At 44.9% G+C, this 144,179-nt stretch overlaps 2 protein-coding genes across 3 annotated transcripts; both read right to left on the bottom strand.

Moving 5' to 3' along the window:
* Positions 1-40,564: 40,564 nt before the first annotated feature.
* Positions 40,565-110,355, bottom strand: SENP3 (SUMO specific peptidase 3). Of its 2 annotated transcripts, none has more exons than XM_069215576.1 (11): positions 110,157-110,355; positions 91,119-92,359; positions 85,173-85,469; positions 84,504-84,615; positions 83,149-83,296; positions 82,991-83,038; positions 72,438-72,515; positions 72,172-72,309; positions 63,252-63,335; positions 43,808-43,858; positions 40,565-41,139 (listed from the first exon to the last, which is right to left on the bottom strand). In XM_069215576.1, exons 2-11 carry the CDS (start codon positions 92,344-92,346, stop codon positions 41,029-41,031), a joined length of 2,295 nt encoding a protein of 764 aa, XP_069071677.1. In that variant the 5' UTR covers positions 92,347-92,359; positions 110,157-110,355; the 3' UTR covers positions 40,565-41,028. The 2 variants fall into 2 exon arrangements, with proteins under 2 accessions (XP_069071677.1, XP_069071676.1); XM_069215575.1 differs by having other exon boundaries at positions 40,883-41,139; positions 85,173-85,472; positions 110,157-110,315.
* A 9,064-nt stretch (positions 110,356-119,419) lies between these two features.
* LOC138267825 (zona pellucida sperm-binding protein 3-like) lies at positions 119,420-134,740 on the bottom strand. The gene is made up of 9 exons (XM_069217038.1): positions 134,267-134,740; positions 127,123-127,241; positions 126,922-127,025; positions 126,657-126,834; positions 124,063-124,183; positions 123,869-123,960; positions 123,668-123,792; positions 120,370-120,447; positions 119,420-119,571 (listed from the first exon to the last, which is right to left on the bottom strand). The coding sequence occupies exons 1-9, from the start codon at positions 134,657-134,659 to the stop codon at positions 119,459-119,461; spliced, it is 1,323 nt and encodes a 440-aa protein (XP_069073139.1). The 5' UTR covers positions 134,660-134,740; the 3' UTR covers positions 119,420-119,458.
* Positions 134,741-144,179: the final 9,439 nt, after the last annotated feature.

Genomic DNA, 144,179 nt, shown 5'->3' with positions numbered 1-144,179 from the left:
GGGAACTGCACTTGCAGATGTATCTAGATCTCAGGTAACACGGGAGTCTAGTCTGATCTGATCTGACCCCCATCCCAGCTTAACGTTGGAAATGCTGCTGTGCGCATTCCCGAGCCCCCTTCCCCAATTATAGGCGACATCGACTGTACTACACTCCAGAGCGGCTACACAGACTTTTTCTATGTGAGGATGCCCATTGCTTGCGTTGTATGGCACCCAGAGTGGACTTTTTGCATTTGGCATTTAACTGCCCTGCGATAGTCTTATTGGACTGGAGTTTTTGAAGTTATTGAAATTATCGCTGGGCATGCTATCATGCGGTCACCAATGAATGCGTTAATGGGCTATGTTAAAGATGTCCCCGATGATGGACTCCGACCGGTGGGTACGATGTTTCTCCTAGTAAAACAATGAGTTGCAATGTGCTGGGATGATAGCAATAGAAGCTGGTGGATGTGTAGATGTTAAAAACATATGGTTCTGGAAATACCTGGGACCAAAAGATCGGTACTTTAAATTGCTATTTTTTTTCTCAGTTGGATTGGAATTTCTCAAATGCACTGCACCATGTTTCTCGCCGATGGGTGCCCCAAACCCACAGAAATTCTATACTGATCTAATACCCCTACACTCAGAAGATCCTGGGGGAATCAGTTGTAGGTCAAGAGCTGGCAGTCATAAGTTCCTGCTTAAGGTAGATTGAAGGGAATTTGTCCATGTTTTGGGGAAATACAATTGCTGAAAATGAGAAACAATTTCCATGGCATTCTCACTGTTAGCCAGTCCCAGCAAGAGAAGTCTCACCCACATAAATAGATTCCTTATGGGGACAGACCTTTATTACTTTTTATTCTATAGAATAGGTTTTGGAATTACTATTGCTTCTTCATTTTAAATTTACATCAATCAGTAATGCTGTACAGCAGTGGTTCCAAAAACTTTTGACTTCAGAGGACCCCCCACTTTTCCATTTTTGGAACCCAAGGACCCCCACTGAATCATTATTGGAATCCAATGACCCCCCACCCCCCCCCCCACGAGTCATTACTGAAAGATGGTGAGCCAATATGTTAATATTATTTCTTTTTCTAAGCAGCCGTGGACCCCCTGAGGAGGCTTCGCAGACCACCAGGGGGTCCCCGGACCACAGTTTTGGAACCACTGCTGTATAGCCTGGCTAAAAACCATTAACAAAGTAAGTAAATTAGATCTTTTGCATTGTCAGTGCTTGTTTCCTCTTTTGTCACTAAGGGCCCGATTTAGACTTTGGCAGATGGGGTTACTCCATCACAAACAAGACGGATACTATGTCCGCTGTATTACAATCCCATTATATCCTATAGGACTCATAATACAGCAGCGGGATGTCGGTCATGTTTGTGAGGAGTAACCCGACAAGCTCTAAATCAGACCCTTAGTTTTATGACTGTGTTCTCCGGGTGAGAGGAGGGAGATTTGCAGGCCTTGGAAAACACCAAATCTCCCTCATAGGCTGCTCACGGGTGAACCAGCAGGTCCTCTCAAAAACCCTGCTGCCATCTTACAGCACACTCATCCAAGCCTGGCCCTCCCCGCAATTCTTTCATGTTAGCTGGTGATGGCAGCCATCTAGTAACAAGAGTTAAGGGGTGTGTATCTCGCTAGTTTTCCCAGATACTATGAGGATAGATGTATCTCATTCTGTAACAAATTTCTTGAAGCTCGGAGAAAGCATGTCCACTTACACCTCCACCATGAGCATGCCCCGCCCACCTTGTTTTTCTTAATTTACCGTATCTAGATTGCCATTTTTGTTTGCCCATGCTGCACAGCATCAGAAAAATGATTTTTTTTTTTCATCTGTTTGCAGAAGGTCAATAGAATGAGCACAATCAACAGGTCCACATTCACAGACAAAAGACAAGCCTTATTGTTCCAGTGCTTGTTAGAATTGTAGAACTTTCACACAGCTTAAGCTGTTGCCTTCCACAAAGCCACCTCAGTGTACAGAAACCACTCTCGATAGAAGTACTTCTGAAAACACACACCCACGCAGTACCCGGCTTTCAAGACAATTACCACACTGATCAAAACCAAAAAAATAAACCTGGCTAGCACCGAAGGAAAAAGCAGTATAACAAGAACCTTTCTGTTAGGAAAAGACCACGCCAGCTGCATGCTGAGGAAAACTGGAATGCCCAAAGGCAGACTAACCTGTGAGATTCAGCAACTGGGTTACATTTGGCAAGTATTCAGCCACACAGCTGGCAATGAAGAAAGCTGTACTCAAAGGTTTCTTCAGGCTTTGAAACATTCTTGCCAAACCCAGGAAGTCTTGCAACCTAGGTACACATTAACTGCAACAGCCAGCAGTGTTCATTAAGACTAAAAAAAAAAAACATCAAAGATAATGTCACCAAGAAACGTCTCCTCTTGTCTGGATGGCCAGCCTGACTAGGTGGCCACTTGGCCAAGGTTTTCAACCTTCCCAATTCTTTGCCACAAACCTTGCCAGGCTGCCAAGTTTGCCCTAAGCACCGTGATCACTGCTGTTTTTTCTATTTTAACTAAAACTTCTCGACCTGATCACTCATCTAATACATTTCCCAATTCAAACCTTTTCAGAATTAGCAGCGTCATTCAGTGCCCGGCCTGCTGGACCTCGACCGATGACTACAAGTTGAGCGATCAGCACCAGTCAGGGTGCCCACCATGAGCAGAACTTTACTTGCTGTGGGTCCAGGGACCAACTATTGAAGACATGGACCAAAGGTGGGGTGGTGTTCTCGTCAACGTGTCAGCAGCCTTTCACATGGCACCCCAACGCCAGGACAGGCTACAAGAGCATTTCAGCATTTGCAGTTTGGGACTGGCATGACCGAAACCATTTCTAACCAACCACTCGCACCAAATGACAAGTGGTTTCTCTTATTCCAAACCCTTGACTCACTGCCTTTATAAACATTGCCTATTATAACTCCTTGAGTATTCACCTTGGATTCCAGGTTTATGCAACATCCTTCTGCTGGTTTTATTAAAGCACCAGATGTCCAATTTAGGTACACCATCACTCAATGCTACATTTCAGACCTTTCGGACTTTGCAAAGCCTGCGTCAATACTCAACCTCTATTGCTCTTGATCACCAAAACCTAAGAGATATGTTCACTATCGATTTGTTCTTCAAGGCTTAGCTCAAGCAGATAGAAAACAATTCTATCACCATCTCCTGATAAAGAATGACCCAATTCCTACTCTTCCTCCAAAGAGTTCACGTGTGATCAGTGCAGGAAATCTCTATTGACTTGATTAAACCAACTCATTCTGCATAATCCATGTATGTGCAACTGAGTTGCCCTCATCTGCCACACTTCTCTCCTTCCCTAAGCAGGTGTCACCATCAGATAGGTCACTATCCCACCTCTGGGCAGCTGCAACAGCATGTTTCTCACCTTAGGCAGGAGTACCCAGTTTCTGCAGACTGCTGAGGTTGAGGTCTCATGCACTGGCTTATATTTTATCTTCCATTCTCAGTGTGTGCTCCATTAAATCCCTCCATCACGAGTGTCTGCAGACCCCCATGACCACATTCAACAACCGTAATTGTAGAAATGGGGTCTCTAGTTGGCAGAGGTATACACCCTTGTCCAAGTGGGGACCACAATTCTAGTCAGGGTAAGTTACACACAGTCCACATTGTCCTATGCCCACACTCTGGTAGCTTGGCACTGAGCAGTCACGCATAACTTAGAAGGCAATGTGTAAAGTATTTGTGTAATAAATCATGCGATAACAAAAGTGAACACACCACAAGAATATACCACTCAGGATTTGAAAAAAATATAAGATATTTATCTGAGTGAATTAAGGTCAAAACAATCAAGATTTGATAAGTACAAGTTGAAATATCATTTTTGTAATGGTAAGAAGAGTCTTAAGTCTTTAAAAAGCAACAAGTGTCTCTTGCAAGAACAAAGTACTTGGTATGCGTCAAAATTACACGTACGGAGACAACAGAGGAGGAGATGTGTGGAAAACAAAGGGTGTGTCTCGGATATCCAGGTGCACACAGATGATCTGTCATTTCTTTTCCACGTGGCAAGGACTTTGCGTCGAATTACGGCGCAGGCTTGAATCCTCTTTGCGATACAAGGTCTTTTGACACCCAGGGAAGATGAGTGGAAATCCTGGGCGTGCAAAGTCATAGGTGCCGCATCACTCCAGTGGGTGATGTGTCAAAGTTTGTCGCACGGCAGGCGCTGCGTCAATTCCTCCTGCAGGACGTCGGGTGTAGGAGGCTGGACTGGCTTGTAGTGAGTACCAAGGGGTACTTACACCTTGCACCAGGCCCAGGTATCCCTTATTAGTGTATAGGGGTGTCTAGCAGCTTAGGCTGATAGAAAAGGTAGCTTAGCAGAGCAGCTTAGGCTGAACTAGGAGACGAGTGAAGCTCCTACAGTACCACTAGTGTCATATGCACAATATCATAAGAATACACAGATATACTAAAAATAAAGGTACTTTATTTTTATGACAACATGCCAAAAGTATCTCAGTGAGTACCCTCAGTATGAGGATAGCAAATATACACAAGATATATGTACACAATACCAAAAATATGCAGTATAGTATTAGAAAACAGCGCAAACAATGTATAGTTACAATAGGATGCAATGGGGACACATAGGGTTAGGGGCAACACAAACCATATACTCCAAAAGTGGAATGCGAACCATGAATGGACCCCAAATCTATGTGACCTTGTAGAGGGTCGCTGGGACTGTAAGAAAACAGTGAGGGTTAGAAAAATAGCCCACCCCAGGACCCTGAAAAGTGAGTGCAAAGTGCACTAAAGTTCCCCAAAGAGCACAAAAGTCGTGATAGGGGAATTCTGCAGGAAAGACCAAAACCAGCAATGCAACAACGATGGATTTCCAGACAAGGGTACCTGTGGAACAAGGGGACCAAGTCCAAAAGTCACGATCAAGTCGAGAGTGGGCAGATGCCCAGGAAATGCCAGCTGTGGGTGCAAAGAAGCTGCTACTGGACAGTAGAAGCTGAGGATTCTGCAAGAACGACAAGGGCTAGAAACTTCCCCTTTAGAGGATAGATGTCCCACGCCGTGGAGAGTCGTGCAGAAGTGTTTTCCTGGAGAAAGACCGTAAACAAGCCTTGCTAGCTGCAAAGCTCGCGGTTAGGGTTTTTGGGTGCTGCTGTGGCCCAGGAGAGACCAGGATGTCGCCAATTGCGTCAGGGGACAGAGGGGGCGCCCAGCTAGACAAGGAGCCCTCTCAGAAGCAGGCAGCACCTGCAGAAGTGCCGGAACAGGCACTACGAAGTGGAGTGAAACGGTGCTCACCCGAAGTTGCACAAGAGAGTCCCACGCCGCCGGAGGACAACTCAGGAGGTCGTGCAATGCAGGTTAGAGTGCCGTGGACCCAGGCTTGGCTGTGCACAAAGGAAATCTTCGTGGAGTGCACAGGAGCCGGAGTAGCTGCAAAACACACGGTTCCTAGCAATGCAGTCTGGCGTGGAGAGGCAAGGACTTACCTCCACCAAACTTGGACTGAAGAGTCACTGGACTGTGGGAGTTACTTGGACAGAGTTGCTGAGTTCCAGGGACCACGCTCGTCGTGCTGAGAGGAGACCCAGAGGACCGGTGATGCAGTTCTTTGGTGCCTGCGGTTGCAGGGGGACGATTCTGTTGACCCACGGGAGATTTCTTCGGAGCTTCTAGTGCAGAAAGGAGGCAGACTACCCCCACAGCATGCACCACCAGGAAAACAGTCGAGAAGGCGGTAGGATCAGCGTTACAGAGTTGCAGTAGTCGTCTTCGCTACTTTGTTGCAGTTTTGCAGGCTTCCAGCGCGGTCAGCAGTTGATTCCTTGCCAGAAGGTGAAGAGAGAGTTGCAGAGGAACTCGGATGAGCTCTTGCATTCGTTATCTAAGGAAATCCCCAAAGCAGAGACCCTAACTAGCCAGAAAAGAGGGTTTGGCTACTTAGGAGAGAAGATAGGCTAGCAACACCTGAAGGAGCCCATCAGAAGGAGTCTCTGACGTCACCTGCTGGCCCTGGCCACTCAGAGCAGTCCAGTGTGCCAGCAGCACCTCTGTTTCCAAGATGGCAGAGGTCTGGAGCACACTGGAGGAGCTCTGGGCACCTCCCAGGGGAGGTGCAGGTCAGGGGAGTGGTCACTCCCCTTTCCTTTGTCCAGTTTCGCGCCAGAGCAGGGCTGAAGGGTCCCTGAACTGGTGTAGACTGGCTTATGCAGAAATGGGCACCATCTGTGCTCATGAAAGCATTTCCAGAGGCTGGGGGAGGCTACTCCTCCCCTGCCTTGACACCTTTTTCCAAAGGGAGAGGGTGTAACACCCTCTCTCTGAGGAAGTCCTTTGTTCTGCCATCCTGGGCCAAGCCTGGCTGGACCCCAGGAGGGCAGAAACCTGTCTGAGGGGTTGGCAGCAGCAGCAGCTGCAGTGAAACCCCGGGAAAGGCAGTTTGGCAGTACCCGGGTCTGTGCTAGAGACCCGTGGGATCATGGGATTGTGCCAACAATGCCAGGATGGCATAGAGGGGGCAATTCCATGATCATAGACATGTTAAATGGCCATATTCAGAGTTACCATTGTGAAGCTACACATAGGTAGTGACCTATGTGTAGTGCACACGTGTAATGGTGTCCCCGCACTCACAAAGTCTGGGGAATTTGCCCTGAACAATGTGTGGGCACCTTGGCTAGTGCCAGGGTGCCCACACACTAAGTAACTTTGCACCTAACCTTTACCAGGTAAAGGTTAGACATATAGGTGACTTATAGGTTACTTAAGTGCAGTGGTAAATGGCTGTGAAATAACGTGGACGTTATTTCACTCAGGCTGCAGTGGCAGGCCTGTGTAAGAATGGTCAGAGCTCCCTATGGGTGGCAAAAGAAATGCTGCAGCCCATAGGGATCTCCTGGAACCCAAATACCCTGGGTACCTCAGTACCATATACTAGGGAATTATAAGGGTGTTCCAGTATGCCACTGTAAATTGGTGAAATTGGTCACTAGCCTGTTAGTGACAATTTGGAAAGAAATGAGAGAGCATAACCACTGAGGTTCTGATTAGCAGAGCCTCAGTGAGACAGTCATAACACAGGTAACACATACAGGGCACACTTATGAGCACTGGGGCCCTGGCTGGCAGGGTCCCAGTGACACATACAACTAAAACAACATATATACAGTGAAATATGGGGGTAACATGCCAGGCAAGATGGTACTTTCCTACATCGGGTTGCATCATACAGGCAGTGCGCCAATCTCCACTTGGGGAGCTGGGCTGCGTCGCTCTGGTTCGGCGATGTAGTGAATCTTTCACCGCTAGGCAGGCTGTGCGTCAATTGCAGCAGGCTGTGCGCGTTCATTTTCACTGCACAAGGAGTTCCTTTACAGCGGTGAAGTCTTTTTGGCCCTGAGACTTCAGCAAAGCGGTCCAGGTGAGTCCTTTGGGCAGCCAGACAGCTCCTCTTGGCAGGTTAGCAGACCTGGTTCAGAGTGTCTGTCCCAGGAAGTGTCTAAATTGGTAGGGTCAGGGACCCAGTTTATATACCCAAAAGTGCTTTTGAAGTGAGGGAGACTTCAAAGGGTGGTTTTGAAGTGCACACGGTCCGCTTTAAGTACAACTCTGTCTGCTAGGGTCCCAGTAGGGGGTCTGGCAGTCCAATGTGTGAGGGCAGGCCACTGGCCTTTGAAATGTGTGTCAGGCACTCCACCCTTCCAGCCCAGGAAAACCTGTTCAGTATGCAGATGTGTGCAGGTGTGACTGAGCATCCTGTGTTTGTGGTTGTCTGGGTGAAATGCAAAATGGAGCTGTCAACTAGCCCAGCCCAGATGTGTAATGGAGACAGGCTGTAAGGCACAGAAGGATTTAAAGTGCAGAGAAATTCTCACTTTCCTAAAGTGGAATTTGTAAAATAGTAATATAAAATCCAACCTCGCCAGTCAGCAGGATTTGGTATTACCATTCTGGCCATACTAAATATGACCTGTCTACCCTTCTGATCAGAACCTACCACTCAAATAGTATATTAGGGTAACCCTAATGTTAGCCTATGAAAGGAGCAGGCCTCACAGCAGCGGAAAACAAGTTTTCCACTACCAAGACATATAAAACACACAGGCATATGCCCTGCCTTTTACTGACATAACACCCTGCCCTGTGGTTTATCCACGGCTTACCTTTGGGGTGACATATGTAGAAAGGAAAATGTCACTTACCCAGTGTACATCTGTTCGTGGCATTAGTCGCTGCAGATTCACATGCTGTGCACATCCCGCCATCTGGTGTTGGGCTCGAAGTGTTACAAGTTGTTTTTCTTCGAAGAAGTCTTTTCGAGTCACGAGACCGAGGGACTCCTCCCATTTCGACTCTATTGCGCATGGGCGTCGACTCCATCTTAGATTGTTTTCCCCGCAGAGGGTGAGGTAGGAGTTGTGTATGCTAGTAATAGTGCCCATGCAATGGAATGAATGCGTATGTACATAATGAAGTTTCAAGTAATATATTTACAAATGTACAAATGTTTAAGACCTATTTCTAAACGGCTACAGGCTCCCGGGGAGGCGGGTGGGTGCATGTGAATCTGCAGCGACTAATGCCACAAACAGATGTACACTGGGTAAGTGACATTTTCCGTTCGATGGCATGTGTAGCTGCAGATACACATGCTGTGCATAGACTAATAAGCAGTTATCTCCCCAAAAAGCGGTGGTTCAGCCTGTAGGAGTTGAAGTAGTTTGAAATAATGTTCTTAGTACAGCTTGACCTACTGTTGCCTGTTGTGCAGTTAACACATCTACACAGTAGTGCTTGGTAAATGTATGAGGCGTAGACCATGTTGCTGCCTTACATATTTCGTTCATTGGAATATTTCCCAGAAAGGCCATAATAGCACCTTTCTTTCTGGTTGAGTGTGCCTTTGGTGTAATAGGCAGTTCTCTTTTAGCTTTAAGATAGCAGGTTTGAATGCACTTAACTATCCATCTAACAATGCCTTGTTTTGAAATAGGATTTCCTGTATGAGGTTTTTGAAAGGCGATAAATAGTTGTTTTGTCTTTCGAATTAGTTTTGTTCTGTCAATGTAGTACATTAGTGCTCTTTTGATGTCTAATGTATGTAGTGCTCTTTCAGCTACAGAATCTGGCTGTGGGAAGAACACTGGTAATTCTACCGTTTGATTCAAGTGGAACGGTGAGATTACTTTTGGGAAAAATTTAGTATTGGTCCGTAGAACAACTTTATTTTTGTGTATTTGAATAAATGGTTCTTGAATGGTAAATGCTTGAATCTCACTCACTCTTCTTAGAGATGTGATGGCAATTAAAAATGCAACTTTCCACGTTAAGTATTGCATTTCACAAGAGTGCATGGGCTCAAAAGGTGGACCCATGAGTCATGTTAAGACAATGTTGAGGTTCCATGAAGGAACTGGTGGTGTTCTTGGCGGTATAATTCTCTTTAGGCCTTCCATAAACGCTTTTATGACTGGTATCCTAAATAATGAAGTTGAGTGGGTAATTTGCAGGTAAGCTGAAATTGCCGTAAGATGTATTTTAATGGAAGAGAAAGCTAGTTTAGATTTCTGCAAATGTAGTAAGTATCCTACTATCTCTTTTGCAGATGCGTGTAAAGGTTGAATTTGATTATTATGGCAGTAATAAACAAATCTTTTCCACTTATTTGCATAACCGTGTCTAGTGGTAGGTTTTCTAGCCTGTTTTATGACCTCCATACATTCCTGTGGGAGGTCTAAGTGCCCGAATTCTAGGATTTCAGGAGCCAAATTGTTAGATTCAGCGATGCTGGATTTGGATGTCTGATCTGTTGTTTGTGTTGTGTTAACAGATCTGGTCTGTTTGGCAGTTTGATATGAGGTACTACTGAAAGGTCTAGTAGTGTTGTGTACCAAGGTTGCCTTGCCCATGTTGGTGCTATTAGTATGAGTTTGAGTTTGTTTTGACTCAACTTGTTTACTAGATATGGAAGCAATGGGAGAGGGGGAAAAGCGTACGCAAATATCCATGACCAGTTCATCCATAGTGCATTGCCCTGAGACTGATGTTGTGGGTACCTGGATGCGAAGTTTTGGCATTTTGAGTTTTCTTTTGTTGCAAATAGATCTATTTGTGGCGTTCCCCACATTTTGAAGTAAGTGTTCAGTATTTGGGGGTGAATTTCCCATTCGTGGATCTGTTGGTGATCCCGAGAGAGATTGTCTGCTAACTGATTCTGAATCCCTGGAATAAATTGTGCTATTAGGCGAATGTGGTTGTGAATCGCCAAATGCCATATTTTTTGTGTTAGGAGACACAACTGTGTCGAGTGTGTTCCTCCCTGTTTGTTTAGGTAATACATTGTTGTCATGTTGTCTGTTTTGACAAGAGTGTATTTGTGGGTTAATATGGGTTGAAATGCTTTCAGAGCTAGAAACACCGCTAACAGTTCTAAGTGGTTTATATGAAACTGTTTTTGCTGAATGTTCCATTGTCCTTGGATGCTGTGCTGATTGAGGTGTGCTCCCCACCCTGTCATGGATGCATCTGTTATTACGCATTGTGGCACTGGGTCTTGAAAAGGCCGCCCTTGGTTTAAATTTATACTGTTCCACCATTGAAGCGAGATGTATGTTTGGCGGTCTATCAACACCAGATCTAGAAGTTGACCCTGTGCTTGTGACCACTGTGATGCTAGGCACTGTTGTAAGGGCCGCATGTGCAACCTTGCGTTTGGGACAATGGCTATGCACGAGGACATCATGCCTAGGAGTTTCATTACTAATTTGACCTGTATCTTCTGGTTTGGATACATGGCTTGTATTACATTTTGGAATGTTTGGACTCTTTGTGGACTTGGAGTGGCAATCCCTTTTACTGTGTTGATTGTTGCTCTTAGGTATTGCTGTGTTTGACACGGCAGAAGGTGTGATTGAGTAATTGATTGAGAAACCTAGTTTGTGTAGGGTTTCTATGACGTAATTTGTGTGTCGTGAACACTGTTTTTGCGTGTTGGTTTTGATTAACCAATCGTCTAGGTACGGGAACACATGTATTTGCTGCCTTCTGATATGTGCAGCTACTACTGCTAGACATTTTGTAAAAACTCTTGGCGCAGTTGTTATTCCGAATGGGAACACTTTGAATTGGTAATGTATCCCTTGGAATACAAACCTTAGGTACTTTCTGTGTGAAGGATGTATTGGTATATGGAAATATGCATCCTTTAGATCCAGTGTTGTCATGTAGTCTTGTTGTTTGAGCAGTGGGATTACTTCTTGTAATGTAACCATGTGAAAGTGGTCTGATTTGATGTATGTATTTAATATTCTGAGATCTAGTATAGGTCTTAGAGTTTTGTCTTTTTTGGGTATTAGAAAGTACAGTGAGTAAACTCCTGTGTTTAGTTCTTGTTTTGGTACTAATTCTATTGCCTCTTTTTGGAGCAATGCTTGAACTTCTAATCCTAGAAGATTTATATGTTGTTTCGACATACTGTGTGTTTTCGGTGGGACTGTTGGAGGGAATTCTCGAAATTCTATGCAATAACCATACTGGATAATTGCTAGTACCCAAGTATCTGTTGTTATCTCCTCCCAATGTTTGTAAAATTGGCTTAATCTTCCCCCCACAGGTGTTATGTGATGGGGATGGGTGACTTGCGAGTCACTGCTTATTTTGAGGACTTTTGGGGCTTTGGAATTTTCCTCTACCTCTTTGGAATTGTCCCCCTCTATATTGCCCCCGAAAACTTCCCCGCTGATATTGGCTTTGCTAAGTGGGCCTTGTTTGTGATGTTGTGGTTTCTGTAGGTTGTCCTCGAAACCTCCCCTAAAAGGTGTTTTGCGAAAGGTGCCTCTGCTCTGCGGGGAGTAGAGTGTGCCCATGGCTTTTGCCGTATCAGTGTCCTTCTTGAGTTTCTCAATAGCAGTGTCGACTTCCGGCCCAAACAACCGCTGTTCATTAAATGGCATACAGGGAGTGCAGAATTATTAGGCAAGTTGTATTTTTGAGGATTAATTTTATTATTGAACAACAACCATGTTCTCAATGAACCCAAAAAACTCATTAATATCAAAGCTGAATATTTTTGGAAGTAGTTTTTAGTTTGTTTTTAGTTTTAGCTATGTTAGGGGGATATCTGTGTGTGCAGGTGACTATTACTGTGCATAATTATTAGGCAACTTAACAAAAAAAAAATATATACCCATTTCAATTATTTATTATTACCAGTGAAACCAATATAACATCTCAACATTCACAAATATACATTTCTGACATTCAAAAACAAAACAAAAACAAATCAGTGACCAATATAGCCACCTTTCTTTGCAAGGACACTCAAAAGCCTGCCATCCATGGATTCCGTCAGTGTTTTGATCTGTTCACCATCAACATTGCGTGCAGCAGCAACCACAGCCTCCCAGACACTGTTCAGAGAGGTGTACTGTTTTCCCTCCTTGTAAATCTCACATTTGATGATGGACCACAGGTTCTCAATGGGGTTCAGATCAGGTGAACAAGGAGGCCATGTCATTAGATTTCCTTCTTTTATACCCTTTCTTGCCAGCCACGCTGTGGAGTACTTGGACGCGTGTGGTGGAGTACTTGGACGCGTGTGATGGAGCATTGTCCTGCATGAAAATCATGTTTTTCTTGAAGGATGCAGACTTCTTCCTGTACCACTGCTTGAAGAAGGTGTCTTCCAGGAACTGGCAGTAGGACTGGGAGTTGAGCTTGACTCCATCCTCAACCCGAAAAGGCCCCACAAGCTCATCTTTGATGATACCAGCCCAAACCAGTACTCCACCTCCACCTTGCTGGCGTCTGATTCGGACTGGAGCTCTCTGCCCTTTACCAATCCAGCCACGGGCCCATCCATCTGGCCCATCAAGACTCACTCTCATTTCATCAGTCCATAAAACCTTAGAAAAATCAGTCTTGAGATATTTATTGGCCCAGTCTTGACGTTTCAGCTCGTGTGTCTTGTTCAGTGGTGGTCGTCTTTCAGCCTTTCTTACCTTGGCCATGTCTCTGAGTATTGCACACCTTGTGCTTTTGGGCACTCCAGTGATGTTGCAGCTCTGAAATATGGCCAAACTGGTGGCAAGTGGCATCGTGGCAGCTGCACGCTTGACTTTTCTCAGTTCATGGGCAGTTATTTTGCGCCTTGGTTTTTCCACACGCTTCTTGCGACCCTGTTGACTATTTTGGATGAAACGCCTGATTGTTCGATGATCACGCTTCAGAAGCTTTGCAATTTTAAGAGTGCTGCATCCCTCTGCAAGATATCTCACTATTTTTGACTTTTCTGAGCCTGTCAAGTCCTTCTTTTGACCCATTTTGCCAAAGGAAAGGAAGTTGCCTAATAATTATGCACACCTGATATAGGGTGTTGATGTCATTAGACCACACCCCTTCTCATTACAGAGATGCACATCACCTAATATGCTTAATTGGTAGTAGGCTTTCGAGCCTATACAGCTTGGAGTAAGACAACATGCATAAAGAGGATGATGTGGTCAAAATACTCATTTGCCTAATAATTCTGCACTCCCTGTATTTAGCACGGCTTGTTGAATTTCTGGCTTGAAACCTGACGTGCGGAGCCATGCGTGCCTTCTTATTGTTATTGCAGTATTTACTGTCCTTGCAGCCGTATCTGCTGCATCCATTGAATACCGTATCTGATTATTAGAGATACTTTGTCCTTCTTCCACCACTTGTTGTGCTCTTTTTTGGAACTCCTTGGGTAAGTGTTCTATCAAATGTTGCATCTCATCCCAGTGCGCTCTGTCATATCTTGCCAAAAGCGCTTGTGAATTGGCAATGCGCCATTGGTTTGCTGCTTGTGCTGCAACCCTTTTGCCCGCAGCATCAAATTTGCGACTCTTTGTCTGGAGGTGGTGCGTCTCCCGAGGTATGAGAGCTTGCTCTCTTACGAGCTGCCCCGACAACTACTGAGTCTGGAGTTAACTGCGTTGTAATATAAACAGGATCTGTTGGCTGTGGCTTGTATTTTTTCTCCACTCTTGGAGTTATGGCTCGGCCTTTAACAGGATCTTGAAAGATTTGTTTTGAATGTTTTAGCATTCCTGGGAGCATAGGTAGTCTTTGGTACTGGCTATGAGTGGAGGTTAAGTTAGCGTGTTAAACAAGTCGTCATCCTCAATTGGTTCTGAATGCAAGGTGACGTTATGGAAAGCAGCTGCCCTTGCGATCACCTGTGTGTAAGATGTACTGTCCTCAGGAGGGGACGGCCTGGTAGGGTACGAGTCTGGGCTGTTGTCCGATACTGGAGCATCGTAAAGGTCCCATGCATCGGGATCATCTTGACTCATGGCAGTATGAGTCGGGGAGTGCATCAGTGGAGGAGTTGCTACTGGTGATGTGTGCACTGATGGTGGTGGAGAAGGTGGTGGAGTTGTTTTCTTTGCCACCTTTGCCTGTGGCTCCTTGTCCTTTTCGTGAAAGGCAAGTTTTCTTTTTATCTTAATTGGAGGAAGAGTGGTTATCTTCCCTGTGTCTTGTTGAATGTGGAGCCTCCTTTGAGTATAGTCTGGCTCTACAGCTTGAAGGTCCTCTCCAAATCTATGTTTTTTCATTTGGGAGGCCAATCCTTGTTCCTCTGTATAGGAACCTGTTTTCGGCTCCGAGGCTGGATGTTTCAGAACCGAAACTTTTTCGGAGGTCTTTTTAGGCTCCGAAGAAACCTTTGTAATTTTCGGCGTGGTGGTGTCTCGATGCCGAATTTGTTCGGTGCTGCTGTGACGGTGCCGAAATTTCTCAGAGCCGATGTCTCGGGTCCGAGATTGCTGTGTGGCGGTATCTCGGCCGGAGTCAGATGACTTCGACACCAGCGTGCCCTTTTTCGGTGCCTTGGCTCGGTCACCGCTTGTTTGGGTTAAGCCATGGCCTGTTGGCGGTGGCGTCCCCTGGGCTTTTGTTGACTTCTCGTGAGTCTTATGTTTCGACATCTTACTCACGGTTTTCGGCGTTTCTTCGGCCTCAAGCTCTTCCGAGTCCGACTCTTGGATAGAGAAAGCTTCCTCTTCTTCCGAGTCCGACTCTTGGATAGAGAAAGCTTCCTCTTCTTCCTCGAAACACTCTTGTTCTGTCGGAGTCGACGCCATCTGCAGTCTTCTGGCTCTTCGGTCTCTTAACGTCTTTCTGGACCGAAACGCTCGACAGGCCTCACAAGTATCTTCCTTGTGCTCTGGGGACAAGCACAAGTTACAGACCAGATGCTGATCCGTATACGGATACTTGTCATGGCATTTTGGACAGAAGCGGAATGGGGTCCGTTCCATCAGCCTTGAATTCACACGTGGCCGGGCCGACCAGGCCCCGACGGGGGATCGAAAAAACCCCGAAGGGCCACCAGAACTCTTCTAAATTCAGTGTTGATCTGTTGTAACTAACCCGATACCGAACGCAAACAATACAGAAGTTTTTTCCGAGATTCTAACTAACTTTCCCACCCGAAACATGGAGCGAAAAGGAACACGTCCGAACGCAATGGCTGAAAAAAAAACAATCTAAGATGGAGTCGACGCCCATGCGCAATGGAGTTGAAATGGGAGGAGTCCCTCGGTCTCGTGACTCGAAAAGACTTCTTCGAAGAAAAACAACTTGTAACACTCCGAGCCCAACACCAGATGGCGGGATGTGCACAGCATGTGTATCTGCAGCTACACATGCCGTCGAACAAGGGGAGTTTCAGGCCTAGCAAGTACTTTTAAATGCCAAGTTGAAGTGGCAGTGAGACTGCACACATAGGCCTTGCAATGGCAGGCTTGAGAGATGGAAAGGGGCTACTTTTGTGAGTGGCACAATCATTGCTGCAGGACCACTAGTAGCATTCAATTTACAGGCCCTGGGCACATGCAGTGCACTGTACTAGGGACTTACAAGTAAATTAATATGCCAATTGGTTATGAGCCAATGTCACCATGTTTTAAGGGAGAGAGCATATGCACTTTAGCAATGGTTAGCAGTGGTAAAGTGTGCAGAGTCCTATTCCAGCAAAAACATTGTCAAAAAGCGGAGGGAGGCAGGCAAAAAAGTTGGAGGGGGACCACCCTAAGGCTGTCAGGTCTAACAGCAACCATCACTGATACCCAGAGAATGGGGACTTGGCTCGGATGAGCCTGGATGTCAAATTACAAAAAAAAAACGAAGGGGTCTTTCTAAACTGGGGTCCCTTCTTACTTAAGCCTGCTTAGTCTTCCTGGATCCTGCCTGTCCAGATTTAGGGGCATAAGGAGGCCTCATGTTCCTGGTAAGTTTTGTGAAGCAGCAGAGCACCAGGAGGAGGAGGTGACCTTTCTATGGTTACTGGTCACACGGGAACTAGGAGCTGAGCAAGAGAGGTTGAGGGAGACAGGTTGAGTAAGTTTCAGAATGATAGACAGGATAAGGTTCCGATGATGGTTCCAGGAAATGCGTCACTTTGGGCTATGGGCATTTAGCCAGGCCACTGGGACACAGAATGTGATTAACAAGTTACTTACCTTTGGTAAAGAATTATCTGGTAGAGACATATTCTAGTTGCAGGTTCCTTACCTTAGAATTTCCCCCAAGCATCAGTCTAGATCTGCATATTTTTCTTCAAGCAGTACCCTTGCGTGACGTTAGGTGGCATCAGTCGAATCTGCGTCCATCGTTGGTGTCATGGTAGCCAGAAACAACATCATGGGTCATATATAGGCACCACCCCGGAGCGCTGACATCAGTTTCTTTTCACAACTTTCCACGCCAGAAGCACGGAGCCATGTCAAACACCCATTCTGGTGTGCCAAAACTAGGGCCTTGAAACTGAATTCCCTATCCCTAGAAGTCAGTTTGCAGAGCTGGGAGGGTGGGTGGATCAGTAAGGAATCTGCAACTAGAATAAGTCTCTACCAGATAATTTGTTACTAAAGCTAAGTAACTTGCTCATCTGATAGAGAATTCTAGTTACGGATTTCTTACCTTAGAATAGATAACCAAGCAAAACCCATCCCCGGAGGCGGGTCTCTGAACTAAGATCATACTAGGAAGTCCTGCAGGACCTAATGGGCAAAGTACCCATCCCTTCGAATCTGAGTGTCCAGGCAGTAGTGTTTAGTAAATGTGTGTAGGTTTGCGCATATTAATGACTGGCAGATGTCCAGGATGGAACTCCACGTGCTAATGTAGTGGGTGCAGATGTTGATCTGGTAGAATGAGCGCGCAAACCCTCTGGGGGTTGCTTTTTAACCAATGCGTAGCACATTTTAATGCAGAAAGCAACCCATCTAGAGATGTTTTTTTTCTTCTGCACAATAGAAAATATAGTGCACTGTTTTGATGATTTTGACCCCACTCAATCAATTAGGTGCAGTCACTAGATGATCAACACACAGCCGTTTGTTTAAAACAATTGCCCTCACTCGCCCATGGGTGGCATGCTTCACCAATGGACATAGCTCCTTGTTTGGCCGGCTTTACATTGCCTGATGAGGCCTCCGTGAGGGGGCTCTTTGCCAAAGATCTTTTGAACGTTGCTGCCAGGAGGGATGGGGTGAAAAGAGGACTGGATAATTTGAGATTAAAAATTACTATAGGTACCAAAAAGGAAATCTTGAATCTCTGTATAGGTAGGAACCTATGTCAAGATTGAAAACAGATAGAGGGGACCTATCAGGTATAATGGCCTAATTCCCCACAGGATCAGAGTATCCTTTACTCTCCATATGGAGATAGAGGCAAATGCTAATCTCGGTGTGACTACCTACCTACACTCCAAATATAATGGTCAACATGCTTCTCGCCCTAACCGTCCCTACAGCTCGAACGGCAATTCATCAGGAACTTAAAGGGCCTAGTCCTCACTAAGAAGGTATTTATACTCCTCTTGTATATAACCCAATGGTACTTGTCTTTTGTGAATGGGAAAACTATCACAACTTTAAGTGGTGACCTGTAAAACATAATTAACCACGTCATTTACTCCAACGCGCTAAACAACTGACATTAGGTGTTCTTTGCGGAGGCGAACAGCTCTAACCAAGGCTCGCCCCATGCTGAAAGAAACCTTGCTCCACCTCCAGATGGAGACGCCATTCGTGATCGACCAGGCATTGATGCCTGAGTTTGTCTGCTCTTAAATTCAGAGAGTCCGCCAGATGTTGAACCTTCAGGGAAACGCTCTGATGGTCCAGCCACATCCAGAAGTGGAGAGCCTCTTGACAAAGGGTCCACGACCCCACCCCACCCTGCTAGTTGCAGTACCACATGGCGGTGGTGTTGTCCGAGGACACCTGCACCACTTTCCCTTTGAAAGAGGGAAGGAATAACGCGGTCCAAATAGGTTGCATACAGAGACATAGTAGGATAATTGGAGGGGAGCAGGAATGACATTCTGGGCCTAATGGGGGAAGGGGGGGAGGCAAGGAGGCACAGGGATAGAGACAGGGGACGATGTAAGTAAAGCGGCCACGTAATGATGGCTTGTTTCCTGAGGCTACTGTGCACGAGATGTTATTAATGTGAACTTAATATGTGTTCTAACCGTATGCTGACATTCGTTTGAAATAACAAGGAATTATTAAAAAGAAAAAAAAAAGAAGAAAGGAATGCTTTCAATGCTAGTCTGATCGCCCTGAGCTCCAAAAGGTTGATCTAGCAATGGGACTCTGCCTCTCCCATGTGGCTGCCTCATCCCAGGAGTGACACATCTGTCACGAGGGTGAGATCTGGTTGGGGAAGGGAGAGGGATCTGCTTCTGACCCGAAAGCTACACCTGCACATCTCACACCATCCCCTCCAAGATTTGGACCATGTTGGAGAGATTCCCATGATGCTGCACCCACTGGAATTTGAGGTCCCACTGCACAGACTGCTTATGCCATGTGTCACTAGCAGGAGCAAATGAGGCCCAGCAGCCTCAGAGTCAGTTTCACAGAAATACAAGGATAGAGGCTGAAACATCTGCATCATGACCCGAATATCCTGGACTCGCCACTTGGGAGGAGAGGTCTGAATCGGCACTGTGTCCAGAATAGCTCCAATGAAAGGGAGCATCTGAGAGGGATTCAGGTGTAACTTTGGCACGTTTATAGTGAACCCCTGTGAATGCAGGAGGTCCGCCATAGTATGGACGAGGGAGATGACAGCTTGGGGCAAGCCCACCTTCAGCAGCCAGTCATCAAGGTAGGGGAAGACTGAAGACCAAATGTGTCCTTCACGCCGTTCAGTAGACCTTCTGACAGAAGTTCTGTCCCAGTTCCAAAAGTGCTCACCCAAACTGAGGGGCAACCCCATGTTCTTATATTCATTGTACGCAGCCTCAATAAAGGGGGAGGAGGGGTTCCAACCAGCGCCGAGGGGTTCCAACCAGCGCCAACGGGTTCAAGGGATCTCCCCTTTCTCCTCCAGCTCTGGCTCCAGGCATCGGGGGCTGAGGGGGATTCGGGGTGGGGTGGGGTGTTAAGCCCTTTGTGTGAGGCCAGGGCATAGCCTTTACAATTGCAGACGTGCCCTGCCTCTACCTCTACCAGCCCAGGAAGACTATTCAAAATGCAGATGCACTCTTGTGACACCGCCACCCTCCCTGTGTACAGGCTGTCTGAAAACTATGCACAAATCCCAGCTGTCACTCTGCCCCAGACGTGGGTTGGAGTCCAGGTGCAAAACACCAGAGTCGTAAGCACACAAATGCTCACTTTCTAAAATTGCCATTTCTATAATGGTAATAAATAATCCACCTACACCAGTAAGCAGCATTCCAACCATAGCAAACATGCTTATGCCACCCATCGCAGATTAGACAATACCACTTAAACATATGTTAGGGCATTTATCATGCAATCCTTTGAGAGGGTCAGCGCTCACAGTAGGGAGAAACTACCTGGGCTGTTTGTCACTACTAGGACATGTAGTACATAAAGATATATGTCCTAACATTTATATGCACAGCACCTTGCCCATAGGGCTAGCTAGGACCTACCTTAGGGATGACATATGTAGTATAAGGGGAGTTCCAAGCCTGGCAGGTAAATTTAGATGCCATGTTCCTGTGGCAGTAAACTGCACGCAGCCTCTGCGCTAGCAGGCCCCAGACAGATTTGAAAGGCTTCTTCTGTGGCACTGCAAGCCCACTAGTAGCATTTAATTTGCAGGCCCTGGATATAGGGATACAACTGTGCAAGGGGCTTACAGATAAATTAAATGTGCCAATTAGGTGTAAGCTATTTACACCAAGTTCAGAAGGGAGAGCACATGTGAATTAGCACTGATCAGCAGTGGTAAAGTGCCCAGAGTCCTAATGTCAACAAAAATGGTCAGAAAAAAAAGAGGAGGAGGAAGGCAAAAAGTTGGGGGAATTACCCTGTGAAAAGGGCCATGTCCAACACAAAGGTAAGTAAAGCAAGTGTCCCCAGCGACCGGGAGCGGAGTGGTTACCTACCCGGTCGTCCCATAGACTAACAGAAAAAATGCGGTTGGAATTTGAGAGTTTCAGGACCCTTCCCAGTGGAACCTGAGGAAACCCAATGACAGGGGAAAGGTTGGAGTGTGTCCCGCCTAAGGATACCCAGAAGAAAGGAGTACCTACACCAGGGGACCCAGATGCATAGGGATGAAATGACATCAGAAACCCTCACTGAAGTCAATGTAGGCCTCAGTTATCCAGCTGCTGTCGCAACCCATGGACCATGCCAGTGGAACCCAAGGATGGATTTCGGACACAGAAGACCTGAAAAGGAAGGTGACAGAGTCCAGCACCTTCAGAGGTGCCCAGGTGGCAATGTTCACTCTCCTAGAGGTGAAGTTCCTGCAGGTTGGTGAAGGAAAAGTCTATCTGCAGGGTCCAGGAGCTGCAGAAGATCCTAGGAGTCACCCCCGAGCTGTCCCACATCGGTTCTCCGGATTGCAGGAAGGTCAGTGACCAGCAAGGCCACCAACAAACACTGGCAAATGCAGGCAGGATCTGAAGATGTATTTGCAAGTGTTTGGGCACCAGCAAGGTCCAGGAGAGACTAACCTTGAGGGGGGAGTCAGGGTGGGCCCTCAGCACACAGGGAGGCCAGTAGCAGTCACTGGAGCCCCCACAAATGACCCACAGGCGATGGACACAGGGAGTCATAAGGAGGCCTCAGCAGCACAACAAAACAGAAGTCCCATGTTGCAGGACAGGGGCAGATCTTCGAGTTGCAGAGTGCTGGGGGCTGAGGCTTTGTTAGCGCCTGAAAATCTCTGAAGGGAAAATCAACAAACCTTGGCAAGAGCAACAGTTACGGTGCACAAGAGTTTCAGTCCAATGGCAGGAGCAGGGGCCCACCATCTCCCAAGTTGGTCAGAAGATAGGCAGGACCAGAGGAGGCCACAGAACCACCACTTGTGAGCAGAGCCTTTAGGTTGTCCGTGGGACAGCAGGATCCACCAGCCAGTCGTCGTCGTCTTGAGGTGCCTGCGGATGTGAGGGGAGTGACTCATTCACTCCAAGGGAGATTCCTTCATGCTTCCAGGTGCAGACATTGTGACCCTGGAGGATGCACAGCCATGGATGTTCCAGAATTCATGCAGGATATGGAGAAACAATGTTGCAACGGGAGCCTTCCCACAAGAAGCAGACTTATTTTGGTTCCAAAGCAGACCAGCAGCAGTTCCAGAGGCCAGGAGCAGATGATGTCTTGCAGGGAGTTCCTTGAAGAGTCTTTCTTGACGAAATTGAGGACTTACAGGCGAGGGAGCCCTTTAACCGTAAAAGAGGGTTGGTCACTCTCTGCAGTGACCCAAATATCAGAGGGGGTCAAGGATGTCATCTACTTGGCCTAACCAACGAGATTCTCCCAAGGGCCTCTGCACATCTTATTTTCAAGATGGCAGAATCGAGTGCCCACCTGGCCGATCTCTGGGCACCTCCCTAGGGGAGGACTGGTCAGGCAGGCGATCACTCCCCTGTCCTTTGTGTAGTTTCACACCAGAGCAGGAACCAGGGGTGCAACCCAAATTATCAAGGGGGTACCAAATGTGCCCTTCAAAGCAGTCTGGTGGCGCTTACAGGCCACCCCACCCCAGCTCTTTGACACCTAATACACAGGGAGCGGTGGTCCAATCTCCATTGCAAGAAATCCCTTGTTCTGCTCCTCATGCATGAGCCTGGCTCACCAGCAGGAAGGCAGAACAAAGTCTGCAGTCAGCAGCAGCATGGGCTGGCAGCTGGACCCCGTAAGGCTGCACAGGCAGAAATGGGGGGGATCCCCTAGGGAACCCCCCAGAGTACAAGTTATCAGTGTAGTTGCAGGATTCCAACATGTTTGATCCCAAACATTCCTAGCTTCACAGTAGCCAGTATGTAGTTGGACCACTCATGTTGACCAGTGTCCACAATATACCTTAGTTATCAGTGTAGTTGCAGGATTCCAACATGTTTGATCCCAAACATTCCTAGCTTCACAGTAGCCAGTATGTAGTTGGACCACTCATGTTGACCAGTGTCCACAATATACCTTAAGATGGCTTCTCTGCACTTAGAGTCCAGGAATTGGCCTGGGGTCTGCCGGGGTACCCTTAAAGTTAAAGGCATGCACCCTGCCTTTGGGCTGAAGGGCCTACCAGAGGGATGACTTATAATGTCTAAGTGCAGTGGTTATGTTTGAAGGTGAAAGGGTTCCTGCATCCTTTCACGCAGGATGAAATGGCAGGCCTGCAGTCACAGATTGCATGGGCTCCCATTGGTGGCATATGACATGCTGCAGCCCATGTTGGACACCTGTTATACCAATGCCCTGAGTACCTACGTATCTTATACTAGGGACTTATATGGGTGCACCAGTATGCCAATTGTGAGTGTGAAAAGTAACAACAACTAAATTTAGAGGAGAGAGCAGTCACTGGGGTCCTAGTTAGCAGGATCCCAGTGAACCACAGTCCAAACACACTGACATCAGACAAAAAGAGGGGGGGGGGGGGTAATTCTGCCAGAAAGATGGCACTTTCCCACACACATCCTTCAAGTACTTTCACATTTATATTCAATTTCCCAATTGTAGTAGACCAACCATTATTTGTGAAAATTTTATATGTCCCATGAAGTTTGAAACAACATGCAAGAGGGGCTGCTCTCCCTGAGGCTTGATAGCATTCTTCCTCATCTACACACTCTGCCTTACACCACAATCTAAGCAAATAGGCATCTGTCTTCTGAAACTTTGATATATTCAGCTTCGGCTCGGAACCCAAGTCTGGGCCTGAGGCAGCAAGGATGAATCAGGCCCTGGAGAAACTGACCGGGCTTTTGACTGCTCAGGAGAAGCTGCCATCACCGGGCCAGCATGAGGATGCAGAATGGCACTGGCTTGGGCTGGGGCAGAAAGTGCCGTTGAAGGTCCCAGAGAACTACTTAGTGCCCAAATGTGCACCACAGGGAGTCAAAGGCAGCACAGCCTGAGTGAAGGTAACAAAATGAGCAGTGTGAGCGCCAGGTCCTGGAAGCTCTTGAAGAAAAGGCAATGGCCTGTGGCCTGAGCGGATATGAGCCAGTTCTGACAACAGATGTAATGTTTACTAAAGCAGTCTCTGAAGATGATGATGCCAGGCTCTGTTGCTCCCTACTGTAAGCCTTCTCCCTTAGCTCTCTGCCCTCAGAGAAGGATCAATGTACAGAAGCAGAATTCCACTTGCAGTGTTTCTTGTAGGTGGTGCTTGGCATGGAGAACCACCCATATGAAGGACTCATGTAAGCCTATACGTCTTTAAGACTAGCAGCTCATACAAGGTTGCTCATGAAGTGATCCACCATCTGACTGCTGGTAGTGAAAGAGTATGGCGGGGAGGGTGAGCCACTGCCGAGCTGAACACCAGGGTTGTTCCCATCATCTTGATCCTTCTGGAAGGTGGCAAGAAATATTTGGGGGTATTTCACTGGGTATCTAATGTTGTGCAAGCCTGACTAACTTAACCCATGGTGCTGCCAGGATTGTCTATGTATGGATAGTAGTTCAGATGATGCTGTAGGCAGGCTACCACTGGAGCCAGCATCTAGACAGATAAAAACCCCAGAGAGGTGATATTCAGATCAAGGGTGGTGTCTAAACTGATAGTATTGGCTTTTTGTATTCTTGTAAGACTTGAACGTGGTTTGAGGCATCCTAAAGACCTACTGAACACAATGGTCTTTAACAGCAGCCAATAACAGAGCCAAAGAAAACAAAAGTTCTGCTTGGGGGAGGGACCGGTCTACATTTCTGTGAACTATAGACTTTGACAGAGCCCTTCTTTTTTCTTTATATAGAAATGTTGGGCACAATATCAGAGTCCGGTTTCTGGGGTGAAAGAAGTTCTTATTACTCCAAGAAGGAGACATCTCACAAACTACTACTTTAGTTCCTGAGATGCTGTCTTGGGCAGAGGTGAATGGGAGTATAGCAGCTAGGAAAGCTCTGAAACACAAGCATTCACCACCACTGAAGAATATATATATACATCAATGGTTGGCAGCTAGGTAGTGGGATGCATGTGGTAATTGTACAGCACAAACCTAACCAAAAGTCAACTTGCAGGGTCAAAGGCAAAGAGACAGTCATGGTGCGATTGGAGGATGCTGGTTTCTAAGTGTGGGAAATAACTTTTGCTGCATCATCTGTTATTGCTTAAAGCGATGCAGCTTTAACTCCTTTCAAACTTGGAACATAACTGGAAAAGTTCTGATGGACAATGCCGCCCAAAACTTGAACTGAAAATGGGCCACTTTGAAACTACACTGAGGAAGCAGGAAGGTCAAGCCGAAAGTAACTGAGATAAATTTTCGACAAGTCTCAGGAAAATGAGAGGTTGCTACAAGGTTGAAGGAAAAAAACTTCATTAAAAGGAAACCCCTAACAATGTAAGACTTAAGTCTTTGCAAGTTGAAATAAAGGATGTGGTCTTTTTGCTACCTCTGAGCAATTTGGCTGTGACCCTGGCCATCTTGTGCACGTGGAATAAGTGTTCCATCGCAGGAATGCTCAAGGTGGCTATGGCGAAGAGGAAGGGGTCCTCAATGCCACTATTTCTCAGCCCACCAACAGGGCAGAGTTTATTGTCCTTGTAGAAGTAGCAATAAGGTCTTCACTGACAAAGTAAAATGATGGGCGCCACCCTGCAGAATGTGAAGAGGGGGCACAAGCCTCCCACCTCACAGATATTCATTGGCCTTGGTCTGAAAGGCCTCCTCCGGCAGGATTAGGAGACCCTGATGACCTAGGGTCTACCTCCCTCATCCCCATAGGGGCTGAAGGTGCCTTTGTTATGTTCCTTAAGATCTTAGATAATCAGCTGTTTTTTCTGTAGTTTCTTAATATAGGGTTAGCATGAACTACTTAAAAGCAAAGTATGGGGAAAACTGTACCAGTTTTACACCTGCCACAGTGTCTGCCTTTAATGGCCATGACGACATTTACATGGATGAGGGATAGACTGCTACATATTCTGTCCACTTCACAAGGCGCCTGACTACCTTGTTCACCTGGGAAAATGACGCCTTAACTTTCATGCAAGCCACTTGTAGGGAAATGGCTCCTTGTTGCAGTTACACCCCACCCCCACCATTGTTTCCACAATTGGCGCACTCCTGGCAAACTGATAAGTCCCTTGTAAAAGGTACCAGTGGTACCCAGGGCCCTGTGACCAGGGAAGGTCCCTAAGGGCTGCGGCATGTGTTGTACCACCCTAAGGGACCCCTCACCTAACACATACATACTGCCATTGAGGATTGTGTGTGGGGGTGGGGAGAAAAGGGCAAAGTCAACAAGGCATCCCCCTCAGGGTGCCATGCACACAAAACACTGCCTGTGGCATAGGTAAGTCACCCCGCTAGCAGGCCTTAAAGCCCTAAGGCAGTATGCACTATACCACAGGTGAGGCATAGCTGCTTGAGCAATATGCCCCTTCAATGTCTAAGTCCATTCTTAGACGTTGTAAGTACAGTGTGGCCATATTAAGGATATGGTCCGGGAGTTTGTAAAAACAAACTCCACAGTTCCATAATGGCTACACTGAATACTGGGAAGTTTGGTATCAAACTTCTCAGAATAATAAGCCCACGCTCATGCCAGTGTTGGATTTATTTAAAAAATGCACATAGAAGGCATCTTAGATATGCCCTGTTTTTTAACCAATCCTTCAGTGCAGGACAGACTGTTCTGTGCCAGATTGCCACTGAGAGATGAGGTTCTGACCCCGTGGGGTGCGAGCGTTTGTGCTCTCTGGGGCCAGAAACAAAGCCTGCGCTGGGTGGAAGTGCTTCACACGTCCCCCCCTGCAGGAACTGTAACACCTGGCGGTGAGCCTCAAAGACTCAGGACTGGTGCTACCATCAAGACACTCCAGCCAGTGAATATGCCAACCCCCCCCCCCCCCCCCCCCAACCCCCCAGACAAGCCCCCACTTTTGGCAGTAAGTCCGGAGGGATAACGAGAATAACAAGGAGTCACGCCTCCAGCCAGGTCCACCCTAAGGTGACAAAGAGCTGAAGTGACCCCCTCCTTGAGAAATCCTCCATTTTGCTTTGAAGGAGGGGGACCAATAGGGATAGGGATGTGCTCCCCTCCCCAGAGGGAGTGGGCACAAGGAGGGTGTAGCCACCCTCGGACAGTAGCCATTGGCTCCTGACACCTGACCCCAACACCCCTAAATTTAGTATTTAGGGGAGACTCTGAACCCAGATTATCAGATTCCTGACAACCTCACAAGGAGGAGGACTGCTGAGATGAAAACCCCCCGGAGAAGAAAAGGAGACGACAACTGACTTGGCCCCAGCCCTACCGACCTGTCTCCTGCTTCAAAGACCCCGCAACTGAAAAGCAACGCATTCTACAGGACCAGCGACCCCTGAAAAGCCTCCAGGGGACTGTCTGCATCACCAAGGACCAAGAACTCACATGGGCAGCGGCTCTGCCCAACCAGAAGAAAAGACATCCATCTTTAAAGGGACTCCTACCTCACTCCAGAAGGTCCAGCCTCCACTACTCGGCACCCGACACCCCTGGCCCGTGTCCAGAGAAACCAACTATTCAGAGGGGACCCCCAGGCGATTTCGATGACATGTCCAAACTGGCCTGACCTCTCTGCACCCCCACGATGACCCCTGCAGAGGGAATCTCGAGACCCCCTGACCGCCACTGCCCGTGAAGAACCAGATGCCCTGTTTGCACACTGCACGCAGCCACCCCGTGCCGCTGAGGGTGTGGTTTTTGTGCCTACTTGGTGCCCCTCCACTACTCCTCCAAACACCCCTGGTCTGCCCTCTGTCAACGCGGGTACTTACCTGCAAGCAGAGTGGAACCAGAGTAATCCCGTCTCCATAGGCGCCCATGTTATTTCGGCTCCTGTTTGACCTCTGCACCTGACCAGCCCTGTGTTGCTGGGTCTTTGGGGTTGCCTTGACCCCCAATGGTGGACTACCTGTACCCCAGAGATTGAACCCATAAATGTGGTACTTACCTCAGAAACTGAAACCTCCCCCAGGAACTGTTGAAAATTGCATTGTGTCCACTTTTAAAATAGCTTTTTGCCATTTTAATGACAACTGTGTACAATTTTGAATCTATTCAAAGTCTCAACTATTACTAGGCAAAGTACCTTTCATTTAGCGTACTTACTTGCTAAATGAATCTTGTGGTTCTAAAAAACAGTTAACAAAATAATATTTTTCTATATAATAACCTATTGGCCTGGAGTTATGTCATTCAGTGTGTGTTCTCACTTATTGCTTGGGTGTGTACAACAAATGCTTAACACTACCCTCTGATAATCCTAACTGCTCAAACACACTACCGCAAATAGAGCATTAGTATTATCTATTTTTGCCTCTGTCAAGCTTCTTGGAGAACCCCTGGACTCTGTGCACACTATATCTAATTTTTATATAGTATATACAGAGCCAGGGTTCCTACACCACTGTTAACTCAACATAAATAACTGGGCATTCCTAGAGCCAAAGAAAGGGTTTTATTTAGGAGTTGGTAAAGGGACTTTGAAATTACAGGCAGAAAACGCCATGTTCAGAAGACACTGGTTCAACCCCATTTGGTGGTTTAGGACCGCCATATTAACACAAGCAGCCGAGTTTGACTGCATGGTGCAACAGATGGAGTGCTTGGTCCCTAAAGCACACCCTGCCCTGGCGGACTTGATGCCTTTTCTTGGACCAAGACAATTGTCTTTACCAAAAGATACACTTGTGTGACCTACAAGTCATCACTCCTGGGGTTACTTTCCCCGCTTGAAAAGAGCAGGTCATTAGGACCTTAAATTGGAAAACAAGCTTTCCAAGCAGCAGATGTGTATAGAAAGGTACCCCCTGCCATTGCTGGTGGCACAGACTGTACTCTTCTCCATTTTTTCCCCAAAGATGAAATAAACATCTATGCAGTCAGGGCACCCTTGATGGGAACATAAGCCAGGTGGACTCAGTGGATCCTTGACCAGCAGCACGGAACACAGTCGTGCATTATATGACGGCCCCCCAAGCAAGATGCAGAGACCATGCCTCTCAGCTGCTGCAAACTGTTGGTGATTCAAAATGCATAGTTAAAAGGACAACTACAGAAGAGGCAAAAAGGTCAACAGACCAAGCAGCCATTGGAAAAAAAAGTGTCAACATTAGAAATTTAGCCGAGCAGCAGGTAAGCTGGTCCAGATGCAAGCTGTATTGAAATAAAAATTGAGACAGGAGAGGAGGTGTACTCACAACAAAAGGAGTGCGTTGTACATGAACCATGTGTACATGGGACCCGCTTGCAAAAGATCTAAATTAACACTCCTAATAAAAGCAGTTTGTGGTTCGGCCACTAGGTTGCAAGAAACCCAGCAAAGTAAGAATAGGACAGACCAAGACTTAGCACAAAAAACTTGGAGTTATTCCACCCATTTCCGCTGGTTTCACATCTGCCTGTCCCAGATTTTTTTTTTTTTAAGAGACGAAAAGCCCTCTTGCACTTAGCAGTGAGGAATGCACAAAATGCGTAATTCTTGTCCATCCAGCACTATACGGGGACAGGCGATGTAATGACATTAAAGTTAATTGCATTAAGTTAATTACAATGTCTAAAGCATTCTTAAGCATGGAAATCAGTGCATTATGCTGGAAAGGAGGGCTGTATAAAGGTTTCCCTGAGGTAGAAACTGCATTCAAGAGCATTGTCAGGGAGGCTGGAAACTGTATTTAACTCAATGCAATTATCATTAAGGTAGATACATTGCCCAGCCCCTCAAAGCGCCTAAAAAAAACATGTTACTTATCTTCTGAAACGCTCTTTCTGGTAGACACAATCAAGCCGCAGATTCCTCACTTTTTGAATATTCCCCACATGTCCGACTACACAATGTTTTCAGCAGTACCTCTGTGGACCAGAAGGAGGTGCCCTGTGGCTCCGCACAGACCGTTCCAGAAGTGACATGACAAACCTATGTATGTGCTACTCTTGTGTACTGATGTCAGTTGCTTTAAAGACTGTCCGTGCTCCCGGGCGCAGAGCCCCAGAAGGAAACTGGCATTGTGCAGATTCCTAGACTTAGTATCATATTAATGGATAAAGTTCAAAGAACCGGGAGAATGGGATGGTCAGTCTCCACCAGAAAGAGCTTTCGATGGTCTAAGTAACTTGTTCTTCTGATAGATTTTGATCTGCAGACTGCTCACCTTTTGAATAAATACTAAAGGAGCACCTGTCTGAAGTTGGGTCAGTGAGAGGACTCAAACCAGAACACACTACAGTATCCAGCAGGCAAAATACCTCTCTCGGCGAACCAGATTTTCCAGACAATAGTTGTAAAAGAGCATCCTTTTTGGTTATGGTTAGCCCCCACTTTTTTCCTTGTATCTGATGTGATTTCGACTGAAAGTGGACTGGGTCCCTGCTCAACAGGTCTCCAGTGCCAGAGCTCTTAACCAAAACTGCACAATTGTTCTCCACAATTGGCACACTTTTTAGCACCCTGTGCAAGTCCCTAATAAGTGGTGCCCCTGGTACCTAGAGCACTAGGGATGGTCCCCGAGGACTGCACCTACAGTTGTGCCACCCCACGACCCTTCACCAAACCCACACAGTGTTGCCATTACAGACTGCATGTGTTAGTGCAGGTATAATTGAAACCATGACTTGTCACACACCCCTCTGTGCCAGGTCCCCTACCACTGCATGTGCAATGTGTAAGTCACCCATAAGGCAGGGTGCATCAAGACACGTGAGGTCATATATGCATGAGCAGATATGCACCTGCTAAGTCTGTCGATTCTTAGACATACTAAGTGAACAGGGAAGCCATTTTGAATACATGTGCTGGACACTGGTCACTACGAGTTTCCCAGCTACATGATGGCTTCTCTGAACCCAGGGATGTTTGGTATCAAACATCTCAAGATTAATAAACCCTCACTGATTCCAATGACGGATTTATTAATATATGCACCCAGGAGACACCTTAAAGGTGCCCTCTGAAAACCTACCTGCGTGTCAACTGACTATCTGACCAGTTCAGCCACCTTATACATGTTTCTACCCCCCCACCCCCACGGAGGTGAGAGCCAAAGTGGTCAGAGAAAGGGTGTAGTCAGCCCATTGTCTACCACCTGGCACTCTCGTAACACCCCTAAATTGAGTTTTTAGGTGGAACCCTACAACTCAGATCCTGACGACCTATGAAAAAAACAAAGAATAGTCGCACCAGCAGAAAAGTAGCAGCAGCTGACCTGGTACCAAACCCGCCAGCCTGTCCACACTCCTCTGCAGACTTTTCACCAGAAGACGCCTTGCAGCCGAGCCTCCAGAAAGCTGGAGGACTCCCTGCCTTCGAAAAAGACTCAAGTATCCCATTAGTAGCGGACCTGATCTCCAACAAACTCCCAGGAAAGGACTCTGCAGCCTCTGAAACTGCAAAGACCTGACACCTGAAGACACCACTGTACCCACAGTATCAGACTAGAGTGGGAGAAGACCTCCAGTACCAGCAAAGTCTCCCAGCTATCCAGAGTCCGAGTCCATTGTGGTTTCACCCCTCCTGGACTCCCTGATGTCACCTGCGGCAAAAGGACCCCCAACTCCCCAAACCACAAGTGCTCCGGGAAAAGTAAACCAGACCCCAAGAAACAGACCCTGCATTGGTCAGGGAAAAGAGGACCAAAGTTGTACCTACGTCCACGAGCACCCCATGTTTGTGACCTACCTGTTGGTTGCCCCCGACTGGCCCACCTAATTCCCCAGACACCAAATCCCATTGAAATACATAGGGCACAGAAAGCATACAACACTTCTGCACTCAGCCACCCCAGTGCTGCCTGGAGTTACCTGTTGATGTGGTCCTGACCCGTGCCCAGTACTCACCTTAAGTCAACAAGATTGGTCCCCCGAGTCGCCAAGTAAGTGCTTGTTTGCGGATTGCTTTCCTCTCTTAGATTGACATTGAAGAACTCTGAAATTGTGTCGATTTTTTTTAACTAAAAAGCATTTATGCTTGAAAACATACTTACCTTATGTCAAAGTTCTTGGGTTTAAAGTATATGTAAAAGTGTTATTTTTCTAAATTGGTTGCAGAATTATTCTTCAAGCATGTCATTTATTGCCTCTGTGAGTACAACAAATGCATAGCGCTACCCTCTGATCAGCCAAACTGCTGGGCCACACTACCAAAGAAGAGAGCATTAGTCCAATCTACTTCAACCAAGTGGGGATTCACTGAACTCAGTACAGTGTTTTCAGGGCACCATATATAGAGGGCCAGCTTCCTCCAATTGCTAAGTAGACATCACCCGTATGTCTAGGACAGGGCTACCACATGCTAATGTGATGGGAGCAGCTTTGGCCCTAGTCAAATAAGCACATTCCTTCTTGAGGCTTCTTTTTAGCCAATGTGTAGCAGATCTTTAAGCATGATCCGGGAGGAGATAGCCGTCTTCTGCACTGCCTTGCCATTTTTTGCTACTTCAAATTCCACAAACAGCTGATTGTCCACCCAAGAATCAAATATCGTCAGGGAGTATGCCAGTCTGCAGAACTAGTTGGTGTGGGAAGAATGTAGTGTAAGGAAGATGAATAGAAAGCACCTGAAAGATCACTCACTCACCGTGCCAAGGTGATGGCAATGAGGAACAGAGTCTTGATAGGGAGCTGTAAGCGGCATGAATCGAGTGCACATCCTGCATAGCAGAACCAGATTAAGCTCCCACTGGGACATCACAAAGTGAAAAGGGGTACATGTAGAAGCATTTTCAAGAGACATCGCAACTGCTATTTAAACAGTCAGGGCTGATCCAGCAACTGTAAGAGCTAAAAAATAGTTCAACTGCCCAAAGCAAAGCCTTTCCAGGAAAAAAGCAGAGCAAACAGCTGAACGTCTGATAACTTGAGCTGGGTTGGGAGGGCAGTAGGTTTGGGGGAAGTCTGGCTTGTGCCTCACCAATCCACAAGTTTGTCCCAATGGATATATATAATTTTAATCGAGGGACGCCTGGATGCCAAGTAGACAACCACCTCCGGATGAAGGTGGAAGGGTTCAGCCGTCTATGCTCAATCGTCAAGCATTAAGGTGGAGACTGAAAAGTACTGGGTGAAGAACCTTGCACTGTTGCTGCAAAAGCTGGTCCTCTTACAGGGGTAGCCTAATCTGAGGGCCCATGCTCAAGCCTAAAAGTTTTGGGTACCATACTCTCAATGCCTGTTCTGTAGCCACTAGGATGACTTGGGCCTCTTCTGTCCTGATCCTCAGAACTTGCGCTGGGAGTGATATCAGCAGCAAGGCTTACAGGAGTCTCAAGTTCCAATCAAGGCAGAACATATCACATAACACGAGAGACATTGCATGTTCCCCAGCAGTGACAAACAGTTTGGACCAAGGTTTTCTTCATTCATGAAAGAGACCTTGCACCACCTCTGGGTGTAACAGCCACTCATGATATGCTAAGCATTGATGGCTCACCCTCCCTGGTATTCAATGATCCTGTCAGGTGGTTCAAACCAGGAAAAAGTCCTAGGTGGCCCAACCTTTTCCAGAGGTGAAAGACCTCCTGGCACAAGGGCTATGACACCCGACCTGCCCTGTTTTTTAAAAAAATTTTTTACCAGAAACACATGGCACTGTTGTCCATGAGCAGCTGTGTCTGCTTCCATTTGAAGGATGGCAGGAAGGCTTTGAGAACCAAGCAGAAAGCTCTCAGCTCCAGAAGACTGATGTGGAGCCAGGACTCGACCACAGGACTCCAATCGCCACCTCTCAGATGGCCACCCCATACAGGGGTCCCTACTGTCTACTCAGGGGAGGGAAGAAAGAGGGGTCTCTACCACTGACTCAATAGCAGTGCTGCAACCACCAGTTCAGAACCTTTGCAGTCTCCTCCAAAAACTGAATGTGACTGAAGACCTCCCCTTGAAATTGTGCCAATTGGAACTTCAGATCCCACTGCAGAACTTGCATGTGCCATCTGGCGTGCTCGACCAGCAGGATGCCGGAGGCCATCAGTCCCGGCAGCCTCAGAGTCAACCTTACTGAAATTGATGACAGGCTGAAAGATTAGGATGTCCTATACACTCTGTGCCAGGGTAGAGCCGAGAAACCAAATAGTGTTCAGAATGGCTCTGAGGAAGGAGAGTGCTGGAAAAGGAGTTAGGTGTGACTTCGGCATGTTGAGAGTGAACCCCAGAGATAAACAGGAGGTTCACCCTAGTCTGTAGGTGGCCGATGCCTACCTGGTGCGAGCCCGCCTTCAGCAGCCAGACATCAAGGTAAGGGGAAGGCTAGTACCCTGGACCTCCGAAGATGAGCTGCCACCACTGCCATAATGTTTGTGAACACCCAAGAGGCACTTGTGAAACAAGGAGAGCACAGTGAACTGTAAATTCTCCTGTCCCATCCCGAAACGCAGAGTGCCGATGGGCTGGCAGGATGGAAATATAAGCTGTTCTGCAAGTCCAAGGTCGAGGGCGACAGGGCTAGGGGGAGCATTTTGAACTTCTCCTTTTAGAGGAAGGCACTGAGAAGGCACAGGCCAAACGACTTGAGCCTTCTTTGGCACCAAGAAGAAGGTATAGCAACCATGCTCCTCTTCTAAAACCAGCACTTTCTCGATAGCCCCATTGAACACAAGGATTACCCTTCCTGCTGCAAAATGGAGAGATGGTCCTCAGCCAGTCGTTGGGGCGGTAGTGAGCAGTGGACGGTGTGGCAGGGAAAAAAGGAATGGGAGAGCATACCCCCTGCAAACTATCTGCAGGACCCCCGTCTGACGTAATCTCTTGCTAACCTGGAACGAATCAGTCAGACTCACGCCAGGTTGCTGTGCTGAGTCCAGTCAAGAGCATGCTAAAGAGTTTTAACAGGTGGTGACATGGGAGGGACTTTGCGGACTGGGTGGCATGCTGAACTTGTGCGGGGTTGCATTTGCCACAACCAAAGTTGCTGGATCTCTTGGGGGGGGGGGGGGGGGGTAGGGGCGTTGGCGAATTAGACAGGCTGACATTAATGAGTGTCTCCCAAAACTGTGAAAGGAGTGCTGAAACTTCTGCAATTGGTAAGGAGTCATATAGGTCCAAGGAGCACACTGCAGCCCTACTGTTTAAACCGCTTGAGAGTGTAGTCAGCCTTGTCCTGAAACGGGATCATCTCAAAGGGAGAGTCCATTCATGAGTACTGAACATCGTGAGAGAATCTAGCAGACCACAACCACTGGTGTCAATAGCTCACCAGATGGTGGTGGAATACAAGGCACAACTTATTAACTTGGCCGCATCATGGTGATCTTGAGTTGCCTGGGGCAAGACAGGACGAAGATCATCAAGAACACCTGGGAGGACTGGAGTCAACGAATTGCTAAAAGCATGGGGGTAACAGCCCAAGCAGATGGCATTGACAGAGCAGGAGGCTATGCTGAGGGGACAAAAAGACTCGATTGCCAAATATTTCCACATTTTTAGGCTCCAGATCAGGAGTAGAAGGAAACATGTTTGAATTGGCTGCTGGTTAAGGATGTTACAAGATAAAAGCAGGGGCATCCGGGGCAGGGACAGCACCTGTTAATTGGTCAGCTGACATGGGGCCAAGAGCAAAGTTTGGCCCAAGCCCCTAATAAATTGACTGTTAAAGCCTTGTTAAAAGGGAGGAGAGGCTCAGTAGAAATCTCTCCAAGTTGTAGGACCTCAGACAGAATATTTGTTTTGAGCTCCATGGCGGCAAGGTAGAGATCAAGAACTTCACCCACCCTACACATGACCATAGCTTAGGAGGCAGATTCCTCTGTGGTAGGTTCAGTAACAAAAAATTATTATTTACTTACCTTTAGTCGTTTCTTACCTGGTAGAGACTATCTAGATGCATATTCCTTACCTTTGAATTCTCCCCAGGCATCAGACTGGATCTTGAAGATTTTCTGCGAGCACTGTGCACCCACAGGTGGCATTTATCGGCTCAGCATCAGTCACAAGCCTTATGCACACCGGAAATTAAGTTGCGGTTCCTACAGAAGTGCCACCCAGGCGCAGTTTCTTTTCATGACTTTCACAACAGAAATGCAGAGCCATGAAGAACACTGACCACTGGCGTGTCAAACCTAGGTTCCAAAAAGGGATCATTCCTGTCCCTAGAAAATCTGTTTGTATAGAGCAGGGAGGATGGGTGGGTCAGTAAGTAATCTACAGTTAGCTATAGTCTCTAACACAAATGGCACTACCAAAGTTAAGTAACTTGCTCATCTGATGGAGTCTCCTAGCTGCAGATTCCTTGCAATTTGAAGTTATACCATCTCTGGACGGTCTACAAGCCAATTTCAAATGAGAAAGTCCTTCAGGACCGAATTGGCAAACTGCACCATCCATATGGACCGGACTGCGCAGTGTATGATGTTTGGTAAATGTGTGCAGAGATGCCCACATTGCTGCCTGGCAGAGGTCCAGGACCAGAACTCTGCGTGCTAGCAGCTTTAGCTCTGGTGGAATGAGCATGCAAACCTTCAGGTTACTTCTTAGGCAATGCGTAGCAGACACTGATGAGGAGCACGACCCAAAGAGATGGTTGGCTCCTGCACCGCCTGACCTTTCTTTGCAGGCACATACCCCACGAGGAGTTGGTCATCCACACGAAACTCACAGGTATGATTAATGTAGAACACCAACACCCTTTTTGGGACCAGGCGGTGGAGTCTCTACTCTTCCTTAGAAAGATGTGGGGGTGCGTAAAAAGAAGGCAGGGTCAGAGTGGGCTACATGAAAAGGATTAACCACTTTTGTCAGAAAGGAGGCTCTTGTGTGAAGCACCGATTTGTCAGGATATATAGAGAGGTAGAGCGGCTGTGGGCAGTGATTATTGCCCCAAGGAAGGCTGTTTTTAATATGAGAAGTCTGAAAGGACAATTGTGGAGGGTATCGAAAGCAGTGCACATCAGGAAAGTCATAACTAAATTAAAATCACACTGGGCCATAATGAATGCAGAAGGAAGGAACATGAGTAAGACCCTTGAGTAGCCTATGTACAATTCGAGACTTAAATAAGGATGGTTCATCAGGCAATCTCAAGAAAGCAGAATAGCTGATAAATAGCAGTAAGAGTGCCCAAGGTAGAGCCCTGCTGGGCACGGGAAAGAATGAAAAGTTAAACCTTAGAGAGAGAGGCAGAAAGGGGAGCAACAGAATTTTCTACACACCATTCAACAACTTTCTTCCAACGGCAGGCACTTACCGTCTTGGTGGAGGGATGCCTGGCATTACAGACATTGGTAGGAAGGTCAAAAGCTGTCAACTGCTACTGTTCAATATCCAAGCAAGAAGGCGGGGAGAGGACAGGTTCAGGTGAAGAATGCTCACCTGCTGCTGAGACAGCAGTTCCTCCTGAAGAGGCAGTCTGATCAGAGGATCGACGGACATGATGGGTAGATCTGGATACCAGACTCTCCTTGCAGTCTGGGGCCACAAGAATGACATGGGTACGGTAGTTCCTGATCTTCTTGAGAACTCTGAGCCCAAGTGGTAGGGGTAGAAAGGCGTACAGAAAGCCTGCGGTCCACTCGAGACGAAAAGAATCTATGAGCGAGAGCCCCCTTGTAAACTCCAACCTGCAAAACTGTTGGCGTGCACGTACTCAGCAAAGGCAAACCCCTCTGAATGGAGATGCCATTCATGATTTGCTAGGCATGTGTGGCTGACTTTGTCTGCTCTGGCATTCAGAGAGCCCCGTAGGTGTTGAGCCACCAAGGAAATGCCCCGCTGTTCCCGTCATGTCTAGATGTGCCAAGCCTCTTGACAAAGGTCCACAACCCCACCATGGTAGTGGTGTTGTCCGTCAACACCCGCAATATCCTTCCCTTGATTGAAGGTAGGAAGGCTTTTAGGATTCTGCAGGAGTCCAGAGTTCTCTTATCTCCCCATCCCCCGGATAGCCACCCCATCCCAGGATGACACATTTGTCACTACTGTGAGATCTGGTTGGGCAAGGGAGAGGGATGTGCCTTTGACCCGATCACATTTTGTTAGCCACTACTGCAGATCTTTTGCAGTTCCCTCCAAGATATGGACAATGTCTGAGAGATTCCCCTGATGCTGCGCCCACTGGAACTTCTGGTCCCACTGTACAGCCTGCATATGGCATGTGCCACTGACAGGATACAAGAGGGCATGAGTCCCCAACAGCCTCAGAGTCAGTCCCATTGAAATCCAGGCTGGAGGCTGAAACAACAGTATCATAGTCTGAATATCCTCGCCGCTTTAGAGGATAAGCCCTAAACTGCATGTGTCCAGAACAGCCCTGAGGAAAAGGAGAGCATGTGTGTGTGACTTCAGCATGTTTATAGTGAAACCCAGTGAATGCAGGAGGCTTTCTGTAGTCTGGAAATGGGAGGAGAGAGCTTGGGGCAAGATCACCTTCAACAGCCAGTCATCGAGCTAGAGGAAGACCGACACCCCTCATCTCTACAGATGAGCTGCCACCACCACCATCATCATCTTGGTGAACACCCGAGGAGTGTTGATAAAGCCAAAAGGGAACATGGTGAACTGAAAGTCTCTGTTGACTACTGTGAACCTCTAAACAGACCACTGGCCACCTGATCCACAAGGTCTGTGGATACCATGCCTTCGTCCACACAGAGGCTAGCTAACATATGCGGCACAGAGGCTAGGCAGGAATTGGTGTGGCTGGAAGCCTCTTCTGTAGCCAGGTAAGGCAACTTGAGGAGTACTGGGGGCCTCTGCGAGGCCCAAGGACCTGGCCGTAGCACAAGAGTCCTTAAAGCACCCAAGCGCCAAATCTGCCCCTTCTCTGAAGAAACGAGAGCCATCACAGGCTATGTCCATAAGGGAAGCTCGGACATACCCCCCCGAGATGTTCTCAGCCAGGCGTAGCGCTTGATGGCCACTGTTGTGGAAACCACTCTACCTAGCAAGTCGGTTGTGTCAAATCCGCAACAAATTGGGATTTTTGCTGTCTCTCTCCAACCAGCAACAGCCTACGAGAATAGAGCCTGGGCCTACTCTCGGACCTGGGGCAGGCACTTCCATAACTATGTCCCACACAGTGCGGGAATAAAGGCCCAGAAAGTATGCAGTGTTCACGGACAGCAATGTCAGGCTAGCAGACAAAAACATCTTCTCAAATGAGTCCAGCCTCTTAGATTCCCTTTCTGGGAGAGAGGTAGGGAAAGTGCCTTGGGAACTGGAGGCTTGGGCCCAAAGCTCTCAGGGTTAGGGTGTTGCAGAAGAAACTTGGGTCACATGTCGCATTGCAATGGTGGCGGGCAATAGTCCAATTCACAGGAGTCCATGTACTGGGTTTGGACCAGATACCCAAAAGGACGCCCGAAAGTGCCTCATTAAACAGAAGTGGGAGTTCAGGTGTGGAGACTCCAAGCTGTAGCACTTCTGTACAGATGTTAGTCTTGACTGCTGCCAAGGGTAGTTGAGGGTCTAGGACCTCAGCCACCCTCCGCACCAACACAGCAAAGGAAGCTCCCTAATCCGTAGCCACAGCAGGGGGAGAAAGAATTCCAGTACGTGGAGAAGCGTCTAGTCCACTTGCCTCACCCAGATCCTCACGCCAGTTCATTACTTCTTAAGGCTGGTTTTCTAAAGGGTCCAGCAATCCCTCCCAGCCCTTCCCGAGGCTCAGGATCAGACCTAGAAGGCAAAGCTCCTGTGGGTGCCTGAATCTGTGCCCAGCAATGCCCATCCAGCTTGTCTGAGTCAAGGATGATGCCGCTGGGAGTGTCAACATGACCGGCGCCAGGGGAAGGTTGGGGTGGTATGACTGGCGCCGGCCCAGATCCAAGACTGGATCCTTGGGGCCCATCAGTGCAGAACCACATGGGGCCCCCTCCGACCCTGTGGGGCCTGAAGGCACGCTACTAAGGTCAGCCTGCCCAAAAATAAAGTGCATAGCTTTCTAAAATTCTTTTAATTGGGAAGGGGTCACTCTGGCTCCTGGAAACTAGGCGAGGTGTCAGCCAAGGTTCTGGAGAATAAGGACTAGAATGACAACGCTCAGTCGTTGCAGCGGCTGACGGACGAGAAGGCGAAGACCACTTAGACGTGACCTTTTTTCTTGTGCCTCAACTTACCCAATAACCCTGATGACTTAGTGAGATGACGACTACTTCAGGCTCCACGACCGGTCCCGGGACCTTCCACTCCACCAGGACCTTGACTTAAGTGAGTCACGTATAGATGAGAGAGAGAGAACATTACCACCACCTACCGGCAAGCAGGGGTACTGCTTATGAAAAACCTTCCGGATCCAGTGTAACGCGTGGGGAGAATTCACAGGTAAGGAATCTACAGCTAGAAGACTATCAGATAAGGGATGTTGAGGCCACCAGCCTAATGTAAATAGTCAACCCAATTCTCATTGGTATAGGACTGAGAACTCATCACCCTGGTCATAGTCATCAGAATCAGTGCCAAAAAGGGAGCGCAAGGTGGCCTCCCTTCATTGATGAATAGGAAAATCCAATAGTGGAAGTATAGCACCGCAGTCAGATTCAGGTGTAACATCAGTCGAATTCAAACTGGCACATACTTGACGTGAGAGAAAAGGATTGTTTCGGCGTCCCTGGCGTCAACCGTGTCAGCATGGGCATAGTGACCTGGAGCCGGCACAGGTCTTGGGGTCGGAAGCAGAGGCAACACATGCTCAGAGGGTTCATTTCGGGCTGAGTAAGAATCTGCTGGCAGTATTTCAGAAAAACTATCGGTGCCAACTGTTTCAGAAAAAAGATAACATTGTACCCCTATATTACTACAAGGTACTTTACAGTCATAAGCTCTATCCAGTTACACAAATGGTTTGGAAATCTTGGCCGGAATTAAATGTGGACTGCCAATATAAGTAATGTGTACATTCTCCAGGAGAGAGAGAGAGAAACAAAACAAAAAGGTAGTGAAGAGACACAAAGCAACAAATAAGCTAGCAGCCAGCTTGCGCTATTTGATAGGAAAGACCTACAAAGCTCAGCAGAAACTAATTAAAGAGGGAGATTCTCTTAAAGGAAAGTTGTCATTTATGCTCCCCACACATCCTTAAAATCCCTCTGTAACATCCCCCCCAAACCCAGCTACAAAAACAGGAGCAGAAGTGGTAACAAAGTTCAACTTTTATTCAGTTTCACCACCTATTAGTCAACATTTTTTCGTTTTTCTGGTCATCTTTCGTTTCGACAAAAAACCTACAGAACTGCGTCCTTAAGTCAGTAACATTTAAATATGCAAAAATATGGTGACCAAGAAAATAAAAGTAAAAAACAAAAAAAAGCGAGGTCCCAATATTAAGTTAGAACGTACTAACACAGACGGATTTTTTTTGTGTTGTCGAAGACTGCTTTCATTTTTTGTATTTAGTCACCCTCCCACCCCCCCCCCCACACCCCCCTTGACAGTTCCGTCAAAATAATCAGGGCTTACTCAAATGGCCCCAGGCCCTTCACATATAGTCTCTGAAAGCAGGTGCTTTGGCCCCTGGTTCAAACACGTCTTCCAGCGGGGCGCCATGTGCCTCAGCGAATGTGGTACTGAGAGGGACCCTCCTCTCATTCTCTCCTCATCACACAGTCAGCTTACAATGGCACAGCTCTTTGTAGATCTGACGTCTCAGTTTTGGCATGTCTTGCTGTGTGAACGTAAAAGGCTGACCAAGGGCCAAATGCTTACAGTACTGTGGAGATGAAAAAAAAAACAAAAAAAAAAAACACATCAGAAACTGTCGCTTAGGAGTTTATTGATAAAAACTGTTTCTTAAATATCGACTTAGTGCAAGTGACATTTATTAATGTTATTTTCCTCTGTACGGGAGAGCATGGTTAGGTAAGTGGAGCCTTTTCACAATGCAATTCTAAGGAATCACAATCCAGGATGTGTGCATGAAACAGCCAGGTGCTAAGGTCGTCCACAACATACCCAGCAGAACTCCTGGCCTTTAACGTGGTAGAGCGCCACTCATGATTGATGCCAGCTGGCGGGTAAGAAAAACAATTTGTGTTTTGAACTCCACCTGCGCTGGCTGTAAAAGTGCAACATTTTAATATTAGTGCATTTTCATCCAAGAAAGGACTAGAGTAGAATGTGGCTCGGACTAGGGCTCGCTGGTAATTCTGTGAACTCTGGTCAGAAAGAGACCAAAAAGCCTTGAAGGGAGGAAAAAAAACCTTGTTGATTCAAAAGCAGGCGACCGCTCTCATGTAGGTTACAATGCAGCAAAGTGGAGAAAAACTTCTGGGCACAACTGCTGAAGGTCTGTAGCACGAACCACCTCATCCAAAGATATCTGGGAAGCCAGAAGCGAGACTAACAAGTTAATCTCATGGAGGATGATGGAGATGCAGCCATTCAGTGCCAAAAGGCTTACCAAGATGGCAAACTATAGTCTGAAAAACCTTCAGGCTATGGATTGTAGCAATACGTGACAAAGGGAGGTCTTGTTGCTGGATGACTGCCAGTGAATCCAACATGCCACATGGAAACACTTCCTAACATGTTCTCCTAAGCACACAACACCTGAAAGAGTTCAAGTACCCTCACAGTGTGGTAACAGATGGTGGCATAGGAAGAAGCAGATGAAGGCAGGTAAATACACCACCTGCACTTTAACTGCTGAGGCCTCAGTGTAGGAAGCTGGCCTGGTGTGCGGTGGACACCTATGGTGTTTGCACCTTATACCAGGCAACCTCTTATTAGTTAAGGACACAGTGTTGAGGAAGCCAGGGCTCTCTAGAGGTAGCTGTGGTGAGCAGCCCAGACTTATCTAGGAGGAGTTTGAAGCACTTGCAATACCACAACAGTCACATAGTAACTTATCACACATGAAAGGAACAACACAGTTTTACAAAAATAAAGGTACTTTATTACAGCAACAGATTACTTCTAGGCAGTCTCCCCCAACTGGAGGTAAGTACACACTATATATACCACACGTTAAGTATTTGGAATTAGCATAGAAAAACAAGCATTGGCAAGAAATAGCAGAAAATAGCTAGGGCCCTATAAGGGTGCCAAACCATATACTAAAGTAGTGGAATGCGCGGTTCGGTCCCCCTCCCAAGGATGTGAAATAGTTAGAAGGGAGCTGGGAGAACTAGAGACCCCGAGAGAAAAGTAGATAGATGACCCCAAGCAAATAGGAGTGTGGAGGTAAGTTACCTGGTGTCCCCAAAGACTAACAAGGGGACTTGAAAATGGAGCAACACTCCTCTACTAAAATTGGTAAATCTCTCTATCCCTCTCTATCCCTCTCTATACACATACATACACACAGGGCCTTAGGGGAGGGCCAAACCATATACCAAGAACGTGGAATTTGTTAAGTGTGGTGGTTAGTTAGGGGCTGGGGCAGTTAGGCACACCGAGTTAGGTACAGTACGTGACCCCCAGTAACCAGGGGTAAGTCAGTTACCCACCCAGTTGTCCCTTAGGCTAACGGAGTAGCGTTTAAAGTCTGTAATTTAGGCCCCCTCCCAGTGGACCCCGAGGAAAACCATCAGGGAAGACGATGGATGGAGTGCCCCTACCCCAGAATACCCAGAAGACAGGAGCCCTATTCCCAGTGAACTCAAATGTATCATCTGGTGGTCTACTGGACAGGTCTATGCCTCCTGCAGGTCTAAGACCACCATCCAGTCTCCAGGGCAAACAGAACCTGCGTAAAATTTCCAAATCTTCTGGCCTGGATCCTCAGACCTCAATCCACACACTCCAGTTCAGATGAGTAGCAAAATTACTAGTTCCAAGAAGGAAATCAGTACTGCTCTATCGCAAGAACTTCATTTTCCTACAGGTCCTTCTGCTACTGACATCTGGAGGGAAGTTACTCAACAACAGGCTGGAGAAATGGACATTTACTACTCGTTTGTTTCTGCAGAATCACACCAGGCACTGCTGACAGAAGACTGGTGTGAATAACTACTTTGCCTTAAGCAAGCCTCCCAAAACCCTTTAAGATATCACATGATATCACATGTCGGAAGTAAAGGGGACAGACCACAAAAAGATCCTGGTATAAAAAACATTAAACAAATGTAGCAAGAAAAGGTGAATATCAAATAAAAAAATTCTATTACTGCATTAAGGTTAATCTCTAACCCCAAAATGTACCAACTGCTTGTTGCTTTTGTTTTTAAATATATTCTTACTGAACAAGGCGGATAACAAAAGTAACTTCCGTTTTTACACTCTTCACATATTTGCTGCATCAATGCTAGTCTCTACATTGATGCACACTCAACCCAAAGAGTGATCTGGTCTTTTCAGCCTGCGCAATGGTTAGTTATCCTGTGACCCACACCCCACGTCGCCCATAAAACCTAAGCCAAGCTTGCTTAGACACTCACCTGCAGTACAAAGGCCCCACAATCACTGTCATTATTCTGTCTTGCTACGTTCTGTGGACAAACACCAGGAAAAAAGAAAAGGTTAGTCTTGAGTAGGGCCCAAAGGTAAAAAAAACAAACAAACAAAAAAAAAAAACAATAACGTATGAAACAAACCTGTTGGCAAATCATCATGTAAACAGGGCAACAACCATCCAGTATGTGTGAATGAAGCTTGTGCTGCTGCCTGCATGGTGAATGAAAGGCTTGCTCTTCTATAGTAAGTCCTACATTCTTGTGAGTTATGCTTCTGGTCTGACTTCACATTATTTTAGAGACAAAGATGCTGAGTAAAAATACTCCTGCACCCTTCAGGGCAAGGAGACATTCATGAGAAACAGGGACCAAAATGCCCTTTAAAATGTAATTTGTGTCTTGATTAGGGCTGAAATGTTGTACAGAAACTGAAACATCCATTGAACTTCTTTTTCCATCAGATCCTACCATAAATCACAATACAATTAAAGAATCACAAAGACAATGGGAGACACATTCCAATTCACCTCAACAGTTGACCTAATGAGACCGCACCAGTAGGCAGGGATAGGGTCCATCCAACAACTATTCTTAGGAACATGCATTCAGCCTCCTACACTTCAAACTGCACTCTGCATCAAAGATCACGATTAAGAAAAAAGCTAAGACCGAGATATACAAAAAAGGAAGGTAACCGATTATCAAGCTTGCATTACTTACCCGCAACGCTAGTGCATACTCAAGTGGCTGAATCATGAATAGCTCAAACTTTGGGGTGAAAAAACAAAAACCTATGAATGTGACAGTGTAAGGAAATGCCTCCTTGGCATGGTTACCCCCTGACTTTTTGCCTTTGCTGATGCTATGCTTTGAATTGAAAGTGTGCTGAGGCCTGCTAACCAGGCCCCAGCACCAGTGTTCTTTCCCTAACCTGTACTTTTGATTCCACAATTGGCACACCCTGGCAACCAGATAAGTCCCTTGTAACTGGTACCCCTGGTACCAAGGGCCCTGATGTAAGGGAAGGTCTCTAAGGGCTGCAGCATATCTTATGCCACCCTAGGGACCCCTCACTCAGCACAGACACACTGCTTGCCAGCTTGTGTGTGCTGGTGAGAACAAAACGAGTAAGTCGACATGGCACTCCCTTCAGGGTGCCATGCCAACCTCACACTGCCTATGCAGTATAGATAAGTCACCCCTCTAGTAGGCCTTACAGCCCTAAGGCAGGGTGCACTATACCATAGGTGAGGGCACCAGTGCATGAGCACTGTGCCCCTACAGTGTCTAAGCCAAACCTTAGACATTGTAAGTGCAGGGTAGCCATAAGAGTATATAGTCTGGGAGTCTGTCAAACACGGACTCCACAGCACCATAATGGCTACACTGAAAACTGGGAAGTTTGGTATCAAACTTCTCAGCACAATAAATGCACACTGATGCCAGTGTACATTTTATTGTAAAATACACCCCGGAGGGCACCTTAGAGGTGCCCCCTGAAACCTAATCCAACTACCCGTGTAGGCTGACTGGTTCTAGCAGCCTGCCACACTCGAGACATGTCGCTGGCCACATGGGGAGAGTGCCTTTGTCACTCTGTGGCCTGTAACAAAGCCTGCACTGGGTGGAGATGCTATCACCTCCCCCAGGCAGGAGCTGCAACACCTGGCGGTGAGCCTCAAAGGCTTAACCCCTTTGTTCCAGCACCGCAGGGCACTCCAGCTAGTGGAGTTGCCCGCCCCCTCCGGCCACGGCCCCACTTTTGGCGGCAAGGCCGGAGGAGATAATGAGAATAACAAGGAGGAGTCACTGGCCAGTCAGGACAGCCCCTAAGGTGTCCTGAGCTGAAGTGACTAACTTTTAGAAATCCTCCATCTTGTAGAAGGAGGATTCCCCCAATAGGGATAGGAATGTGACCCCCTCCCCTTGGGAGGAGGCACAAAGAGGGTGTACCCACCCTCAGGGCTAGTAGCCATTGGCTACTAACCCCCCAGACCTAAACACGCCCTTAAATTTAGTATTTAAGGGCTCCCCTGAACCTAAGAATTTAGATTCCTGCAACTTACTGAAGAAGAAGACTGCTGAGCTGAAAACCCCTGCAGAAGAAGAAAGAAGACACCAACTGCTTTGGCCCCAGTCCTACCGGCCTGTCTCCTGCCTTCTAAAGAAACCTGCTCCAGCGACGCTTTCTCAAGGACCAGCGACCTCTGAATCCTCAGAGGACTGCCCTGCTTCAAGAGGAACAAGAAACTCCCGAGGACAGCGGACCTGCTCCAAAAAGACTGCAACTTTGTTACAGAGGAGCAGATTTAAAGACCCCTGCAATCCCCGCAAGAAGCGTGAGACTTGCAACACTGCACCCGGCGACCCCGACTCGACTGGTGGAGAACCAACACCTCAGGGAGGACCTTCCGGCGACTCCGAGACTGTGAGTAACCAAAGTTGTCCCCCCTGAGCCCCCACAGCGACGCCTGCAGAGGGATTCCCGAGGCTCCCCCTGACCCCGACTGCCTGACTCTAAAATCCCGACGGCTGGAAAAGACCCTGCACCCGCAGCCCCCAGCACCTGAAGGATCAGAACTTCAGTGCAGGAGTGACCCCCATGAGGCCCTCTCCCTTGCCCAGGTGGTGGCTACCCAGAGGAGCCCCCCCCCATGCCTGCCTGCACCGCTGAAGAGACCCCTTGGTCTCCCATTGATTTACATTGCGAACCCGACGCTTTTTTGCACACTGCACCCGGCCGCCCCAGTGCTGCTGAGGGTGTACTTTTTGTGTGAGCTTGTGTCCCCCCGGTGCCCTACAAAACCCCCCTGGTCTGCCCTCCGAAGACGCCGGTACTTACCTGCTGGCAGACTGGAACCGGGGGCACCCCCTTCTCTCCATTGAAGCCTATGCGTTTTGGGCACCACTTTGAACTCTGCACCTGACCGGCCCTGAGCTGCTGGTGTGGTAACTTTGGGGTTGCTCTGAACCCCAAACGGTGGGCTACCTTGGACCCTAATCTTAACCCCGTAGGTGGTTTACTTACCTGCAAAACCTAACAATACTTTACCTCCCCCAGGAACTGTGAAAATTGCACTGTGTCCACTTTTAAAACAGCTATTTGTGTTTTATGTGAAAAGTATATATGCTACTGTGATTATTCAAAGTTCCTAAAGTACTTACCTGCAATACCTTTCAAATGAGATATTACATGTAGAATTTGAACATGTGGTTCTTAAAATAAACTAAGAAAATATATTTTTCTATAACAAAACCTATTGGCCTGGAATTGTCTCTGAGTGTGTGTTCCTCATTTATTGCCTGTGTGTATGTACAACAAATGCTTAACACTACTCCTTTGATAAGCCTACTGCTCGACCACACTACCACAAAATAGAGCATTAGTATTATTTCTTTTTGCCACTATCTTACCTCTAAGGGGAACCCTTGGACTCTGTGCATGCTATTTCTTACTTTGAAATAGCACATACAGAGCCAACTTCCTACAGACAGGAATCCCTACTGGCCTCATACTTCAATTATTTTGTCATGCAGCTGCTTCGAGCACACTTTCCTCCTATAACTGCTTCTCAGGAAGCATAGTTTCATCATGTAGTGTCTACCACAGACAGCACAAGTTATGCATTATGTTAAAAGTAGGCCTTCTGACATTACGTGGCACAGCAGGAACAAACTGTCAAGCTAGTCTACTGAATTATGTGACACAATCTACCTGTAATAGTATGCTAAAGACGTTTACAGGTCTCAAACTTCACTAAATTGCTGCATTATAGCAGACACCGAGGATCACCTCTATTATGAAAAAACGACAACTTATTCAGAACACAGCTGCCAGGCTACTATTACAAGTAAAGCCGCAAGCCCACATCTCCCCTGCCTTGAGAGCACTACACTGGTTACCGGTTGCCAGAAGATCCACCTTCAGGCTGCTTTGTATCACACACACACACAGCTATACATGGAACAGGACCACTTTTCATCAGAAGCAAAATAGCTAAATAAATTCAAAGAATCCTCCGCTCAAGATTCGCACCCCACCTTAACATAAAAGAAAATGTCAATAGGTAGTACATCCTTCTCTCATCAAGCAGCCAAACTATGGAATTCATTGCCCCCAAATATAAGAGCCATTGATAATTATCTTGTCTTCAGAAGACTACTCAAGAATTGGCTCTTGCCTTCATAACAACCATATCCAAACAGCAATGGACTGCGTATGCTTGTGTTGATGAACCTGTAGTTACCATTTCATAATAAATTATACATACACATATATATATATATATATATATATATATATATATACACACATACATACATACATACATATATATACACACACACACACACACACACACATATATATAGAAATGTCACATACCCAGTGTTCATCTGTCCGTGGCATGTTCTGCTGCAGATTCACGCGCTGTGCATTATCCTGCCATCTAGTGTTGGGCTCTGAGTGTTACAAGTTGTTTTTCTTCGAAAAAGTCTTTGAGTCACAGGATCGAGTGACTTCTCCTCTTTGGTTCCATTGCGCATGAGCATCGACTCCATTGTTATATTGTTTTCCCGCAGAGGGTAAGGAAGGAGTGATAGAGTATATAGGTGAAAAATAAGAGACGTCCATGCTAATGTAAATATATATACATATGTACAAATGTTTGTAACTGAAACTACTACAGGCTTCTGGGGAGGTGGGAGGGTGCATGTGAATCTACAGCGGAACATGCCACAAACAAATGTACACTGGGTAAGAGATTTTCTGTTCGATAGCATGTGTAGCTGCAGATACACATGCTGTGCATAGACTACAAAGCAGTTTGTCCTCCCATAAAAGAGCAGTGGTTAGCCTGTAGGAGTTGATGTTTTTGAAATAATGTTTTGAGGGCAGCTTGGCCTACTGTGGCTTGTGAAAATACGGCTACGCAGTAGTGTTTAGTTAATGTATGTGGTGTTGACCAAGTAGCTGCTTTACATATTTCAGCCATTGGTATATTCCCTCAAAAAAAGCCATTGTTGCACCTTTTTTCCTTATAGAATGTGCTTTAGGAGTAACTAAGTTGTCTTTTGGCTTTAATGTAGCATGTTTGAATGCATCGTACAATTCATCTTGCTAAACCGTGTTTTGATATGGGATTGTCTGTATGAGGTTTTTGGAAGGCAACAAATAGTTGTTTAGTCTTTCTAAACGATTTAGTTCTATCTATAAAGTACATTAAAGCTCTTTTTATGTCTAATGTCTGTAGAGCTCTCTCTGCCACAGAATCTGGCTGTGGGAAGAAGACTGGCAGTTCCACTGTTTGATTTATAAAAAAAAATGGGGATACAACTTTTGGAATAAATTTTGGGTTTGTTCTTAGTACAACTTTATGCTTGTGTACTTGTAAGAACGGTTCTTCAAAAGTAAAGACTTGGATCTCACTAACTCTTCTTAAAGAAGAAATTGCCACTAGGAAGGCAGCCTTCCATGTTAGAAACTGCATTTGGCACAAGTGCATAGGCTCAAATGGTGGTCCCGTAAGTCGTGTAAGCACTATATTTAAATTCCAAAAAGGGACTGGTGATGGACTGGGTGGAATGATGCGTTTTAAACCTTCCATGAAAGCTTCAATGATAGGAACTCTAAATAAAGAGCTGTGCTGTATGTTTTGTAAATATGCTGAAATTGCAGTAAGATGAATTTTTATTGAAGAGAATGCTAAATTTGATTTTTGTAAATAAAGTAAATAACATACAGTCTCTTGTATTGATGCTGTAAGAGGGTCAATATGTTTAGATTGACAGTAATATACAAATCTTTTCAACTTGTTCGCATAGCACTGTCTAGTAGTGGGTTTTCTTGCTTGTTTAGTAACTTCCATACATTCTGATGGGAGTTGTAAATATCTAAACTTTTTGACCTCAGGAGCCAAATAGCTAGAATGAGTGCCTTGGGATTTGGATGGCAGATTTGGCCTATGTTTTGTGTCAACAGATCTGGTCGGGTTGGGAGTTTGGAGTGTGGTACTACTGACAGATCTAATAATGTTGTGTACCACGGTTGACGTGCCCATGTTGGTGCTATGAGTATCATGTTGAGTGAAGTTTGACGCAACTTGTTGACTTGAAACTGAAGGAGGGGGGGGGGGGGGGGGGGGGAGGGTAGGGGAAAGCATTGGCAAATATCCCTGACCAATTGATCCATGGAGCATTGCCCTTGGATAGGGGATGTGGGTGTCTGGATACAAAGTTTTGGCATTTTGTGTTTTCGCTTGCGGCGAACAGATCTAGGTCTGGTGTTCCCCACTTTTGAAAGTATTTTTGAAGTACTGGAGGATGATTCTCCCATTCGTGTGTTTGTTTGTGATTTCTGTTGAGGATATCTGCCAATTGATTGTCTATCCCTGGAATGTATTGTGCTAACAAATGAATATGGTTGTGGATTGCCCATTTCCACATTTTCAGAGCTAGAAGGGAGAGAGTTGGGATGAATTGGTCCCTCCCTGTTTGTTTAGATAATACATGGTTGTCATGTCTGTTTTGATAAGAACATGCGTCTGTGTGAGAAGAGGTTGAAAAGCTTTGAGTGCTACAAAGACCGCTAATAACTCCAAGTGGTTTATGTGTAGCTGTTTGTGTTGACATCCCATTGCCCTTGAATGTTGTGATTGTTTAGGTGAGCTCCCCAACCAATCATTGATGCATCTGTTGTAATTATGGTCTGAGGCACAGGGTCTTGAAATGGCCGCCCTTTGTTTACGTTTGTGGAATTCCACCACTGAAGGGACATGCATGTTTGGCGGTCTATCAACACTAGATCTTGAAGTTGACCATGTGCCTGTGACCATTGTTGTGCAAGGCACTGTTGTAAGGGCTGCATGTTTAGTCTTGCGTGTCGAACAATTGCAATACATGATGCCATTATTCCTCAACTTTTCATGACAAATCTGACAGTGTATCGTTGATTTGTATTTGTGTGATTATATTTTGGAAAGCTTGTATTCCGTTGTGTATTTGGACATGCTAGAGCTTGCTGAGTATTTAATATTGCACCCAAATACTGTTGTATTTGTGCTGGTTGAAGGTGTGATTTTTGGTAGTTTGAGAACCCTAGTGTGTGCAAGGTTTGTATTTCATAATGCATATGATTTTGGCATTGCGTATGACTGTTTGATTTTATTAGCCAATCGTCTAGATATGGAAAGATATGGAAATGTTGTCTTCTTAGGTAGGCTGCGACTACTGCTAAGCACTTTGTGAATACCCTTGGAGGTGTTCTTATTCCAAAGGGCAACACTTTGAACTGGTAGTGCTTTCCTGAATGACAAACCCGAGATATTTCCTGTGCAGGATGGATGGGTATATGGAAATACGCATCTTTGAGGTCTAATGCTGTCATGCAGTCTTGTTTTTGTAGTAGTGGGATGACATCCTGTAAAGTTACCATGTGAAAATGTTCTGACAGGATGTAAAGATTGAGGGTCCTAAGGTCTAATATTGGCCTGAGGGTGCCATCTTTTGGGGGAATTAGAAAATATAGTGAGTAAACTCCTGTCTCTATTTGAGAATGTGGTACCAATTCTATTGCTTGTTTGATTAGTAGAGATTGGACCTCTTCTTGCAACAGACTGATGTGCTCTGTGGATAGTTTGTGTGACCTTGGTGGGATATTTGGAGGAGTTTGTATCAATTATAGGCAATAACCACTGCGGATAATTGATAGCACCCAACTGTGGTAATATTTTGCCAATTTGTGTGGAACTGTTGAAGCCTTCCTCCCACAGGAGGTGTGGAGCAGAGGGGAGTGAGATAAGTCACTGTTTTGGGTGCTGTGGAGGTTGCTTAGAGGGCTGAAATTGTCCCCTATTTCTGGGGTACTGCCCTCTATATGTGCCCCTAAAATCACCCCGTTGGTATTGCGGATGGTAGGTTGGCTTTGCCTGTGACGTGGATGCCTCAGCTGTCTGTGGTCTGAACCCCCCTCGAAAACTGAGGTTTTCGAAAGGACCCCCCCCTGTACGGTGCAGAGTAGAGTGCACCAAATTCCTTTCAGCATTTTTCTATGGCTGTGCCAACTTCTGGCCCTAAAAGATGTTTTTTTTTTTTTTTTTTTTTTTTTTTTTTTTAAATCGAATGGCATATTTAACACAGCCTGCTGTATTTCTGGCTCAAATCCATAAGATATGGGCCATGCATGCCTGCATATTGGGACTGCAGTATTGACACTTCTAGCAGCGGTATCTGCATCTAGGGCAGATCGTATTTGATTGTTAGTAATGGGTTGCCCTTCTTCCACTACTTGTTGTGCCCTTTTTTGGTGTTCTTTGGGGAGATGCTGGATTATGTCTTGCAGCTCATCCCAATGGGCTGTGTCATTGCAAGCTAATATCTGATCTTCGTGTTTTACCATGCCTGGGAGCATGGGAAGGCATTGATATTTAGAGTGTGTTGAGGATAGGGTGTTAAATAAGAAATCCTGTTCTAGGGGTTCTGTATGCATGGTGACACCATGATATGCTGCAGCCCTAGATATAACTTGGTTATAGACAGTGCTATCCTCAGGTGGTGATGGTTTAGAGGGATAGCTGTCTGGATCATTCCTAGGAATGGGATCTGGATCATAAAGGTCCCATGGGTCCACATTGTCTTTTTGTGAGTCATAAGAGTGAGTGGGTGACTGCACTGGTGTAGGACTTGTAGGAGGAGAGGTAGGTAGGTAGGTGTGGAGAGTGAGGAGGAGAGTGAAGAGAAGATTGAGGAGGTGGTGGTTTCTCCTTCTGCTTTGGCACTTTTGCTGGAGGCTGCATAGTGTCCAATTCCTCCTGAAAGACTAGCTCCCTTTTTGTTTTTAAAGGAGATGCGGTTTGAATTCTCCCAGTTTCCTTATGGGTGTGGATCCTGGACTGCCTTTCATCCATAACTTCAAGTATAGGCTGTAATTCAAACTCCTCTTCAAAGGTTTTGTGGCTTTAAAGCTTTTTGAAAGTCCATGTTCCTCTGTATAAGATGCCCTGTTTGGCTCAAAAGCATACTTTTTCAAACTGGTAAGTTGGTCACCGCCAGTCTTTTTTCGGGCCGAGCCATGACCTTCCGGCAGTGGCGTACACAAGGCCTTGTGCTTTTTCTTTTGTGAGGGCACAGGGGCAGGTGTACTCACATGTTGTCCTGCCGTGACCGGTCTGTCTTCTGATTCCTGTTCTGATTCGGAATCTTGAACCGAGACCGCTGTTTGCATAAGTTCTTCTTCCTCTACGTAGAGATGTTCACTGCTTCAACGCCATTTCGAGTCTTCGTGCCTTCCTGTCTCGAAGAGTCATTTTCAATCTGAAGGATCGACAGGCCTCACAATTTTCGAACCGATGATCTGGGGGAAGGCAAAGGTTGCAAACCAGATGCTGGTCTGTGTACGGGTATTTTGCGCAACACCGGAGGACAGAATCGGAATGGAGTCTGATACATGAGGCTTTCCACGCGGTCGGCCCGAATAGGCCCGAGTTGGGCGCACGCGCCCCGAAGGGCAAACAAAGTGGTTTTCCTGACGGTACTGCTGTGTCGATGGAAGATATAAACCGGATTGAGACAATACAGACGAAAAGAGTTTTACAGAGTTTTTGTAATCGAAATCTCGGAGCGAGAGCAAACACTTCTGAACCTGACAGCGGAAAGAAAATCTGTCGATGCCCATGCGCAATGGAACCGAAGAGGAGTCACTCGATCTCGTGACTCGAAAAGACTTTCTTCGAAGAAAAACAACTTGTAACACTCTGAGCCCAACACTAGAGGGCAGGATAATGCACAGCATGTGTATCTGCTGCTACAAGTGCCATCGAAGATGTGTGTATATACATATATGTTTTGTATTCTATGCTTAACCTGTTAACAGGTCATTGCATGGATCCTAGATACACAACGAACAAATGTTATCTTAGCTATTTAACAGGAAGCATTTGCTATTGAAAAATTTAAGAAAGATACAGGAATGTTATAGAAGTACACTTATTATCAAATATTACCAATCTTGAAAGTGGTTCTACAATACAACTTTACTTCTATTATACCCATTACATTCCTTGCACATATATTCCCTTACTATGTATTTACATATCTATTTACTTATTACCCTAGTCCTACTGTTCTAGAGAAAATACAATTGAATCTATAAATAAAATAACATTTATTTTAAAAAATATATTAAAAATATGAATTTTTACTCTCTCATAAGCTTTACTCTGTCTCCCCAACACCCTTTGTCTATCAATCTTCCTTCCCCACTCACTCATCCCAAACCCATTCTACTACTTTAATCTCCAAATTAACTCTGCCTAAGCTCTTCACTCCTCTACTGCATCTAGCTCACTCCAAACCTCAGCTTTCTGCTATGATGTTCCAAACAACCCTACTGAATTTTCCCTCATTTATCTCACCTCTGACTCATCCAAAACCCCTCCTCCTACTATGATCTCCCTAATCCTTTCCACAGACTCTTCCCTCCTCCATTTCTACTTTACTCATCCTATTACTATAAACTCCTAATTAACACTTCTGGATTCTAGTCAATCCAACTAACAAACTCACATATCCTCTGCTCAAATTAACTAATTCTGTACTCAGTTTCCTATACTAATCCACAACTAATTCCTCTTGGGTTCTGGAGTAGCGCGATAATCCCCAAAAAGCGCATCAACGTCTCGTCAGGAGTAGTAAGCACTACATAATTACAATTACATGTGGAAACAAATAAATTCCAGTGCTTAAGAAAATGGGGGATTCTTCAGAAATAAAGTTGTACACATTAAGTAAGTATTATTAAAGATGTAGTTCATTTTCACGTTTGCCATGCAGAGAAGAACAAAAAAGTAATTTCTAAATCTCTCTACCTACATCACCGTGTAAAATATATATGATGCTGCGCTAAAATAAACCTACAAGTACCCAATTCTGGTAAGGAAATGTGTACCTTAATCTTGGTATAAAAATTAAAAAAAAATGAAACCTAGAGGACAGAATAGTTTATTGTACACTTTATTAGTAGGTCTTTCTCTTCAAATAGAAAACAGTCCAGCACAAAGGCATTATGGCATTAGACATTCACTGCATGTAGTGCTTGATTTGTGGAACTAGATTATAAAGGGATGATACGTATTTGGGATCCTTCTAAATTCTTGTGCACTCCGAAGTATTGGTCACTTTGAAATCTAAATCTTTCCAAGTCAAAGAAGGGCTAATCCTTCCTCTTATGTCTGAAACATGGCATATACAATCACCATTTTAGATAAGAGCATACTCACAACTGCACCATCATAAGCTACACTACATTCCAAATGAAGCCTTCAGCGTAACATTTTAAACATTTGAGTGAGAAACTGGGGTTTGCAGGTTATATTATGCTATGCTTTAGACGGTGCATTGTATGGCAAATGCAGAAAAACTCCATGAGTATGGTAACCAGCGCAGGATCACAATCCCAACGGTTCAAGTTACAGGTAACTTGCTTGACAGCATTCACATGAACACAAATTCACATGCTGTGCACACAGAAGCATAACCTTGATTAGCTGGCATAAATATAGATATCTTGTACACTATTATGTCTATTTTACAGAAGGCTATCAAACAGCGCAGATCATGCTCCCCCCGCTACATGCTTCTCTACTGTGAATTACAGGCCAGGATTTACTAGAACCATTTCTTGGGTACTCAGTGGTTATATAAATGAAGTATAGTAGAAACAGCATGCATGAAAAGCAGGAACAGGGCTCTAGCCACGTGGGAGGGGGCATGTGCATTTGCACAGGTATTGATAACTCCTTATTTGCAACATCCTTCCCTGGATCTAGCTCCAGAACACAGGAAAATCAATCAAAAGTAAGAAAAGTCAAGCTTACAGTGGTCCTAAAATGAGCAAACTGATCAACAGGACATAACTTTCAAGTCTATTAATACAAAAAAGTTTAAATGGCTGATACCATAACAAGGATTGGTAAACTAATAGGTCTTGTTCTGCTAATGCTTTCTGACTGCTGCTATTGGTGTTTGTCAATGATTAAAGTTTTATCATGTGTCTACACTGTAAAAGCCAGTAGCAATAACTGTCCATCCTAAAACTATAACACTTATGAAGCACTGATTTTGAGACTTTGAAGAAAGTTGACAGTCCCGCTACGTGCGGGAACATTACAAGATGACAGCTGGGTAAAGTATTAAAAAAACATTGTTCTCTCAAGATGACGAACATTGCGCAACATGAACACAAATGTCAGGGAGTCAATAAATACAATGTAAAGGGGGAAGCAACAGAAGATATCGATGAATAATGTGGGGTGGAGCGTAGTCAATATTAAATCAAAAGCAGGGAACAGTGAGGAGCAACAGAGTAGCAGCTAAAAATGAACGCTGATTGGCAGCAGAAAGCAAGAAGGGTTGGGGAAAAAAGGGAGGGAGGGAGTTGGAAAACTACACACAAGCTAGGGGGGAGCAACCGGCGGGGTGCGTAATGGGAAGCAGCATACAGGAGAGAGATCACAACATGCACCACAACGTGGTATTTATAAGAATCTATTCCTAGTGTGTAGTGCTGCAGATTTGCATGCTATGAACATTCCTACCACCTAGTGTTGGGCTCGAACTTTACATGTTGTTTTACTCAAGGTAGTCTCAGTTGACATCAAGCCTGCACCTCCTAGAGGCAATGTGCATGTCCAACAGCTACTGTCCATTTTTTCCCTGCCATAATAGGTGGGTGAATGAATATATATATACAAAAAAAAGGGAGAGCGAACACTGGGTAGCATATATATACACACACACACACACATATATATATATATATATATATATATATATATATAAATAACACATACATACATATTTTTTAAAAAATAAATACAAAATAAATAAAAAGAAACTTGTGGCAGTCACCCCTAGGTAGTAGTTAGGACCATATTTCCATAGAAAAAGCATTTGACTATCTATATCTTTGGTACCATTTGACAAATCTTCAGGCAATTTTCCCAAAAAAGTGTTGCAGTGATTCTTGTTGCGCATGGTAAGTTTTGGGGTGATCTGTCAAGCAGGTGCAGAGAAAATGGGGGCTCACACCCACTTTCAGAACCCACTCCAACACTCACACATCCACTCACAGATCCACTGGCAGACAGGCCATGTGGCCAACCTGCACTGCCCACAGCCAAAGGACGTGTGTTGCGTGGGTTTGGGTGGTTATAAGGGCTTGTTTGCAAGGCCTGCCTGTAGGCCAGGCCTTGTGACCAAACCCCACCACTCAAGGCCAAAGGTGGGGGTTTGAATAACATAGTAATTAAAATTACTTTACGTTAAAGAAAAAAAACAAAAAAAAAACTCAAAGGTTACAGGGACGTTATAGATAGGTTCTGAATTTGATTGTACAAAACCATAGAATTTCAGCAGTTAGTCTATTTTAGGTAACCATTACTCACGCCCTAAGGTAACTCACACCTTCACCATGCGCAGCTAATTACTCCACATTCATCATTTATGAGGTCTTGTATTGCATCTTTGATATCGCTGCAACATTTGCAATAAAATTATTAATAAGAAAACTGTGCATGGCAAGGGCGTAAGTTAGTTATCCTAGGGAGCGAGTTATAGTGACTTAAAATAACTAAGTACTATGGTTTTGTACGAGTAAATTCAGAACCTAACTATAATGTCCCTCTAAATTTTTTTTTTTTCTTTCAGTTAAATGTAGGAAGTTATTACTTACCCAGTAGACATCTGATCATTGCATGTAGTGCTGTAGATTTACATGCTTTGCATAAGTCCACCTTCTAGTGTTGGGCTCGGAGTGTTACAAGTTGCTTTTCTTCAAAGAATCTTTGAGTCTCACGACATCAAGTGACTCCTCCACTCAGCGATAGTGACCTGGACATAGAGTCCTTTGTTAGATTGTTTTCCCGCAGAAGGGTGTAGAATATATATATATATATATATATATATATATATATATATATATATATATATATATATATATATATATATAAATAAAAAAGCTGTCCATGCAATGTATATACATATTTATGATATGTTGTACTGCAATGACCACAGGCTTCCGGGGAGGGCGCATGTGAATCTACAGCACTACATGCCACAAACAGAAGTCTACTGGTTTAAGTATCATTTCAGCCTTAAGATAGCAAGTTTGAATAAACAACTATCCATCTGGCTAAACCTTATATTCCCCCCCCAGATAATGTTGTCTTTGTGAGGTTAGGAAAATGCCACAAAGATGTTTTGATTTCCTAAAATCTTTTGTTCTCTCTATATAGTACATGAGAGCACTTTAACATTGAGGTTCTGTAGAGCTCTTTCAGCGACAGTCTGGCTGTGGAAAGAAGACTGGCAATGCCACTGACTGGTTGATATGAAAGGGTAAAACTATCTTTGGTAGGAATTTTGGATTTGTTCTGAGAACTAATCTGTCTTTATGAATTTGAAAGAAAGGTTCTTCTAAGGTGAACCCTTGAATTTCGCTAACTCTGCTTAAAGGAGTGACTGCTTGTAAGAAAACCAACTTACATGTAAGAACTGTAGAGTACCAGAACGCCTGGGTTCAAATGGTGGACCCATAAGTCTTGTGAGAACGATGTTAAGATTCCATGCAGGAGCTGGAGGAATTCTGGGTGGAATAATTCTTAAGACCCTCCAGAAAGACCTTTATAACAGGAATCCTAAATATGAAAATATGTTGTCTGTTTTACAGGTAAGCAGCTATAGCTGTTAAATGAAGCCTAATTGAAGTACTTAAGTGGAACAATATTTTTGGGTAAACAGTAGACAGAATATTTCCATTTAGCAGAATAATACTGACTAGTTGTGGGATTATGTGCTTCCTTTAGCATATCCATACATTCAGATGGAAGTTGTAAGTATCCAAACTCTGACGTCAGGGGCCAAATCAGCAGGTTGAGTGTGCTGGGATTTGGGTGTCTGATTTGGCTTCTGTTTTGAGTTAGAAAATCAAGTCTCTTTAAGAGCTTATGATGTGGTACTACAGACAGGTCCAATAGTGTTGTGTACACATGCCGACGTGGGAGCTATGAGGATCATAGCGAGTGAGGTTTGTTTCATTTTTATTATTAGGGATGGAATGGGTGGGAGAGGTGGAAAAGCGTAAGCAAATATTCCTGCCAGTTCATCCATAGAACATTGTCCTTGGATTTTTGGGGGGTGTGGGGAGAGGTACATGGATGCAAAGCTTTGGTATTTTGAGTTCTCTCTTGTGGCGAAAAGGTCTATGTCTGAGGTTCCCCAGATTTGAAAGTATTCTTGAGTTACTTGTGGGTGAATTTCCCATTCGTGGACTTGTAACTGCCTCCTGCTTAAGAAGTCCGCTAGTTGATTGTCTATCCCTGGGAGATACTCTGCCACTAATTGAATGTGATTGTGAATTGCCCATTTCCTAATGGTCTGTGCTAAAAGGGACAACTGAGACAAGTGCCCCCCCTCCTGTTTTTGTAGATAATACATAGTGTTCATATTGTCCGCGGGCATTAACTCTACCTTGTGTGTGTGATTGGTGTTAGAAACGCTTTGAGTGCTAGGAATACAGCTAGGAATTCCAGGTAGCTTATATGTTAAGTCTTTTGTTTGGAGTCCCATTCCCACTTGTATAGTGAGGTTGTTGAGATGAGCTCTGCAACCGATTAGTGATGCATCTGTTGTGATAGTGGTCTGAGGCAACCTTTGATAGGTTGGTGTAATTCCAACATTACAGTGAGTCTGGCGGTCCAACAACACTAGACCCTGAAGCAGACGCTCTGACAGAGACCGCTGTTGGGAAAGGCACTGCTTTAGAGGCTGCATGTGCAGTCTTGCATAGGGAACTATGGCTACACAAGAAGCCATCATTCTTTACAGTTTCATCACTAGTTTCACTGTTTAAATATGATTCTCCTGTAATTGAGAGATGAGATTTTGAAAAGCCTAAGTCCTTATTGGGTTTGGATATGCGAATGCTGACTGGGTGTTTAGAATCGCTTCCAACTAAGGCTGTATTTGTGATGGTTGGAGAGGAGCTTTGAGGCAAGTTATTGTGAATCCCAAACTGTGCAGAAGATTGAAAGTGTTGTTACCCGAATGGCAATACCTTGAATTGATAGTGTTTTCCTGCAACAACAAATCTTTATTTGCAATATATGCAATGTGCTGGATGTATGGGAATGTGGAAATAATTTTCTTTGAAATGTAATACTGTCAAGTAATCCCCTTGTTTTAATAGGGGAATAACAGCTGGGAAAGTGACCATGTGGAAACGCTATGGGATTAAGTATAGATTGAGATCTAGAATTGGTCCTAATGAAGCGTCCTTTTTGGGTATGAGGAAGTAAAGTGAATATACTCCTGATTCTTGTCGGGATAGGCACTGGTTCTATAGCCCCTTTCAGAAGAAAGGACTGTACTTCCTCCTTTAGCATAATTATATGGTTGTGAGAGTTTGAGAACAAGCAGGAATGTTTGGTGGAGTGGAGATGAGTTCTAGACAATGGCCATATTAGAAAAATGATAGAACTCACTGATCTGTGGGCATGTTGTACCATTTTGGGTAAAATGCTACCAGTGTTCCTCCCACAAGAGATGTATGTGCTGTGGGGAATTGTATGACATCACTGTTTTGTTGAGATAGAGAAACCTCTGGGAACAGATGATTTACCTATTCCCCTAGATCCTCTGTAAGAGCTCTGAATGAACCTGTTATATAAGTATGGTCCTTGTTTTTGTTGTGAGGTGGATGGCTCTGTGGTTGAATACCACCCCTAAATTGAAGCCTACGAAAACTGTCTCTAGTGGGTGTGGTGTACAGTGCACTCATAACCTTAGCTGTCCGAGTCTTTTTAAGCATTTTTATGGGGGTATCCACCTCTGGTCCGAATAAAAGCTCCTAATCGAAGGGCATGTTTATACCAGCTTGCTGTATCTCAGGTTTAAATCCTGTAGACCTTAGCCATGAATGTTTCCTGAGGATTATGCTGGTGTTATCTCCCCTCGCTGCTGTATCAGCTGCATTAGTAGTGCATCCAATTGCATTAGAAATAGCCTGTCCCTCTGCTACTAATTGATGCCCCCCTTTCTGATGTTCCGGTGGAAGTTACTGCAGCGTGTCTTCCATCTAATCCCAATGGCTCCTATGATACCTTGGTAGAAGAGCCTGGGAATTTGCAATCCTCCAGTGGTTCACAGCGTGAGTAGTCACTCTTACCTGCTGCATCATATCTTTTACTTGGCCCATTTTCTTGCTGCACTTACTAGTATGGCATCAGGTGACCAGGTGGTAATTGAGCCCCAATGAAAACTGGAACAGCGAGTGCAAGTTAATTTTTTTTTAATTCTTTTTTTTAATAAAATCAACCCTGGGTGTAGTGATCCTTGCTTTTATGGGTTTTTTTAAAAATGTCTGTCTTCAGCATGTCCAAGCATGCCTGGAAGCATAGGGAGACCTTGGTAGATGTTCAAGTATGAAACAGAAAATTAACCTCAATAAGATATGTATGTAATTGTTCTTTATGATACGCAGCTGCCATGGCTATTACTTGATTGTAAGCAGTGTTATCTTCAGGGTAAGATGCCCACGCAGGGTATAAATCTGGGTCATCAGGGAGAATGGGATATGGGTACTAAAGATTCCCATGGGTCTATCTCTTAATGAGCATCACTTAAATCATCCGTATGTGGTGATGCAGATGTCTTTCGAGAGAATTGTTTTGAATGTGTAGGTGAAGGTGGTGATGGTGGGGTAAAAGGAAGGCAAGGAGAATGTGGGGTGAAGGGTGAGATTGTTGTGTAGTCTTTTGTTTCTCCTTCTGTTTCAAGACTTTGATAGGTGGAGGCCAAGAGTCCAAAGTCTCTTGAAATGTAAGTTTTCTTTTAATTGTTGGAGGAGAGGCTATGATCCTTCCAGTTTATTTCTGTATGTGAAGTTTGTGCTGTTTAGAGTCCATAACCTCTAATATAGATTTATTAGAGACGAGTCCTCAGTAGGTTCAGAATGTTTACTACGGTCAGTTTTTGATTCCGAAGGTTTGGATATGGAATGCTCGACTCGAACCGAAAAAATTTCAGCTTTGACAGTGCAGTTAATTTTTTCATCACTGAGGTGGGAAAGTCTGATTTTCAGCTTGGTACCGAAACAGATGTAGCAGTGTGTTTGGTAGATGCCGAATGCACCATGGTCTTGTTTCAGTGCCGAACCCGAATGTTGGTCATCCAAATCTTTTTCATGCCAGACCATAGCCCAAAGGCAGTAAAGAACTGAAGACCAATGCCTTTTTATTTGTCTTTGTTTGGTGTGATGGGGCTGCTGAAGTCACGTACTGCGGCGGTGAGATGGATTAACTGTTGACATCAGAACCTTGATCTGAGTCCGAATCTGGAATGGAGCCTGCTACACGCTGTCCTACTACTTCTTGCGCGTGTTCTTCTCCAAAGATGTCAGGTGTGTGTTCTCACAACTTGGACGCGATCTCTAGTCATCACATTCTTTGCTCTCGGAGAGTCTTTTTGGGTCAAAACCATCTACAAGCGTCCCAGGCACAGATTACACACTAAAGGCTGATCGGTGTAGGCAAATGTGGCATGATACAGAGGACTGAACCGAAAAGGAGTCCATTATATCAGCCTAACATAGTTTGACTACAATGTCTCTAAGTAGGCCCAACATGGGTAAGGTCAGCCCTAAGGGGATGAAATCGACCCAGACAATCTAAATCGGATTGAATATAATGAGTGGAAACGCAATCAAAACTATACTGGAGTTTATAGAAAGTTAGACTAAAGTACAGAAGATACCAAACAGATCTACCAGAGCAAGAGGAAGCATGTCTGCACCAGATGGCGGAAAAAAAACAATCTAACAAAGGACTCTATATGCCCATGTGCACTATCACGAAGAGGAGGAGCCACTCTACTCGAAAAGATTCTTCTTAGAAAAACAACTTGTAACACTCTGAGCCCAAAACTAGACTGTGGAATTATACAAAGCATGAGGATATAGAGCTAGACAAGCCATCGAACACACACATATACATATATATATATTTTTTTAAATGATTTTTAGGACCATGTTTCCATAGAAAAAGCGTGTTTTTTTAGTTTTTTTTAACACTTGCCTATATCTTTGGCACCGTTTGACTTATCTTCTCTACACACACGCATGTATACAAACAAACACAAGGCCTCATAAAAATAGGACAGGCAAGATATACTGCGATCGGCAGACTTTAATCCAACTGCTATTTCTGTCCGGTCATGGTTTTTGCTTCTCAAATTCTTGTCAACTCAACCTGAAACCTCGACTAAAAGCTGCATGATTAAGTAAAACAGTGAATCAGGGATTCCAAGTAAAAGTGCTAAGTTCAAGGTCATACCACCTTACAAGATCCAGTCAACGTAAATGGAGTTGTAGGCCACTTACCATTTTGAAATAACCTTTCCAACCACTGATGAAGTCCGGTCTGTCCTTCTTTACTGCTTCTGCTTGGAGGTACTTGGCAATGTGCTGAAAGACAGAGAATTTGTTTTTTTTTGCTGGTTTTACTTGGTCTTTTGGAAGGACTTTTTCTCCACCCACCAACCCCAAAACTAAAAAAGCAAGGAAAAACGTACGTGCCTGTAACTAGGTTCTCTGCCATTGACATCTATCAGATTCAAATTCTTTAGCTATTCCCTGTTGCCAGATTGGAACCCGTGGGAACAAGGTTAGTATACCAATGTAAGGCTTACAGTCCATGACATTGAAATTCATAGATTTTTGTAAGCTATCCACATCATTCTATGTCAGGTCCTGGGGGTGGAATTTCCAAGACTGTGTCCACTTCAGACTGGTCACAGTAGGGGTTTGTCCAGCCTGAAAAAAAGGCAACACGCCTCCTGCATAGCTAATTTTCCCACCTCTGCAGGTGCCAGTTGGGCTCCGGGGCAGAAGGTTAGTCTCCAGCCTTTGATTGCATATTTATAGGTCATCCTGTTGGGAGGGGTCTGTAACACCCCAGCCAGAGCAGACTTTGGCCACCCAAGAGCAGAGGCTCTAACCCTCAGGGGGTGGGAATATGGGAGGCGGGGGTGGGAGGGTCGTACTCGTCCTTGGTGGCAGGCTGGTTAAGACCAGTCAGCCAGCACACTAGTAGTAGTTTTTTTCAGGGAGCACCTCTGAGGTGCCCACTGCGTCCATGTATTATAAATCCATCACTGGAATCATTGAGTCTTTATTAATACAATACGTTCGATACAAAACTTCCCTATCCTCAGTACAGCCATCATGTAGCAGGGGGAATTTGTATTGACCAGTGTGTCTGGTACATGTACCTTAAAATGGCTTCCCTGATCACTTACTATGTCCAAGAACAGCGAAGGACATAGCAGGGGTATAACTGCTCTTGCAGATATGTACACACGTGATATAATTAACCCCGCCTTAGGGCTGAAAGGCCTGCTGTAGGGGTGACTTACATACCTTGCATGCTGTTTTAGGGGGCATGGCACACAGGCTGTGTGCCACTATTTTCTTACCCACAATGCCCTGCAAACCTCCAACTTTGCTGGAAATCACACATTTTTCCACATTTTTGGGATGGAACCTTCCGGAATCTGCAGGAATCCACACAATTCCTACCACCTAACATTGTCTCATTTATACCGATATAAATTCTGCTGCACTTGTCAGCCTAAAAATGTTTATTTATTTTTTTATTTTTTTCCAAACTACCCTTTGTGACCTGCTTTGGTTCCCCCTCAATTTCGACATGTTTTTGGCTCTTCCCTGTCACAGGCACTTGGCCCACCTACACAAGGTTAACATTGGGAGATTGGAAATTTGTCCCGGTGCGGTGATCCCACACAGAAATGTGAGAAAAATGTTTTGTTTTTTTTGTCTTTTTTAGCTAAATGATTCTGGGTAAGAAAACTTTGGGGGAGTCACCCAAGTCACACCTCCCTGGATTCCCTCAAGTGTCTAGTTTTCAGAAATGTTTGGGTTTGGTAGGTTTCCCCAATATAGCTGCGGAGCCCAGGACCAAAAGCGCAGGTGTGCCCCCCCCCCACCCCTTCCTGCAAAACCAGGCAGTTTAGTAGTTGGTAATTTTGATGTCTCCACATAGAGTTTTGGGGTATTTCCTGTCACGGGCACTAGGCCTACCCACACAAGTGAGGTACCATTTTTAATCGGGAGACTTTAGTGGAAACGCTGGGTGGAACAACATTTGTGGCTCCTCTCAGATTCCAGAACTTTCTGTCACCGAAATGTGAGGAAAAAGTGTGTTTTTTGGTCAAAATTTGAGGTTTGCAAAGGATTCTGGGTAACAGAACCTGGTGAGAGCCCCACAATTCACCCCATTTTGGATTTCCCTAGGTGTCTAGTTTTCAAAAAAAGCGCAGGGTTGGTAGGTTTCCCTAGGTGCCGGCTGAGCTAGAGGCCAAAATCTACTGCAAGGCACTTTGCAAAAAACACGTCAGATTTCAATGTAAAAATGTAATGTGTCCATTTTGAGTGTCCTGTTGTGAGCATTAGGCCTACCCACACAAGTGAGGTACCACTTTTAATCAGGAGACTTGGGGGAAAACACAGAATAGCAAAACAAATATTATTGCACTTTTTCTTTTCCTACACTTTTTTTCTTTCAAATATAAGACAGTGTGTAAAAAAGATGTCTATTTGAGAAATGCCCAGTGATTCACATGCAAGTATGTGCACCCCCGAAATTCAGAGATGTGAAAATATCCACTGCTTCTCAACACCTTATCTTGTGTCCATTTTGGAATTACAAAGGTTTCTTGATACCTATTTTTCACTCTTTATATTTCAGCAAATTAATTGCTGTATACCCGGTATAGAATGAAACCCCATTGCAAGGTGCAGCTCATTTATTGGCTCTGGGTACCTAGGGTTCTTGATAAACCTACAAGCCCTATATATCCCCGCAACCAGAAGAGTCCAGCAGACGTAACAGTATATTGCTTTCAAAAATCTGACATGGCAGGAAAAGGTTAGAGTAAAACGTGGAGAAAAATTGCTGGTTTTTTCACCTCAATTTCAATATTTATTTTAGCTGTTATTTTCCGCAGGAAAACCTTCTAGGATCCACACAAATTACCCCTTGTTGAATTCAGAATTTTGTCTACTTTTCATAAATGGTGAGCTTTCTGAGAGCCAGCACTGGTTTCACACCTATATCTAGCACTAACTGGAAGAAGGCTGAAAGCACAAACATTAGTAAAAATGGGGTATGTCCCAGTAAAATGCCAAAAATGTGTTGAAAAATTGTTTTTTCTGATTCAAGTCTGCCTGTTCATGAAAGCTGGGAAGATGGTGATTTTAGCACCACAAACCCTCTGTCGCTGCCATTTTCAGGTAGAAAAAAAACCCGCAAGCCTTCTTCTGCAGGCCTTTTTCCCATTTAAAAAAAAAAATCGAATTACACTGTATTTTGGCTAATTTCTTGGTTTCCTTCAGGGAAACCCACGAACTCTGGGTACCTCTAGAATCCTTAGGATGTTTGGAAAAAAAACGATGCAAATTTGGCATGGGTACCTTATGTGGACAAAAAGTTAGGAGGGCCTAAGCACGAACTGCCCCAAATAGCCAAAAAAGGCCTGGCACCTGAGGGGGGAAAAGACCTGGCAGAGAAGGGGTTAACGCTGCCCTACTCTTCCTCTACTTCAAACCAGCCATCAATGACTAACCAGTCAAGACTGATGCTACCTTCACCGTCATGAACCTTGACTGAAGCAGTTTGTGTTTTCTTCTGGTATCTTTTCCTGGATAACGGTGGAGTTTAGGTACTGCCACTTCCCTCATCTTCCAGTTGCAGTCTCCTCATAACTATGTTGTGGTTTCGGAATACCATGTAGCCTAATCTCCTCTAGATCCTTCAAGATCCTCCTGAACATTTAACAGCATTTGCACGAGTCCAGGCAATGAGAATCAAGAAAGCCAAAAATGCATAAATTAGGGTTTGTTCAGATGCAAGACCTTTTTGGTTTGCCAATGTACTTTAGCCATGCTTTACACCAGCATCGCTGCTGTTAAGCATGGCTAAAAGTTAGCGGGCCTCGAAAAATCATAAAAGTGTTGCTAGGCCTGCAGGTTGAGTAACTTGAATAATCTACACAACCTAATTGAAATGCCCTTGAACCACTAACTGGTCTCCAATTGTGTAATCCTAGGCTATTTTATTTTACAGAGCCGCCGCCTTCTTCATTCTCATATACAAGTGCATTTCTTATGTACCAAAAACTAATTTGATTAAATACACTAAATGTTTCCTTCATGTCTAATAAGAATTTAGCCCACATACAGGATACGCATGATGTGACTTCTCTTAGTTTACTAAACGCATTGCCATCAGGGAAGGAGTATTTCTCAGTTCGTGTATAAACACTCTTTTAATAAATACATTACTAAAGCATGATGTGGTAGCATACTGTCATTTACAGACCACAAATATCCCACTGAAATGGACAAAAACTTTACCATGAACTTGTGTATTAAAAATACTCTGAAAACGTTCCGAAAACAAGCATCATTTATACATCATCAAGTGAAGTGTTCTAATTGGTTTTCATCCCATTTTTTTTATATCCCACAGAAGTACAAAAAATAGGCATTCACAACTACTAAAATATTCTTTGAATGGTTTGTACAGTTGGCTTAGTAATTTAAATGTGTTAGGAAAAGTCTGACACCCTACAGCCTCTCATTTCACACTTCGTACAGCAGGCCAGATAATTCACTTTACAAAATCCTTGCACTCTGCAGTTAAATAAGCTGACCGACTTCAGACCTCTTTCTCTGAACACACAGCAAATGTGACAAGAAAAAAAAAGACATTTAAGGCATTTTATTGCTTTTTTCATTTTAGAGTGAGCAGCACACCTATTCTTTGCCAACTCAACAGAACAGGCAAGTAGGTTTTAAATTAAGATCGAACTGATAAAATCTGACTCGCCAGTGCAAGCGGGCAAGCAGATTTTTCTAAGCCTGGTTAGTGGCGGGGTGCAGAGTGGAAGGTCCTAGAGAGGCATAGAGTGGATTACGTAGTGTGGCATGGAGTGGCATAAAGTAGAATATGCATGGGATGGTACTGCACGGTCATCACAGACAAACATATTTTCAACTGAAATTACTTACCTTTAGCTTTAAGGGCCATGCTGCATGATGAAAAAATCTTCTTTCAAGACTGCTCCATCCTCTTGGATTCCCTATCAGTCGGAACTCCAGGGAATGTTCCAGGGGCAGTCTTTGCAGAACATGACGCCTGAACTACCAAGCTCTCCGGAGTCAGGTGACGAGACAGAAAAAACGGATCTCTTGGGGCACTTCTATGTCTCCTTGCCACTGCTCTGTTCACAGCAGATGTCGTCACTGGCTTTTTCCACAGGTCCAAAATAGGCTCAGTCAAAGCCTCATTGAAAGGCAGCCAAGGGTCAGCACTGGACGAAGAGGGATGAAGTACCTCTGTGAGCAGGTTAGTTTTTACTTCTGCCACGGAAAAAGGCAAATCCAGATACTCAGCTGCCTTTCTCACCACTGCATGAAAGAAAGCAGCCTCTTCAGTAAACTCCCCCGGAGACGCAATGTCCCACTCCGGGGAAGTATCCAAACCACTTGCAGTGGCAAGACCCTGGAAGTCATCAGAAGGCTCAATCTCGCCTTCCTCAAGCTGTCTGTATTCCTCCTCCTCCAGAAGTCTCAATGCCTTCCTCCGAGATCTAAGATGTGTTTTCAGGGCCGGCGTCGACAAAGAATCCATTGACGCCGACGATCTCGAACCCCGAACAGGGCCAGGAAGGCTCCTAGGCTCATCCGGCGCTGGTGCCGGCGCTGACACGAAGTCGGCAGATGACCTTCTCGAAGTCGATTGGCCGGAAGGTGATGGAGCCGTCTGGATGGAGACAACAACGACGCCGGATGGCGCGGAGAAGGAGTCGGTTGACGTGCAGGCGGGTCCACAGTCACAGGTGGAGGACGCCTGCCAGGGTAGAGCCTAGGCGCCGAACCGCCAGTCTCTGTAGGGCAGAAGGGCATGAATGGAGCAGGCCTGTACGACGCCGGTGAGCCCAAATTGAATGCCAATGGCCCCGTGGGACCCGCCGGTGCACCAGCAGGGGCCATGGATTGAAAGACAGCATACATCGCATTCAAAAATGCGTCCGGATCCGTCCCTGGACTTGGGAAAGCCGGGTACTGCTGTGCAGATGTCTGCTGAACATCAGGATCCCTCGGCGCCGGCGAAAAGTGAGGGCTACAATGAGTGACCTCAAAAACTGAAGGCGCCGGTGACTACTCTGGACTCTCCTGCTGAGGCGTGACAGTAGGACTCATCTCCCATGTCTTCTGGCGTCGTGAAGAACGAGACCTCGACCGACTCCTCGATCGGCGCAGAGAGTCATGACGGCGCCGCTTCTTATGCTTTTTGGGAGAAGCATGGGAGGAATCCTTTTTATGGCCCTTCTTCTCTGCTTTGGCTAAGAAGAGCTTCGCCTCGCGCTCCTTCAGAGCTTTTGGATTCATGCTCTGACACGAAGAGCAACCTTCCACATCATGTTCGGAACTAAAGCACCAAATACAGTCCGAGTGTGGGTCGGTCACTGACATCCGACCCCCGCATTCTCTACACGGCTTGAAACCAGACTTCTTCGGAGGCGACATTGTAACCGCCAAAAATCGTTACAGTTACCAACGGGCCAGGAAGAAAAACCGTTGGCGTCGAAGGCACGGAAAAAAGGAAAACTGACGTCAGTACGCCGACGAGGACCTCTTATTGGCACGTTGACGTCAGACGGAGTCACGTGGAGCCGTGCCATTATGACGTCCTCGTCGACGGAGACATCTAGGAAGAAGACTTTCCGTCGATGCTGGCGCAAGGATCAAATTCATAAGGTGAGTAATCCACAGGTAGTCGTATCCATCAGAAAACTGTTTACACCACATTTCACAAATACAAAAAATGATTTGTGCTTTTCCAAATTCAGATATGTTCTGAAATATGCACATAGTTTATTTACAGAGATTTACAGTTTGTTGCATGCTAGAAAAAAAAAAGCATTTCCTGTCACATCCCCAGATTAACAAATAAATCCTCTCACTTTGTGGTTACAGAAATAAAAGTACACACAAACCTCCTTCCGAAGACAACCCGACATTTGACCAGTCTTTGAATGCACAAAAAATGTGACATGAGAAAAAGATTTATAGGCCTGTTTATAGAGAGCAAGCACTCACAGAATACAGTAAACAGGCTATGCTCCAAGGAGGGACAAAGACACACTGGACAGCCTAAAAAAGTAAGGCCAGCAAATATAAAGAAAGCGTGAATTACAAACCACAAAGCTAACGGTAAGCAATGCGCGAAACGCAATCGTAAGTCCTCAATCAGAATGTCCCCAAGAAGTCTTAGTAAGCAGACAGCTGTCTGGTGGGCTTCAAACAAACATGAGCAGTCTGTCTCAAGACATTGAGGAAAGGTTTCCAGTGCTATAGGGTCATGTCAGCAGGAGTAGGAAAACCATAAATAGCTAAACAGGGCATGATGGGATAGTGGAGGTATGCTGTTCCTTCAAGAAAGGAGCACAATTTAGACTGCCTTTTGGGCTTTTGCCTATTTAGCTACATTGCCCCTTTTTTTTCTCTCATCAAAAATGGTTTGTGAAAATGTTTTCAGTTTAGTACAGTGGTTCCCAACCTTTTGGGTCCTGACACTGAATCAATACTTGAAGCCGGGGAACCCCCAAACAACCGGCACAATTTATATTTTAAACATTAAAAACAGTAATTCGCAAAAAATACACAAAGTGCACTCCAAACAAATACTTGAATTACAAAAGATAATGATTTTTTATTGAAAAAATACACAAAAATCGAAAATATGTAACAAGAGTTAGCGCTGCATCTCAACGATTAACTTTTCAATGTTTGGTTTTATCTAGGAAAGCTGAATCCTCAGCTCAGATTCTACATTTCCCAAGCAATTTCTGTTTTTATTTGTTAGGTACATAAGATCCGAGAAAGCTTTTTGACAAATATGGTGGGGAAAGGAAGTAAAACCATAAGGGCCCTCATCTCTCCATAGCCTCTTTGTCACATGTAATTAGTTGTATAGAACCTCTCATAAATAACATGTACCAGGCAGTTTGCATGTACCTCTTTGATGGCAGTTCATAGCTCACTGAGCTAGATTATAATTGCATTGGGTGAACTGCACATTAACAAAAGAATCTCTGTGAGAAAAGTAACCCACTGCGCCTTGCATATGAAATACTGCTCTGTGATCTGCATTGTGCAAGTTCTTTGCAGCAAGCATATTAACTCTCTCCGCTACCTTAGAAAGATCACAACTACCACTTGACAAAACCCCGATCTCTCTCTCTCTAGCAGGTACATTAATCACCGGAGTTAGCTTGGCCCTTTTATTTTTGCCCGAAACATGGTGGATGCACTAGGAACTTTGCAGTACTATTAAAACTCACAGGAAGTAATAAACAAAGACATGCATGTGTTTCTGTCAGAGGCCCCAGCTGGATAAGTGCCTTCCTGCCAGCAGAGGGCTGCAGACCACAGGTTGGTGATCATTGGCTTAGTAGGTTAATTGTAATGCCTTTGCTTTGTTTCCATTTATAATTATTTTCCTCTTTAGAATAAATACTAAAGAACTGGTCTATGTAGCATTTATAAACAGTCAATGAAAAATTGGCGTTTTCAAAGTAATTGTACATGTATTACATTTCTATGTGTACTTAGTAGGAAGAGCTTAGGATGGACAGTGTGGACGGGCCAATCGATGCTTTTGACTAATAACCAAGAGCCACTCGAGTACAACCTAGTGTACACCACTTCCTTCTTAGCTGCCCTACCTGTTCAGTGTGCGTCATCGTCACACACCTCCAGCATATCCTTTGGGGTACATCAATGTGTTAATTCAATGAACCATCTATTTGAGGGCAGTATTAATACTCAGGTTGTTTGGGGTACGCTGTATAAACTTGGGGCTCACTCGGTAAACATGACGACCCCATCCTCCTGTAGGTTATGTCTGCTACCCATCTATTGAGGGTATGCATACCCTCACTGCTGCTGCATTTGCATAATCCATTTGTAACACTAGGTACCTTCAGATGAGTATATACTGGTGTGTTGGCCATTCTCTGCTCCTCCTCTAAACCAGTTTAATGTACTCTGAAAGTATGACCCCCTCATATGCTCCTGATTTGGCGCACACAAGACACCCCCGGGCAGTATGACCTTAGTTCATCTTTTGGAATTATAGAAGTATTGCACATTGTTGCACTGATTGCTTAGAGAATTACCCTGACCCTTCCTTCTGTGAGTAATCTGGTCTTACCTTGGGGCACCGCCTGTTAAGGGTACGCTGAGAATCAAAGTATGTGATGCTTCTCCGAGTGACATCCACAGAAACCAGCGACCAGTGAACCTCTAGATGGATGGGTATAAGGAGCAGATCTTTCTTAAATATATCCACCTGGAAACAACACACACCATACAACCAATGACCAAAGGGGACAATTCAAAGTCAGCATTTCAGTGACACAAAGCAGATCAGTCTGGCATGTACTAACTTCACATCCAAATACTTAAAACAAGACTTACATTTTTAGTCCAGCGCTTGACTCCATCGTACCCCTTTGTGCGCAGCTTGTCATAAAAAAAGCTGTTAAAGAAGTGAACCTGTTGGAAAAACAAAGGCATTTACGGGCCACTGAAATCTATCATCAGGATAAGTTTAAGAAAACACTATTGACCAAGTGCACAGAGTAATTTTCTCTTTGTTGCTTTTAAATCTTTACTTTTGGTGGATGACACCAGTATCTGGAGATGAGGAGACTTTCTCCTAAATAACTTAATTGTTCAGCTGCAAAGAAGCATTAACCTGGGAGGATGAACAAATGCCTCATTAATAAAACAACTTGGAAAATATGGTTAAGCCTGTTTTTTATAGGTTCCAATGCTAATCACATATTCCCCTATGTCAAGTTGGAAATGTTCAAGTAGCATACGAAGCTATGAAGATTCAAAGCTGGACAAGGCGGTTTACTTTTAATAATGTGACTTATCTGACAATGATTCAACAGTCATTCACAAGCATTTGAAAAGCTTACCATTTTAGACAATGCATTAAAGACATGAAACAGTGGACTAACCTAAAACCATTATTGTTTAACAAAATGCATTTATTTTACTGCTTTTTTATTTGAAGTTAGATAACTACATTTTGGATTCTAGAATCTTCCAATTTGTTTTTTCTTTTGGAGTGAGTGGAGAAAACAGCATGGAATGTGTTCCCAAGACTTACCCTCTCATCTTTAATGTAATCAAGGCTGAAAGGCTCTGGAGGATGCAAATACTTAATTACATTTTCAGATCTCTCTTCAATGGAGAAATGGAAATCCCTTGGCCTAAAGTTTTTCACAACTCTGGTGATCAGCGTTTAGAAGAGAATGGAATGACATTCTAAAATGTCTTTAGATTTATACATACATCCAGCAATGACGTGATGGGAAAGTTAATGCTTCCCGAGATTTTCCATGATAGGGCAGTTAAATGATGGGTCTTCTACGTTGTCCAATATAGACCAATGTAACAAAGTAACCAACTGCCTCCAAGTTAGATATGTCATCAACAGCTGTTAACGGTCTCCTAATTTCCTACTGCACTGCATTGCATTTTTGAAGGGTAGGTACAACAACTTCCGAGACAGTCAATTGCTTTGGAGACAGTCAGAGTGAAAGCAGCAGAAGCCACAACCATCAAGAGGAGGAAAGAGGAGCAGACTTCAGCAAGATCAACATCACAGGTTGTAAAGCCAACTTCCCACGTTCAGTACTTGTGTGAAGGCTCAAATGGAGCCCCGTTTTAAAATACCTAGCAGAAGAGAGGATGTGTCACTGGAGCCAGCATTATCATCAAGTGCTCCTTACAGTTTAGAAAATCCGGACTTAACGGTATTTCAATAAAAGGTCACCTATCTGGTGGTCTGCATAACGAATCATTGCAGAAAATACATTCCAAAGGGGGAATTTGGGAAATAGAACCTAGAGGGTGCAACTGTCCGGTAAGAGTCAGTGGCCCTTAGAGATGCACCATGTACAACATTAGATGTTTCTTAAGCCTAGGAATCCAATCAACAATCAAATACCAGCTTCTGAGGCACCAGAATGCCTAAATCAATAATATCAAGCTGTAGCAATTTCCATTCGATAAAAGAAGAAGAAAACAAAACTTATTTCTGCATTTGGAGTGAGATGGTGGGAGGGATGGATAAGTAAGTAAGGTCAGAAGAGAAATGCTAGAGCTATATTGTGACATGATCGATCTGGGCTGCTACTAGTGTGGTAGAAGACCATTCCTGTGACCTGGAGTCAGCCTTAGACATTTTTTTCTCCTGTTTTGAAGACTTTCAATCACTGTGAGCTCCAGGGTCTCAATATTTTTCCCCTCAAGTGGTAGATTCCATTCTTGTGAATTTAGAACTTTGGAGGAGTCAATGTTTTATTTGGAAGATATCCTTTACCCAAGTCAGTCTTTGAGCCTGCTGCAGGACACTGATTCTATGACTTAATAGAAACCACTCAAGATTTTTAATACCTGCACTTCCGAGGAATATATTGTCACCTATTTAAAGTAATATATTGGCAAGTACTGATCAAGGGTTCAAATAACATTTTAGTGCCCATATATGTTGAAGTGATGGCGGTGCACCAAAGAGCACAGAGAGAGCACATGGCTCACCCAGTGCAAGCAATCTTTAGCAGTAACCTTCCTTTAAAGAACAATTTCACAGACCCTTTGATGTTACTCACTTGGGAGAAGCAGCTAATACATTCCCAGAACAGCACTTTGTATTTAAGGCAGGCCAGTTTTATAGACGAGTTTGATAATACTAAAGAGGTTTCACTCAGAAGTAGGTACTGAACATACACGGGTGGACCCTTAAACTTCTTAAGGGCAGAAGAGCTCAGTGCTGGAAGGAGCCACTTGCTGGACCTGTGGTCCACCTCGGGCAGAAAGCAGCAAGCTGTATGGTTTGCTAAAAAGAATACACCAAACTACAGTCCCAGGGCAAGGAAATTAGTACATTAGTCATGTTGGTCTAAAACTGAAACTTCAAGAGCACCCTCAAGAGGAAAATTTAAGAGAATGACACAGATATTACAAATGGGGAAAATATACTGAAAAATATAGAAGCTGCACATTGTTCCTAAATGAAGATGCAAGTCTTGGCATTCATCAGTCTAATGGTACTGTGTACTATGGAAAGCCACACTAAAGTACTCGTTTCTAACCAACAGCGCTGCATCAGCAACAGAAAGATCTCAGAGGTATAGATGAGTGTGAGAAAGCGCCTCTTTTGACATGGTTAGCCTGCCCACTTTTTGACTGGAAAACAATGTGGTTTTGATTGTAGTGCAGAGGGTCCTTGCCAACAAGGTCCCCTGTGCCAGTGCTTCTTCCCTCAAACTAGACCACAATTGACAACGTCAGTCCCTGCTATTAGCCCCTGGTAAAGGGTACCTTTGGTACTTGGGGCATGGCAACCGAAGGACCCCTAGGGAAACTCTCACCAAGGCTGTACCACTGCAGCTGGCATCCTTTGGTGTAGGGACAAACGACAAAGCCTACATGGCACACTGTGTGCCATGTCCAGCAGAACTGTCCATGGTATAGGTAAGTCACCGCTCCACAGGCCTTACAAGCCCTAAGGCAGAGTGCACTGTATGTCAGGTGTGAGCATATCTGCTTGAGCAGATATGCCCGTACAATATCCAAGTCTATTCTTGATATTATAAGTGACAGTGAAGCCATAGAGAGTACATGAGCTGGAAACTCTAGTTCTCCAGCACTATGATGGCTTCATGGAACCCAGGAGTGTTGGTATCAAACAACTCCCCTCAATAAACCCACACTGATGACAGTGTTGGATTTATTCCAATATGCACTCAGAGGGCACCTTCGAGGTGGTCCCATGAAAATGTACCAACCCTGGTGTGGACCCAGACTAGTTGTAGCCAATCTACCATAGCCAGATTCGTTTCTGGGGCCATGAGGTGACAGCCCTTGCTCTCTGCTACCTGAAACTAAGACCAACCTGGTTGTGGTGTCATACCTCCACCTCACAGGAAGGCACAGTGCTTGAGGGTGGGGGGCTTCAAAGGTGTGCTGCCTTTGTAATGGGACCCGAGCAGATGGCTGCCTCTGGTTCAAACCTCCAACTTTTGGCAGGCGCACTGGTGGGTAAACAAAGTGAGAATAGCAGGTGTACCCACCATCGCCAACTCCACTCGGGTACCAGAGGCAAAATGAAGCACAGTTTTCAGTGCACACCGTATTGAAGATGGTAGGATTTAACTTATCAGGGATGGTAGGCCTATGCCCCCTTACACTTGGAGGGTGGCCTTATAGTGGGTGTAGACACCCCAGTCATGGTACCCGTTGGTCCCTACTTGTTAACTCCCCTGTTATACCCCTAAATCTAGTATTTAAGGGCTCCTCCAGATCCTGAAACTACATTCCTGATTACCAAAGAAGAGCCAGACCCTACAGTCGCACCAGCAGAGAAGACTGCACACACAAATTGATGTGGCCCCAGATTTACGAGCCTATCTGCAGCCCTCAAGGATTCTGCATCTAAGGAATACCCCGTCCTGCCGCCCACAGACCTCCATGACTTTGGAAGGACTGCCTGCCTTTGACTAAGTCAAAGATCTCCAACGAACAGCAGATCTGTCCCGAAGAAACCAATTTTAAAGAACAAAGAACTTTGCTCTGAGGAACCACGAAGCCACCGCCAGACCCACCTCTGCACCCTACACCCCCAGCCTGAGTCCAAGTGTCCCACCGGTCCTGTGAAGGTTCCCTAGCACTTCTGAGCGATAGTCCATCCTGTGCTGACCCGTGCCAGACTCCACAGCGATGTCTGCTGCCTCAACTCAAGGCACCCAAAGCCCCTGAGCCTTGGAGAGCACGACCGACAATGCCCCTACGCCTCCCAGCATCTCTACTTCCATGTGCAGCTGTGGGTTATCTTCACCCGGCCTCGGGGCCATAGCCTGTAGTCTGTTTTAGAAACAGATCTCCCCCCATTGGATTGCATTGGGCGTCCAACGCTCTATTGGCACTCTGAATCCAGCCATCCCTGTGCCACTGAGGGTGTAAGATTGATGCTGACTTGTGCCCCCAAGCGTACCTTACCCCAAGGCTACTGGGATACTAAACTGCTTTACCCACCTGTAGCAGCAAGTCTTCGATTATCCCCCTTCTCCACTGGTTATCATTAACACCAGATTCAGAGTCTGAACTCTGTACCCGGCCGCCACTGTGCCGATGGAAGGGTAGATTTGCTACTAACCTGAACCTTGTCGGATGCTGATTTTTTCATCCATTTCTTTAAGTTGTACATTTACCTACAAAACCACATTTTTGTTTCCTCCCATAGGTTCCCATTTCTGAACTAAAAATTGCACAGTGTTTTTTCTTGAAAAACGTACTTCTTGGTCTTGAAATAAATCTTGAAAGAAGATTATTTTTCCATGATTGGTGTGGATCTCCTTTTTGAGCCGTGTCATTTATTAATCACTGTGTGATTAACAATGGTCTTACACTCCTCAGTGTTAGGCCTAAGGCTGCTCGACCACACTACCACAAATAGAGCACTGTGAGTTTACACTGAGCACTGTACACTTCTGGGGGAATCTCTGGACTCCTAGTACAATATTACCACTTAGTGATATATATCATGTAAAGAGCCAGTTTACTACAATTACTTAATGAGTTTCAGCTGACTACTTGCAAGTCGGTTGCCATGCAGGTGGAACTTATGACCAGACCAAATCACAATAGCAGTTATCAGCAGGCATACTTCAGTATGACTTTTAGAAAAACTGTATATGTACCTCACTGTAGTTGAGACTGCCAGCCGGTTCAAGATGACAATTGGGATACTGCCCAAATAAAAATAAAAGGCAGCCAAAGTTAAGGTCGCAGTTGGCTGCAACTTCAGGTCCTTCAGTATAAAGCTTCTACTAGCCAATGGCTGCAGTGGTATTACTAATGTGTGCAATGTGTACTACTTCCCAAAGAATAGGGAATCCAAACACTAAAAAGGCTTCTCTGCCAGAGACAAGATGGTCTAACTTGTAGGGGGTGAAACTACTGTTTAAAGTGTTGGAGAAGAAGCAATTCTGGGGCCACTGAAGTCTCTCACACTGTCCTGACAGACAAATGACTGACATGGGGACCAGCAGCAGATCATTAAAAATAAAAAATCCCAACACCACTATCATGAGATGTTCTTGCTTCTTGGTTTCACAAAAGCAACTGTGCAGTAGTGAAATTGTGATGCATGCAAAAAGAATACAGGTTGGCTCAATGTTTGGTACTGTTGTCTGGAGCACAGCCAAATGAAGGTCAGCCACATCAAGGGATCAGGTGACAGAAAACAAGCTGAAAGGTGTTTAAAATGGCATCCAACACCATGTGAAGTGTCCAAGTAATAGATCTATCAGTTCAATAGTCTATGCAGGGCTACGGTTAGAAGAACAGTCCATGTGGAACTCTGAAATAGAAGACTCTTAACTTTCCATGGTGAGCATGGTAACAATGAGGCTTGCCTATTCATCAGGTGCAGGTATCCTGGAGAAAGGTCATGGGTGCACAGGACCAGGAGGAGATGGACAACCAGTCTGGGGTCATAAAAGTGCATTGCTCATAACCCTGAAGACCAAGTTCACTTGTAACTTTCAAGGCAACGTGGCAGCCATTTTAGGAAATCATGAGGCCTTGCTTTGGCTCACCTAATTATGCAGAGATAATACTGTGCTTTGTAGACCTTGCTTTATCTGAAAGATTTGGGATTATATAATTTCTCAGAGGTTTACAATGCATTCTGGACCATCATTTACTGACTGCTGACAACATAAGCAAATATGAATTGAAGGAATTGAGAAGAAGGGTGAAATGTGTGACGTAGGATGAAGGCGCTGCAATGCATGTTTTTTGGTCAGTAGGGCATATGAGATACTAAGCAGGGACATTCTGCAAGGGTGTTGAGTTACTGGGGGAACATAGGAGGTATATGGCCAAGGTGTCATGGTGTATGTTTTTATTGGTTAGTGGGAAGCCCGCGAGATGGTTGTTGGGATACTGGAGACCCAAAAAGGTATGACCCAGACACCAGTGTGTATGGTTACTGGATTAACAGGGAATATGAGATGTGAGCCTATCACCAGCATGCCTTGACACGCCTATAATTCTTTTTATAAGTGTGGTAGACAATAGCTGGACTTTTGCCAGCATGTTACTTATCATTTAGTGGCCTAAAGGTGCAGACAAAGAAACAAAGGTGAACTGTGTAGACAACGAAGCTGAAAGGAGCAGCAAGGCTGATGGCTGCATGTTGGTGGGGGGGGGTAAGCAGGGGGATTTCTTGGTCATCCTCTGAGCAAGAGGTGACAAACAAGGGGGTGATGTGGGTAGAGGGAAACAGGGAAAGGATGGTTACAGTGAGATGTGTGCCGGATAGACAGGTCTTGTTCACAATTAAGTCAAATAGACAAAAAGTGCTACTGTCAATAGATAATATGAAGCAGTAGCACAAAGCTAAGATGGGAAACCGAGCTAGACACTAATGGAGAGGTGAGGCATGTTGACATGTATTGAAAGGAGCAGAACAATTAGGTATATTAGAATTTCTTTTAATGCCCGCCAGCAGTCCTGGTAAACCAACTACCATTCTGCAGGCGTGATCTCGGGTTGTGCAGAGTGCTGTCACAGAGGAGAAACTTCCACAAGATTCACAAATTTGGCAGGTATGTGAATGCCTATGGTGAAACTTCATGCTTTTCCATTAAAGTTTACTACCTTGTCAAAGCAGGTGGCTAACTGTGTGAAAAAGGGCCATTGAACAAGGGAATCACATGCAAGAATGAGTCTAGCGATTCAAGGATCTGCATGTTGGTTATCATAGCAGGCCTGGAAACTCATTATGGTTGTTGACTGAGGTAGCGTTTGATAACTCGATGCCCAGGTTCCATCCTTCTAGTAACCAGTTGTAGGAAGTTGGCTCTGTATGTGCTATTTCAAAGTAAGGAATAGCATGCACAGAGTCCAAGGGTTCCCCTTAGAGGTAAGATAGTGGCAAAAAGAGATAATACTAATGCTCTATTTTGTGGTAGTGTGGTCGAGCAGTAGGCTTATCAAAGGAGTAGTGTTAAGCATTTGTTGTACATACACCCAGGCAATAAATGAGGAACACACACTCAGAGACAAATCCAGCCAATAGGTTTTGTTATAGAAAAATATATTTTCTTAGTTTATTTTAAGAACCACAGGTTTCATTCTACATGTAATATCTCATTTGAAAGGTATTGCAGGTAAGTACTTTTGGAACTTTGAATAATTACAGTAGCATATATACTTTTCACATAAAACACAAATAGCTGTTTTAAAAGTGGACACAGTGCAATTTTCACAGTTCCTGGGGGAGGTAAGTTATTGTTAGTTTTAGCAGGTAAGTAAATAACTTACAAGTCTCAGGTTTGGGTCCAAGGTAGCCCACCGTTGGGGGTTCAGAGCAACCCCAAAGTTACCACACCAGCAGCTCAGGGCCGGTCAGGTGCAGAGGTCAAAGAGGTGCCCAAAACGCATAGGCTTCAATGGAGAGAAGGGGATGCCCCGGTTCCGGTCTGCCAGCAGGTAAGTACCCGCGTCTTCGGAGGGCAGAACAGGGGGGTTTTGTAGGGCACCGGGGGGGACACAAGTCAGCACAAAAAGTACACCCTCAGCAGCGCGGGGCGGCCGGGTGCAGTGTGTAAACAAGCATTGGGTTCTCTGTAGGTTTCAATGGGAGACCAAGGGGTCTCTTCAGCGGTGCAGGCAGGCAAGGGGGGGGCTCCTCGGGGTAGCCACCACCTGGGCAAGCGAGAGGGCCTCCTGGGGGTCACTCCTGCACAGAAGTTCCGTTCCTTCCGGTGCTGGGGGCTGCGGGTGCAGGGTCTTTTCCAGCCGTCGGGACTTTAGGTTCAGGCAGTCGCGGTCAGGGGGAGCCTCGGGATTCCCTCTGCAGGCGTTGCTGTGGGGGCTCAGGGGGGACAACTTTGGTTACTCACGGTCTCTGAGTCGCCGGAGGGTCCTCCCTGAGATGTTGGTTCTCCACCAGTCGAGTCGGGGTCACTGGGTGCAGTGTTGCAAGTCTCACGCTTCTTGCGGGGAGTTGCAGGGGTCTTTAAATCTGCTCCTTTGAAACAAAGTTGCAGTCTTTTGGAGCAGGGCCGCTGTCCTCAGGAGTTTCTTGTCTTTCTAGAAGCAGGGCAGTCCTCTGAGGATTCAGAGGTCGCTGGTCCTTTGGACAGCGTCGCTGGAGCAGGTTTCTTTGGAAGGCAGGAGACAGGCCGGTAGGACTGGGGCCAAAGCAGTTGGTGTCTTCTGTTCTTCCTCTGCAGGGGTTTTTCAGCTCAGCAGTCTTCTTCTTGTAGTTTCAGGAATCTAAATTCTTAGGTTCAGGGGAGCCCTTAAATACTAAATTTAAGGGCGTGTTTAGGTCTGGGGGCTTAGTAGCCAATGGCTACTAGCCCTGAGGATGGGTACACCCTCTTTGTGCCTCCTCCTATTGGGGAATCCTCCATCTGCAAGATGGAGGATTTCTAAAAGTTAGAGTCACTTCAGCTCAGGACACCTTAGGGGCTGTCCTGACTGGCCAGTGACGACTCCTTGTTATTCTCATTATTTCCTCCGGCCTTGCTGCCAAAAGTGGGGGCCGTGGCCGGAGGGGGTGGGCAACTCCACTAGCTAGAGTGTCCTGCGGTGCTGGAACAAAGGGGTGAGCCTTTGAGGCTCACCGCCAGGTGTTACAGCTCCTGCCTGGGGGAGGTGTTAGCATCTCCACCCAGTGCAGGCTTTGTTACTGGCCTCAGAGTGACAAAGGCACTCTCCCCATGGGGCCAGTAACATGTCTCGGTTGTGGCAGGCTGCTGGAACCAGTCAGCCTACACAGATAGTCGGTTAAGGTTTCAGGGGGCACCTCTAAGGTGCCCTCTGGGGTGTATTTCACAATTAAATGTACAATGGCATCAGTGTGCATTTATTGTGCTGAGAAGTTTGATACCAAACTTCCCAGTTTTCAGTGTAGCCATTATGGTGCTGTGGAGTCTGTGTTTGACAGACTCTCAGACCATATACTCTTATGGCTACCCTGCACTTACAATGTCTAAGGTTTGGCTTAGACACTGTAGGGGCACAGTACTCATGCACTGGTGCCCTCACCTATGGTATAGTGCACCCTGCCTTAGGGCTGTAAGGCCTGCTAGAGGGGTGACTTATCTATACTGCATAGGCAGTGTGAGGTTGGCATGGCACCCTGAGGGGAGTGCCATGTCGACTTACTCGTTTTGTTCTCCCCAGCACACACAAGCTGGTAAGCAGTGTGTCTGTGCTGAGTGAGGGGTCCCCTGGGTGGCATACGATATGCTGCAGCCCTTAGAGACCTTCCCTGGCATCAGGGCTCTTTGTACCAGTTACAAGGGACTTACCTGGATGCCAGGGTGTGCCAATTGGGGAATCAAAAGTACAGGTTAGGGAAAGAACACTGGTGCTGGGGCCTGGTTAGCAGGCCTCAGCACACTTTCAATTCAAAACATAGCATCAGCAAAGGCAAAAAGTCAAAAAGTCAGGGGGTAACCATGCCAAGGAGGCATTTCCTTACACCAGTCATCTTAGAAAAAGAACTTCCGTAATCCATATTTGAAAAGGTAGCCTGCTACAGAGTATGCAATGCAACATCTCAAACAGAAGGCAGCATGACAATAATTTAAAAATCAATATTAAATAGACAGATAAAATGTCAAGTAGTTTGAACAAAAAAACATTGCAATATACATATGAAGTTACCATGTGCAATGACGTACTTAGAAAAACAAATCACCATTCTTACAACCCAGCATCTGTAAAAAGATTCACCACATTTAACTGTAAAAGAGGATTATGAAACCAAAGTTAAGCCAATGCCAGGAAACGCTAACCCTCTCTGAAAGGTTGACCAGCAGTCTACTCTTGATCCTATACCACAACTTCTGGATGGAATACTAGGATCAATATTTTGCCCTTTTGACAATTAGAAAGCTTGTCAAGCTGAGTCTAAAGACAAATCTCACCTTGTCAGGCACGCTGTCCATCACTAAGTCCCCATACATGTTCATAACCTAGGAAAGGGACACATTTCTGTTAGGACCACCCATACAGCCAGCAAGAAAAAAACATATTTTTAGGCAATGAAGTAGGGTACTTGCAAAAAATGTAGGTGATTCAATACCTGGTCGTTGAGCCAGTTCTGTCCATAAAGGGTGCCTAGATCATCCATGGTCAGCACATGCCGGTTGTAGTTGACTCTGAAGCCTCGAACCATTGCATTGCCAGGCACGCGCTGGTAGGACTGAATAAGATGGTACACTAAGCCCTTCCTGAAAAACAGAACAGGAGATAGAATGTTGCTTGATGGCTTTTGCATCCCGAGTACACTGCGCATCAGAAGAGGACCACAAGTACTGGTCATGACCATAAACTTACCAGTTGATCAGCTAAACTAACAAGGATTTGCCTTTCAGCCCAGTAACTACAGCTATTACAGAACCACAAATGCATCATTTAGGGATGGGGAAGCCCAACAATATAACCTGCCTCTTTCGACCCTCCCCTTAGAGCCTGCAAAAACCTCCAGCAACTGAGAAAGTAACAGCTTAGAGGTAATCAACATTAACTTCTTACAGAGTCTGCATACCAGTACTCCTCCCAAAATGTTCTCTCCCTCCCTTCCCCTTAACATGACCTGCCGTTAAACATCCAGGCAACTAAGCTACCTTACGGACTCATAAGCTGGAAACCAGAGCTTATACCTTCAACAGAAACCAATATTGGACAACGGCACAGTTTCTAACACATCCAGACCACACCTAAGCAGTAAGATGCAAAACGTGTTGACTCGCAGATGCATCCACCAATTTTTCTTACATTGGTATAGGTGCCAGCACGTTTTAAGTATAACACCACCAGTTGCAGGGAGAGCAGTACAATCATCCTTATCCACTTCTACCCACAGTTTATCCCACAAGCACCCTCTGGAGCCTTTGAATTCCAGATGTGTAGTCTAATCAATCAGAAGCATTGCTAGGCCTGGGATACAGGTTTCACGATCACAGACAGGCTAGTAAGATGCCATGATGTGAACTGGAGCACCTCTGGACGATTCGAGTCAAAGAGTCCAGTAGCCACAGATTTCCAAAATCTTTATCTTGGCACCTTCTCAAAAGGGTTAAGGGCTAAGGACAGACCTCTGCTGTCAACATATCCAGAGATACATGAGAGTTACTTTTAACAGTAACAGAGTCTTTGCCTCAATAGATTACTGTTGAAGCAGGACTTTTTACTCCTCCCCATACTGGTGCAGCGAATGCAGCCTTAAACTACTTTGTCTCATCTGTATGTAACAACCAACCCCCTCAGGATGCATTTTAATTATTTAGGCTTCATTTGAATTGCCTTTACCTTTCTAACAAATTTAAGAAATTGTATTTTGTTTTAGAAATGTTTGTACAAGTTAATCCTTAGAAAGAAACTCAAGTCTTTCCAAACAACTGTTTGCAAGAAAACTTCTCAAATAGAGGGGTTTACCTCTGTGCTGTGGAGAAGTCCTGTTGGAACACATCTTCCAGTTTTTCGACCACTTCATCAGTGCCGAGCGGAATAAGGCTCCCATAGGTCTGCAAAAACTGATCCAAAATACCTAGCCAGGTAAGAGCAGTATTTTAGTAAAAGCAGAACTACTAGTGACATCCTTCAGAAGGGCAAGCAGCATTAACTTCTCAGATTCATCTAGCTTTTTTTTTTTACGATGACACACCATAAAATGTTAACCACTCTGTTAAGAGGTTGAATAATGCCAATAGCAGCTTACATACAGGGCAGATACCCTTGGAATGGCAAAACTACACTAGTCTGCATTACTGCAGGAACTCTCGGATGCAGTGGAATGAGTCACAAGGATGGCAATGGATTAGGTAATGATAATAGAGGACTCCTCACATAGGCAACCCTGGTCTAACAATCACACCCACAGGCCAGAGTGTTGTGCAAGTACATCCATTCTGCAACTTGCAAAAAGTGGTATGAGAAGTTCCTGCCTCTCATTGAAGGAAGGAGGTAAGGTCAGTAATACCAGCCTTCTTTAGTTGCAGGTCACATTAACAGCTAGTCGATTCAGAATAGTTTCAGTAGGAGAAGTGTCAAGCACATTTAACAACACCAGCGAACAAACAAAAAATGTCAGAAAGCTATGCTTACTCTGTACACAGGCTATGTGTTCTTCAGTCAAGGACTCAGACAGGCCTGGCTTCTCCGCCTGCTCATTTTCTTCTCCCACTTGAGTCTCCAGCTTGTCAGTAACAGGCTCAGTCTCTTCTGCCCGAGGGCCATTGCTGATCACTGCCTCTGTCGCTCTGGCACTCTTATGCAATTGATCTGTCAGCACTGAATCAATACTACAAACGTTGGTAATCATGATGCTGGAGTCTGTAGTGCCACCAGGAAGGCAAAGGTCACTGTGTGAGGTCATGGACATGTAGCCATTTGGGAGCATAGCTGCTGTGCATGCAAAGAAAGCAAGCTGTGAATGATCTGCAGAACACTACAGCAATAAGAGGAGCAAAGACAGTATATTTGGAAAAAAAACAATTATAGCAAATTCATCAAGATCAAACCCATAGCTAACTTGCTGGATAAGTTCATGATCTGCAAAGCATGGTGCCAGTCACCACTAAGCTGTACTGGTACACCAATTTGTGACGGGTGCCAAAGCTGTAATCGCAGAGTAATATATGTGGATCCCACAGCAAGGTGTGATACTGCAAGAAAGCAGCATATTGGTGTAATTCAGCATATAGGTTCAGTTGTAGAACATATGAAATGAGTCGATACTAAGGTGCACTGGCAGTAAGTTGCAATACGGGAACAGCACAGCTGGTATACGTCCTTACTGTGCCATATTGCCAGAGCTGTAAGAAGACCTCAATTTCATTTTTGGAGCACATTAGCAAGAGACTATGAATTCAGTCCTGGACAGCTGGTGTGCTGTACTTTGTTTAATTTTTAATTCTTCCCCAAAAGTGTGGTGATCAGTACTATTTCTAACGCATTTCTACTCCAATAGCTGCAGGGCCCTCGTGATAAGGTGGACTAAGAGCAGGTTTAAGTTTCCTCTGGGGGGAGACTGGCTACTTTTATATTGCCATGAACGCTTCGCCTGCTGGAAGGCGAGTTGTAGCCGGTCCAGTTTGTCGAGGCCAGCTAAATATCAACCTCCAGAGCTGTGACAGCAGCATGTGAATGGTTCTGACAACATTGCCTCCAGCCCACTAATAATCTCCTCTACCAACTAACGTATCCTGCAACTTCAGGTCCCTGAGACAGCAGATTAAAGCAAAGTAAAGTGGTTCCCGTGGGAGAGATTTGCACACATTATTAAAGGGGGCATAGTGTGGGCGAACAGCATACAAATGCAGAAGTAGTACCTTTATTGCCTAGCGCTGCACTCCTAGGTCTTGTGCAGCAAATTGCAGTCACCAGGGAATCCAGGCTATTCACCAACCCCCACCAGTCCCTTCAATACCAGGATGTCATCTATTCCTCTCTAGTGTAGGTTTGTATACATTTATTCCTGCAAATCAAATAGGAGAGCTTCCAAATACATCATAGGGATAGCACATGTGTCTTATAAACTGTTGTGCAGTTGCATTCACTGCCAGCTGCCACTAACAATCTGCCATTACTAAGGCCTAAAGGCCAATTCCAATGTTAGTCTGTCCTATCCACCTTCACGTCATGCTCACTTTGTTGTCTTTAAAGGAGAGTTACTAGGTTAAGCAGTGGAACCTGATCAGGACAGAGTAGGAAAGATGCTGAACTTTAAGTTGCACTTCTGTGCTTTGCCACATGCACTGCCTCACAGTGCTTACATTTCCATGGGTACTTAAATTCCATCTTAACATTAACTTTGCAATTGCCTCTGTCAGTCATGGTTTTTATTTTATTCTACAACTAGTTTCAACTGCAAGGCAGTTCTACCTGTGTTTCAAAGAAGTGCACCTTCCCTTGGGTAACAGTCATTCCCTGTAAGCTACACCTTGTAGCTTAATGTTATAAACTGCTTAAGAGTGTTTATCAGAGATTGCGTCACAGGGTATTATTGGTAGGTAAAGCACTTGAATGCTGCAGGGGGTTAAGTTGCCTGTAATTCACAGGGATGTGAGATAGTTCAGTTATTGACGGCAGCAATATCTTAGGTTTGATCGCCCAGTGCCTGTGGAAGAAGCCCTGAGTAAGTGAGCTGTTACCTAGAGGCTATCCTCCCAGGTCACGTCTCTGGCTTCTTGTCCCCCCAAAAAACGTCTATCAGACTGCCCCATGAATGCATGCTGGCAGTGGTTAAGGCACAATATTCAGTAAAAAGTTATGAACTCTCCAACTTCAAGAATAACTAACCATTGATGCTTCTCAGTAAGATAACAGTAAATAGAAATCCATGCATTTTCCGAATCGGGTCATTCAGTTTCATACAAAGCAGAACATTTGACCAATGTAGTATGACATAACTGAATTTTCTGTAAAGCAGCTCTGTGATTTTTACTCGGAACATTAAGAAAATATACTAAAACAGCACATTAGGATTAGATATACATCATTCCCCAAAGAACCCATGTAAACTCCATTATTACATCAAACACACTGCAGCTGATTGAGGAAATAAAAGTTCTGTTCTGCTATGAGACTTACTGACAAAATACTTCTCAACTGGGTATGGTTTTACCCAATTTGCCAACTTTGGCATCTCTAACTCACATCTTTATTTAGCTTGCAATCTATGGAAAGGCAACTCACCCTTTAATTACCTGTTTTTGTGTGTGTATTGCTTTATATTGACATGTTGTGCATACTCCTGCTAACTAATGTTAGGTGTGGATATTTTCAATTTTTTTTCTCTTCAAAAGTCTTTGGTCTTGAGAGGTCTAAACTCTCCCTCAATCTTACAATGCACAATGATTCTAACTCACACTGAGTTTCCCCAAATGGGTGAGTAGCGGAGAGTGAGTCTTAACTAAGCAAGATAACATGCTTATTTATTAAAAGGTTGTAATTGTGTTAGACCGTTACTCGCTTCTAAAGAGGAAGGAGGGCGTATGTGAATACGCAGAACTACAAGCTATAGACAGTAAAATATTCTGTTTGAAGCATGTGCTGCTGCATTTCATATGCTGTGCGTAGACTGAAAAGCAATACTCCACGCTTCAAGCAGCATCTAGCTAGAAAGTAGACAATTCATGTTTGGAATGACGTTTTTAATCTTGTCCAACCAACCATTCTTGCTGGGCTTGAAATCAACTAAAGTGCTTAGTGAACAAATAGAGTTGCCAATATATGAACTTTACAGAAGCATGCTATTTGTATTTTCCCTACAAAGGGCATCATTGTACCCTTCTTTATAGTGGTACGTCTCTTAGAAACAGAATGCACTGCACATTTTGCTTTAGTATATAATGTAGATATGCATTTCACCATCTCATGAGAAAACACTTCGAAATGTGATTTCCCAAATGAGAATTCAGAAAAGCACAAACAGTTGCTTGGTCTTGCAAATCCAATTTATCCTTTCATAGTAGTACATTTGTGCCGTCTTGACATCTAATGCGTGTCATGCCGCCTTTGCAACGGTCTCGAAAGAAGGGAAAAAGATAGGCAAAACCACTGCCTGACTCACCTGAAAATGGGAAATTACTTGGGCAAAAACTTTGGTTTTGTCATCTTTGTGAACTTGTATAAAACATTCCTCTTTTGAGTGCTTACAACACACCAACTCATTTTAAGGTCACTGTGTCTGGGAAGTCTGCCTTTTAAGAAAATATGTCACTAGGGAAGGTCCCATAAATCCTGTTAGTGTCATATTCAGGTCTAATCTAAGTGTCTGTGGAGTCCTATGAGGAATACATTTTAAGCCTCTCCAATAAGTTTTAACTGCAGGAATTTCGAACAAATTGTGTCCTCTCTATTTTGCATGTAGGTGGCTACTACAGCTAAGTGTAAACAAACGGAAGGCTTGCTTTTTGAAGGTAAAAAAATAAAAATAAAATAAAAAAACAGTAGGTTAAAAACAATATCCTGCACGGTGGCTTTATTTGTTTACAGGGAATAATTGACAAATCCTTTCCCATTTTGCGGCACAGCACACGTGGCAGACTTGTGTGCATCCCACAGGTTTGTATACATTCCTGAGAAAGTCACAACTAACTATCCAAATTGCTGCATTTGGTTCCTTTAAGTTTGGGTGTCAGTACCATCCCTGATGCAGAGAGGTCACATTTGATTGGTAACTTCACATGCAAATGGACAGACATTTCCATTAACATCAAAAACAATGGCTGTCTCACCTTGGCAAGCACATTCACAATGAATCATGGATGCGCAATTTATTTTCCTCACTAAGTATAGCATTAGAGGCAGGGAGGAAAGGGATAAGCAAAAATTCTCAACCGATTTATCTAATGTGTAAAAGAGAAAGAAAGAGAGAGTGGGAGGGTATAGAAACAGAAGTACATGGGTATTTATCTCCCATTAATGGGCTTGTTAAAGTCCCTGCTTAGCATGTCCTAATACAGTTCCCAGAATAAAAAGTGGATCAGGATGCAAGTTTAATACACTGATTGTGTACCCCAGTCTATGTAACAGACACTGGTACCCTGTGTATGTGTGGGGAATTCTTGTCAATTGCTGCCCTTTATCAGCTAATCATTCGGATATGGATGGCGCTTCCTTGCAGATGGACAGGTACCACTGACAGACATTTGGTGAATGCCCTTAAGACTGTGCTAATCACAAATGGTAGAACTTTACATTGCGACCTGTAGATAACACTACCAATTTGGAGATATGGATCATGCGCCAAATGAGGGAACGTGTAAGTATGCAACTCTTCAGGGTGTCATTCCGCTCTTGTTCACAGGAGTCTTCAAGGCAACCTTCTGCCTCAAGACTCCTGTGAACAAGAGCGGAATGACACCCTGAAGAGTTGTCATTTCTAAGTGTTCAGACAGGATGTAGTGATTAAAAGGCCCAGGGTCGAGCTAAAGCCTCAGGTGTCTCTTCCATGACCACACTGGTGTTGGGATACTGGCTCAATGGCACCTTTGACCAGAGGTGCCTGTACTTTCTTTCGCAACAGTCATAGCAGTTCTGGACCATATGTGGTGTCAGAGTAGAAGATGGGTAGGGGAAGGTTGTTGTACATGACTGGTGTACTCTATACAGGCTAAAAGGGCAAGTCTTTAGACATTTGTTCCTGAAAAGGGAGTTTCTGCTTATTCCAAGCAGTTGGCTTGGGGTCTGAGAGGCTCCTCTTGCGGTGGAGGTGAGAATTGTGCTTGCTAATGCAGAGGTTTGGAGTTCTTGTTCCAAAGCTGAATGAGCCTCTCAAAGCAGAGAAGGCTTGTGCCTATAGCCAAACCCGAAGGTTTTGGCGGGGGATTCTCAAAGGGTTGATCCTCGAGGGCAGATTGAGAAATAATGGTTCTGAGCATGGCCTTGGTCTTTGCTGAGGGTTACCAACTGCACTGCAGACTGCTGGTCTATGTCCGAGCCTCTGAGAGAAACTCAGGGCTCTTCTTTTTTGTGCTGGTGGTATACTAGACAGTCCTTTACTCTCAGTAATTCTCCATGGATCACAGTGCAGCAAGTAGATCAGTAGGGGTCTAAACTGTACATCAAGTAAATTACCCAGCAATGTTTTATGCAATTTTTAATCTTTTTATTCTTGAAAGCCTGGCATGCTGACCAGTTAGATTCCTCATGGTCTGGTGATAAGAAGAGGTTGCAGACTCAATGGAAGTCCGACCACAGGTATTTGCTGTAACAACAAGTCACAATTGAAAGGGTGCATTCTTGAAGAATTTAAAAAAAAAAAAAAAAAAAAAAAAAAAAAAAAAAAACTCATCCATGGTGGAGTCTTTGCCCTGGGGTATTGTGGGATTAGGGAAGAGTCATGAGATATAGCCTTTAAGAAAAAGCAACTTGGAAACTCTGTGCCAACAGTAGATAGCAGGGGAATGCAAAACTCATGAGCTGCTGTAACTCATGATACAGATACTCGCTCAGAACAAACCTCAAACACCTGACATTAAGTACAGTTTAATAGTCCCCAGGCTCCCTTTCCATGCCAAAGATGCCCATCATTACAGCCCTTACCAGAGTCATCATCCAGCGAAGCATCTCCCTTCAGCTCCCCAGAAGACTGGGAATCCAGTCCATGATACAAGGCCTCCTGGTCTTCTTCACTGTCCCCATCAAAGGTTACCTTCTCCAACTCTGTGTATTGTGGACACAAGGATGAAACCTCCCCAGTGTCCTCGTCCTCAGTCATCAGCGAGCTCAGGAGACCGGTGTGGGGGGACCTGCTGGTGCTTTCACCAGTGTGGTTGAGGAGACCCTGCAAATGATTAGATTCTGCCGACATATAGCCTGCACAGCTATACTCAGTCATTGGTGTGGAATTATTTCTGCGATACCCAAAACTGTGTGGAAGTCTGTCTGTACTGGGGCCTGGCGAGGGACTGCAGTTGACCAGTGAAAATTGATGAGGCGGGCTCACGTGGATGTGTGGCTGTACCCGTGACCCATGGCCAACTTGCATTCGCACCGGAGTGTGATCATCCGGTGCAGTTCTCCCACACAGTGGTGGCTCGCAGCACTCCCGGGGACCTATGCAGTTTTTCTTTGATGGGCAATAAGCAGAACCCAGGTCTTCTTCAGCCTCTGAAGCCGGGGACAAGGAAACAGAGGACCGAATGCGCTTTGAGCCGATGCTCCTTCGGCGGCCTCCACCCTTCCGCCAGATCTTCCAGTGGAATGTCAACGCCGATTTTTTCAAATGATACAGCATCATGTAGGCCAACAATGCCCGTCGGTTTTTCCTAACAGCTCTCTTGCGCAAAGTTTTGCCAGGCACTATATCCTCCCTTTCAAACACATTGCTATCTTTTCGATTCATCGATGACCCATGACCCACATTATTTGCACAGGGCCAACGGCCCTTTGAATTCCTGTGCACATCCATGGTGTGTTTGGATTTCACAGCACTATCTCCCCCAAGATCAGGGTTGTTCCAGCCAGACATCATAGGCAAGTCCCAACTGTCTTCATCGTTCATCACACTTCCAGAGGTGTTTATGCTCCTAGCAAGCTGCTTCTGTAGCCGAACCTTTTGGCCCAACTCTTGCCTGACACAGCCACCATATTTCAACAGCTTCTGGAAACCAGCAGTGGTCTTGGCAGAGGGGACCTCCGACTCTAGCCCTCTGGCAAGCCTAAGCTTGTCCCTCCGAGCAAGGGTGTCTGCCTTGCGGACAGAGTAGAGTCTAGTGCCACGAAAGCCTGCAGGTTTACAGAACCTTCTCGCTTGCATGTTCTCTCTCATCGTGACGATCTACCTGTGGAGGGAAAAATGACTAGGATTAGTGACATCAACAGTCCTACAATAGAAGGAAGCCAGGGTCCATTAATCATTCCCAAGGCTCCTCCTAAATCCTACTAAAAAGACTATGCTCATCGTCGTACCACAGCATCACTCAGGCCATCCCATTAAGTCCATAAACTAACTAGAACATATTGGATAATGCACTGCTGAAGTACTTCTAAGATCAATACAAACCAATAGGGATTAATTTTAAATTTAAGATAACCTATGCACTCAATCATTAGTTGTGAGATATTGTACAACACACGTTACCATCCTAATCAGCTGCCAAGGAGCTAGATGAGCTAACAGTTTTTTTTTGTTTTTTATTTGGACCCCCACGGACCAGTGGGACAATTCATAAACGGTCGAGATAGAGCCAAGAACACTGACAGATCAATCAAGAGTACAAAAGCACTACAGTGACAGACAAATACTAATAGTATGGTTATAATGTGGATTATTATAGATCAAGCTAGTTACCACTTAAGCCATGGAGAAGCTCATGTGAGATTTTGTTTTTAATCTGGCTTCTAAGTGTTTTGAGGAAAATAATTTGGCCTGCAACCAAAGTGGTTTGCCCAGAATCACCTAAGCGGTTAAGTGAGACAGCTAGGATTATAACGGTGAAAGGTAAGGTTAGTGACTACATAATATCTAGTACCAAGTAAAGTCTTGCTGGCCTCTAGGGTGAACTCCGGATTTCCTAACATGCTGGTACAGCTGAAAGGCCCGTATTGATGGCACTAACACAATGCAAGGTCCATGCAAGTATCTGGTATGTAACAGCATTTCCTTGTGGGCCAGTCTGACTAAAAGGTGACTCCCAGTGTGTTACCTGCATGCTCTACCAGATACAGCACAACAATATTTAATACATAATAAACAATCTGCCATGTGGTTGCAACAAATATACACCTCGATGGATCAAAGGAAGTATCTGGTCTATAGTTGGGTAAAGTCATTTACCCAAGATTACACAAAGCGTAAAGCATGGATTTCAGGATTATAAGGCAGAGCAAGCCCCAGTTACGAAATCAGTCACCAGACCACAAGTCCCATGATGAGGTTTAATGGGGCAGGAAGGTATCAGGCTATCCTAGCTCCAGATGTGACCTAAAAAACTAAACACTTCAGAGAAGAACTTTACAAGTATTGCGTGCACAGTACAGTGGTTACACAATCAACTTCTCCTGGTTTTAGCACAACTCCTCAGCACCCACAACAGTTTATTTTCACAGTGTGTCTCATATTTACTTGTTTCGAGGTGGTCTGACTTGGGAAGTACAAGATCCTCAAGCGCGAAAGAGGATTACATTATTGCTGCTTTCAACATAGGAACGTACACTTTAATTATGAATTTGTATTAAATGGAACAAATGTTAACCAACGGAACATCAGAGCGCAATACACAAGATGGGTGTGAAATACCAGCTAGGATCCAATGTGTTTACTGAATTCAAATCTAATACTACCAAGAGCACACCATCTATTAGGGTTTCCTGAGACTGAGTACAATTGCATATACAAGGTAAAAATGGTGCACAGAACTGTTTAAAATGCAGTTTTTAAGAATTCCAGAGGACATCAGTGAAAAAGGATAAATATTGGGCTTTTGGGCATTAATTGCTAGACATGACAGCAGACTATAGATAGCAGTTAGAAATATGTCCAAGGGTAGCAAGGGGACAGCAATACAACAGCAATCCAGATTATGTGGGAACGATGGACTAATTTATGCCACAAAAAAAGGCAAATTTGCAGCATAATCTGTGGCAGTCGTATTGCACTGTAATGTCACTTTAGCACTAATTTCTGTTAAAGCAAAAATTTCAATTCAGAAACTGCAACACCTGAATACAGCAATCAGCCCACCAAAAACGTATCTGATGAACCCATAAAACGTGTCTCCTACTGTTGGGCACCACTTGGGGCTCTTCTTTGTGCCTTTCAGTCTGTACAGAATAAAGACTTTTTTCAGTTAAAATGTACAAAGTATGCATGCTGTAGCAAATGTGTGGCAATTAGGAGGGCAGTGAACTCTGTTCACAGAGTTTCTCCCACTCCATGCTCCGCTTACAGCATGGAGTTCTGAAAAACTCTGCAAAGCAGAGCAGAGTTTCCTTTCCTCATTCACCAACATTAAGTTGGCGAGCCCGAGCAAGAAAAATCTTACTCCAGACCACCTCCCAGCAACATCTCTCAACGAGGGTGGTCACAGATGGTCGCAACCGCTTGCACTGAGAAACTTTGTTTGCATTGAGGAAGGTACCGCTCGTGGAGAAAATCTACTCAAGTAGCAGAAAAGAAGCAGCGCCCTCTCGCACTGTGCGTGGTGCAGTTCACACTGATTTTTCAGCGCAGGACAAACACCTTGCGCTAAAAACCAGCCTGAACTGCTTGACCTAACCCACTCCACCGCTTGCATAGCGGAGTTTTTTGGTCACTGCGCAGAACTCCGCCCAGACCTAGTGGCACCTGATGCAAGTCATTATGCAGAGAACACTGTGACCGCAGAATTCATTAATTTCAGTGGCACAAGTAGTAGATGTCCACAAGTAGGGTGAGTTTGTATTGTGGGTGGGTGCGCGAGCATGAGGCAAGTTTGTAGAGTGAGGAGAGTTTGGTATGCGTGTTTTGAGTGTGCAAGTGTGGAGAGTTTTCTGTCGGTGTATGTGAGTTTGTGTGTAGAACTTAAGCTGTCTGTGCTGTATGAGGAAGCTCACAGAGTTTCTGTACCTGTGCCAAACAGTAGGGAAAACTGTCAAATCACTTCAGTAAAGAACAATTTAATTAACGCTTTCAGTGCTCTTAACATCATTGTTAGACATTTGAAATGATTACCATCCACGTCCAATCTACCCCGTCTTTGCAAGCTTGTTCCTCCTTTTACACTGTTTCGATACCCTGCGCAGGAGCCCAGATTACATAGCCCTGGTGTCTAGAAAATATTCAGGTTGCATGGAGACCTCCAAAATGTCCTCTTAAACCCAGAATATTAAACTTCACCCTCTTTCACAAGTAATAATCCAACAGTGAGAATGAAATCAACATTTGGGACTTTTTAAATGGCACAAACGAAGACTGGCAGAGAGACATTCTCATTGCTTACAAAAATAGGCAACTGGCTTTGCCAATATTTTCGTCATGTTATACAGCAGCACGGCTGAAAGTAAAAGAAAAAGAGCTCTGAAGTCACTGCTGGCCAGGTCATAGCGTTGTTTTTTTACATTTATTTACTTTCATCCATGCTGCTGTACGATATGCTTAACACTTACTCACAAAGCCAATAGCTTTTGCAAAGGCCAATGCTTTGGTTTTTATTCCTGGCAAGAGGTCACAATGCCATTAACATGGAGGGAGGCAACTCAGAGGGCGGATGGGGGAGGTGAAAAATAAGTACAACTCAGCCAGTGCTTGTGTCATAGTGCTTTTCTTAAGTTTGGTCCTCGGGGCAACCTGGGCGGGTAAGGGTGAAAGGAGGTTAGGGGTATACCAACACGAGGAGGGTACAGTGGAACAGCAATGTGGGCAAGCAGCAAGGCAGGGTGGGAGGAGGCAAGAAGCAGAGTGGGACCCAAGAATAAATGGAAGACTAAACACATGGAACTAAAAGAAGCATTAGCATAGCCAATAGGTTCACCTTTGGGACCATATAAGTGTTTAGCCATGCAGTACATTATCCAGGGTGCTGTGCCTCCAGGGATTGAACAGCTATACAATTCCTACACACTGGGTCATGCAGTTTAGATTCAGGAATACATGCTTGCCTCAGGAAATATTTGTGGACACATTCCAAGGGCCAAATTAAAAAAAAAGAAAGGGTTGGAATGCGCTTTGTAGGCTATGTAAACCTACTAGCTTGCCTTTTCTTAGTAGTTATCACCATATCTTTTCTAATCTTTTCCCATACTAATAAAGATTGTAAATTTACTCCTCACAGAGATAAAAAGACTTAAATTTTTTTTTTTATTTTTTTTTTTTAAGGGGGGTGGGTGTGAAGTGATTGGAGGGAAAGTGAACTCAACAGATTTTATCATGAACAAAATCTACACACCCATGCTACTGCTCATGCTAAAATGAAATTCCCCAGTATTTTCAGGAGTACGATTTCCTGGCCTACTTCTGTAAATTACTGTGAATTCATTAAAAACATACATCTGCACTAATTCAAGGGTGCACTTCGTGACTAAGAAGTGGGCCTCTAATTAGTGAGGGGGGGGGGGGGGGGGGGAGAGACTGGATTCACAGTGGGTGACAAAGGGAACATATTAGCACACAGTTTTTTTTGTCTTTTTCAGTGCCAGAGACTACTGTGGCAAGGAGTGCTTTTTGAGACCAAAAGTATTATTGCTTTCTGCCAATGTTTGTTATAATGGCGAGGGCCTGGCAGCTCCCACAACAATGAAGTTTTATAAAAACAATGTCAAACAAGACATAAATTGACAATACCAAAAGGCTGACCACGAATGTCAGACCTATAGGACTTACCAATGATAGTTTATTGTTGGAACAAGTGGCACTCATTTTCCATTAAGAATATTTTTGGGAATACTAGCATGCATCAACATTTTAGTAGACAATGCTTCAAGTAAATGTCACCTAGATTTTCACATTAGTTTAGTAAAATGTTTTTTTTCCAAGTTGCATTTTTTGTGAACATTTAATTTGAAAGCAAAGACCCATCAATTTTTCTTTCGATCTTCTGCAAATATTTGCATCTAATCAGAGAGCATTCTGGGAACACTACACTTAGCCTGGTATTGTTAAACTGCATATGTGAGTAAACATTTTTATACTGGGGCCACTGTCAGCAGTGCAGTTGAAGCTTGCAACATTTACTTAGAGTGCTCACCCTAATAATAAAGGCTTTGCATTAATGAACAATACATACAAGTTCGAACAGCATTAACATAGCGACACACATTACCTTAACTGCAATCAATACTTCTCTAATACATAATGTAGTACTGTAAACTTTCAGCCAAAGGGTTTGTGCTGCCATCAAATGGCACTTGCATCATGCCAATGCATGCACAGGATTAAGTCATCATGTATGTGCACAGTATGAGAACAACACATGCTTGTGCCATTTTTCCGATGCGTCAGAGTATTAACATTAAAAAAAAAAAATGGACTGGAATATTACAAATTTAAGAGCTACTGGTTGTGCCATTATTGATTGGAAAAGCAACAAGACAGGAGAAAATGATATTTCTTTGCATGAGGCAGAATCAAGCTGTGCAGGAGGATCAAAAGAGACTCATTTATGCTGAGGGGCACCGTTTGTCAAGCCTGGAACAGAACTACGGACAACACTGAGCAAAAGCATAAGCCCCCCCTTAAGTAGTACAGACTGAACAGTTAGCACTTAGGATATTTTGCAATTAAAAATTAACTTAAAACGACAAATTGCTTATTTTGAACATTACTGGTGAAAAACATCTACTAAAGATTATACACGTCTTTGAGAAGTGCAAGCTCACAACAGGAGTTTTATTGAATATCTAAAACCCTGAAGTCTGGCAAAACCAATGCTGCTCTGGGGACAGAATGGTCTCTATCAAAAGCATAATGATCTCTAACAAAAAATGGGATTACACAACATGCTGACATTTTGATAATAAAAAAAAATATATAAGACACAGAAAAAGAATATTTAAAACAGCAAAAATCTTTACTCTTAGATAATCATACTTCAGTTGGAAAAAACATAAAACAATATAACATGCAATTAGATAAATCAAAATACAGGACCGAAAGCAATCTACATCTTTAATAATAAAAGCCGAGTTACAAGGTGATTTAGGCACACAATTCTATCAAAAATATATATAACTCCTTGGGCGTTCACCAAGTAAGGATGCTCTTAGTCACACAATTTTGAAAGCAGACAATGGTATACTTTGTGGCAAAAGAGCCTTACCAAATTAATACCTATATTAATTTGATCACTGGGGCTCTCTTTTATTAAGAGGCCAACACACACTAATTATTCACTTCATACGAGATTTGTTAGAAGTGAACCACTGTTTTGTAGTGAATGACATCCTCAAGTATGGCCATAATTATGGTCTTTCTGATCAACGTATTACTGCACCAAACGAAGGAAATGCACAATGTTTTCTTTCATTCACATGCAAGTCCGATGGACAGTAGACATGGTTAGACTATCAAGCCCCACTTTCTGATTAGATAGAAAGGATCTATTTAATAGCAAATTTTCCGTTACAATTCCACCCCGGTGCACTCCTGTAACAGTGACTTTCATCACCTTTTACATGCCCATATTGAGCTGCCAGCTTTTCTATATCACAACCTGTTCAAACTAATTTAACAATTCTGTAACCATTTTAGTAATTAGGACAGCATTCGCTGCAAATAATATGAAAATGGTTTTATGTTGTCAGAGATGTTGTTTAAAGACAATATTGCATTAAACTATTTAGTCCCCAAATTGCTCAAAGTAAGCCAAATGTTGCTTTAAATAAACAGCAGTGAAGCCAGGTTTAACATTTATAAATGCGGAGTAAGTCTTTTCACTAGTTGTCATGCTAGTTCAAGATTTAGGGGCATTGTCTCAATAGCAAATATGTGTGTAAAATTAATCACAAGTATATTTACTACTATACCCAGCAAAATCTACACTTTTTGCTATGATCCATTCCAAATTGTAGATTTACAATCAAGTGTAGGCTTACACATTTCTACCAGCTAGTGCGGCATGCGACAACGGGAGATCTCTGCTACTGCAGCAGAAATCTCTTTATGCCATTTTTTGACATTAGTAAAGTTATTACTATGTATTTTCCTTCTACACTTAAGTGTAGGAGGAAAATACATAGTAATAACTTTTCTAATGTCAAAAAATTTCATTTTTCATATACATGTAAAGTCATTAAAACTTTTATAAACCCATAAAATAAAATGTATTTCTATTTTAAAATTTGTTTTAAATATTACTTAATTTTTTTTTTTTTAAAACATCAAATTATATAATCAAGTCTACCCACGTATTCTTGGTCGGGAAAAACGGAACCACAACAACCAGGGATTCACTCTACTCTTAATTATTAATCATAGACACCAATAGTGCAGGATTAAAATAGACGAGCGACATTTCTGCGCTATGCCTTCGACTGGACCATAGAGTTCTGCCATCTAGATAGACTTTGTAGGTGCTTACACCAGGGTAGTCCATTATTGGTAAACTCTAAAGAACAACCTCAAACGCTTATAGCTACATGTAAGCTTCGCAACTCTGTCCACCACCACTGACATGGACAACCCCATCGCACCCTGCTGCGCCAACGTACTGAGCGCCTGGACCCCCACCAACGATGAAGAAACCACCAAAACCATGAGCACCATCCACTCCGGCCCTCCCACAGACCCCTGCCCTCACCGCGTCTTCAATAAGGCCAGCCAAATCATTGCTCCCCAGCTCCAAACCATCATCAACAGCTCCTTTGAGACCTCCATTTTCCTGGAAAGTTGGAAACGCGCCAAAGTCAACACCTTGCTCAAAAAGCCCAAAGTCGATCCCCGAAGCCCTTAAAAACTACCGACCTATCTCCTTACTCCCCATCCCCGCAAAGGTCATGAAGAAAGTCAACCACCAACTTTCCCTCTTCCTGGAGGACAACAGCCTACTCGACGTCTCCCAGTCTGGATTCTGCAAAAACCACAGCACCGAGACCGCCCCCATCGCCTGCACCGGTGACATCAGGACCAGGCTTGACAAATGTGAAACCGTTGCACTCATCCTTCTCGACCTTTCCGCAGCCTTCAACACCGTATGCTACCAAACCCTTCACACACGGCTCTTCAACGCCGGAATTCGCCACAAAGCCCTGGACTGGCTCACCTTCTTCTTCTCCGAAAGAACACAAAGAGATCACTGCCCCCGTTTCGGTCTAAGGCCACCAAGGACTTATGCAGAGCCCCGAAGGGATCCTCACTCAGCCCCACCCTCTTCAATATCTACATGGCTCCGCTCACCAGCATCGTCCGACCCCACGGCCTCAACATAATTTCCTACGTTGACACACAGTTCATCCTTTCCCTCACGAGGAACCCCGCAACTGCCAAGAACAACCTCCAACTGGACTTCTCGCCATCGCTAAATGGATGACCGCAAGCTGAACTCAGAAAAAAACGAGATCATCTTCGGACCCAACAAGTCAGCATGGGACGTCTCCTGGTGGCCGGCCACCCTGGGGCCGCCCCCGACACCCACCACCCAGACACGCAATCTCAGCTTCATACTAGACTCTTCCCTCTCCATGAGCCAGCAAGCAACACCATCTCGTCCTAATGCTTCAACACCCTTCGAATGCTCCACCAGACCTTCAGGTGGATTCCTGTAGAAACCAGGAGAACAGTCACCCACGCCCTCAGCAGACTGGACTACGGCAACACCCTCTCCACAGGAACAACAGATAAGCTCCAGAGAAAACTCAAGCGCATCCAGAAAGCCTCAGCACGTCTCATCCTCAACCCCACTCGCCGCAAGCACATCTTCGCTTACCTCAGAGCCCTACACTGGCTACCCGTCAACAAAAGGACTGTCTTGAAAATCCTAATCCACGCTCACAAAGCCCTCGACCACACCGGACTGGCCTACGTCAACGATCGACTTAACTTCCACATCCTGAAAAGCCAGCTCTGCCGACCTCGCAACAGTCCCTCGCATTCACTGCACCACATCAGGCGGCAGGTCCTTATCCCACCTTGCAGCCAAAACCTGGAACTCCCTTCCCACCAACCTATGCAAAACCCAGGACCTCCTGACCTTCAGTAAGCACCTCAAGACCTGGCTCTTCGAACAGTAGCACCCCCTCCACCCCACCCCAGCGCCTTGAGACCCTACCGGGTGAGTAGGGCACTCAACACATTTATTGATTTATTGCTTTGGCAAGATGTGCCTAGTTTGTGCATCATCATAAATCGATAGTTACAATGAACTACTTTAATCTTATCAATATTTTCTAGGTTTCAAACTTGTCAAAGATACATGAATACGCATAACAATAGCAATCACATAAGGACAGGTTTGGTGCACATATTGTATGAAATATATTTCTCAGAGATAAAGAATTACACATCATAGTTATGTTTGTCACAATTGTGGTTATTATTTGGGAAGAGGGGGGTAAACCCCACTGTGCCTATTTACATACTCAACTGAAGGCAGGTGATTATTATAAGGAACCCGAGCACATGGGCAAAAGAGATAAAGGGTGATTGAGATGGTTGTGCCATAAGGTGTTATTACAGGACATGGCAAGGTGGGTGGATATATGAGAATATAAGCACTTGCACCTAAAAGATTTGAGGCGACAGTTTAGGTTTAGCCAGAAAATGCTTGTGCTTTAAAGTTTCTAATCCATCAGGGTACAGAGTTGCCACTTAGTGATCATGTAATTCTTATAAGAGCAGAGCTTCACCAAAAGATATGAAGTTGTCATCCACCCACTACAAGGTCAATTGATCAGGGGGATTAGGTCAGTAAAATGTGAATATGTAAGAGTTCCTTGCTTTCAGATGTAGGTCAAGGTGCATTTATGTACAGCACTTTTTAGTATTAAACCCAAATTGCTCCGCAAGTGGACAGTTTACCAAGAAATATTTAATGTGTACAAACTTACATGAAAATTTGCAAATTATGAAAGTGACAATGCTTGAGGCCTCACAACTAGCAGCAATTACATTTTTAAATGTAATGTTATTAAAAACAACTACATAGATACCAACTATATCAACAAAGTCCAAGTGCATAAAAGTATGTGGAGTTGTGAAACATGCATCAGGAATAAAAAGATGTAAAGTACAATATTGCATGTCCCAATATCTGACCAATTGTTATGTGGGTTAGCATACAAAACTGCAAGTGCTTATAAAAATTGCAATACAGGAACTTCATAAAAAGTGAGACCTGCTTTTAAAACCGGGTAAAATGCAGTTCTACCTCTACCAACACATTAAACAAATTAAATACACATTGTATACTTTAAAATTTTAATTAGTATCCTCAGATTGGTTTGTAGGAGCTATGCAGCTGCATCAAACAGAATACAGTATGGATGATGTGTGACTAACTGCATTTAGAAAAGTGTCAACTTTCCTATTAAATGATTTTCTTTTGTTCCTATTTGCAAATTTAATTATCATTTGTGTATGTTTGATGAACGCTGGTTTCTGTATTTTTGTATTGTTTTGAGTTTCAATTCATCGACAATGTTTAGGCTGATGTCACCGGCTTCCAGTAATGACTCATCAGTAGGAGGTCACCAGAATCCAATAATGATTCAGTGCGGGTCCCTTGGTTCCAGTAATGATAAAGTGGGCGTCCACAGAAGTGAAAAAGTTGGGAAGCACTGACATAGGACCTTAGAATGCTATCATATCAACAAGCAATCTGGCAAACTCCGCACATTACCGACACATGAGTATAAGAGCAACTTCTAGACAGACGGCCTTTAACCACTTTCAATTAGCGCGAAGCAAAAATACTCTGTGGTTTGCAGTTCAAGGATTATTTTGAAGATTACCACATCTAGGCGTTATGTGCAAGTGAACGTTTTTTGCTGTAACTCTATTCCAGACCAAGAGCAATGCATATATTATGAAGACGATACAAGCCACATTGAAATGGGAAAATAACCCTTAGTTTCCCTTCTAAATATCTCTTAAGCCTCGATAAAGACATTGGGCCTATGGTTGAAATTCCCGGTATTGGTGATAGGCATGTACCCAATGAGTGAGCTAATTACATTTGATTTGGGCAGCTCATGAAGGCTTAGCATCGAATTATGCTCTCATCAGTGCTACTGTGTGAATGCTACAGCAATAATACAGGTGGCCATATTTACCAAAAAAACGCAAAGAAATATGTACAGCAATCTAACATTTGACAGCAACACAGCCATCCAACTGTTAGAAGACCAGCACCGCTAACTCTTTATGACTTTGTGTGGTTTTCCTTGACCATACTGACCTACTGCCAGCTGTCAATCAATTTAATATATATTTTGCAGTGGTCGATTGCTGCTCTAGATTCCCTTGGGGTGGCCACAAATGACTGCCACTACTTAAATGGTCATGCAAGTCTTTCAGTTCTTAGTAGCAATGGTCGCAGTTTATACTTTCATTTCAGACAGTGGCCAATCAAAATGTTGTTGCCAAGGCATTTATGGATGCTAGGTCTGCTGTGGGTGTACAACTACTACACTATCATCTAAACCCTTGGCATCACATGGTGTGTTCAACCAAGCCAAAAAGTACGCTAAAGCAAAGCTTGACGCTATGGAGCTCAGACAGCACACAAAAACTTACCTAGAGGAGTATTGTATGGCTGAACCCCATACTGAATGCTTTTTGGCTTTGCAATGTATGTACCTGATCTGATTTTTCATGAGAAAGTAGAATCTAAATTTGATTCATACAATACTGGTAAGGATTGTATTTTTTTGCAGAATATCCAAGAAGTGAAACAGACTCTCCAATATAAAATACTGAGTCTTCCCCACTAAAGAGAAGGCTGCTGAGTGGCTCCCCAAAGTAGGAAAGCAAGCTTAGAAACACATTCTGACTAGCAAGTCTTGGGCCCATCCTACAGAACATCTGTTCCAGTTCATAGGGTGAAAAAGTACACTCATTGTAATCCTGTCACTACACCCAGGAGCAAAGAAAATATTAAATGTGTTGATCGACTACATCAAACAGCACAATGTGTCCAATTCAGTTCAGCAGCCTGAAGCGGATCCCGAAGTGCTTCAAGATTACTCCAGTATACACTCTCCATCATCTGTCTCATTCTAGAACTGATAAGCTTACTGTCTTTCCAGCTGTGCATCCATACAAGAACCGATTCAGACTTGTTACAAGTGACATCCTCAGCAACTGAATCTGCTGTGACTTAAACTACTGGTTGCTACAACCGTCAACTTGTGTACCACGAAAGAATGTATATCAATTAAAAGCATACCAATGTAAATCATTGGTACTATCTAGAAATCAGCCTAATCCAGATCATATAAAAAAGCAGATTTCCTTTAGTCTCTCCAAGAATGTCCACTTCTATAATAAAAATCCTTAGTAGCATTGACTTATCAATGGATGGGGTCGTGAAGGGAATAGTTTCCCACAATGGTAATGCATTTACACATCTTCGCTGCAATTTCATTACTTATTTTGCAGCTGTCTATTGTATTGAAATTTATTGTAATTTGTTTTAGGGCTTACTACTCCTGACGAGGCGCTAAAGCGTTTTTTGGCAAGTAGCATGCTACTCCGGATCCCAAGAGGAATTTAGTGGTGGATTAGTATAGGGAAATACAAGTACAGTTTTAGTATTATTAGGAGTTAATTTGAGCAGAGGATATATAAGTTTGTTAGTTGGAATGACTAGAGTAATGGAGGGATAGAGTACGGAAGAATCCAGAAGTGTTAATTGGGAGTTTATAGTAATAGGATAAGGCTTGGGATGAGTAGAGGAGAGATGAAGGAGGGAAGAGTCTGTGGAAAGTGTAAGGGAGATCATAGGAGGATGAGGGGTTTTGGATGATTCAAGAGTGAGATAAATGAGGGAGAATTTAGTAGGGTTGTTTGGGAGATCATAGTAGTAAACTTAGGTTTGGGTGAGCTAGATGTGGAAGAGGAGGGATCAGCTTAGGCAGGGTTATTTTGGAGATGAAAGTAGTAGAATGGGTTTGGGATGACTCAGTCGGGATGGAAGATAGAATGACAGTCATAGGGTGTTGGGGAGACAGAGTAAAGCTCATGATAGAGTAAAATTCATATATATATATATATATATATATATATATATATATATATATATATATATATATATATATATATATTTATTTTTAATGGTCAACATCTCCCAAACGTTTACCACCATCTTCTGTGATACGGGAGCTGCAACCACACTATTCATCAACCTGAGCTAACAGGTTTCCATGCTGTTACCATTTTAATTATTTGATTGAGCTACTTCGTACAGGATCTGCCATCAACCAATACAGAAATTAAATGATTTGGAGTTCTGTTAGAAATGGGGTCTCTAGTTGGCAGTCGGTTTGCACCCTGTCCAAGCAGGGACCCTCACACTAGTCAGGATTAGGGAGATACCTGCTCAGATAACCCCTGCTCACCCCCTTGGCACAAGCAGTCAGGCTTATCTCAGAAGCACTGTGTAAAGTATTTGCACAACACACAGTGAAAACACTACAAAAGGACACCACACCAGTTTTAGAAAAACACAGTTCCATGAAGTCAATAGCTCCACTGGGTGCTATCACAGCGTCGTGATCAACAAAACCAACAGTTCAGGCCCACCGCAGCGCCGCGAGACAGATACAGAGTTGGGAAGACCCGCAAACAGTACCTTGGATTTGTAGGGCGTTGTAATCCTCATGGTGAGCTCCGGAGAGCAGCATCATCGACGTTGCTGTGTCTGTTCCAGAGTCTGAGCAGGAGTCGTTGGGCCCTTGAAGTCACACTCGCTGCAGATCAAACTCCGGGCGGATGAAGTCAGGAGCCCTGGTGTGGATGGCATCAGGACTGCAGTGCGAAACAGGACCATGCAAGGTGTGGTGTCCACAGGTCACGGTGTAGACAGCAGCTCGGTGACTGCGTCCAGCGGCGTCGGTGAGACTAGGGCTGCGGTGTGAAGAGGGGCAGTGCAACGTGTGGTGTCCAAAAGTCACGGGGAAGGCAGCTGCAGAGTTGTTGCGGAATCGCTATCGTCGGTAGGCCCAAGCCAGCAGTACAGGACAGTGCTTTGTGACCCTCACGAGCGGTGCCCACAGGCCACGGTGCAGGCAGGGATTGCTGGTGACGACATTGGAGTCTATGGTGCTGGCGGACCGGGTCTGTGGTCCGGGACGGGATGGTGCTTTGTGCTCCTCACGAGCAGTGTGCACAGACCATGGCGCAGGCAGCGGCACCGATAGCAGCAGCGGCGTAAGGGAGGCCCAGGCTGCGGTGTGAGAAGGCGATGCTGGAATGCGGGCCCACAGGTTGCCTGTGCGAGTAGCGGCTCAGTGAAGTTGTCTGATGACGCATCTATGAGACTAGGGTCGCGGTGCGAACTGGGGCAATGCGACTATGCGGCGTCAGCAAGTTACAGCGCAGGCTAGCGGCATCGTCGCAGTAGATTCTCCTCTTTAACAGCACAAAACACACAGTTCTCAGTGCTGCAGGTCGAGGAAACTGAAGTCTTTGGTATCCCTGAGACTTCAACAGGAGGCAAGCTCTACTCCAAGCCCTTAGGGAACTTTCTCAAGCAGGACACACAGAAAAGTTCACCTGTTGCACTCTTTTCAGGCAGAAGCAGAAATTGTAGGCCAGTCCAGCAAAGCAGCACTGCAAAGGGACAGTACTCCTCCTCCAGCTCTTCTTTGGCAGGGGTTCCTCTGGATTCCAGAAAGATACTAAGTCTGGGTTTTGAATCTTCTTCTTATACCCTGTTCTGCCTTTGAAGTTGGCAAACTTCAAAGTCTCAAGTGTTTGCCAGATCCTTCCTTGTCCAAGCCAGGCCCCAGACACACACCAGGGGGTCAGAGACTGCATTGTTTGAGGGCAGGCTCAGTCCTTTCATGTGTGAACTAACACGCCTCCCTCCCCTCTAGCTCAGTCGGCTCATCAGGATACGCAGGCTACACCCTGCCCCCTTTTGTGGCACTGTCTAGAGAGTTGCAAAACAGCCCAACTGTCAAACTGACCAAGACAGACAATCCACATACAGGCAGTCATAGAAGGGTTTAAACAAGAAAATGCCTACTTTCTAAAAGTGGCATTTTCAAACATACAATTTAAAAACCAACTTCACTAAAAAAAAAAAAAATCTTACATTGAGTTTAGAGTTCTTAAACTCCACATTTTTATCTGCTCTCAAAGAGATTCTGCGCTTTAAGGATATTTAAAGGCAGCCCCCATGTTAACCTATGAGAGAGATAGGCCTTGCACAGTGAAAACCGAATTTGGCAGTTTTTCACTGTTAGGACATATGAAACACTAGGACTAGTATATGTCCTCCCTGAAACATACACTGCGCCCTGCCCCTGGGGCTACCTAGGGCCTACCTTAGGGGTGCCTGACGTAGTACAAGGGAAGGTTTAGGCCTGGCAAGTGGGTACACTGGCCAAGTCGAATTGGCAGTTTTAATCTGCACACACAGACACTGCAGTGGCAGGTCTGAGCCATGGTTACAGGGCTATTAAGGCCCACTAGTAGCATTTGATTTAAAGGCCCTGGGCACCTCTAGTGCACTTTACTAGGGACTTACCAGTAAATCAAATATGCCAATCAGGGATAAACCAATCAAAAGTACAATTTCAATAGAGAACACTTGCACTTTAGCACTGATTAGCAGTGGTAAAGTGTGAAGAGACAATAAACCAGCAAAAACAGAGTCCAGTACACCATAAAACCAGGAGGTCAGAAGGCAAAAAGACAGCAGGGACACGCCAAAAAGATGCCTGGTCTAACGAGTTACATATATGGAATCTCACACAATGACATTATCACATCAGGTCCTTTTGCAAGTTTATGGGATAGTAATGCAGACAAACAACGGAGGATTAATATATGCGCATATGGTTCATTAGACAGCACAAATCTGTATCGCAAAAATGATCAGGGGCTGCTTTGTTGCCATGATTATGGATAAGGCTCACAGTTTTCCATTTTTACCGATGTTTATAGATAAATAAATACAGACAGGAAACATTGCGTTTCCGGTCTGTATGTTTTTTTTTTTAAAGTAGAAAAACCCTGAAAATTGTGCCTTTTTAAGGACACTCCATGCTGCCTCATGGATTCCAGTCAAGAGCTGAGCAGGTAGACAGGGAGTTACAAAACAGAATCAGATTTTCTTAAATATAGGCATATGTTAACATATTTGTAGAATAAAGCTACTGTTCACTTATGGGTGCATTGTTTTGTTATATGTGACTGCTTTATTTATTCTCTAAACACAAAATAAATATGGTTAAATACCAGAAAAGATGGCCAAAAATATATATGGATACATACAGATACAGATAGGCACCAACAATAGTGAAAATCAATGACATTTTTGAAGGCTGGGAATGGAAAGATACCATTACTGATGAGCCAGACATGAGACGCAAAGGTAATGACCGTGTTTTTATAATGCTTGACTCTGACACACCTACCAAATGATGTTTGCTCTAATACATTTCAAAGTCCTATTGATTCATTTAGACTGGTGAGTAGTAAACTGATGAGTAGTGTCTTTTCAACTGCATAATGAGCTACAGTAGGATTCAAAAACGGTAAAGGCAGCAGACTGGTGGTCACCCACTGCAATGGAAAGGCACCCTTAGAGACATTTCAATTCTAAACCTCTGCTGGGTCTAAACCCAAATACTGTTGGTGAAGTTGCTTATTTGGTCCAATAATCTCCTGGTATTGATGGATGACATTATCCCCCAAAACCTGGATTGCCACCATGGGGTGGAGTTTCTTCCTCATGTACGGCTCACCAATGTTAAGTTGGCGAGCAAGAATTTGCATTCCCTAGCACAGTAAGGGCAGGTCACAGCCATGCCTGTTAAGAAAGCAGTAGCTTGAAAGAAGCAGTGCCGTCTAGCGCACAGCGAGGTGATGATTTTAGAGCATGGAAGAAGCTTCTGTGCTAAAAAAAAATCACCACAAGCAGTGTAACGTGCCAAATTCCACTTGCTTGCTTTAAGAACTTCCTGGAATTTTGCAGTTTTCTCCGAGATTTCTGCCCAGGTCTATTTGAAATTAGATGTTAAATACTGGGATTTTGGAAATTGATTTATTAAAGCTCTGTGTTACTATGTGGCTTAGTGGAGGCATTTGCCCTATGAGGGGGGTGCATCTGCAAATTCTGTCCAGCAGCTGACTGAGGAAGTAAAACAATGGAGATAAGAATTTGATCCTGGTTGCAGACCAGCTTTTGTCCTCCTGACATTATTGCTACTCCGCTGAGCTCTCAAAGCTACACCCCCACATCTTCCATCAAATCCTCAACATTCCCAGCTCGACTCTTGTCTTTTCTTTAAGCTTCTCCCATCAGATCCTCCTATCTCTCACCCGCCACTCTCTTCTTGCTCGCTACATCATGACTATTCCCTCCCCCCCAAAAAAAACATCAACCCTGCTTCCCAACTTCACACATCATCAATCTTTGTCAACCCACTGTCTACTTCCTGCGGCTGCCGCCCTCCACTTTTATTGCCAAACTCATAACGATCAACAGGTTCCTACTCTGACAAAGGCGTTTCTCTTAAAACAGACTCGTCTAACTTGAAATGTCCATTGATATACAGTGAACTTCAAACAAGACAGATCTTTAAGACACTAGTACTTGGTTTACAAAAAAACAATAAGGGGGGGGGGGGGGTCTAAATAAGATTCAGGTAGTATTGCACAGCACCTGCCAAATAAGCAGCCCCCTCCCTCGTCGTTTTCCTGCAGTAAACACCCCAGTGGGGGGGGGGTCGATACCCGCTGTCAACTCTTAGTCTGAGAAGAGGCTCTTGCAGGCCACCCCTGCCCCCCCTTCAGTCTCACCTGGGAGGGGCCTCTGCAACCATAACACCCATAACCAAACCCCAACTTCACCCAGGCTTACTGCCGCCCCCTCCCTGGGCCGGGAGCGTCTCTTCCCACCAGGGGGCCCCCCTGAGGTTCACTCCCCTCCGTCCGCCAGGAGCTCCGCGGGGACCGGCTGGAGGCCCCCCTCCTCCGCCGGGGTGCCGGCCTCTCACCTCTCCCGGTCACGCGCCCCTGGCTTCCTCCTGCTTCATCCCCCGCGCGCCGCCCTCTTCCTCGGGGGGGGGGCACCTCGCGTCGCCGCGACCCGCCGAAGCACCCCGCTTCCGCCGCTTCAGTCCGCCTTCCCCCCCTCTTTTTTTATTCCCCCTTTTCTCTCAGTCTCCAGCCCTCACGGCCACCGTCGCCGTTTACGGCGTCATACGCGCGCGACCACGATGGGCGAAGAGCGACCGGGCGGCCAGACGGATATAAGCGTCGACGACGGACAACGGTAACGGGAGCCCACGGCCATGTTGGATGTGATACGCAGCCAATGCAACGTTATGAACTGTAGATGATTTTGCCTTCAAACAAACCATGATTTTTCATCCCTGTTATTTTTTTTCATATATCTTGAACCTTTTTGAAAACTCAGTCAGATCTTAGTGCATACCCCCCAAAAAAAATTGTATCCAACATGAGGTTATTCATACTGTTTAATATTATCTCATACTTGTCGGGCTTCAAAAATATATTCTTCATTGAAACAATTATTTCCCTGCAGTTTTGAAACTGGATTTTGCCTGTAGACGAAGACGCACTTATTTCCAAGATGTCTACTGCCTTTACGTGGAGATTCAGTTGTAAACGCCTGCGGCTTTCCCTTTGTCGTCCGTCTTCTGTTTCGGAAGTGGCAACCTGGCGGGAGACACGCACGGGCGGCGCAGCCGGCCCTATGGAAATGCAGGCGAGAGGTCCCCGCCTCTCTCAAACTGTGGCTGGTGCCGCGCGCGGTGCGTGTCACGCCTCGTTTTCAGCCTCCGCCTGTCACCTTTGTGTTTGGCTAATGGCAGCAAGGCCCTGTTTCTGAAAGGAGAGGGTTTTACCCTCCGTGTCGCCTGCCGAGACCGAATACCTTCCAACACCATTTTAAATCGGATGTTTATCGCGAGGCCACGTTATTGTCGCCTTTTTTCTCCTTGAAACCTGCCCCCGAGGTATAATTCATAGGGAAAAGCAACATGAACCCCCTTTTTTTTCTGGCATTCTTATTAGCCTATTCTAGGTGTCTCCAGTGGTCCTGTCATAAATTAACACTGCAATGTCACACAGGTAGACCATATAGCACTCCTCTAGCCCTTCAAGCACAGAGGCCATCATTCAGCACTAAACCAGTGCCACCTCCTGAGAGAAAAGCTCAAACAGACCTCGTAGAAGCCAGCACAGACCACAGCAAGGAGCTCTTTGCCATCGTGAAGGAGTGCTTCAACCCGCAGTCACTAGGAACGATGTTACTCCTTTCAGAGAACTGTGTGAAACCCTGGCAGACTTATTCCACTACAAGATCTCAGCCATTTACAATAATTTAAAACCCCAATCCCTGGCTACATCTGCCTGCCGACACCCACGGACATACGTTCCGAACATCCGTTGGGACCCTCTCACAACTCAAGCCACAATCTCCATCATGAATTCCATACACTCGGAAGCACCCACGGTCTCGCGTCCCCCCACATCTTCAATGTCAGTTGCAAGACGATTGGCGACAATCTCAAGAAAGTCCTGAATGCCTCCATCACCACGGCCTTCTTCCCCATGGACTGGAAACACAGACATGAGGCTTCTCCTAAAAAAAAAAAAAAAAAAAAAAAAACATGCTCTGACCCAGCAGATCTGAAGAATTACCACCCCGTATCCCTTCTCCTGTTTCCGCCGCAGGTTCTTGAAAAGGCTATCAACAAGCAACTCCATGTCACTATGCAGCAAGTCAGGAATAGGTACATGACTTCCTTTAACTTCTTCTGCCATAGTCATGATGTTTATTGGGTAATCTCTCCAGAAGAAAAGCTTCATCCTGTTTACATGGAACATCCTCTTGGGTTCCATTGTGCCACCAAGTAGATAACCACAGAAACCTTCTGAACTCCCTTGTATGGCACACACAATTTGTCTTGCCCTCCATAGCACTGGGGCAAATAGGCTTTAGCACCAATGCCTCCTTATTCCCAGTTAGCATAGCTTTGTGGTCATACCTTTCCTTCATCAGTGATTGGCTATCCTGAAGGTTTTCCTTCACCTTCCTCATATATTGCACCACCAATTTTCTTAGGCCATTCACAAAGGCCGCCACATCCTTCTGGAGACTGAGGTTCCTTCCAACCCGTTTCTGACTAAGGCAAGTGGACTCTGCACCTGGTGTCCATACAGAAGCTCAAAGGGACTAAACCCTACTCCTTATGCAGACATTTCACAATAGGCAAACAAGAGACAGGAGAAGATTCTGCTTCCTTTTGAGGTTCTCTGTCAGCGATCCCATTATGCCTTTCAGTGTTTGTTAGACCACTCCACCAAACCATTGGTTTTTGGGTGGAAAAACATGGAGAAGTGGTATGTCACACTATCTTACCCCCACATCTCTGTCAGTTAAGAGGAGATGAAATTGGTTCCCTAGTCAGAAATTACCATTCTTGGAAATGCAACCCTAGAAAAGATCTCCAGGAAAGCTCTTGCTACTACCAGTGCAGTTATGCTCCTCAGGCAAAGCTTCCGGGTACCTGGTGGCATTATCCACCACAAACTAATATATACATGTTGCCTGACTGTTGGGTGGGCACGGGCGTCAAATGGACCCGCTATGTTTATTGCCACCAACTCAAATGGAACACCCATGACCGGTAGAGGTACCAACAGTGCCTAGGTCCTCCCTCCTGTCTCCTCATTCATCTGGCAAGTGAGATAGGTTCTACAGACCCTCTCTGGTTCTCTGTGCATCAGTGGCCAGTAGAACAAAGATTCCAACCTATCCTGAGTTTCCTGGTGCCAGAGTGTCCTGCCGTGGACCAGTGACCACAGGAAATTCATGTGCACTAATGGAACTAGTACCCTCCTGCCTTTCCCTGGCTCACGATTCAAAACAAACTTTACAAACGACAGCAAGGAGCTCTTCACCATTGGAGAGCCCAGCTGCCCCCAGGAACATTATCACCTCCTCCCAAGAACTGTGTGACACCCTGGCAGACTTCTTTCACGACGAGATCTGAGCCAACAACAAAAACTTCAAATCCCACCACAACATCATCAGCCTGCTCACACACATGAACACAACCCCAAACACCTGCTCACTCGTTATGACCCTCTCACAACTCAAGCCACAATCTCCATCATGAACTTTGTAAGCTCTGGAGCACCCCCACAGACCCTTGTCCCTACCACATCTTTACCCTCTCTGCAAGACGATTTGTGATAAGCTCAAGAAAGTCCTGAATGCTTCCATCACCACAGCCTCCTTCCCGGAGGACTGGAAACACACTGAAGTGAGGCCGCTCCTGAAGAAACCATCTGCTGACCCAGAAGATCTAAAGAACTACTGCCCCATTTCCCTGCTCCCCTTTTTGGTGAAGGTTCTCGAAACAGCCATCAACTAGAAACTCACCGACCACTTAGAACACTACAACCACATGAGCCGTCCCATTCCGGAATCAGAGCTAACCGCAGCATGAGATAGCAATCCAGAAAACTATATTGGGGAGGGGGAGGATTCCTTTATCTCCATTCGCTCTTCCAGTCAGCCCCAGATCTCCCAAAATGGAACCCGGAGTCTTCCATGTATTGTACCATTCACAGGCACACATACACACCACACACTCCTGAGAGAGTAAATGTGTTTTCTAACTAAGGGTGGGGAATGTGGTCCTGTTCATGGGAAACTTGAAACCAAGGTTCCTGTGAAATTCAAGGATTTAGTCATGGGATAAAGAAATACAGTTATTCTGCGCAGTTCATCTTGTTTTGTATCTGTGTTTAATTGTCAAGTGTTGCTGTAGTATGCTTTATTGATATATGTATATAGTGTACTGCTGTTAAATTTTATTTTTGTTAAACATGTTGTATTCTTGAGTTATCATTAAAGAGGAGGTGTGTTATGTTTGTCTCCTCGCGCTCTCGACTGTCTCTTGAGCCGTGACAGAAAGTGGAATCTTGATTTCACATTCTTCAGTGGTTGAGGCGCAGGGCAAGAGGATAAGGAGACGATGCACTGTGAGGCTGGTGGTTGCCTCATTCTTTGGAACTTATTTAATAAAAGTACTTACCTAGGAATTTGCATCATCTTCGTTAATTACAACAAACATCTTCTGAACCAGTTGCACACAAGATGCAAAAAATATACCCACCTTACTGCAAGAGAGGCAGTCGGCCAATAGGGTCTCCTTCTAAGGTACTGATTTTGCTAATTATGTGATTTTGGGAATGGAACACAGTGGAAATGTGGATGAATGCATGAGAACTCTGCAGAAAAAAATTAATAGCTCACAAGCCAATAACAGGCCCTTCCCAGTTTCTCAAGGGTCTATAGGAGCATTACTTGTATGTCCTGCACTCTTGTTCCAGTCATTACATGTTTTGGTGAATCCCACTTCCAAGAGAGGAATCAAGCCATAAGTGATGAAAAGAAAGTCTTACCAACCAAACTGGGTGCCATAAGTGGCAGGCATTCTTAGCAATTCAGCTTTGTTTTCTATCTTGATGGGACGAGGAACCAGGAATTGAGATCCTTGTTGGGCTTGGTTTTCCAGTGCAGTCTGGATTTGTTCGTTTTAGATCATCCATAATGTCATCCACTGTCAGTATCCGGTCATTTGCCCTGTTGATGGTTTTGTTCTGTAGTCTTATATGAATGGTAATACACACAGTGCTGGGATCTTATTGTTTTGCAGTTTTTACCACTAGTTACCCCTACTGGCTGGCACATACGTTTGTAACTACTGATTATTTTTTAGCTTAAGTTCTCGTTTTACTGATCTTGTGTGGAAGGGTAGCGGCCCGTGTCTTGGTGCAGAAAAGCTGCACTGTTTAGTGGAAATGTACTGGTTTTGGTGTTTAGGCATCCTACTTCATAAAATGTATTTCTGCTTGGGATCCTCCATTTCCCAGGCCCAACATTCAAAACAAAGTGTGTAAGTTGCAGCACATGCACCATCCTACAGCAGATCAAAGTTCCAGTCCCACATTGCGCTACAAACATGGTGTTCGCAAGTCATATCTATGTTTGATTACGGCCTTTAATACCTCAGCTAATGGCAAAGGAGTCAACTCATCATGCCAATTGATTTTGGTATTGTTAGTGCTTTATTTGTATGAATTGGTCATAGTTTGCCCTATCAATCAAGGTATTGATACCTAGCCTTTTATCTACACGAGGCTCTGTGTTTGAATCCTTGAAGTTATTTGAACAATTACTTCTCTTCTTCCTTCAAACAATGTAGTTTCTCAAGTGGTGTCACTTCAGTGTCCTGCTATGGGTTGGCGTGACTCGTACCTCGAAGAGCTCTTCCTTGGCTGGCCAACTCTGGCTTCATGGGTAAGCCATGTGAAGGTGCTATTATCTATTGGGTTATCCTCTCTGGTCTTAGCAGGTGCTCAGATTGTATTGGTTCAACTATTACCGCTGCTTCAGTCTTGATGGCCACACTTTCATTCTTCACGGCCATGTAAGCCAATATGAACTCTGCAGGTGGCACACATATGCGACGGCACACAAGATCTGACAAATCAGGAGTGGCTCCAAATTTCATGTGTAGCTCCTGCAACATAACCCTTCCAACAAAGCAAACTTGCACCCTTGGACAATTTGCAATTTTTTTTTAAACACAAAGTCTTAATTGGTGCACATGCGGTGAATTTCCTGGCATTAAACTTACCAGGTGAACCATCATTCTCTTGAAGTTTCCTTAATCTAAAATGTTCTAAGAACAGAGACAATTTGCGGGTTGTAGCATGCATTCCAGAAAATGTAATAATCTAAATAGCTACACCTTCTATTTGGAAGACACATTCACCAGCGCGACCACATGGGACTTAAAATCTTTTGACATAGTACTGCTACCAAGATCACAACTCTGATAATATCACCCAGTTTCGAGAAATTCATGCCTCAGGTGATGGCGGGCCTAGGACTAAAACACAGGCAAGAACATTAACAGACAATGGGTGTAGAACACTGGTACATACTGTAGACTGGTATTGATGTGTATCAATTTTTCCATATTTCTCCCAACTTAACTGTGCCCAGGAGCTGGGGTTCTCACTGTGTGATGGCATTTATTGATAGTCAAGCAAAACACTTTATGCATAGCACCCAAATGGCCATTAGCATTGTAGATATTTGGTAGTCTCTGGGTTGAGTTTTTAAAAGATCCATAATCCACAATCCCCCAACCTCTTCTTACATTGATAGATTTGCCACAACTTCATGCCTGCTTTACATAAAGGGGGCAGGAACTACCCTATAACCACCGGAATCATGGGATAAATATGACTATATTCTTCAATGGATGGTAGTGGTGGGTTATATTTTCTATGAGAATCTACATAACATCTCTTGTAGTAATAAATGTCAATCATTAAGTATGCCATGCCAATATATGATTTTGATCAATTAAATTAGGTCAAATTTTTTGTGCAAAAACAGGTGCTTATGTAGTAACAGATTAACGTGCATGTAAGACAGTGGAGTGGCCATACCCCATCGTAGAAGAGCTCACCCTTGTTTGTCTTTCTAGCTAAGGGGCGCAACTGCCAACCCCTACTGCTCTTTTCACAACTTCCAGCTCTGACAAAAAGGGGTGATGGCTCCCCCCCATATGAGCCTGATATACAGGAGAAAGGTCGTATAAACCATGACAGATTTACACTGTCTCCACATTGACCATCAACCCCATAAGATCATCAGGCCCATTCTTTTACTGAAAGGAGAGGGGGGTTTGGAAATAACTCACTTGCCCCCAGTGGGAAACTGCCCTCTCCCTGACAATGAATATTAGGAGATTAGAGCCTAGCAGAGCTCTGGGATGTACTGAGGACCCATACAAACATCTAAAGCTTTCTCCTCACTTTCAGGCAAGGACTACCAAGGAGTGATGTTGGTAACCGGGGTAGGAGGAAATGTCTTAGGAACAGTCCATCCAGTGAATCCTCTTCCTTACTGTCAAGCAGGAGGAAGGAGTTGTAGAACTATGAGGGGTATACCAGTGGCAGGAACTGATGTCCTGAAGACCACGACCATCCAGTGAACTATTTGTACGTTCAGGCAAGAGTACAACCGGAGAGGGGTGCTAAGAAGGTGTAAATGAGAAGTAGGAGATGTGGTATGGACCAGGACCATCTAGTGAAGTAGCTTCCCAATTACTTTCAAGAGTAGTTGTAGGAGCTGTGGTATGAGAGGCAGGAGGAAATGTCCTCAGAATCAGGACCATCCAGTGAAGCCGCCTCCTTTTTATTTTCCAGCAAGAGGAACTCCTATTTCTGACTACACCCAAGGAGTGTTTGGCTGTCACAATTAACAATTCAGGTCCTTGGTATGAAGGACAAAGAAAAAACCCTCATGTACCCAGAAAGGCTATGGACTGAATAGAGTACCTTTCAGGAATAACAGGTTCTCCTTGAGACTGGTCATGGACCAATACTCATTTCCTCTATTGGACAGTAGCAGGAAATGAATAAGTGGAAAATGAGATTGCACTAAGTGAAGCTACATAAAACGACAAACCCATTCCTCTGTTCTGCAACCTACCCTTAGCTTACTTCCTGTATTTACAATAGCGAAACTTCTAAACTAGGGTAATTATTATCCAAAATACTGTTCTCAGCCTTTTACTCTCAGCTGACAGACTTCTAGCTGTAGACTCATTACTATTGAATTTTCCCAGGCGTCTAACTGGATCCGGAAGATTTGTTTGTGCACAATACCCCTGTGCACTGGTGGGTGGCATCGATTGGCTCTGCACAGTGTTACCGTCCATGCCAGAAGTGACAACTAATTCACCTATAAGCACCACCTCACAGTCAGTTCTTTTCACACCAGCCAGCAGTAATCTAAGATAAGAGCTACCCCTCTGTCAGTTTTTGACAAGTGTTTTGCGACTATGATATCCTCTCGGTGGGTGGAGGAAATGTCAAAGACTACCAGTTTTAAATCCTGTGGCACCTGTCACTGCCCCATATTGTGAACAGACCCACACCTTGTGTCTACTGTATGGAGCCAACTAGGACTCCAAGCTGCTAGTAGCACAGCAGGAGATTCCACATCGTGTGACTCCACAGAAGTCTTATCCCAGTCGAGAGGAGGGTCCCAGGAGTCCCAAGTCCTTTGTCCCTTTCAAAATGGTCACAACTCGTAAGAAGGGGGTGGGGAAAAAAAAAAAAAAAGTCTAAGCATGCTTAGACTTCTCCTCGTCCAACAATGATGGAACATCAGCGTTTGAGGGACAGTTCAGAGCCTACACCTGGGCTGACTCAGTGCCACACCAATTTTCCAGGAGCCAGCAAAACCCTGCGGGGGATGGGAGAAGGGAAATCTCAGCCCGCTTTGTAAAGTAGACTGCTACCTGCACTGTGAAAGGTGGACCACTCTGCTCTTTCAAATATCTAAAATGGAGTGTGCAGACCCATTATATATAAAAAAGTCCCTGTTTGTGAACCCCGAGTTAGATTGAAAAGTTTGGGGGCCAGTTGGTTTAATATGAATTTAGGGCAATGGTACAATGTGGCTGCAGGTGAATAGGGCAAAAAGTTAGAGGGGCCAAACCAGGGTGCTGAGGCGTGCGAAAACCGTAGCCGGGCAGGATAGCATGGCACAAGGACTACAGTAGTCTGATTAATGCAGAGGTGAGGAAGGAGGCACACCATGAGGCTGAAGAGTGAATCAGGGCATCACAGTTGGACTCCAGGACTAGTGCTCCAAGGGAACACACTTCATCATCAATTTGTGTTCAAGATTGTCATATGGGGGGGGGGGGGGGGGGGGGGGGGTGGGAGAACCAAAGTGGTTTAGGTACGTGTAACCTGCAGTATTAATTTAGCCTTCTTTTTACGCATCCCAAGCTGGAGGCAGTCTGTCCTTCTCTCCACTCCAGCCTTCTGGCTGCAAACATTAACAAAGCTCCTCTGCACATCTAAAATGCAGATCTGAAGCCATTTGCCATTGCTTACCATTCATGGCTGATGGCCTACAGCTTCTGAAGGTCAGTGGTGGGCTGCTCCATTAATTAATCCTCTGGTCAGCCTGTGAAACTCCAGATGCTATCTAAACCAGTGAAGCCCATTAGGCTTTGAGGGCAGCTTAGAAAAATCACTTTTGAGTCTGCAATCAACAAATCCTTCCTTAGCTCCGCTTCTCCCCAAATATCCATCCTGAAGTCTGTTTTAGTTAAGCACAGCAAACCCACCCCCTTAGTCACAGTTTTACAGTGCCAGAGTCTGAATGATTGAAGACACAAACTACTTTTTTTCTTTTATTGCACAGATAATCCATACACAATTAATTCCGACATCTCTTGTACAAGACCGTGGCTCCTATAATGATGAACGACAGTGCAACAGCAAGTCCTACAAGAACAAGTCCCATGACAGACCAGGGATCCTTCTCTTCTCCTGTAAGAAGAAGGACAGTGTTAACAAAAGTTTTATCCAAACCTCACCAGGTGTAAGCTGCTAGACTGTCTCACTGACACTTCTCAGGTTCACAACTGTGTTCAGCATCTCAGTGGTATTTTCATCTGAATACATTAGTCCACCAAGCATTAAATTAACCTTGCTTTAAGTCACATTAGAAACTACCCTCTGCTGATTTACAATTAATATATAAATTAATATAATTTTATGAATTCTAAATCAAAGGGAGTTAAAGCACCATCTTGCACATTGTTAGATTACAGCTGCAGGAGTATACATATGGGGGGGGTGTTTGAATTGGATAAACAATCCAATTAGCAACGTAATATTGCACAAATATCAACTAAGTGGTGCTTTCATAGGGGAAACACCCTCCTCCCCCAAACCTGAAAATCCAATGATGGTCAGACAATGCAGCAACATTAGAGGCACACGCTAAAGAAAGTTAAATCATATAAATCCAAATTACAATGTCCTAAAGAGGATCTGATCACATGGTAAGCAGATGTGTAACACTTCAGTCCTTCTGTGTGGTTCAGCCAGTTTAAAGTTTAATCCAATTCAACACAATTCTTGTCCTTCTGTATATGCAGATAAATGGGATGTCAGAAGCAGAAAAACCCACTAACTTTGAGGTCAACATTCACTCCAGACCGAAAAATCAGATAATCTACATTTTACATTTCATTTAGGTGGGACACTCCTTTTCAGGACAGGAAAAATGTATTCCCTCCAAATAAACATTAACAAGCAAAATACCAAAGGACCGAGCCTTACCATCTGAAGCCACGCTGCTGCTGCTTCTTCCTTCACTTGCCACAATGACCAGAGGTCCCAAGACAGCAACACTTTCTTCTGCAAAGGGGAAGAGAACACAACTGCTACATTAAGATCTAAACAGCTGCACCACCTTACCAGTCACATTTCTGTACAAAACTCAAATCACCCCAAATACTGTTGGCAGATTAACACCTGCAGACATTATGAAAATAAAGACCACTTCATCAAAAAGGTGTGGTCTACTATCTCGAGTCAGATAACCATGAAATAAGGCATCCTTAGGATACCATACAACTAGAAGGCACTACTAGTCCACCCACCAAGCTTGCTTTGAGTAGCCACTGCTGCTCAGAACTCACTAGTTGAAACCCTATGAACTGGTTTTAAAAGCTACAGACTGGGAGGAACGAAGTGAGGAGAGCTGCAACTGTGGAAGAAATGAAGGCGTCCACTGTTAACACTGGAAAAAAAAATATATATATATATCTCAGAATCTACTGAGGAGGTTTCAAGTTCCTAAATATGCGTCAATGTAGGGTACCAGGAACATAACAAAGATGAAGGCTAAGTTTAGATAGAAAAGTGAACAGCAAGACACGTGTCTAGAACTCAGACTAAAGGTTTAGTAGTGTCTCCACAGACTTGAAGTCTAACATGTCAGGGGACGAAGAGTTAAGAATCACACCTACTTCAGAAGCCAGGGTAGCCTCTACATAGCCGCTGTGCTACAGGGACACCTTGGTCTAGAGAATTGTGACCTGGGTAATCAGGTCACAGATTGTATTCGCTGCAACATGCTATTTGAACCTCTGGAAAGGGCTGTACCAAATTGCAGGGTGGGCCCCAGGCTCCGCCCTCAATACTTAAGAATTTTGGGGGGTGGAAATGCTGCTCATGATACAAATAAACCAATCTCTACAGCAACCCTATGTTAGGCTAAAGGAAACCGAAAACCCACCCCAGCCAACCTTGCTCACATGGCCAAAAAGCCCACTGGTGATACCCTCGTGCTTTGCTGCTGGACAGAGTTCTAAAACCTAATAAATGTACACTGGGGCCCATCTTCACTCGAAGAGGTTAACACGAACACCAGCTGTGGTCTCCTCTGTATTCACACTACAGAAACTTATCTTTTGTGCTTTACTCGTGTGCAGCTGCTGCCCCGAGTCTGGGAGCTTGCAGTGATGCGACCACTAGTGCTTACATTTGAGCTGTGGTTTGTGGTGCTCAGTACTGGCACTTAAATTTGCAACACTGGCACTTACGACAGTTTTCCACAAGGTGGCGCTTTGTCAAGTTGAGACTTGAACAGCAGTTCTTTATTAATTCAACATTCTTTACAAAATGACCAATACCATCACCTAGGCCATTGTTATAGCTTTGAGGGGCGTGAAGTAGTCCCAACACAGCTACTAGCCACCACACTCCTCCAAGTGTGACCAGAATGTCAAGAGCATCACGTCCCGGGGCAATGGGTGGTGCAAGCTGTACTGGCCTCCAGATGAGGGCCCTGGCACTGGTTTTACTTCCAAAAGAAAGCACTGGCTACCCTCCAGCCAGTTGTACTCCCACTAGAAAGTTTGTTACGCGTGAAGATCTCTGCAAAAACTGGTCTTTCACCTGGCTTTCAAGGTTTAACATCTGCACACCCCCAGGCCGCAAAGGACCTGGAAGGTTCATCTCTATACTCGGCCTCCCAGTGATGTAGAGATCTCTGCACATCTCCAGACAGCTGGCTGCTAGAATCTCCGGACAGCTTCTCTCCTGCTTTATTAAATTCCTAGTATTGTCACATACAAGCCCTTGGCTTCCTCTGAAGCACCACAAGTCACTTCTTGTAGCAGAAAGTAGAACCGACCCCAAATCACCATGCAGCAGGGCTGATGAGTCCCTGGGGCAGGCACTGCTCTAGGTGAATGCAGGATACAGTCCCTCAGTCTTCAGCTCTTTGCAGACTCCAGGTCGTCTCTTCCCCCCCCCCCCCCCCAAGCTGAAGAGGAAGATTCCCAGCTCTGGCACAGATTTCTTCACCCCGCAGTGAAGTGTGCGGTCTTGCATTGGTCAATCTTTCGCACTTTAAGCGACTGACTGGTTTCCTCTTGGATGGACCAATCGGATCCCTTATGGTCAGATCATGGGGCTGACCAATCCTGATTCATCAGTGCATACCAGGATCATCTTCTGCAAGAGCCATCCTTAAACTGGCCCCAGTTTGCACCTGTATCTTGAGGTACCAATTCCAGACTGCAGTCAGATCCTTTGTTACCCAAATACAGAACTAGAGGGTTGACGCTTTCAGTAGCCTGACCAAACAAGAGGTAACCTGAAAAGGTAAGATACAGCTTGCCCTAGCCGCTGTGACTGAAACCCTCCAGTTTATAGATTCTAGTGTGTATACATTTCTGTATGCACCCAATAAAGCATACTGTGATCTGTGTACCTCCTACATGGTCCCTCCATCCTTTGAGGGAAGAGCCAAGGTCTCAGTGATTGAGGCTGGCCTTTGCAGAGAGGACTCCTGACCTTCAATAGAGGTCTTTAGCCAGCACACTCACTAGCAAAGATGAAGAGGCCCATCTCTCTATCAATGTAGTGAGGCCACCACTGTCAGTGCAAGCCTGTTGAGATGACCAATTACACTCTGAGGGGGCACAATAAAGATGCTCCTACATAGGTCCGAGCCTGTCCGCTCACAGGGCATATGAGCAACTGTTTACTTACTCCCCCCCCCCACCCCCTGTTGAACCACTGCAGAATTATCAAACACTTCAGGATGGGAGCTACACACCATGCCAAGATCTGACCACTCAGCAAGTCATCTGCCTCCAACTACATGAGGACATTTTGTTGCATATGGTATAAGTTCAGAGGTTAATAACCAATCCATTTAAGAGATGGTTGACTCACACTCCATAGTAGACCCATGGAGTGGACAGTGGTTCATTAGATATGGATTCCCATCTGCACAGTCGAGATGGATCTGAGGGAGCAGTCACATACCCCACCGGCTGCTTACTTGAATACACTACTCAGGGTGGTACTCATTCACTATGCCATCAACTGAAGAGGCAGGGTAGCTGGTCACCCACCCATAGGGAATAATGGAGCCCTGTATTTGTACCCCCACTCAAGTATACACCATCATACACAAGGGGTAGGATAAGTGTTCATCATGGTCACTTTAACCTCCTTTCCAAGTGATGTAAAAAGATAGATTTACAATTAAGCCAATCTTAAACTAGGAGCAAACCTGCCACTTTCCTTCTCATCAGCAAGCACTTTATTAAAAGCTGACCTGATTTAGCAACCTCGCTTCTCCTTGCTCGCCTGCTGGAGGGTGGTGGGGCCCCTAATGGCCTCACACAGAAGCCGGTGTCACAACAGCTGCAGATACCACTAGAGCCTTCCACTGGAGACCAGCTGGAATAGAGAATCATTGTATTTAGGACATCTGTACTACCAACTCAGGACCACAGGCCCACCAAGTCCTACTCACCTGCTGACAGCTCTACTGTACGAACATGCCTTGTTCTCTGCACTTGGGGCCACAGAGGCATCAACAGCCTTCAGGTTGCAGGTGATGAAGATCTGAAAATGACAAGGTCAGAGGTCAGGGGGGAACAAAGCCTAGGGTTCCTTATGCGAGAGCCAAGCTCTGCAACCATAGTCTAGATCACAATGAAATCTTACAAAGGATCTGGCATCTCCAATGAAGATGAAGGAATCAACTTTGAACTGAAGCTTGTTGAGTTGGGACCGTGGAGAGATGAAGGTGGAGGAGGAGTCAGTAAGCTTCCCATCAACCAGGCACCTGGAGGAAAAAAAAAAAAACACAGAAGTGTATATATGCACAGAATTTATTTAGTGAATGGGAGCTCTTAACTCAGTTTACTCCACTTTCTGCATTGCCGCTTGTATTTGGTTCCTAATAGAAGGTGCCCACCTGCCCACCCTACAAGTGATATGCTAGCCACAGGACTCTACACAAGAGACCATTTTGTAGCAGAAATTGGCATTTTAATGTTAGTAGCTGCAGAACCTCCAGTTTTGTCGGATGTGTGGCAAAATTAGTTTTACCTCGTTTGACTTGATACAGATGCAAGACCATTCTGGTTCAAGGATTCACAACATGCTTTATCCTCCTATGGGGCTGGGGTGGTGCTTGATCACTCATTTATGGTGTCAGTTTTCATAGCATCTGCTCAGGTTAATATTTCTAAACTGGCTGTACCACATGTGGCCTTCTGACACTGTCAGGATATGCAGGAACCTGGGCTAAATGCACCAAGTGGGGGAAGTGCCACTCATTGTCTGAAACACATCAAGTTGGAGCCACCTTATCCGAGTAGATTCAAGGCGTAGAACAGAATAAAGCTGGGACCAACACCTCCTGATTGGATTAAAGGTTAGAGTGCTTAGAACTTAAACCTCCCTATATTAGAAAGCCAGTGTAAGTAACATGTGAAGGGCTGGTTTTAGCCTACTTGGGTGCCTTCAGGATCAGCCATTGTTACTGGTCACTAGTCTTCTACACTTGAAAATTTACTCTGAGCCCTTTAAGGGCGTAGCTTTTTAATAATTAAAAGGTGAAGGAAACAAACTACTGTTAAGATATTGAGCATGAATTTCCATTAATATTTTTACACTACAGGTGTTTTGGGGGTGGGGGTAGAGGCAACTAAAGTTGAATTAGACATTTTTTCCATTAGTATGGACACCAACAGTCGGTGCATAAACTGGATCTTTCATCCAAATGAAAGAATGGTTTGGTAACCCAAATTTTAGTCCTGTGCTGCTCCTCAGAACTGCTATCCGGCAGCGTGCTCTCCACGGCGTGTCCTGGCATCACAGGACCCCTGACAAATCAAATCATTAACATTTATAAAGCGCGCTACTCACCTGTGCGGGTCTCAAGGCGCTAGGGGAAAAAGGGGGGGGGAGGGGGTTATCGCTGTTCGAACAGCCAGGTCTTTAGGAGTCTCCGGAAAGCGGAGTGGTCCTGAGGGTGGTGGGGAGGGAGTTCCAGGTCTTGGCCGCCAGGAAGGAGAAAGATCTCCCACCCGCCGTGGAGCAGCGGATGCGAGGGACAGCAGCGAGTGCGAGGCCAGAGGAGCGGAGGAGGCGGGTGGGGACGTAGAAGCTGAGGCGTCTGTTGAGGTATTCCGGTCCCTTGTCGTAGAGGGCTTTGTGTGCGTGGGTGAGAAGTCGGAAGGTGATCCTTTTGCTGACAGGGAGCCAATGCAGGTGTCTCAGGTGTGCGGAGATGTGGCTGCTGCGGGGTATGTCGAGGATGTGGCGGGCCGAGGCGTTTAGAATGCGACAGGGATCTGTGCAGGCTGTTGCCCCAGAGTGCTCCACTTGGGGTCACCCAAATCCAAACACCCTCAACCTGGACCACTGCTGTCTTTAAGTCCAGCTCATATTCCTCCTGCCAACGCTGGACCTGCCTATTCCCAGGCAGGTCTCCCCTACAACCAAGCTTCCAGGTCATCCATGAAACAAAGTCCTCTCAGTCCATTTTCCTTAGCCCCTACTTTTACGCAGTAGAAGGCATGACCGGCCTGGGGCTAGGTGGTTGCACTCAGTCGTCACCCACTGAAGCAAGGGTACATTTGTGGCAACCAGACCCACTGTTGGAAGGTTTGGGAGAGAAGGCTACAGTGGACCTTCCCCACTGGACGCAAGGAAGGGTCTTGGACAGATGTGGCCATGTACTAGCTTAGAGATGTTTCAAGGCATGGGCAAAGTGGGCTCTGGCCCAAGCTCTCTGGAGCCCCCTGAGAGCCAGCTCTGTTCTGCAGAACCTCACACAGAGAACAGACTAATTCTTACAGATTGTTTGAAATACCGTTTTCCTTTAGTTTACATTTCATGTGGGTGATGAGAGCACTGTAGACATTTTACCGAGAAATCTTGGGTTTATGTTTTAGGTGAAGTTATCAGAAATGGGAGGGTGTCTGATTATCTGCTGTAATATTAGTGAGCTGCTGTTTACAACATTGAAGACACACGTCACTATCCATGACTATTAGACATAGACACTTAGAAGTTGGACCAGACTGCATTGCTCCATCAGTGACCTGGCCAAAGAGTGCATTAAAAGGTGAAATTGGATTGTAAATTCAAAGCGGTTCTTAACAGGGGGCCCCAAAAATACATTTGGCCCAGGCACCAAAAGTCCTCCAGATGTCCCTGAGCTGGGTACAAAGTTAAGCATGAGAGCAAGAGTATGCCTGCAGCAACCATACAGTCTCCTGCACTCTGTTACTAATCACTCTCCTTACCCAGAGTTGGTTATGATGTCGTATCTTGGGCTGGAGTTCTTGTCTGGAGTCAGGGTGGCTACACAGCTGTCCACAAGGACCCTCATCGCCATGTGGCTGCCGGTGTTGACTGAGGCTTCGATGTGGAAGGCCTCCCCCAGTTGGAAGGTGGTATTGGTTCTCTCAGCAGACCAGTCGTCTGGAAAGGTGGAACATGGACAAAGTAGATTTAACGTCATGACCTTCAAACTGCCCTACATCCATGAGTATCATGATCCCCACTTACTGTTCATCAGGCGCAGAGAGAAGACCAGATTACTCTCTATCGACACTGTGGAGCTGAAGGGGATCCAAGTGGGGCGGATGGGGTTGCTGCTCACGTTGCCATTCCTAGAAGAGATCAGACCACATCAGCCAAGTTACATCCCCCAGCAGTGAAGATGAAGGGCAGATAGAGAGCAGAAGCAGCGAGGCAAGGTCCACTCACCTGGGATATATGCACTGGATGAGCACAGAGACAGGGTTGGACCGGATGATTACTGTGCTGCCAGATGGGGTCGGGTTATAAGTCAGAATCGAGCTGTAGACTAGCTGGGTCGGTGTGACCTAGAGAACAGAAAGGGGATGTTTATAACCTCAGCGCATGCTGTACTGTACAGTACACCCACAGAGCTCCAGTACCTGATGCACCTTCCAGTACACTCCTGCCCCAACCCCTTCAATGCTAGCCTACACTCGTGGCATCCTGTACTCAGCTTTACCTGTCCCAACAAATGCCAGACACTGGTATCATTAGGTAGTCCGAGAAGGAAGCAAGAAGATCACTGAAAGGAAATGACCCTTTACATGGTCACACCCCCCTCAGGTGTTTTGACTGAATTTCAACTCCGTGAACTGAGGCCTGCTAACCAGATCTCAGTGGAAGCGTCTCAACTCTAAACTGCATGTTTAATTGTCTAAACCCAATTGGAAATGGCAAACTTACTGGTAAGTCCCTGGTGAATGGTGCCCAGGGCATTTAAGTTAGATGGATAACCTGGGACACGATACCACTGACTGTGCCACCCTGCAGGTCCCCCAAATAAAACTAGTCCTTCAGTCCACCACTGTAGACTTGTAGAGTAGTCAAGTACTGCTGGGTGGAATTAGCCATTGAGAGCAATGACAAAAGTTACCACTTCCTGGGTCTGTGTGGTAATCACTCCTCTAGCAGGCTTGCTGAGCTCTAAAGGCAGGGTGCAACATACAACACAAGCAGGACGTTTACTGCACATGGGTTGCCAAGTATTTCCACAGTAAGTTTGTGTCTGTCAGGACAATTGGTGAAAAGATGGTCACATGCTGCTCTCAGCTCTGTCAATTCCTGAGCAGTGTGACCAAAGTATGCACTCCAAAGTATCAAACAACTCTTTGCGTTAAGCAAGACTTGTCAATCAGTGCTTAGTAAGTGATGCTCTGCTCAGAAGCCAGTATTCTGTGCAAAGAAAATCTTCAGCATGCCACATACCAAGGATGTGGTCTTCAATCTACTAGCAGAAACTTCCTACCTCATTCTCACAGGTCTGATTTCTCAGTTTGCGATGGTTTTGCCATCTTTCATCTTCTGATTTGTTTACCTCTATTGCAGTTGGAAACCATCCGATATGGACATAGAAGTGCCAGTGCCCACACAAGTGACCGTGCCCCACCCCATCAGCAACCACTTGCTCAAAATAAGCGCCGATCTCAAATCAAAATTAATGTAGCTTGCTGCTGTGCACAGCTTTAGCAAAGCTGACACTTTGTTGGCTTTAAAACTCCTGTGCCTTCCTTGGCCCACATGGCGCCACCTCAAGGCCACTTTCTGCCCTCCTGGAAAAATGTTCAGACGATTCAGGAAGCAGAACATTGGGGGTTTCAGGCCATGAGGCAACACCTCAGTCCTGAAGGAAGCCACTTTAGTATTTGCCCCAAAGGCAGACATCAAAGGTGAAGCTGCTTTGAAGGGCAGGTGTATATAACTAGGGGAAGGGAGGCAGGGGGTGTTCAGAAATACCCCATTGGCAAGTAAGACAGGCTGGCATGATGATGCCAGTCGCCAAAGAACATGGTCACCAGGTGGGAAGGAACCTGGTAGCCTGTTGGCTACCGCCCTAAGGGCTCTCTCCAAGCATCAAGAGCCCTGACCGCAGAGCGCAACCAAATCAGAAGGGCCAAAAGACTGTACGGCTGCACTGAGGGACCATCAGTCTGCACTGACTTGGACTGCACCTGCTGGCTAGCAGAGACGGACAGGGCGTGACTTGTCCTGCTCCAGGAGAAGGTCTCTAGAGCCCAGTCAAGCCAAGACAGCTTCATGGTCCAGCTGGCTGACCTTCCGTTTGCAGCACAGGGGCATAACAGCAGTAGAACTTGCTGGGACAAGTTGTAGCCCAGAGTCTTCAAGCCACTTCTACCACTAAGCAGCATTAAGGACAAAAACCTGATGCGTAGATTTGCATGCAAGTTTTCCGAGCCCGAAAGTGCTGTTGAAGTATTGCTGGGACTATCAGAAGGCAATCTATCAGCTTAGAAGGATTAGCTTGAGACCGTGACAAAGTGTGACTTAGTCCAGTGGTAACTGGACTTCAGCCATATCGGAGATGACTGGAACAGCAACCCTGCACCCAGGCTCCACCCCTCACCATCTTTGTTGATGGAGGAACAGCTACATAAAGAGCTCCAGTCGACTGCATTACAGTCACGGCATCCTTCATCACGACCTAGTCATACAAATCCATGGTAACACAGATAAAGTGCCTGGATCTGCTTCCTCTGAAGCAGACTGTTCTTGGTCACTGCTAGTCCCCTAACTACTCCTTAGGAGAGTTTGTTTCCTCACTACATATGCCCAAGTTTTCTTTGAAAAAGAAAGCAAGCGGCTAATTTGTTGACTTTACCAAGGCTTGTTAGCAGTAAAGTGAAATTATATTGATTGTTAGTTAAATCTTTCTCCTGAACTCTCAGCTGGTCTCTCATTTTAGTGTGTAAAATCTTATTTAAAATTTTTTTTTTTTTTTTTACAAATTGGTGTTGATTTCTTCAACACTCGAGTGACGTTTAAATGCTTAATGCTTGTTCCCCTGTGTAAGACTTGCTGCTCAGAGCCATGGCTACCCAGGGTTGAGCCGAGGTAGCTACAGGCAAAGCCTACAGGACCTAAAGTTATTGGTAAGTGTATTACACATTCAGGGGAGCTGGGGGTGTCTGACACCATTTCCTCACAATCCCCCCGGAACCCCACCCCTATGTTTCTCCAATTCAAGAAAGAGTTGAAGGTTCCTCTTTAAAGAGGAACATATTGCAGTGCACTGAGCGCCTACCGCTAACTTATGGACTGTTTCTCTTGGAATATATGGCACATTCAGCCGCCTTCGGCTAGTCTTGCGCTAAAGAAATAGCATAGCGCCATGTAGGTTTAGAAATCAACCCAATTGCTAAATGCTATGGATCTTTAGTTCATCTGGAAAAGTTGTCCTTTTCCATAGGCTTGATCCAATTATGAAACCACACAGTAGGTTGTGGCCACCAGCCAGTAACATATTATAGACTGGAATTATTAAATGTTATGACAAATGTAGTAGGGCTGACATTGGTTGTAAAAAGTATGGCAGTCGGTGGGCATTTAAGGGTCAATTTTTGATACTATGAAATTTAAATTAGCATCATAGATGAGGGTTTTGCCTTTACCCCCTGCTCCGACATTTTTGTTACGGAGCAATCACGTTAGGCTCTCAAAGGGCAGTTATTGTCCTTAGCTAACTAGTGTAGTACACTTGTTTAACTCTGAACTTTTTTGCCAGTTAGATGTGGGAATGTTTGCTCTGAAACAGTGGGCCCGAGTTGTTATGGTGACAAGCCATAGGTCTGATCTGTTCATTATGAGAAATTACACAGAGGAAGCAAGGATGTTAAAGCAAATGCGTCTTTAGGGGTAGATTGTTTTGCACTTTGCTAAAGCATGCAGAAATAATTTTAACCCGAAATCTCAGATGACCATTGTAGAAAAGGTTTCGTGTGGGTTAAACACGTTGGCAGAACCTAGTGGGGAGAAAATTTGCTGTGTAATGACTCTTGCTAGATTTTTCAGAATGCTTGACATGCTTAGCATCTGCCAGATATTTTAATAAAAAATCATGGTAATCCCACAGAGGGCCTTTGGGTCAGCCGTCATTAGTCTGTACGAGTGTAATTTACACCTTCTGTCTCTAACAGCTTATTGCATGGAGTAGTTATTTCTTCCCTTAGCCATTGCTCTTGCCTTGACACTAGCAGTAATTCATGGTTTTCTGAATATCCACCTGAAAGTAATATTGTCAGGGCTGGTTTACCAGTCCTTCAGTTCTCTATAGTTTCTTTGCATCGCCAATTTATTTTTTCTTAAGAGGATACTACAGCTATTCTGGCAGTGCTAATGGAGCAGTTGCTTTACTCACTGTATCAGTAGTGTTCTGTACTCATGGCCACTCCCTCAAAGCCAGGAGACCACTTGTCTGCAGTATGTTATTGTTTTACAATTCCAAGATGGCCGATGCATTTGTTCCAAACATGGCAGCCACGCTTGAACTTAAAAAAAACATATGTAGAGTGCCTCTGCAAGACTGATGCTACTGTGTTTAGTTATTGCAAGTAACTACCAGTGCTTTAGATTACTGCACACTTATTTTTCACAGGCTACTGGATTTGTGTATTTTATTAGGCTTGTGTCAGTGAGTTAGAGTATGTAGGTGAACAGATTCACAAGTACAAAGATGATTTGATGTTCGACAACTCATTGGATGCAGAAGCCCCATCAATGATGCAAAATAACTTTTCATAAGCCAGACCTATTGGCATTGCCAGTGCATAATAGGACTGTATAGTGCCTGGCTAGCACCTTGAAAAACTACTCATTAACATTAGTCTTTTACCTCGACTCTGCAAGAGTCTGCCCAGCTCCCCTTCCTGGGTCACTATATTGATGTTTTGTGGGGGTGTGAAACGATTAATCTCAAAGATTGGTATCTTTCCAGTGACTGAGGGGAGGACCTACTAATGTAAGCCACGCCAGGTAGGTAGCTCCGGTTTCGCTTTTACTTCCGAGAGAGCATTTGCTTTTTCCAGGCTGTTGCTTTTAGTAGAGTTGATGCCTCATATCTAGTATTGTCCTTATGGTGAACTGGGGCATCTGTGAGAGTTCAGGTTGTCAGTGGGTGTTTAACGGGTCATGACTAAATGACCTGCAGTTAAAGCTGGGGCAGCGCGAGGTTCGGTGCCCGTCTGAGTCAAAGGCTGCATGCACAACCAATCCTGGGCCTCAGCAGCGTGCACAGAGAGGTACCGTCATATGCCTCATCATTGATCATACTTAAGGATCCCCGTTTTCTGTCTGATTTTTACAGACACACATAGGTTGTTTCCTGTCTGTAAAGGGGAAATATCCTGAAAGTACTGCTTTTTGTGAAAGACTCCTTGCAGAGTCATGAAATCCAGGCAAAAGCTGAGCAGATCGGGAGTTACAAAACAGGTTCAGATTTCCTTAATTACAAGCATATGTTAACATACATTAGCATGAAGCTAATATGCACCATTGTGTACTGTTACATACAGCTGTTAATTTGCTAAACAGGACAGGCTCCCTATATGAGCTCACATCTAAGTTGTGCAAATACCATTTTGCGACTCCATTTAGTAAATACCATAAAACCAGGACCCTCTATTATGCAAGCCGATGAAATATGGCTAGGGTGGAAGTAAAAACGAAACTCTTTCGGATGATTGTGTTGGAGAAGTGGCAGATGCGAGAAGTACATGTAGAAAAGTAAAGATGCAGAAGGAGAATTTAAAGCTTGTGTATAACAACGCAAGCTGACAGGCTGCAGAGAAGGTGAGGGGGATAACAGGGCGGATGCCATACTCCCAAGAATAGTAACCTTCAGTAATATCTAACTCACTCATTCTCAGAGCTGCTACAGTTTCACTTCTAGGCGCTCAATGTCACTCATCTGGTTCTGCTAACAAACATTGGCAAAGCTAACCAGTCTGCTGTGTTGTAGGCAGTGTTGCTGCAACAGCCTTCAGAGTGGTTTTAAAGTCATAGGCCTTGTCGAGAGTCGAGCATCGCACAGAGACCTGACACAGCAAGGAGCCACGCCCATTCAGCAGGACCATTGTGCTTTTTGGAGTTCAGTCTCAAATGTATTATTGAAATATCGTGTGTGTAGCACAGTCGTTTACAGACGGCACATTTGCCATTGAAAGGTCTACTAAACTTGCAAATGCGCGCAGTTTTACTGCTACTAACTATATAGCGCACAAATGGTGAGGGAATCTCACTTTAGCGAGTATTGTTTTGCGCATCACAGCGTGTCGTGATCAGATAACACATCGCCCGTCAGACTTACAAAAATGTAAATCACTAGTGCTTTCCTAACTGCTGATATATGTTGCAAGTAATGTTGTTGCGAGATAGAAATAAAGTCTTCCCGCAGTCTCTTCACACTCCCTGTACCCAGAAAGATTCTCCACTAAACTTAAACAGAAACTCCTCAATTTTCAGTCAGAAAGAAAAGTGACCTCCAATCCCAGTGGAATATAGTTTGCTAGAATACACAGCCTGACATTTGACCTCTGTCTTGGAGAGCACAGCATAAGGGACCAGATTTACATGCATTAAAAAAAAAAAAAAGTAATGCTCCTTCACCTTCTGAAGGTCAAGATGGTTGTTTAGGGGGTGCAGCACCCGTAGTTCAAGGACCTAAGGGTGGCTCATACCACTTTACAGAAAGCTCACATCAGCACCCAATGCATGACACGTTGTTTAAAGCGCAAGAAAAGTTGGTTGTTTGACCACGCACCATTTAGAGACCCCCCCCCCCCCCCAACGCCTTTTTTGTCCCAGTTAAAGGATTGCCAACACCCTTCCCAGTACAGAAGCGCTATATAAAAGTATAAAACTGCCTAGAGACTGAGGGGGTTAGTGTAACTGATTTGGACACGTTAGGGAGTGACGAAAGAGACGCATTTGCAACACCTTAGCTTCGCAGCGCTTTAAGTGGAGAGTTTTAGGACTGTTCCTTGACTGCCACTCACTACCCTTCGAAGAATGAAAAGATTCATCGTGGGTCACGGTATATCGGCAGGAAGCGCTTCTACCCGCTGTGCCGCGGATTTCCTTGCGTGAATAAGGGCCTTACATTTTATACACACCTTTCTGCCGCAGGCACGTTACCCACTGAGCTGCCTAGCTTTTCTCCTACCTCATCGTGATTTCAGACTTCCTGGGGTATAGAGAAATGCGTTTTATACAGGAAATGAGAACATCTGTTCTAAAAATTCAAAATTCAGTGACCTTCCAGCTTTATGGGGCGCCAGTGAACGCCAGCTTCGACCGAGATGCGGTCAGTACAGCCAAGGACCCCTCAGCGTTTGTCCGTAGAGGGGTCGGCAGATCAAAACAGACTGAGCCGTGCAAGGTGGGGACAGCCCACCACGTGTCACCTCCCTGGGGTGACTCCAATTATGCAGTGTCTGCTGGGGTCGGAAGGCCCCAAAGCCATCTTTCACCTGCTAAGCATCTCGAGACCTTATAAACCCGCAGAAGTACGGAAAGCGCCTAGAAGCCAGACACTCACCTGCAAAGTGTTGCCACAGTCCTGCAGCGCGATCTGGAAGGTGACCGTGTTCGGACCGACAGACTTGGAGGCGCAGAAACCTGCCCCCAGCCGGAGATTACCCGGCTCCACCAACTTTCCTGTCCCGAAAAGGTCCTTCTGAACAGTGACCACCATGTCAGCTTCTAGGCACTGCAGTACCACCGGATTGAAAGCGGCCACGGCGCGCCCACCATCGGCTCCAAAGAACCCTCTGAGGGGGATACCGGGCGCAGCATAGCGGCTCCCCAGGGACTCCCAGGCCAGAGAGTTCTTCTTGAGAAAGGAGGACTCCCAGGAGTCGGAGGAAGCGCCTCGAATCACGAGGGAGGCGATCCATAGCGCTACAACTTGCAAAAACCCACCGCTAACCATCCTGAGCCCTGCAAACTGACACTTGCGGGAGTGTTGCTCATACAGCCCTTATAAGCCCCACCTGAGGCCGGCTGCTGGGTGACTGACAGCCCTGGAAACAAGGCCCACCTGTGTGATGGACAGCCTCACCTAGTCCCAGGCCCGCCTCCTCGCTGATTGACAACCCTCACTTGAAGGCAAGGCTCTCCTCCTGGCTGACTGACAGCACTCACCGGGACTAAAGCCCGCCCCCTAGCTGATTGACAATTAGGGGCTTCGTCAACCCTTAGCAGCTGGAACAGGGGTGGGACTTTTGACGGGCCTCTTCCGTCTGCATCTCGGCAGACACTGAACATGCGTGAAAGGACGGGTGCACGAGTGAAAGAGCATGGATTTATGTGGTGGATAGATGGATGAGTGAATGGATAGATGGATGAGCAAAAGGATGGATCGATGACTGAAAGGATGGATGAAAGAGGTGGAAAAGTTAAAGGATGAATGGCTGAGTGAAAGGATGGATCAGCAAAATGATGGACCGATAACTGAAAGGATGGATGAAAGGGGATGAAAAAGTTAAAGGATGAATGGCTGAGTGAAAGGATGAATGAGCGAAACTATGGATCGATAACTGAAAGGATGGATGAAAGGGGGTGGAAAAGTTAAAGGATGAATGGCTGAGTGAAAGGATGGATGAGCAAAACGATGGATTGATAAATGAAAGGATGGATGAAAGGGGATGGAAAAGTTAAAGGATGGATGGCTTAGTGAAAGGATGGATATGTTTGATGGATAGGTTTGAAGATAGATGGATAGGTTTGGATATGGATAGGTGGGCAAATGGAGGGCATGGTGACAGAGTGAATGTTGGAAGAAATACTGAATGGCTGATGCAATATAAATGTGAAAAAATGATTATTAGGCCTAGGTGAAGTTCATGGAGTGCAGGGGAACTCCGCGAAGTGCTAAATAAAAAATCTGCAGCGCTACACTGATTTCCGCTAGCAGCAGAGTGCATTAGGTCACGCCGTTCTTGCTATTTTTTTGCGCCAGATGCTTGTTGCGCCCTGTAAAATCAGCTTCTTTTCTGCCACTCAAGTAGACTTTCTGCTCCGGTATTAGCTTCCTAAATGCGAACGGAAGGTTTCTCAACGCAGACAGTAGGAAGCAACCGAGACCGCCCGCACTGAGAAATCTTGCCGGGTGGGGATCACACATTTAAGGTTGGCAAGCGCAAACAAGAAAAACACTCTGCTCCGCTACCTGGAGTTTTTCACAACTCCGCGCTCTAAAGACAGCGCGGAGTGAGAAAAACTCTGCAAGCAGAGTTCACCACCCACCCCTAGTGATTATCAAGAGTGTATGGGAAGATAAAACGATGAATGGACAGATACTTAGCTGGAAGAGAGAGGGAGCTCCTCTGGCAGAGTTGCAATATGTTGTTTCGCTTGCTTGGTGCCCGAAAAGCTTTGGTTGGCTACTCCCCTGCTGACAACCCTCACTTGGAGCCAAAGCTCGCCTTCCAGCTGACTGGCAGCCCTCATCTGGACAAAGACACGCCCCCTACCTGACTGACCACCCTCACCTAGACTTTAAACTAACCTCCTACCTGACTGACAGCCCTCACTTGGAGCCGAAGCTCACCCAAAATTTAAATGACAGCCTTTACCTGGAGTCAAAGCCAACCCACTGGGTGACCCTACATGTGAACCACCTACCAGGTTGTCAGCCCCTCCTCATACAGCCATAACTGTGCCCAGACTAGCTGTAGTCCCTCCTGCCAGGTGATTGACAGGGCACACCTGAACCCTAAGTTCACCTTCCCCGATCCCTCAAGTGGCACAATCTGACCTGGCTTTTTCATTGCATTCTGGTAGTTATAGTCCACAATTCGTAAGAGGATGAAGGGGTTTATCAGAAGGCATATACAAAAAAAAACTGCTGGCCCAGATGAGCTACTGAACCTAGTGGTTGGGAAAATTGAGCACCCGGCCTGTCAGACGACTTCATACTGTGTGACATCCGGGGCCAAGGCACATACCATGTGACTGACAAAATAGTCATATAGTTCCACACCTGGAGACAAAGCCACCTTCCAGTTAACTGACAGACCCTCCTCGTACAGTCCTACACCTGGAGACAAAGCCACTCCCAGGTGACTGGCAGACCCTTCTCATACAGCCCCGCCATTGGAAACAGGGTCCACCTGCTAGGTGACTGACAACCTTCTCTTTTCATCCCACATCTGGAGACAAAGCTACCTCCCAGCGGTGCAGTAAGGAGGTTGCTGAAGTGGGTGCGAGGTCCTGGGGCCCCGTAAGCAAGACGCTTTTCATAGTGGGTTTACTGTCCATCTGAAGCTCGGAGTGCATGCGTTCCATAAAAGTGGCTTCTGGGTCAGTCTAGGAGGTACACTTGATTGTCTCTCTGTGGATGATGCTGAGTCCTCCTCCTGGTCCATGGGGTTGGTCCTGGTGCAGGGTTTTGTATCCTGTAGGTGTGGCTGCTACAATGTCCGGGGCCGATGTGGATGTGGTGTTAAGCTAGGTTTCAGGAAGGAAGAGGACTTAATGAGGTTTGATATCTCTGTGGACTGCTTGTCGAGTAAGCATGTGTTGAGATGCCTGCATGCCAGTGAGTATTTTGTGTGCACTGTGGTTGTGTGGTCCTATTTGAACGTGGGCCTTGAGCTCTAACTTGTCGAGGTGTGTGTGTGCGGGCGGTGCCATAAGCCTTGTATTTCCTGTGGCTGCTTGTCAATCACTTCACAGGCTGCAAGCAATACCCTTTCGAAAGGGTGGGTTTACTACATGCTGTCTGTGAATGAGTGAGGGTTTGTGACTTGACATCACAGTGTCATGCGACTCTGTGGCATCGAGTCATATGCATGCTGTAAACAGATACACTGTGCATGTTTTAGCCCATGCAGAATATCTGCATACAGCATATCCCCTTATTTTCATTTGAGGCTGAACTGCCATGCTTGACACTCTCAATGCCTCCTCTCCTGATTGGCACAGTTGCAATTGCACACCCTGTTACTGGTTGGCACGCGTGTACTACCGTAGGATGCCAGGATTTCAGGTAAGTCGGGGACGGAGGCCTCCCCTCCTGCCTGCCAGCCAGCGGTTTGTTTCGACTGTACTGTTTGAAACAGTAACAAAAAACAGAAGGCTGGCACTGTTTGCTTTTAGCCTCAAGTCAGGATCCCAGCATTTTCTGGCCCAGCCTCGAGGCTAAAAACAAACAAAGGGGGGCGTGAGGCTTCATTGCTTCCAGGGCACACATTCTCAGAGCTTGTATCTTAAGATGCTCTCATCTAACTGAGAAAGCCGAGTCAAAGGTCTGTCTTGGGTCTAAGAGCCCATGCGCAAGTCGAACCTTGAAAATGGTCCTATTATTTATTTATTTATTTTTTTAGTCCTCATTCACCCTAGGCAGTGTATAGAGCTCCCTTTGCTTGTCAACCGACACATGGGAAGTTACTTTCGGCCAGGGGTTACCCTCTCTTCTCGACCAATCCTTAGACTATCTTAAATCCCCAAGGATTTCAGAGTAGGGTATGTAATCATCAGACCAATGACACAAAACCATATCAATTTCAACAAACAATAAAAAAATAAAAGTAAAGTTACAACCCTCAGTGATCTATTTGCCAATCCAACAATGGTGCCCAGAAATCCCCTCGCACCTTATCCTTTCCCCCTATAGCTTGATCCAAATCTGCTATACTTAATATATCTCTAAGCCATTCTGCATATCCTGGCGGAGCCGTCGACATCCATTTCCTGCATATTTCTCGTCTCCCCAGCACTATTGCATAGAATACTAACTTTTTCTCTCTCACCGTAACAGGCCGTCTCAACCAATCCTGATCTTGCCCGAAAATTATCAACCTTAAGGAGGCCTCTATTCTCTGTTTCAGAATACTCGTAATTGCTCCACATACTTCTTCCCAAAAGTGTCGGACATCCAAGCATTCCCAAAACATATGAATATCTGTAGCTTGGGCCACCCCACATTTTGAACAGTTCACCCCCTGGCCTCCTTTCATTTTACATGATTTATCTGGGGAAATGTAAGCTCTATGTAGCGTGTAATAATGGTTTTTCTTTAACACAGCTGGTTTCACTGTACCATGGAGCAGTGCTAATGACTCCTTCCACCACCTTTCAAGCAGTTCTTCCGAAAAACAATCTCCCCACAGTTTTGCAGGAAGGTCAAAAACGCCACCTACCCCTTCCAGGATCCCCCAGTACCAAGCTGACACTTTGTGGGGGCCTATTAAAGGGCACGGGATAATCACATCCAAAGGGTTGTTCTTACCCACACCTTCCTTAATCCCTTTGGCCCATTCTCTAACTTGCAAATATTTCCACCTAGACAAGGCTCCTCTCGTTAGTAACACTAATTCTTCCCATGAAAGCAGGTCTCCTTCAAAAAACAACTCTCCCCAGTGCTCTACTCCCGCCTGTTTTAACAGTAGCGCTAGTATGTCTTGAAAACATTCTGGAGTACCCGGGGAATCCCAAATAGGTGCATTGGAGTTATAATAGGTTAGTTTTACTAATCGTCTGATCCGATACCAACATTCCGCTAGGCCCCGCATAATTTTCAGCCTAATCTTCTTGTAGAATTTGGGGTCCCCAAATTTAAAAATAAAGTTTGTTGACGCACCCTTAATATTAAAAGCCATTGTTTTGAACATTAGACCAACTGTTGTAGAGTCCGATGTGGAAAAAACTCTAACGTTTTTTAAAAGGAAAGCCCAAGCATAATATTGCAAATCCGGTAATGCCAAACCTCCCTTTTGCTTACGCCGCCTCAACTTTCTCCTTGAAATTCTAACCCCCTTAGAGTTCCAAATAAAATCGCTTATTAGGCACTGCATTTTTTCTATATATTTTTTCTGCACAGGGAGTGGAGAAGTTGAAAACAAAAAATTCCATTTTGGGAGAATAGATATGTTTACCAAGTTAACCCTGCCTATAATAGACAAAGGGAGATGGGTCCAGCCTTTTAATAGGCCCTTACATTCCAACAGTAATTTAACCTGATTCCTCTCTACTAGTTGATTAATGTTTTGAGGTATCAAAATTCCCAAATATCTGATTTCCTTCTTACAATGGACTGATTTATAATCCATATTCCATGCCATTATCTCTGTTTTTTCTACATTCACCTGATACCCTGAAATCTTGCCAAATTCTTCCGCAAGCCTAATAGCCTCAGGGAATGCCGTTGAAAGATTATCAGTAAAAAGCAGAAGATCGTCTGCGTACAGAGTTAGTTTTTTCTCCCAGCCCTGACAACGGAAAGGGGAAATCACCCTGTTTCGCCGAATCTTTCTTGCAAAAGGCTCCATATACAAATTAAACAGTACAGGGGATAACGGGCAACCCTGTCTAGTACCCCTTGCAATAACAATTTGGCCGGTAAGATTCCCATTCCCTAATATTCTGGCGGTGGGGGCCTTATAGATTTGATTTACTACCCCACACACATTAGTTCCCAGATTAGCCTTCCTTAACACAAACTTTAGATAGTCCCAATTTACTTGATCGAAGGCTTTAGCTGCATCAATTGTAATAATCCCCAAGGGGAATCAAGTGATACCGCAAAGTCTATTGCCCCAATAAATTCGTAGGTCAACTCATGGAGGTATCTACCTTTTGAAAAGCCCTTCTGATCTGAGTGTATTAAGTTATTTCCAACTTTATTTAGTCTGTCCGCTATAATTTTAGAAAATAGCTTATAATCACTGTTCAAAAGTGAGATAGGTCTGTAAGATGCACGGTTAGTCGGATTTTTACCCGGCTTCAAAATCAACGTGATAACCGCTTCATTCCAAGAGAGAGGCATATCTATCTCATTAAGAAAGATTCTACTGAATAATTCCAACAAAATTGGGCTTATAAGGTCCCCTAAGGCTTTATACACCTCCACCGGGATACCGTCGGGGCCCGGAGCTTTCCCGTCTTTGCCCCCCACTAGGGCCGCGGTTACCTCCTCAGCCGTAATAGGGCCATTTAACCATTCCCGAGTTTGTTGCGAAATCTGTGGCAAGGAATCTTGAGCTAGCCAGTTTTCTACCCGCTTTACTTGCCCATCCACATGTTCCGTATACAGGGATACATAAAAATCTTGACACCCACGTTCAATATCCTCCCTATATATCAGTTTTTCACCTGTATCCTCGATCATTATTTCCTTAATCTGGCTCCTAACCTGATCTGATTTGGCTTTCCAAGCTAACAGCTTCCCTGAATTTTCCCCATATTCAAAGTGTCTTAATTTGCTGACCTCCCATCTTTTCGCAATGCGTGCCTGCAAAATATCAGCCAGTTGCGATCTTAACTCAGCCAATTCCACTCTTCCAGACTCCTCCTCCTGCGACCCAACCCCTCTACCAACCAACACTTCGGTTTTTAACAGCATCTCCTGCTCTAAAGCCCTTATTTTGTCTCTAAACACTTTATATTTGTAGCATGCTATACTTTTGAGTACCCCTCGTATTACCGCCTTAAAAGAATCCCAAACCACTGATAATGGTGCCCACCCTATGTTAATGTTAAAGAAGGCCACGGATTCCCTACGTACGTACAGCAAGACATCTTCATCTAATAATAGTGCACGCTCCAATGTCCATCTTCTAACCAGCCTTCTCTGTGGAGCAGACAAATGCAGAATTACTGCCGCATGATCCGACAAATGTGGCGGCAGATATTCGACTTCTTCAACGTTTTCCAACAACCTTTCATCGACTAGGAAATAATCGATACGTGACGCGTGGCTATATTTCTTATTAAAAAAGGAGAAGGCTCTAGTCTCCCCTTTCTTCTTCCGCCAAATATCACACAGACCTTGGTCTTTCATCATTCTCTTTAAAAAACATTGCGCTTTGGGTGTACCCAAAGACCTACAAGAGTCAGACCTATCCAATCTATTGTCCAGAACCACATTAAAGTCACCCGCCATAATAACTGAATCTGAGAATTCAATAAGCTGAGAGAATACTTTCTTTAAAGGTACGCTATAGTCGCAGTTTGGGCCGTAATAGCCAGCCAGAACTAAAGATATTTCATTCACCTGTAATTTTACTATAATCCACCGACCAGCTTGGTCTGTCTTTATTTCGAAGATTTCTGGTCTGACTTGAAATCCTTGCTTAATTAAAATGGCTACCCCCCTTGTATGAAAATTATGGGAGGTGCAAAAACACATTTGCACCCACTTTTGAGTGCTAAATAACTCTTTACACTCATCCTCCGCCAAATGAGTTTCCTGCAAAATTAAAATTTGCGCCGGGGAATCCTTTAAATATTGAACAATTCTATTTCGTCTCGACTTAGTTCTCAACCCATTAATATTCCACGAGAGAAGTTTTATCATAAACTTGCCCTCCCCCTGGCCCATGCCGATTTTAGTCATTTAAAATTAACCCACCACCCCACCGCCTAGGTGAACGAGAAACAATTTCTGACCTTATCCCCAAAAACTCACCCCCTTGTACCCCCCCTCCCTAACCCCTCCCAAGGAGAACCCCCCACTATGTCAGCCACCATGGGCCTGATTTTAGAGTGCCCTGCCTACCTGGGGGGCACAAAATTCAAAATCTTATTGCAAATATTACACATGATCAGCCTGTTCTTTCCTAATAGCATCTAACAATTCATCTGCCTTATCTATCTCTCTTATATTATACATTTTGTTATTATGCATTATTCGTAAAAAAGCTGGGAATTTCAATTGAGCCGTGGCTCCAAGTTTTTTGAATTCATCTAGCCTTTTTCCCAGCTCCCACTGCCTGTCCATAGTGATTTTAGATAAGTCAGATCTGATCTCAAAAGTCACATTATCCATCTTTAATGCCTTCTGTTGTAACGCCTTGGTCAAAATTTTCTCTTTTAGATGATAAGTTAAGAAATTAACTAAAATTTTCCTTGTTCTTGTACTATTGGGCCGCCTCGTGAAGGGATCCCGGTGGACTCTCTGAATGTCTCTTTCGATCTCTTCATTACTTTCCTCCAGCTCACAGACCGATTTGATTAGTGAGACAACGTATGACTTAAGATTTACTCCTTCTGCTCCTTCCGGAACTTTTAACAATTTTAAGTTGTTCCTACGTGAGTGGTTTTCCAGATGCTCGATCCTAACTTGTAAGCCTTGTTCTTTTTCACTCAGGCCTCGGATTTCATCCTCGTGGTGCTTCAACTCCTCCTTTATCCCCCCCACTGTTTCCTCTAAAGTCTGGATCCTCTCCATCAAGTTATTGGTTTTTTTTTTCCAATACCTCGCAAGCTTCTCGAATTTCGCCTTGAAAATGGTTCAATTGTAATTGATGGAACAAACACTGTAGAAAACTGTGATAAATTCACTTAAAAATTTAAAACAAGTGTTTTTCGTTAACATACAGGAGCGTTTCACCTTAGTACATCAGTTTATATCACTATGTTGAGAGGCATTAACTAAAAGCAATAGTTTGTAAATATGCACTTTGAAGCATTAATGCCCCATCTTCACCCTCATGACAATGCAATTTCTGAGCTAAAAAGTAAGCCTGTTGTCATTCATACCCTACATTTCGCCTAGATTTGTTTTTAGCTCTATGGCAATTTTATGATGAATTAAATTAAGTGCAAGAAGATTTTGTGGAGCACATATCCAGACTGACATCCTGAACTTATGTATTTGAAACTGCTACTTATGTGGTAATGAAAAAAGAGAGTCAGTGAAATAAAATATTCTCCTAGGATCACACAATTTAGTCAAGCAAGGCATCGGAAGCTGGGATTCTTCTGTGATTTTCTTGTTTTACACTGTGCGAGGCAGCCACTACATGGCTATCTTGTTTTCCTGTTCTACGTTACAGATTATAATTTGTCTTTCGTTCTTGGCACAGGATGTTATATCATTGGTGGCCGGCAAACGCACACGAAGGCTCAGCTCGTTTTGGGCTCTTTAGTTCCAAGAGGCCCTCAAGCTAAGCCACAGCCAGGCATCCAGCTCGAGCTACCGGTGGCTCGTCAGCTTCTAGAGACGCAGGTGTGCTGTTATCCATTGTTAAAGTGAGGAATTTGCTACTCTATATTTTTCACATATTTTGCTTTTTAAGGAAGATGCTATTTTAAAACAACTTTTAAGAGCAACATTGAAAGGCAAAATGTGGGAAAAATATAGTGAATTTCTCACATTATATTTGAACAGTCGTAATTCCTTTCTGGAACAGCACAAATGCGGCACCATTACAGCACTCATCCCAAGCTTGCACATTTGAAGGCGGTCTGATTAGTGCTAACAGCTTCATTAGCACACAAGTGTTTTAAAATACATAAGTTGATGACAGGGCAGGCTTTAGGGGAGGGGTGCCTGCTGCGACAATCTTTTTTGGTTCCCCCACCAATGACTTCCTCCTTCCCTCATTGCAACGTTGCAAAAGTGCCCCTCATCTCTCCATAGCCCCTCTCGCATATACATTTCATTTGTTTTAAAGCACTGGTAATGGCTGGCTTTAATAATCCACCCAGCAATCCACATAAAATAC

The sequence above is a fragment of the Pleurodeles waltl genome, chromosome 12, assembly GCF_031143425.1.
Source record: "Pleurodeles waltl isolate 20211129_DDA chromosome 12, aPleWal1.hap1.20221129, whole genome shotgun sequence".
In the NCBI taxonomy this organism is placed as follows: Eukaryota; Metazoa; Chordata; class Amphibia; order Caudata; family Salamandridae; genus Pleurodeles; species Pleurodeles waltl.
Note: the sequence above shows the minus strand (reverse complement) of the source record. Positions and strands in the feature narration are given on the sequence as shown.

Excerpts from the sequence above, each read along its gene's own strand:
- SENP3 (XM_069215575.1), bottom strand. The coding sequence starts at position 92,346 with ATGAGAGAGAACATGCAAGCGAGAAGGTTCTGTAAACCTGCAGGCTTT. Across the intron at positions 85,473-91,118 it reads TTCGCTGGATGATGACTCTG|CAGCTATGCTCCCAAATGGC; the intron begins GTAAGGGCTGTA and ends TTGCATGCACAG. Across the intron at positions 63,336-72,171 it reads TTAACAGGCGGTGCCCCAAG|CACATTGCCAAGTACCTCCA; the intron begins GTAAGACCAGAT and ends TCTGTCTTTCAG.
- LOC138267825 (XM_069217038.1), bottom strand. The coding sequence starts at position 134,659 with ATGGTTAGCGGTGGGTTTTTGCAAGTTGTAGCGCTATGGATCGCCTCC. Across the intron at positions 127,026-127,122 it reads ATCCAGTGCATATATCCCAG|GAATGGCAACGTGAGCAGCA; the intron begins GTGAGTGGACCT and ends GATCTCTTCTAG. Across the intron at positions 119,572-120,369 it reads CAGCAGCGTGGCTTCAGATG|GAGAAGAGAAGGATCCCTGG; the intron begins GTAAGGCTCGGT and ends TTCTTCTTACAG.